Here is a 144,179-nt window from a genome sequence, read left to right on the forward strand (position 1 = left end):
CTTTTAGCAATATCGAACAATATCACGGCGGGGGTCACCAGAAATGTGCTTCACACATTGTACCCCATCCTCGATAATCTCGTAAAGGGTATATTTTACGATCACTCTCCACTATACGCTGGATGCATCCACGGCCAATCCATCGGGCCAACGGCGGTGGATGCATCCAGGGTATAGTTGAGAGTGATCGTAACGTATACCCTGGAGATTATCGAGGATGATTGTACCCATGTGAGGAATGGAACCCGGGTTTTCAGCATGACGAGCGATCGCTTTAACCGCTAGGCTACCTTTATCAATGTCATTTCCTTAATCATAGATAATGGGGAAGAGGAACATGGGTTGTTTATTCTCCATTTAAATTATGGTGGATTAGTAAAACCATAATGGAAATCCTCACAGAGTTGGCAATGGTGTTAAATATACAGCGAATCCTGCTAGTTAGAAGGGGAGGTTATTTGTGTGAATAATATTTACTCTGTTCTAAAAGATTCTGCCACCATTTATGGACGGAAAGAAGTAGAGAAAAAACTTAAAATGTAAACCAAAGATGAGATTCGACACCAAAACTGTTTTCAAAAGATGTGTGGCCAACATGTCTTGTACTTCAGAGAGTAATGGGTGTCGGGTTCATGGGATGCTTGATACTGCTATCAAACACTTGCAGTCATCTAGAATCTTTCAGGAACTTCTTGGGAAGGCGAGCGAAGTGCCTCTTGTGACGATGTTGTATCCGAACGACAGCACAGGCGGCCATTCCTCCACAGCACGAGCAGCCCCCCGATCAGCTGGAGCGACCACGCGATGACCGCTGTCCACGCTCCTCTCTTGGTCATTAGAAAGACACACAAGTATCATGCATTTGACTTTAATAAATACACAGCTTAATTTGAACTTTCCTGATATATTTCAAATATTAATTTTTGTCTTGTCCATAATCTTGTATTGTAAATAGCTGTTTTTCACAGTGAACTTTACAACTACACACAGCAAGGGATTCTGTGAGCCTGGTTCCCGGGTCTGCTGCGCCTGCGCCGCTAACGCAATGGGTCGTTAGCGCAGGCGCAGCAGACCCCGGGAACCAGACTGTAGATTCTGTATAAGATTTGTACTATGTACAACAAAAGTTAATGAGGACAGCCACTGGAAATTTCTTGTTGTACATGAACGAGTGACCACATTTTGTACTTTGATGTTAGAAATGTTTGTTAGTTGTTTAATGCCACACTCAGCAATATTCCAGCAATATGGCGGCGGTCTGTAAATACTATTACAGGCGTGAAAAAAGTGTTTTTGACGTACCTCTGCTGCTGATAGATTCTGGTAGAAATCTTTATCTTCTGATATATTAGCTGCAATGATTGACGCAGCGGAACACCTGAAGAGGAGACATTAAGTCTGGTTTTACTCACCTTTAAACAGTATTTCACTCATATGTCCATGTATAGATGATATAAAAATGAAATGCATTGTGTACATGTAGGATATTTGAAACGACAATAAAGTTTGTACTCACAGCTCATCTGAGTCACCCAGGAGGCTGTTACAAAACTTCTTTAGGCCAATACTGATGGAGCAGGCAGACCCCAGGACTAGGACAAATGCAACACCATCGGTGACGACCTGTAACCGGGAGGGGAACCCTGCGAAGTGTGCTCTGCAAAAATACATTGACTGAATGAGTACAGTTAGCAACATGCTACAGATACCATGCGCTGGGGCACCTATAGGTCTGTGCAACCAGTTCGGAAATCAAAATGGGTCTCCAGAAAACGCTTAAACCGTTTAAGGGTTATAGGTCTCGTTATATCACTGCGGAATATAAATGGCAATGGAATCTCTCCATAAACTGGCAGCACACCAGATCACATCTAAAATCATTCTTGATTATCCAGTTACTCATTCTGGATACCACAGACCCTGTCCGTTCCCAATTATTGTAAGGCTGGATATTTTGTCCTAGTCTTTTGCACAAGTAACCCAATATCCTGCCCTTTACCAGTTATCTGATAGGGTTCTGGGGCTCAAGGCACTGGTGCTATGGGTTCCATAGCAACAGTTTTTTTTAGCCAATCCCCAGGGGCTATGTTGTCACATGACAGGGGCAAGAGGGAGCGTGGGACCCCCAAGCCTGAAATCTTCCTCTTTCTGCCTGCACTGTCGAGGTGACAACAAGCCAGCTTGTTTTTTTAGGTTTCACCTGGACTGTGCAGTCGGAACTTGCAACTCTGTTACCAAGACTTTTATTTCAATATATATTATTACTGTCTTTTTGTGTTGTGTCATCTTTGACTGGAGCACTTCGCGCAATAGACACACTTGCCCATCCCTTTTCCCGTGAGACGTAATTGTTACGCAATAACAGCAATTACCCAAGTCTTACATTGGCGCCCAACGTGGGGCAAAGTGTCGCAAGCGTTCATAATACTCCTCAACGGTCAAAGATATACACTCATTGGCACATAAGGCATAATTTTGTATCTATACTCCTACCCTTAGTTGCCTTAGTCAACTAAGATTTCTCAGTACCTCATCTCCGATTTGTTGTCAACATGTCCTCGCTCACGAACTCTGAGCTCTTGGACACTATGTTGTCAATGAAATTTGACCCAAAGCGATCAATTGGAATAATTGGGCTCCCAGAGGAAACAAAAACGGAGTCGGTTGAGGAGGAGTTGTCCCCTTGCTATGGGAAGGTACGGGTTCTCCAGGTGCTTGATTCTATTCATCAGCTGCACCTCGTGGAGTTCCCGAGCCCTCAAGTCCCTCTGAAGCTTGGGGACACTGTACTCATCAGAGAGGAGGAGTACCAAGTTATGAAAGTGAACTTGGTTCGGGAAGGATCCTCTCTAGAAGATGTCGTGGCCAGGGCAGTAGATCAGGCCCTGGACAGGAAGACGGCCCTGATGATGGAGGCGATGAAGTCGCAGATGCTGGAACAGTTCCAACTGCTATTACGACAGCTTCCATCAGCTACGACCAGCGCCGGATCCATAAAATCAAATCCAACAACTCCTACACCTGTTCTGGCGGCTAACGAGGTTGCTGCTGCCCTCCAGAATCCCCAGTCGCTAGCGACTCTAATGTTGCCAGCTTCGAGGTGCTGGGGTTGTGGGTAGCGGTAGCACTGTACGCCCGACCCACAACAGGTGCTGGTGAATTGGGATCGTCCCTCATCCAGCTACTTCAGACTGAAGACCTTCTCTGGTACAAGACCCATCAAAGCCGGAGAGGTAGCCTTTGAAGAATGGGCCAAACAAGCGAGGATTGTCATGGAAGATCAGGCCCTCTCAGAGACCGGGAAGCGACAGAGACTCCTTGGCAGCCTCCAGTCTCCAGCCTTCGATATGGCTTTAGGAATCGGAGAGGACAAGACAGCAGTGGACCTCGTCACCTACTTAGGGAAGCTGTATCTAGGATACAATGACCGAATGAGTACACTTAAAGAGTTCTTCGCCATGACACCCAGGCCTGCAGAGAGACCATCAGAGTACTTAATCCGCCTGGAGCTTGAGCTACAGAAGGTTTTGGCCCATGGGGGTGTTAGACGGGCAGATGCCAACAGCACGCGCCTTCATCAGTTCCGGTCTACCAACAGGAACCAAAGTGTTTATGGGCTCCTGAATTTAAAGTTCCCAAAAGGATCATCTCTAGACCTCCCTGATCTCATTGATGCTGTAAAAGAAGTCGAGATGGATGATGCTATGTTCACGGCGAGTAAGGTTCGGAGTCATGTCCAGAATGCATCGACTGCTCTGGGCTCCTCTGAATATGAAAGCCTTAAGGTTGAACTCAAGGCATTGCAATCCATGATCTCTAAGTCCCACATAACATCTGGCACGAAGACTTTAGATGCTCCAACCTCAAATCCCAAGGACACACGTTCCAAGGGCGGTAGGAGAAATAGAGTCTGGCACTTTTGTCACAATTGTGGAGACTATAATCATCAGAGACAGGAATGCCAAAGTCCAGCGAATCCAGCTTTGGTCTGGGAACGAATGAAGGCAAGAGACGAAGAGAGAAATAATCGCTCATCTAAAAAGAGTGATTTAAACTCCACCGGGCCTCTGAAACAGTAAAGGGACCAGAGGCCCAGACGATACCAACTCGTCCCAAGACAAACAATGACCACACAATATTTATTGGACCTGTATGTCTGCGCCAGAATTGTAAGATCGAGTTGCCACCTGAGAGGACCATGGAGCTCAGGGGCAAGAATATTTCCCCATACCTGGAGGAAGTTGAGCTTCGAAAACCTGAGCCCCATCAAGTACCTCCCAAACTTAACATCATTTCAACAGGAGTGGACAATTCTGGCTGCATCATTGTCAAAATACAAAATTGTGGAAACAAAACTTTGACTATTGGATCAGACCAAGTGCTGGCTAGGTGTTACACCCAGGTCAAATCAGATCTTCAAAGTGAAACAAGACTTAGGGTCGAACGAAAACCTTGTACTGGACTTCTGGACAGTGGTTCTCAAGTGACTACCATTTGCCGGTCTTTCTACAAGAAACATCTGTCCCATTTGCCAGTCGAAAGTTTAAAGAACATCCCATTGAAAGTACATGGTGCCGGAGGTCAACCTGTTCCATATGATGGCTTTGTCCGGCTTACTATGTCACTGCCAAAGGAAGTTGCTGGTACAAATGAGGAGGTACATACCATCGCCTTGGTGTGCCCAGATACCTCCTTCTCCTCGGAAATCCCTGTTGTAGTCGGCACCAACACGTTCCGGAGGATAGCAGAAAAATGCCAGAAGCGAAGAAATCAGCCCTATTTATGCACCCTGCCAATAAAGAGTGAAGTGGCCCACATCTTCAGCAGCATTGTTTCTGACCCTTCCGGACGCCTAGGAACAGTGCGACTAACCGGAGGAAAAGGATAATTGTACCAGCAGGACAAACTATGGAGATCAGCGCACGTCAAGAAAGGTCATTATTCCATCTACTGCACAAACAGTTCTGATCCAGGAAAGCATTAACCATCAGCAGTTGTATGGAGACAGACTTCAAGTCATGAATGCTGTTGTGTCTGTCACAGGAAGTGTCCCAAGAATGAGAGTATTTGTCCACAATGTATCATCTCGTGACATAACCATCTCCCCTCGGAAAGCACTGGCTGACTTGTACCTCCCCCAGGACGTCACCCCCATTGACTGGGTGTATAACCGTCTGAAGAAGGAAGAAGCAGCCAAGCCACCTGTTCACTGCAATGCTGCCCAGATGTCCACAGGGGAGTTATCACCAGAACTGAACTTTGACTTTGGTGACTCACCCTTGCCAAAACAAGACAGGCAAAGGATTATCGGGAAGCTTCATGCTATGAGAGATGTGTTTTCTACTCATGATTATGACATTGGGAAGACAGAGCAGGCCACTCATGCCATTAAACTGACAGACAACTCACCGTTCAGGGAGGGAGAGAGCTCGCCCAATACGACCTCAGGACTTTGAAGATTGTCGCCGCCACATACAACAGTCGATAGATGCCGATATCATTCAGCCTTCATCGAGTCCCTATGCGAGTCCAATAGTCCTCATTCGCAAGAAGTCAGGAAAGCTAAGACTATGTGTGGACTACCGGAAGTTGAATTCTAGGACAATTCAGGATTCATATCCTATTCCAAAGGTTGAAGATCTCTTCGCAGCACTACATGGATCTGCATGGTTCACCCAGCTTGACGTTAAATCGGCCTTCTATGCTGTCCCAATGGATGATGAATCAGCAAAGTACACTGCCTTTGTGTGCCCATTTGGACTGTTTGAATATAAGAGAATGAGCATGGGTCTTGTGAACAGCCCTCTAACGTTTCAACGCCTGATGGACCGGTGTGTAGGGGACATGAATCTTAAGGAGCTGGTCGTCTACATGGATGACCTCATTGTCTTCGCTGAAGATATCCCCACTCATGAAGATCGCCTGTTCCAGACCCTTGCTCGACTTCGCAAGTTTGGCCTCAAGCTGGACCCTGAGAAATGCAAGTTCTTCCAAACAACTGTGACCCACCTTGGTCATGTGTGTTCCAAAGAAGGAATATCACCAGACCCTAACAAAATTAACGTTGTAAAGGAATGGTCTGTCCCAACCAACATTGGTGAACTGAAAAGCTTCCTTGGGTTTGCAGGGTACTACCGTCGCTTTGTGGAAGGATTTAGTCGTCTCTGCAAACCATTAAATGCACTGACAGCCGGCTACATTCCAAGGAAGACCATGCTTAAACTCGGAAGAACTCCTGGGAAGAACAACCTCACCCTGAAGACGCCTTTTGGGGATAAGTGGACAGAGGAATGCCAAACAGCCTTTGAGAAGGTCAAGGAAAAACTAACCACTCCTCCTGTGTTAGGCTATGCTGACCTATCTGCCCCTTTTGAACTTCACACTGACGCCAGTGGCACTGGACTCGGAGCTGTCCTTTACCAACAACAATGCGGTAGCCTGAAAGTCATCGCCTATGCAAGCCGAGGTCTTTCTAAAAGTGAGGCAAATTATCCAGCACACAAGCGAATTTCTAGCATTGAAGTGGGCTGTTACTGACAAGTTCCATGACTACCTGTATGGTTCGGAATTCACAGTCGTAACAGACAACAATCCCCTTACATATGTCCTGAAGTCAGCAAAAGTTGATGCCATGGGGTACCGATGGTTAGCAGCCCTAGCAGCCTACAACTTTAACATCAAGTATCGACCAGGAGTGCAGATGACTGATGCAGATGCTTTAAGCCGCTTGCCACAGGAAGCTCAAGAAGAAGATCTAGAGTTTAAACAGGACACTGAAAGAATAGACTGGTTGATTGCTCGGAGCACACCCTCGATGCTCCAGAATCTGGAGTGGTGGAGTGTTCCTCATGCTCAATCCGGGCTATTCTTCAATGTCATGGCATTCACAGCAGTTCAGAGGGTAGGCAGCAAGAGAATCTCAAAGAAATAAGCAGGCAAGAAAAGAAGTGCATGGCATACTCTCAAAACGCTGTCATGTCCAGCACAGAAGAACCTGTTCTGGTGGAAGCTCTTTCCTGTTCCAAGAAAGCAGTTCCTGACAGTTTGGTCACGCCACCTACGGTCCATGATCGAGGGATGTCGTCAGTGGATTGGAAAACAGCGCAAGGCCTGGATTCAGAAATCTGTCAAATCATGTCAGTACTCCAATCAAAGGAGGGATCATGCAAAGCAAAGACATCCAAACTCCATCCCGACATGCATGTCTACCCGCGAGAACTGGAGAAGCTTGTTATTAAAGATGAAATCCTCTACAGAGTGGTCACTGATGCCAAGGGTATAGAACGACAACAGCTGGTCATCCCCAAACAATATCGCAAGGAGGCAATTCATGGAGTTCATGATCAAGTTGGACATCCCTGCAGCAACAGCACTTTATCCCTTGCCCGCCAGAGATTCTTCTGGCCATTCATGGCTACCTCCATCCAAACTTATTGTTCAAACTGTGAAAGATGCATCAGGAGGAAAGCCAGGAAAGAAACTGCACCACTGGAGGCCATCTTACCATCTGTCCCACTTGAACTAGTCTGCATTGACTACCTGTCCATCGAACCAGACAAAGGTGGCTTTGAAAACGTACTGGTGATCACGGATCACTTCACAAAGTACGCAATGGCAGTTCCAACAAAGGATCAGAAAGCTACCACTGTAGCCAAAGCTTTATGGGAAAACCTCATCTGTCACTGTGGTTACCCTCAGCACCTACTGTCGGATCAAGGACGGGACTTTGAATCAAAAGTTATCAAGAAGTTGTGCGATATGGCTGGCATCAAGAAAATAAGAACGCCACCATACAATCCAAGGTGCAATGGTGTAACCGAAAGGATGAATCGTACCCTCTTGGATATGCTCGCACTCTCAACCACAGCCAAAAGAAAGACTGGAGAAAATATGTTGGACCTCTAGCCCATGCATACAACTGCATTGTACATGACACCACAGGCTACTCTCCATACTACCTCATGTTCGGCCGTCATGCACGCCTACCAATAGACATGGTGTTTGGAACAGATCCTGACAGCCGGACTTCAAAAGGACCTCAACAGTATGTCAAAGATCTGCGGAACCGACTCAAGTTTGCATTCCAAGTGGCCAGGGGAGAATGCCCAAAAGTCAGCGATTCGCAACAAGGGCTACTATGACCGAAAGGCTCATGCAGCAGCATTGGAACCAGGTGACCGGGTTCTTGTCCGTAACATTGGGGTCAAAGGAAAACATAAGATCGCTGACAGATGGAAGTCGGGAGTCTTCATTGTCGAACGTCACCAAGGTGAACTGCCTGTCTATGTCGTTCGACCAGAAAATGGAGACGGGCCCTCGAAGACTTACCATCACAACCTCTTACTTCCTGTTGGTTCATTGCCCCTAGATATGGATGAACCAGAAAGAAACAAATGTCAGAGGCGGCCTGTTACCAGATCCAGAACCCGAAATCAACAACCGGAGGACATCTTGGAATCCTCTGAAGACGAACTACACACTGTCAATGTATGGTACCCACAGCCTGAACCTATTAGAGCTGTACCCACTAGCAGCTTGAACCCTGAGGCTCAACCCTTTGAACCACAAGAGCAGGCGCTGCCATACTCACAACCTACTGTAGAGGAAGTCCCCGCAATCCAAGTGGTTCCCGGTATGCAGAATGAGGCAACCACTGCAGGACCCCTCACCTGGGAAACGGTTGCAGTGGAAGCTGAAGCTGCTCCATCAGAACCCATGGAGAGTGGGGACTCAGGAGAACTACATCAAAGAGAAGATAGGCTGCCTGAAGATCCGGACAATGAGGATACATCGCTCATCGCCCCTTGTGATCTGGTAGAATCATCTGGTGGTGAGCCAGACCTATCTGAGAACTCTGTGGACTCTGCTATAAGTGATCCAGTTGTCGCTGACGAGCCACTCCAGTCTCACCCCTGTGAGGAGACTGTTATGATGACCTTGCCGGAAGCTCCTCGTAGATCCCAGCGCCAGCGACGAAGCACTAGGTTCTTTTCCTGGGATCCATTTAGGAAGAAATATAGCCAGGTCCAACATGTGTAACCTTAACAGAGAACGATCGATAAGTTTATGAATTAGTTATCTACATCATGGAACTTACTAAACTTGCTCATTAATTACATGTGTTAATGCTATGCCTCATGGGTCATCTGGATGTTGGTGCTCTGGTGTCTCTCATTATATGTTTTCAGCTATCATCATGGAAACCAACGCATCTCTCCTTCAAGAACTTGCGATTGTACGGAGAGAAAGAGACCTCTTCCGCATGCAAAGAGACCAGGCCAGGGCAAGCCTCAAAATGACAGAAGATCTTTTCTCAGATGTCATGGCTTCCCTCAACCGGCCTAGTGATCCAGACAGCAGCCGTTCACCCCAAAGCTTACCTGCAGCAACTGGTATCCAATTAGTTGCTAGTCCAGTCACTGTAGAATTGCCAGCCAGACATCAGCACCTCGGGAAGACAAACCCCGAAGCACAGGACCATTAACCTCAGGTCCACTTGTAGACCCGGAAATGGATCTGTTGTCTGAGGGACGAGTCAGACCCTCTAAGAGGATGCGGAGTGTCTCCACGGCCCACCAAGACATCTCAACCCTGATGGAGCTTGGAAAAGCAGTGGGACTTGATCCAGAACTCCTTGCCAAGGACCCAACTGATGTGCGTCCAAGAAGAGCAGAACAGCGTGGATGGTTAGATGTCCAACTGCCCCAGACATCACCACTACTCATTGTATCAGATTCTGTCCTACGGATGATGGATCCTGATTTCCACCCAGGAATCAAGGCTGACATCAGGTGTTTTGGTGGGATGACAACCCAAGATCTCATTCCCATCCTGTTCAAGGCAGCCGTGCAAGGCATAAAAGTAGATAAGCTTGTCCTGTGTGTTGGCCTCAACAATATTCTTGGAGACCGCTCCAGCGCAGAAGTCATCAGACATGATGTCCAGAAACTCATTGTCCTTGCTCAGCACCTAACGTCATCACTGATCATGACAACAGTCTATGAAGCGGGTTGGCGACGACATGTACGGACCAAGAACAAGAGATCAACCATCGAAGAGCTGCGTCTGAGGTTCAACTGGGACCTCATGTGCCTTGCTACGCAGCACAAGTTTTCAGTGCTGGACATGACCAAGATCTTCTTGAACAGGAAAGGGGGAAGATCGCCTGGCTGGTACTTGAAAGACACAGTGCATCCAACAGTGAACGGAACCATTGCTACTGAGATTTGCCTGTCTCAACTGCTGTGTGGACAACCAGTCACACAACCAGAGATGTCCGACCCAAGGCTCTATCACCAAAGACCAGACTCAGAAATGGACACTGAGATCAACCGCCGTAAGGAATTGTCTCAGCACCATCGTCCAGCAACACTAGCTCAACGGACCGGTGCAACCTTACGGATCACAGTGGACAACTCTGACTCTGAAGGAGAAGAGCCTGATACATGGGACGTGAAACGCAGACGCGTTTAAGAGACTTGATAGGAGGTTTTTTTTGTTTGTTTGCCCTGGTACAAATGTATGTGGTTCTCCAAGCATTGTTTAATCATGTATTTGTATTTACCGATTTCAATCCGGGTTACAAAATTTCCTTAAAGGGGGGGAGAGTGTAAAGGCTGGATATTTTGTCCTAGTCTTTTGCACAAGTAACCCAATATCCTGCCCTTTACCAGTTATCTGATAGGGTTCTGGGGCTCAAGGCACTGGTGCTATGGGTTCCATAGCAACAGTTTTTTTTAGCCAATCCCCAGGGGCTATGTTGTCACATGACAGGGGCAAGAGGGAGCGTGGGACCCCCAAGCCTGAAATCTTCCTCTTTCTGCCTGCACTGTCGAGGTGACAACAAGCCAGCTTGTTTTTTAGGTTTCACCTGGACTGTGCAGTCGGAACTTGCAACTCTGTTACCAAGACTTTTATTTCAATATATATTATTACTGTCTTTTTGTGTTGTGTCATCTTTGACTGGAGCACTTCGCGCAATAGACACACTTGCCCATCCCTTTTCCCGTGAGACGTAATTGTTACGCAATAACAGCAATTACCCAAGTCTTACATATGCCCAAGAAAGTGCTGAAAATATATTATTATGCTTCAAACTGTAAAATATATATAAATTGTCTGCCATAAAATGTATTTTTGCTCATTTCTTTTTAAAAAATAAAAAACATTCATAGCGTTGTATTTTTAATGAAGAATATCCAGTCTCCATACATATTATTTTAAAACGTGATATATATTTCCTATGAAATTATACTCGACATACAGACTGCTGGTTATCATAACAAATGGGAGTGAGTTTGGTTTTACGCAGCTTTTAGCAATATTCCAGCAATGCCAAGACGGGGAAACCAGAAATTGGCTTCACAAATTGCACCCACGTGGGGAATCAGGCGGCGTGACCAGCGTACGCTTTAACCACTAGGCCACCCCACCGCCCCCATAACAAATGGGTGAGCATCACATAAATGATTTCATAATACACTAAGTACTAGAAAATTTAATATAACACCATGAAAAGCTAAAGCTACCAACTGCCTTACACAAGCTTACATTCCATTCTTTCGGACACTGATGAAGGTGATGATGATGATTGTGATGGGATACAGCAGGCAGAACATCACTGCGATGATGATGCTGTAGTTACACGACAACTTCGAACCCTGCGACATGCTCTCTATCGAGTACAGCAAGCATTTGTTGTCGTGTTTAATCTACAACATACAGGATACAACTATGTTGAACACTATCAATAGTATAGTGAAAAATACGTGACGCATCATTAAACAGTATTAATTTGTTTCGTTCGTTTGCTATTTAACGTCGCATGTATCTGCCAAGTCTGCAAACCTGACCTCCTTATCAAAATACAAGCATGGGTTGCTGAAGATAAATTCATCACGGTAGATTTGGACATTAGACTCAGCGGGGTCAGATGTGTATGGTGATGCCCAACTGTGCACACTGTTAAGAATGGCCTTAAGACCTGGAATATTGTGAAGGTACCCTGCTTGTCCTATGATATCCCGTAAGCATCAAGGGGCTGCAATGAGCGAGGTCAGTACTCAGCCATCACGATCATTATGGCACGTGGAATACACGACAGGAACAGAAATATACCTGTTGAATACAAAACCCTTCTTACTGATGGTGCTGAGGGCATGATATTATAAGGCTATGCATGATCATAGTACTGTGATGACAGTTTCGGTCGACATCATGGAATGACAGATTCCGCTTTCCCGCAGGAACTGGTTGTTGGCCAGAGTAACCTCCCTTGACCAGACATTGCTGGTTCACAACTAGGTTTCGACCTAAAAATGATCATGTATTAGGAGTAACAAATGTGTCATATGAAGCTTATAACGCCCCACAACAGTAAGGAAGACATAACAAAATGTTTACTCTGCCATCTATACATCGTTGTCCGTTCTGCTGACTACACAACACTTCTCATATTTATAATGTGGTCATCAGCTTGGCCTAGGCTACAGTACATGCCAAGAAAATGAACAGACACAGTAAAACACTTACCATGCTTACTGCAAGTGCTGAAAATATTATAAAGCTACATATTACGTTCAAAACATAGAGCACTGTTCTAAAAATAAGGATCGGAAGGGGTGACATGTTGATACTGATAGCCATCCCGTGTTGCCGCCAGGACTGCCAGTGTTGACCAGAGTTAACTCCCTTGTGGAGTCCTTGACATTTAGATGCGGCGTGATATGTTATACTAGTTTGCCTGCCCTGGAGCGCTTGCGCTCCTCGGCGCACTTAAGATATTGCTATTGCTTCGTCTTCCATCTCACCCTCTTCAATGTCAAGACATTCTCATGCATCTGCAAATGCACGCAGTTGCGATTCCGTATATGAAAATGCCCCAAGATGCGAATTAACAGAGCGGGTTCAGGACTACGATCTCTGACTGGCATATCGAGGTAATAGAGGGAAGGAAGAACGCATTGCCTATGGTAAAGGGCAATAAGCAGTATAAGACTTGGCAGAGCAACAAAGGACTGTCTGGTCCTAGGCGAAGAGTATAATGTTTACAGGTGGTAAATACCCTCGAATGTCAGTTAATGAAAATATATGTGGAAAATTCGTTAACAGGCATGTCCAACTCAGTTCCGACTTTATGGTCTTCATCTCTACAAGTTATGAGTAGATGAGCTTGGATAAACTGGATTAACTTGTGCAAGTCTATATTAAACTGGCGAAAGTCCGGACTAGGACAAACACCACACATATGGTGCATGCAAATCACTTCATAATCTTTATCAAGGACATCACGTTGTTTCGTCAAGTGATGCATGGCGTTTACAACTTTGCTGAAATTGACAAACCTAGAAACCAGGGCTAATCACGGATTCGAACCCACGATCACAGACTTTTGGGACTCCTAGGGGACACAACTCAAAGAACTATTTATAAAAAACCCACACGTATTACAACAACTGAGTATAGTGGATAACAATCAATGTGAGAAATCAGGACGATAGTGTGTCATATACAGAACAAATCTATCTAGCTCACGGAAGTCTATAATATATTTGTCTAGTCTAGGTTCCTGCGCTTTAAGAATAAACGACACATACAGCGGCGAGGAAACCATCTTCTCCAGCTGCTACTTTCTCTAGTAGATATTGGGGAATATTGACTTTCTCCTTGACTCCCTTGATTCAGACACATGTTCAAGGCTTTCTGTAACTTCATTTCCATGGGATTCGTTGGTTGGTTGTTGTTTAACGCCGCACTCAGCAATATTCCACCTATATGACGCCGCTCTGAAACTAATCTGGACCAGACAATCCAGTGATTAACTCAAATGATGTCACTCAAGTCGGCTTAAAGTGTTGTTCACGCGTGTTACCTCACCAAGACATTTTCCTAACACAGTATGTGTAGAACATTCCCTAAGTCCCTATTTTAAATGCCGTAGTTCCAAGAAAATGCTTTCTTCAGTTCGATCCTACTTAATCAAAATGCCACAAAAATTCAAACAACCTTTCTATTTTTGAGAAATGTGAAGTTACTTGGAAATGTTTTGGAGAGAGAAGTCAAGTTGTCTAACCATAAAAATCACACTAAATGCGGTCCCTAAGCTTGCTGTCAAAATAGATATGACACTTACACACTCCCTAAACTACCAACAACTGTCAGTTGGAGAGCTTGAGCGGACAATAAATATTCCCGCATCACACGCTTTCACACACCATTGATATCCACACGTGTTTTTAAATTCCAAGTAATTTCAGTATTGCAAATGTCTTTAGATTCTGAAAATAAACAAAATGTCTGATATCCATTTCCTTTTATTTTTAAAGATAATTCGGCAAAGGTTTTCCTGTGAAATAGGCTAGATGTTAGTCTAGGAAGATGGTCAAGGATGGTGATTAGACAACATAATAATCGAACAGAAAATTCAGCTAACTGAAGCTTTGGGTTTCAATGCAATATATGTACAACTATATGTTATGAAGTGCTGATCGATAATCAACAAATAGCCAAAATTATGTGGGTCAGTATTCATCCTTCCAGTACGTACGCCTGGATTTCCGATGATAGGCGTGATCGATTGAATCTGTCGGGCATTTTCCCGTTGTTTCTGATTGTTTTGTGTCTAAATCAATTTAAAGTTCAAAAAGTTAATAAAAACGATGCTATTAAGTGCAACACCAGCATCAGTGTCAAATACCTACCTTAAGGCCCGTTCACACACTGCAACAAATGGTATACAATGAGTTACTGAAGTGTAGTTTCATATGCGATTTCTGCGTTTACGTAAGGACGGAGAAGTTGAAAATATAATAATTCAGTAAAACATTTTATGTGGTTTTGCACAGTTAATGATACCCTTTAATATAAGTTTACACTGTCGTGACATGTTTTTACCCAGTGTTAATTCTTTAAAAATTAAACATACTTCATTAGTTGACCAAGAGTCTCATCTCGGTGGCCCATTGCAGATCTACTAGTTTGTCCTAAAGGAAGGGTCAGCAGGAGAGTGTGTGGCCGTGGTTCTTGGTTCCTCACACTTGTAAAACTCTTGAGTACGACATGAGTCACTGTTGGCTTTTATTTGGCGATAAACTGACACAGTGATACCCTCACCAACTCGCTCACAAATGATGGAAAGTCAATTATCGCTATAAGTCACTCGCATTCATTCATTCATTTATTCATCCACAAATCCATCCATCCATATTGATTGATTGACTGATTGATTGAATGATTGATTACATGTCGATATATATCTGATATTGTGTGCAATGCCACGCGTTACATTCTCCTGGTAACTCACAACCATTACGAATCTGCCACATTGTGTCAGTGCCAGCATCAGTGAATGGTCCTGGGGCTCCTTTCACGAAGCAACCTTTACTAAGGTTAACCTTAACTCCCATTCTTTAACATTGCACTAAGGTTACCTTAGTGACTTACGATCACCTTGGTGCTTTGTGAAAGGAGGCCCATAACATCAAATTAGTAAATAAATTCTACGTCATATAACCAACAGTGTGTGGAAACACTCAGTACACCACAAAAAGGCAAACATACCTATTCCTAATTACATGGAGCCGTGCCTGTTTATATAATCATGACTGGCTTTGAGTAAATTAAATTCTGATATTTCACATTGATGGTTGAGAACAAGTCTGTCTCACAGTCCCTAAGCCACATTATTTACCCTTCTGGTTAACCCTTCCTGCAATGTTAAATCTCTAAATGAAGCAAGTCTAGATTTTCTCAGGTTCTGTTTTTCCCACCTCACTGGGGCTCCTTTTCAATTGGGGCGGTGGCGTAGCCTAATGGTTAAACCTTTTGCTTGTCACGCCGATAACCCGGGTTCGAATCCCCACATGGGCACAATGTGTGAAGCCCATTTCTGGTGTCCCCCGCCGTGATGTTGCTGGAATATTGCTAAAAGCGGCGTAAAAACCAAACTCAGTCAGTCAGTCCTTTTCAATTGGGATTATTTGTTACTATCTAAAATTTATACATTCAGAGACTAAGCGTTAGTCTAGTTGAGAAACTACGCGTTTAACCGCACCAGACACGATATTAGGTTACCAAACCACAGCTGCGCGGAAACGTTAGCCATACCCAGCGTCACGTCTTAATAAAATATTTCATAAATCCCATTTACATTAATGAATGCTTATTCTATTTCTGAACGAAATGGGGGGACGACTTTACGTATATTCTAAGTACATACATGGACCTGTACGATCATAAACAATGATACGTGTCGTTGGGGAAATCCACTCCATGTATTCTGCATCCCACATAATACTTAACTTTGACTTGACATCTAATGTACTTGTATATATACACACTCACTCACTCACTCACAGACGTGAATGTGTGTGTGTAAGCGTGTGTATATTGTATTTTACTTTAGGGGCCGTTCATAATTTATGGCTGGGGGTGGTGGGTGGTGGGTGATGATTTTAGGGGGGTTCACCCATTTTGTTCTGGGGAGCTAGGGCGGTCAGCAATTTTGTACACACGTACTAGTGGGGGTCAGCAATTTTGTTCATAAAAATATGTTTAACATTATGCCTAGAAATAATGGGAAGGGGAGGGAGAGTCATTGATGTTGTACACGACATGCGGGGTGGTGTGTGTGTGTGTGTGTGTGTGTGTGTGTGTGTGTGTGTGTGTGTGTGTGAGACTTATTTTGTACATACATTTGGGGGGGGGCATTCAGATTGTACATACTTCTCCATAAAAATCATCATCACCCCCACACACCACCTCCCCCCCACACCCAGCCATAAATTATGAACGGTCCCTTTAAGACTCTTTGCTTCTCTGTGTGTGTGACAGAGAGAGACAGAGAGCATGGGTGGGGGTGGGGGTGGTGGTGGGGTTTGAATATGACTTAAGACCACATTGAAGATTTTTTTTTTTGCGTTTTTTTCGAGGGGGGATTGGGGGATTCAGGGGGTTCGAACTCCCTGAACCCCCCTTTCAAAATTCCTGGATCCGCCCATGGAGAGAGCCCTTTTGCTACTCTCTCTATCTGTTGTACATGTATTTTTCCTTTTAGCCCCGTCTCTACCTTCCTGCCACGGCGTGCCAGTTAAGAACGCTGATAAGAAATGGGCGCAAATAGATACATTCACTTTAAGAAGCGGACTTGAAAGTTGAGTCGACTAGGTGCGGCAGAGCTTGAGAAGCGTCTCCGTTACCAATGAAATGTGACCCCACGACCCTTTTCGAGTCAAGGCCTGTCCGTCTTCACACACGTACAAGTACGGATCAAGTTTGTCTGTTATTGTCAACCTCTGTAATCACCGCGGGAATGATACATTGTTTCAGCAGAGACTCCTTAACCTCAGCGTAATGGCGGGTTTCGTGTTGACACAGAGCATGGCCTAAACTCCTTCCGCGTAAACTGCCACGCTCAATGGTACTTATACCGTGAGCGGGAATTTGATCAATCTTGCCTATTATATTTCCACCGATCTGTCGCCACAATGTATCAAACCCGCTACCGCTTCGTCATCTCCGGACGTAGACCTCGCAGGTCCATGAGGCAGCATCACATTCACGGCGTCGCTGGGCAGAGCTATGAGGAAATCAAAAGGAACTGCCTGGCGAGGCGTGCACTTTTTGAGGATCCCGAGTTCCCCGCGGAGAGCAGCTCGCTATATTACAGTCAGCCGCCGAGACGGCAAATAGAGTGGAAGCGACCTAAAGTAAGTCTAGCCAACCATGCTATTTGATGCGTTTCTTATCACAACGTAAAAATGCACTTTCTCTCCACCTTTCTAACGTTCCCTTGTAACTGCCATGCTACCTCGCTAGGTTAGGTATTCAAGTTATTCAATCTCAGTTTTAGACAACAACGGTCTGTGAAGTGCAAACACTTTTAAACTTGTACGAATTTATGTTGTAAGTATCTGTTTTTTCTCATCGTTTGTTATCAACTGTCCTCCATTTATCCTACTAGTTATCATTTTGGATTTGATAGCCTTACTTAAGGTTCTTTACCGAAAAATTAAATTTATTTCTAGGTTACTGATTACGTACGTGTTTCCCCAAAATAGGTACAGAGCCCCTGTGTGATGAAGAATGACGCAGTACATCCGACATTCACTTTGACTATGCTCCGTATAGTCTCCCTGCTAGAGCGACATATTCAACAGCTGATGTAAACGATTAACCAGAGACAGGATATTGTAACGGCAGGCATATCAATATATTCACCATGAACGTAAAGGGAGTCCTTATTCTGTAAGCCTACTTCGTGAACAGGTTCTCTCTGTAATTAAAACGTAGATTTAGTCTCATAGGCATTAATTATGGTCGCAAACAGTCCTACCTATTTAAAAGATTATTATTTTCCACTGTGCATTGTTTCTAAGTCTCTTTAGGGTTCCTCACATTTTGTGAGATGACTGACTGACTGAGCTTTGTTTTCCGCCGCTTTTAGCAATATTCCAGCAACATCACGTCGGGGGACACCAGAAATTGGCCTCACACATTGTTCCCATGTGGGGATTCGAACCCGGGTCTTCGGCGTGACGAGCCAACGCTTTAACCACTAGGCTATCCCACCGCCCCTTTTGCGAGATGTTGGCCAGTGGGGCAGCGACTTTGTACTGAATAATAAAAATAGTGAATACATGTCCCGTGTCCTATATATGTAGAAATAAATGCAAACCCTGTATCAACTATTTGGATACAGTGGAAGTGATTTATGTCAGCTGATACTGACGTCGATCAAACCAGACACGTTGGTTATATACCACACGTCTCTTTCACTCCTCGTTTTAACGCCATTTTTATGTTAACGGTGACTTTCCTTACAATATTTCATTCCTCACCGAGAACGTCAAAGATGACAATGTTCTACATTCTACAAATACAGTGAGCCCCCATTAAACCGACGTCCGGACCAGTGAAACGCCGTTATTCTGATTACGCACCAGTGAGCCGACGGTATTCTGGAGTCCGAATAATGAACACCATTATATCTAAAAATATATTTCCTTTATTTCTATGAAATCATCTGCCCCATACCAAACCTATAACTTCAACCTAACGCTTTATTTTGCCCAATATGTTATGTCACCTTAATCCAATATAACGCTATAATATGTACCTACTTGAGGTTGGTTTTCTCATGTAACGCCATCTTACGCCGCATAACACTGTACCACATTGTGCAGAGTTACGTCCCTTGAGTACGGCATGATCGTATGATCATGGGTTCGAATCGCACTCTTTCTTGTTTTCCTTCCTCCGCTGCACCGCCTAATGCAGTCCATTACAACCTGTAACACTATATGACGCCATTTTATGCCATGCATCGAGTGAGCTGATGTATCAATTGGCTATCAAAGCAGCATCTACTACGTGTATTGTCCACACATGTGGTATAAACGTCCTTATTCTTGTACCTGCTGCCATAATGCATACAATATATGTCGAATACCTTCTCAAGTATACCGTGTAATCTGAGTTCATGATCAATAGAGCAGTATATATGTGCATTTTATTTGTATTATCGTACGAACAGACACCTGCCTATAATTAAATGCAATACTGATCTGCCCATCGTGTATGTATGTCAAACTGTTCCTAATGCCTATTGTAAAGTCGTAATACACCTTTGAGAGGGCCCACTTGTTGCCTGGCCGAACTGAAAACGACTATCGATAATGAGCCATTATTAAATGTGGTTTGGGGAGCAGCATGTTGCGACTATTGATCGAGTATGAAGCTGACATATATCGTTCATCAATTGATGGTTGTGTTAAGCGCGTGGTTGTGTTAAGCGCGTGTTCTCAGTACGTGAGTATAGGTCAGGTTGTGCAGGTGTTACCTTGCTCGGACAGGTATCAGGTAGAAGAGTACACCTTGAAGTCAAGTACGGTCAGGTTACCAATATCCCAGTGTCAGACACACAATCCCCGTGATCGACCATTTGGTGTTTTATCTCCACGACATCCAGCATGACTTCGACATAAAATTGACAAAAAATATAGATTTAGTAGTCCGACAAATATGATAAGCACTTCCGATGCCATTGTCTTATGTTATGTTGGGTTACTTGTGGTTGGGGTAGCCTGAAGTCTCAGGAGCCCGAGGTCGCTGAGCAGAGTTACGCTCCTGAAGCGTGCCTCGATCCCTGTGATCGTGGGTTCGAATCCCAGATTGGTCGTAATCATGATTGTTGGTTTGTCATCAACATACACGAACTCGTTGGTGGTAAACGTCAAAATCCGGCCTCACTTCTGACTAGCCCCCAGAACTAAGCTGTCACGTTTAGTGATATCGCTGAATTGCTTTTCAATGCGGTGTGAAACAAAACTCGTTCACACCAAAGAAAACCAAATCAAGCTGGAACTGAAGAACCAACCTACAGACCCGCACAAAGCCGCGTAAAGCATTAGTCATTCACTTTTTAATTTAGAACAGGGTCCCATTTCACAAAGTGACCGTAGCGCTACGGCTGTAGTGAGATATCATACTATGTTTGACACTCGTAGCTCTACGACCGTCGTAGGTCTTTGTTACACTACAGTAGTTTCAACACTCGTAGCGCTACGTCTGTCGTAAGTGCATGTTAAACTACACGGAGCTACGACATTCGTAGCGCTACGACTATCGTAAATGTATGTTAAACCTACACGGAGTTACGAACCGTGAAGATCCGGGCTAGAATTGATCTTCAGTAATCCATGCTTGCCGAATAGCGGGATCGGGTGGTCAGCCTTGCTGACGTGGTTGACACATGTCATCGTATCCCAGTTGCGTAGATCGATGCTCATGCTGTTGATTACTAGATTGTCTGGTCCAGACTCGATTATTTACAGACCGCCGCAATATAGCTGGAATATTGCTGAGTACGGCGTTAAACAACAGCCCAACCCAACAGGAGTTACGACAGTCGTAATGTCAGGATCGTAGTGAAACGGGACCCAGCTTACCGTCGTAGGTTACCGACAGCAAGAATTACCGGAGTTGTACGGTAACAGCAACTCTGCTGCTACTGATGTATGATAATGGAGAGGCGACATATGTACGTTAATCAGCCAGCACCACCTTGCATACCTACCTGTCTGTTATGTGGTAGAGATATGTAGCGCATTTTGTTGAGTAGCATAGTTTTAGAATTAATCATTTTCACCCGTGTTACAGCAGGTCCCTGGATTATTATACTACAACATGTACTTACAGTTGTTAACGCTCACAACATCAGCATACTGATATATATGATAAGACGAGTCAAGCCCTATAAAGTTTGTAGCGATAGGGATCTGTCGGTGTTTTATTGTGCCATGCAATGTGTGTTCTTGTGGTATCTTTATCTAATTAATACTCATGTTAAAATTGTACTAGGCTCTCCAAATTGGCAGTGCCAGTAAGTATTATTCAAAGTTGCTCCAGTTTTAATGTATATAATTGTTTTAGTTTATACTTTTACTTATCCCCCTAAATACGTCGTTTTACGTTTGAATTAAATCAAATAATTTCAACGTGTAAACATATACAACAAATAGGTCACTCCCAATTTATCAATTAAGATTTGTGTCCCTCGAAAGTGTGAGTATTGTTTTATCGTGACAGTCAGTATCATAACTGCTATAGCAAAGAATCCGTCAACTCGTCACGTCTTGATCAAGCAGGATGTATGTCATCAGCAACGTAGTCTGTCTCACGTTATTTCCCTCCCTCACAGCCCTTTCTGCAATGCAATAGCCATAAATGAAGCAAGTCGAGATTTTCCTCAAAATCTCCCAGCTCCCAGGGGCTCTTTTTCATTGTAAATGGAGTTATTTGTTTCAAGAAATTATATATATTCAGAGACTAAGTGCTTATCAGCAACGGTCCACCGATGCGATGAAATTCTGGCCTCAGTTTTGATCACTCGCTCCTCCTGTTAATGGCCAAGACGATAGGTCCAACTGTATGTGAGAGTGATTAGGTGGGGGGAAGGAGTTGTTTGGAGATACTCGTCAGTGTGGTGCAATGTGAAACTGTTATTGAGATTATGATGGATAATAATAACACTGACTAACATAACAATAACTGCATTGGGCGTATAACGGCCATGCGCACTTACGAGCACCTGTCAGTCACTGTTGTGTCGAACTTTAATCTGTCGAATATACGTATCAGTATGTCTCAATGGTTTTTTCATTAGTTGTCGGTTGTGTCGAACCTTCGATCACGTCGACGTAGTATGTATTGGTACCTGTGATGTAAACCACTGACTCACTGCTTCATCTGTGTGTGTATTGTTGCAGGAGATATGTTCCAACCCCCAGTGGATCGATGAGGGTGCCAGCAGGTTCGACGTGGTTCAAGGAGAGCTCGGTAGGTGGCTGTTCTAACGTTTAAGACGTCGTCGCTAGCATTACGACATTCGTATCTCCCACATGTAGCGTACGGGCGTTATTTTAGACGTAATGCTTAAATCATTCCGCTGGTCCGTCCCTGGTTATATTCAAGAACACATCACCCGAGAAGATCCGAGTTAGAACTGGTCTTTAGCATCTCGTGCTTGTAAGAAGCGACTAAGGGGATCGTGTGGTCAGGCTCGCTGACTTGGTTGACACATGTCATCGTATCCCAATTGCGTAGATCGATGCTCATGCTGTTGATCACTGGAATGTCTGGTCCAGACTCGGTTATTTACAGACCACCGCCATATAGCTGGAATATTGTTCAGTGGGGCGTTAAACAACAAACAAACAAACATCAGTGAACCCATCACTCAAATGTCAAAACAATGAAGATAAAATACTGTAAAAACTAAAATGAACCACTTCTAATATCAAGTGTACATGTCCAGTCCTTGTAGACGTGATCTTATTGTGTCCATTACGTTATTTTCTAAACCATGTACATCACACCCCTTGTATTTCCAGATGACTGTTGGTTGATAGCCGCAGTTGCATCCCTCACCTGCGACCAGAAGTTGTTCGCCAGAGTTGTCCCCCCTGACCAGAGTTTCCAACATGACTACTGTGGAGCCTTCCGGTTCCGGTTGTGGTATCAGGGCGAGTGGCTGGATGTGGTGGTGGACGACCGACTGCTACCGACCTACCGCGGTCAGCTCATCTACATGCACTCGGACACACAGAGGGAGTTCTGGAGCGCCCTCTTAGAGAAAGCGTATGCCAAGTGAGTCTTTAAACACTAAATAGGACCTGTAAGTTTCGCGAGGCGCTACTTCCGATATGCGAGACGGGGCCCAGCTTACTTCCGGTACCAGATTTCCGGTGACAAGCGTATATTCAAGAACCAGCTCTGGTTCAAAATTGCGCGACCGCCAAATTTGACTTTACTAGACCGGACCAAGTGTACAACCATGCTTGGCTCACAGCTGTTGACAGTTGTAATAGTTGGCTAACATGGGGATGGTTAGATCGGAAATTTGTTATTCCTGCAAGGATTATTGGTTCCTTACTGTCAACTGACAACCATGTGACCATTCGAAAAGGTATGAAAGGTTGGTTATCACCGGAAGTACTAAGGTCTCGCGAAGAGCCGTGACCTACTTACGGGACTTATAACACCTAGTTGTAAACAGTGCTACTGGACTATTAAAGTAACATACTCTATTTTTATGGTCCGATAGAGAAATTTGCAATTATCAATACAAACCATGTATTCAGGTCCCACAGAAGTGTATTGTTGACTTTACAACTTTAAGATATGTGGATCAAGATGGATTTATGTCACCTTGGCATTTTTATCTTTTTGAATAAAATGTGTTTAAAAATATATCCTTCAAATGTCATTTGGGGGCAAAATAAGTTGTTCGGTAGTCGACGTTAGCCAATCAGAAACCAGCGTTCTTGTGCTTTACGGCGTTTGATTTAAACTGGCGACTTCGATTCCAAACTAAACATTGAGAACGTAACAAAAGAAAAATGACTGAATGTCTGACAGATATTCAATATAGTACAGAAGCACCAAATGTATACCGAGATATGGACGTATTGTACGTAACTATCGTTGCCATAACCTTTTCGAGGTTGAAATATTAGAAAACACATTCCAGTTGCCATGTCCCGGCATGCTGGTTCTGCTAGAATCGGATGAACGGTCGTTCTGACCGGTTGTGGTATATCCGCTGATCATTGTTTTGTGGTAGCGAGAACTGAGATCTCATTTTAAAGAGTTCGTCTCTCTGACAAACGCCTCATGCATATCTGTACATTCCTTGTCACATACTCCGTGCATTCATCTAACAGACGTCTCATGCATACCCTGTGCATTCATCTGTCAGGCTACACGGGTCATTCGAGTCGCTGAAGGGCGGGTCCGCGCACGAGGCAATGGAGGACTTCACTGGGGGTCTGGCGGAAGTGTTCACTTTGAAGGAATGGCCGCCCAACCTCCTCCAGATCATGCTGAAGTCTCACGAGAGATCGGCGCTCATGGCCTGCTCAATCGATGTAAGAAACTTTTGATAAATAGTGTATTAGATATATCCATCTAAATTGTTTGAAGGTGAATAGCTTTGTAGCTGTAATAATACATATTGTTCGACACTCAATAATAGGAACATTTACATGTTTTTCAACTATTTTTAAATCGGTCTTCGGATAGGTATTGAATCACAGTGGCTTTCGAAATAATGTTTTAAAATGTAATTTTAATTGGAAAGTATATAATGTTGTAATTTTGATAATACAGAAACTGCGTTAGAAGCATTTTGAGTATTAAAAATATTTATCTAAATAACTATAACAGTACGTATAACTGTTCGACATTCAATAATAGGAACATTTACACATGTTTAAAATATTTGTAAATCAGTCCTCGGATAGATATTGAATGACAGTGGCTTTCGAAATAATGTTCTAATATATAAAATAAATGGTGAAATATGTCGTAGTAATTTTGATAAAACATGAACTGCGTGCTTAAATAATGCGTGAGTCTTTTGTTGTAGTATGACGGCCAGACGGTAGACCAGCATCACCGCCTTGACAACGGCCTCATCGTTGGCCACGCCTACAGCCTGACATCAGTCAGACAGGTACTGCCGCAGCAGGAACAACATTATCACTAGTTACAGTACTACGTCGGTGGTGGGGTAGTCTAGTGGTTAAAGCGTTCACTCCTCACGCCTAATGTCCGGGTTCCTGTTCCTATGAGATAATACCCCACTCGTACGCCCATTTCGAGTATTCTAAAAGTGAAATTGCTGATTTCTAATACTAAAAGCAACACAAGACTATACAGTACAACATCAGCTATAACCAGATCACGTACTATTAAATGGCAATGCAGATCTTCCGTACAGTGACAATATTCAAATTTTTAAAGAAGTTCAAAAGTATATATCAAACTCCAAAAGGTTCAGTAATTGGATGTAATGTTTATGATCTAAATAATTCATGTATTCAATGTATAACTTTATTTTAAATGTCTTATTCTCCTTTTGTATATATGTTTCTATCCCTGTACATATAGTTTGTTTCACTTTTGCATGTAAGCACTGTAAATAGGAGAGGGTTTCACTAAGTTGGAATAACTTGTACCCAATCTATTCTCTTGAATAAATATGTTAAGATCAAACCAGATCACGGCGGTTTACTAACCACTGTTGGTCCTTTCTCCATGCTTATGACTCATACCGTCCATATGTGTACATATACCATATGTATATACACGTTTTACGTGTATGTCAGATATAAGCTATTATATTTTCATAATACTAGTGATCATTTTGAATTAATACCATATAGGCGATTTGGTTTGTACATTACATCAGCTTATAATATATGATATACAATTGTGAAATACATGGTGTTTCTGTCTGACAGATCGACGTGGATGGCTCTGGGAATCACACGACTCTACTCCGCGTTAGGAACCCCTGGGGTAACGATAAGGAGTGGAATGGGGCTTGGAGTGACAGGTAGACACTTGACACATTGTGGGGTTGTTACACATTTCACTGATGATTCCCTCAGTACTTGTGTTATTATGATGATTGTGTAACCACGCCCATGGGTAGTGGACAGAGCGTCAGCCAGGAAGGCTGGCGGTTCGATTCCTACTGAGTATGGTTTTACGTCGCTTTTAGCAATGAACCAGCAATATCACGGCAGGTGATTCCAGAAATTGGCTTCACACACTGTACCCATGTGGGGAATCTAACCCGGGTCTTCTGCGTGAGAGCGAACGCTTTAACCACTAGGCTACCCCACCCCAACTATACCAAAAGATGTTAAAAGACCTGGCGTTCGGCATTTTTAAGAGGATAAAACATTCAAATTTGTCTGTGTGGGATATTCTTGTTAAAGGTGGGGTAGCCTATCGGTAAAGCATTCGCTCATCACGCCGAAGACCCGGGTTCAATTCCCTACATGAGCACAATGTGTGAAGCCTCATGGGCGGATCCAGGAATTTTGGAAGGAGGGGGTTCAGAGGGTTCGAACCCTTTTAACCCCCCATTGGCTCCGCCAACGCAAAAAAAATAAAATCTTCAATGTGATCTGAAGTCATTTTCAAGGGGGGGTGTCTTCGAATCCCCTGATAACCCCCCACCCCCGCCACTGAGCCTATTGTTGGAATATTGCTAAAAGCAGTGTATAACTAAGCACGCTCACTCTGTTCATGCTAAACTGTGGCATGGTATAGGCTATCCATGTAATATAAGTACCTACTCTCATGTACAATTATTTGTACATGCACGTCGCTCATTCAAGTGCAGGCATATTGAAATGGCCTTTATCCCTCTTAAAGTAACACCCTGAAACACACTAGGACGATATATCAATACCCCAGTGTTGTGTCCAATGAAACACACTAGGACGATATATCAATATCCCCAGTGTTGTGTCCAATGAAACACACTAGGACGATATATCAATATCCCCAGTGTTGTGTCCAATGAAACACACTAGGACGATATATCAATATCCCCAGTGTTGGGTCCAATGGGACGTATCCTCATTAATCATATTGTAAGCAACATTTGGATTCAATGGAAATCAATTTCGAAAACTATGGAAATCTGTAAGCTATTAAGGACCCTTGGCAACTCTGTGTAATTCATGATCTCCTGGGTAATTTGTGTTATTATGATTCCCTTGGTACTTCTGTGCAGCATATTATGATTTCGGTACCGCGTGTTATTATGATTCCCTTGTTACTTGTGTTATTATGATTCCCTTGGCAATTTCTGTGTGGCATTATGATTCTCTTGGCACTGTGTTATTATTAGCATCTCTCTGGCACCCTCTGTGTTATGATGATTCCCTATAATTTCACTTGTGTTATTATGATTCTCTTGGTACTCCTTGTGTTGGCGATGATTCCCTTGGTACTTCTTGTGTTATTACGTTATTCCCTTGGTACTTGTGTGGGCATAAGGGATTCCCTTTGGTATTTGTGGTATTATGATTCCCTTGGTACTTCTGCGTTATTATGATGATTGTGTAAATCCAGGTCCGTGGGTAGGGATAATGGCATTCAGCCAGGGAAGGCTGGCGGTTCTCTTTTTGAAAACGAGTGTGCCTTAATGTTGATTAGACAATGTGTCGACTTTTTATGACAAAGTTATTCAACAGCAAATGTGTTTTGGATTACGCTTTTCGAGAACGTAAATATTCTAGTACCTTTTTGGGTCGAGTCCCATCCTGGAATCGAAGTCACTCCCAGACTGAGACACCTCATCGCTGGTACACAAAGTAAACCATATAGCCCACTCTGGCTTCCACTAGCCGAGTGCACACGAATCTGCACTTTATCGAGAATGTGTAAACCCAAATACAACATATGTTACATTAAACCTGCTAACTGAGGTGTCCTCCCAGACAGTGTCGTGACTGTTTCAGGTCGCAGGAGTGGGAGAGACTCCCGGAGTACAAGAAGCAGAGTCTCGGGCTCACGTTTGATGACGACGGCGAGTTCTGGTTAGTTTACTTCTCTTTCTTTTCATAGTGTTGGCTTGTTGTTTAACGCCGCACTCAGCAATATCCCAGCTATATGACGGCGGTCTGTACATAATCGAGTCACAGTGGACCAGACAATCTCGTGATCCCATGCAATTGGGGTATGATGACATGTGTAAACCAAATCAGCCCGCCTAACCACCCGATCCCATTAGTTGCCCCTTACTATAAGCATGGGTTGCTGGAGACAGATTCTAACCCGGGTCTTCATGGGTCTTCACGGGTCTTCAAATCTGGTGTAGTGGTACCAAGAAAGATAACTCGTAGTCGTACGGGAATTGCTCAGGCAACACCTAACATTGTATGTATTTAGGTTCGGCGTTAACATTCAAATGGTGATGTAAACGTTGCTGTGTTCACCTTTGGTTCTATCAATGGTATTCTTAGTGTTCTAGGTAGGTTCTAGTTGATTATCTAGTTGGTCAGTTAGTTATGACCGTCTGTACGCCTCACTATCGAGATATTTTAAAGTTACCCTCAGCTATGAGGTATTGAAGGTATGTATATTTCAAGTAATTATCTATCAAAATATCCAACGATAGCCTTTGTCTCGATTCTCACTTCAAGAAATGAAACTGTTATCCGTAACCTTTCTCTATTTGTAAAACATGCTGTTGTCTTGAGAAATGATAGGTTATCTAAGCCATAACCATTATAATTGCCATTGTATTATGTACTGTAGTTATGTATATGTATGTAACTCCTTGTATATGGGCCGGAGGCCTTGAATACAATAAACTTGACTTGACTTGACTTGGCTGATGTCTGAAAGAAAGTGTTTACTTGAAAACTAGATTTGCTTATCAAATGAGAAATGTTTACAGATCGTAACTAGGCTGAGGTGTGTAACCCTTAACAAGTTCAATTTCGTAAGGGATACACGTTTTGACAGGTTCCATAGCGTTACTGAAAGCAGTATCTGAGCCAAAAGGTCAAAATGAAATTTTCGTTAACTGTTTTAATGATACTCTCAAATGTGTTTCATCTGCGACAGGATGAATTTGTTTGACTTCCTGAACAACTTCTCCGAGCTGGAGATCTGTAACCTTGACCCCGTGTGCAACGAGAGCGCGATCTCCGTCAAGAGGTGGGAGGTCACAACCCACACCGGAAGTTGGGTCAAACACGTCAGTGGTGGAGGTTGCCGAGGAAACCACCCAGGTACATCACCATTACAGTCTTGCACGTCGTCAAACCACACTCGTCACGATATGGCTGAAATATTGCCGATGTGACGATAAATATTCACTCACTCACTCGGCAAACCACAGCGTTCCTTCCACAACTCGTGAACACTCACGACCAATATGGCGGTGTAATACCGACAGAACCCAACTCCCTGCAGGACCTTATGCGAACCCCAACATTACATGACACTGACGCAATGTGCAGAGTAGAGGACGTACGGCTGTAGCACATCCTGCATATACACTGGTTCATTGGTCGAAGCACTCGCTGGTTTCCTTCTTGGTAAAAGCAGGTCTCGATTCGTAGGTTAACGATAGCCACTACACCGAAACATAAAGGCTCCAAGGTACTGGAGCCACATAGTAACATACACACGCTTGACGAAGACTTTACCGTGGCCAAGAAATCGAACTATTTAGCTTGAGCTTGAGCATCGATTATTATACCATGGCCATTGTGCATATTCAAATCACAAACAAAACCGCTTTAAAGGTTAAAGTTTGTAACCAACATGTGGGTCGTGTCATTTGTGCTTAGGGCCTATGAACAACTACGCTGATAATCTAGCAACGTTAACTATCATTCAAACTATACAAGAACATAATATATCATATTTTTCTGAATTTAATTCCTCTATAGAAACTTTCTGGACGAACCCCCAGTTCCGCGTGACGTTGATCGACCCGGACGAGACGGACGACGAGGATGAGTGCACGGTGATAGTGGCACTGCTGCAGAAAGACAGAAGGAAGAAGAGACAGGAGGGGGTCGACCTGCTCCAGATCGGTTACATCATATACAAGGTATACCGGTATTTCCTCTATTAAGCGCCGGTTCTCTATTAAGCGCGGGGCCTCAAATAACCGCCGGGGATAAAGCAGTGCTTTAAGAAATAAGCGCCGGGCCTCTAATAAGCCCCGGGTATAGAGACCTTTGCATTTTTTCGCAAATGTATTCTCCCTTGGTCTAAAAATAAATATATTAAGGAATGGTCCCTTAAATGATGGACAGAATGAAGGCTTTGTACTCATCCCTGCTTTTCAAAATACAGGGTATTTTAATAAGTGCCGGTCCTCTAATAAGCGCCGGGTCTGGAGGTCCGTTGAAAAAATAAGCGCCAGGAGCGCTTATTAGAGGAAATACGGTATTCCTTCTCGATGGTCTATTCCCTTACGTCATATACAATATATTTTTCACCTCGAGCTCAGAGTTGCGTCACTGGTGTGTATCTCCGGTGATTTTGGATTGCTGACTACGGTGCCAAGCAACATTAAGCTACACGAACATTTTTTAGGGCAAAGGATGCAATACATTAGATTTTCATCAATATCCGGTCTGTTTATGTGTCATGTCCTCCAGCTGAAAGACAATCACCAAGGCACGCTGGATAAAAACTTCTTTCTCTACAACGCATCCGTGGCGAAGTCACCACCCTTTATCAACAGACGCGAGTCTTGTGGGAGGCACAAACTTCCGCCCGGAAATTACGTCATCGTTCCCTCGACATTCAAACCAAACCAGGAGGGGGAGTTCCTGCTGCGGATCTTCACAGAGAAGGTCAAGCTGACTCAGTAAGTAACTGTCAAAGAGTGAGACACTGTGGACATGCATGTACACCAGGGCCTAGATTTTCGAAGCTCTCTTAGCGCTAAGATTATCGTAAGGTAATGTTAATGTATGGCACTTACTAGTATCTCAGCACTAAGAGAGCTTCGAAATTGTAGGCCCAGCTCGAAAAAAAATATTGCAGGCCAAACGAATGTATACACTTGGATTAAAAACGTTAGCAAACTTTACTAAACTGACAATAGTCGCGGAATCACTGCACACTTGAGGCCCAGGGCCTCCTTTCACAAAGCACTAAGGTGATCGTAATTCATTAAGGTAACCCTAGTGCAATGTTAAAGAATGGGGGTTAAGGTTAACCTTAGTAAAGGTTGCTTCGTGAAAGGAGCCCCAGGGTGCCGCTGTACAAAGCGATCTTAGCTTTGAGTAGACCGTAACTCCCATACCTCAACATAGACTTCAGGTAGTCTTGGCGCTAAGGTTGTTTTGTACAACGGCACCCAGAACATCAAATACCCTTTACTTGTTTGTTTTATCTTGGCCACCATCAAACGTGGGTGTATTAACAAGGAGCATACAATCATCCAGAATACTGAATAGTCATTGTCGTTGACAAGGGCTTGAGTTCCTTGCGACCAGCGAATGATTGGAGCACAGCTCAGTGATCTCTCCATTCTTTTACAGTAGATCCGTTCAGCATCGAAACTTCGTTTTGAATCCTGTTCGAAAACACGAAAGACAAATTTAGGTATCTCGAATTAATGGTGTAAGACACTTTTCTCCAGATATTTACGATATTTTGTACGAATGAAATAGATCTAGGGGAAATAACTCGGGTTTTTTTCTTTGTCGTCTGCTATAGTATTCTGACCGATCCTGCAGAGATCGTACATGCGTCAGTTATACTTGCAATATAAATAAGTTATTCCACCCTTTGTCCATCGGGTCACGTGGGTTGATGTAAACTCATATAGAGGCTTCATCAACCTATGTCCCCACCAAGACCGATGGACAACTTAAAATACGCCACTGGTATACAACTGGCTTCATGTTTGTGTTGCGCATTGCAGGGAACTGGACGAGGAAACCAAGTTTGTTGAAACCGAGGTGAGTGCTCTCAAAGTAGTCCGCATCAATGTGTAGCAGGACGCAACCATACAGCCGTTTGGTCTAATGAGTGAGTGATTGAGTTGAGTTGGGTTTTACGCCGCCTTTAGCAATATCACAGCAACATCACGGCGGTGGACAACCGAAACATTATATCCTTGCGGGGAATCGAACCCGGATCATCAACGTGAACGCTTCAACCAGGAGGCTACCCCATAACCCTGTTTGATTTTTAGTAAACTCGGAACTCAAAAGGAACTCAACATTTATGACCTTGTGAAGCCCACAAACTTGATACTGCTGACAAACTGTCGATCAAATATGAACGCATGGTCTTAGGATTTTAACCTTAGGGACCACTGCCCTGAATTGCATCTTTAGAACAAAATGTATGTTTGTCTACGCATGTTTCGCAAGTTAGGACGCGTAGTGTGTTTTTTATTGATGCATGAACAAGAATTAGATTCACTAATGTCTAATGTTTTTTTGTGTGAATACCCCTGCATGGTTTACAAGATTCTATGTTATGACCTAGTGTCTGTGTAAATTGTGTGTAGATCCATACATGTTATCCACAAGCGTTGGTAGGAGGTTCCAACGCTGTAACCCAACCGTCGAACTTCGTGAGTATTTTATAGTTCGGTGTTGTATTCTATGTGGATCAGGTATGGATGGTTGCCCATGTACAAGACATTTTACTCTCATGTCATGCACAATCATTTTCATTCGTTCAGTGCACCTTCCATTTCAGAATGACTACGTGAGTATCTTTATGAGCACCTAGTTACCTGTTTCACACGCAGTATAATTTCTGTTTGTTAACACCTCATTCAAACCATGCTATGTTAACTCCGAGGCTCCAGTGTACCATTTACTACATTCGCATAACGAGTTTTCTACATACACGTCAATTACGTGTCTTCTACAGTGCCCTGAAGCTGCCTACCGGCATGTGTTGTCCATGGCCAACACAGGGTATACTGGACTCCGGCGCGGGACGAAAATAAAATCTTATTTGTTTTGAGCAGTCGACTTGACAAATATAACGCTGAACAAACAATTCTTTATATATTTTATTTTTCAGCATTTTGCAGTTACTTCAATTCAAATTCAAACCTACATGGCTAAAACTAATGTTGTGAAGGCTTTTGACAATGACCGATGTTCTGCCTGTCAGTGAATTCTGACGCGCTTTTAAGATTTATGTTCGGAATTCTGGGGCGAGCAAATACGACTCAGGGTGATAAATTGAGGATTATGGGGAGGGTGGGAGCCGTTTCCACCATCCGTTTCAGGAACCTCATATTCATTCAACATCTGTCATTCTCATGCATGCGTTTTGGCTGATACTTAGATTAGAAAATATCACAAGAATGATGGCTAGATCATTCTTCCCCATCCTACTGACACCCAGGCATGTAGTGTAGAACGCGCCCACCTTCTAACAGCATGGTTCCTTGGCGCGATTTGCTTGTTAAATTTACTGCCTCTTACACAGGAAGTACTGATATGTTGTTCGAGGATTATCTCCCTTTTTATCCTCTTTGACCTTGACATTTTGATTCAGCACTCTGACACATTTTTGTTGACATCACATCTGCTATGGAGTGGAATAGCTTTTACTCCAACTCATAATATTTAATAATGAATCTCCTTGGCATATTGATATTAAATTCAATACCAGTTGATGTTCTACGATTTGGGGGTTACAACGTTTAAAACACGTGTCATCGTAATGGCCTGATAAATTGGTAGTGTTATTTAAAACATCCTCCTCTCATCCAAGCATACCCGATAGGGACGTTAATCAAGCATAAGGTGTTAATAGGGCCTTGATAAGTTGAAAGTAGTTGAATGTTTTCGTGATTCTGATAATACACTGCATGGGTATCTATATAATACTAGTCCGTACAATAACACAATACAAACGAGTGTGAATAGAAGCACGAAGTGACGACGTTTCTAATAATTGCTAGCAATTAGCTTAAGAATAATGTCTGTCCCCGTGTAGTTGTGTACATTTCCTCTCACTACTTCCTTACAGCCGCCGCCCCCGACGTCAGCAGACAGCCGGGAACAAGAGGAACGCCTGGCCAGGTTCCGCACCATCGCCGGAGACGACATGGAGGTTGACGCCTACGAGCTACAGGATGTCCTCAACTTCGCCTTCACGAAAAGTAAGTGATTAAAACGGCCTTGGGATAATTTAATCCATGTATATGGTTTACGTTACAGAAATCATACAGAAACCTTAAGATCAAAGAACTAAGCAGGTGTCTTAGTAGTATCAGAACCATCCAGGAACTTTAGTGTAAAAGAACCTTACAAGTGCCCTAAGATGAAAAATCCATGCACTTACCATAGCAAAAAATCAAGTCAAAACATTGATTACACAACAGTCTCGTTTCCTGCTGGCTGAGTTCCGTCCTATTGCGCAAGTTAGTACAATAACTAGTCCAGAATTCTGAAACAAATTCATTCAACTGGATACATAAATATTAATCAGTATTAATTGATACATCTAAGCACTTGTATATTGCAACTCTACGCTCCTTCTAATCCTTGCAAGGGGCGGTGGGGTAGCCTAATGGTTAAAGCGTTGGCTCGTCACACCGAAGACCCGGGTTTCGAATGGGCACAATGTGTGAAGCCCATTTCTGGTGTCCCCCGCCGTGATGTTGCTGGAATATTGCTAAAAGCGGCGTAAACCCAAACTCAGTCAGTCAGTCAGTCAGTCTAATCCTTGCAAACACCTTGTGCAGCGTGCTTTGTCGTACAGCGTGTTCTGACAAACGGATATCTGGAAATCATGGAAATCTCAAAACGAGGCTCTGCCACTAGAAAAGTTTGGAGGTCTGGTACGGACTTGTTATTATATCAATCACATTGTGCGTTACAAAACTACACTGAATGAGCGCAAAAACACATAACAGGTGTAACCAGTGAGCCAGATGAGTTGTGAATCATTTTACGACCTCATCAAACAGGGGCAGTCTGTGACGTCTTAGTTAAGGTCATGCTTCCTACACCTCGCCATAAAATATAGAAAATACGATGTTGTTAAAGTTTAAAATTAAAATTCATTTGTAAATACCATTTTCTTATGAAACAAGGAATTGGAATTCAGTGTAACCATAGCTGTTTGTGGTGTCTCTTTTCGGATCGGCTGAAAAGTAGGTCATTGTCTGAACTGGTTAATGAAACTCATGTTTCGGTTTGACAACCATCCAGGACTATTGGAACTTCACAGATGCCCTAACATTTGTTCCTGATATATTAGAGCTGTGGTAGCTGCAAGAGGTGATTGCTTACCAATGGCGTGGCACGTTACTGCGACGTATTATTAATATACAGGCGCCGTGCTATATCTGGGGGATCATTCACTCGCTCTCTAAACAGAAGGATTTACAATAGATATAAACGTACACACGTTTACATTATGCATACACCTATCGGAAAATTACAATGATGACTCAAGCCAATGGTAAAAGTTCTGTCGGGGATGGGGATGGGGGTGGAAGCTTTCTACATACACGAATGGAACGGTTCCCCTTGCGTTCTACCTGGAGTTGAAATAACTCAACTCTTGAAATAACTTGATACATTGCATCAAAGAGGAATTCACATAAAAATATATTTGCAAACAATTGACTTATGAAAATATCTTAATCTCAAGAACAAGATGTGAGCAAAGTTTTCATCTTCAAGCGTCACTACGCAAAGTGTTACCAACAGAAAATGCCGTTTGTTACATTTTCAAATTTTCAATTTCTATGAGTCACTTGAACATTTGACAGCAGATACATTTTGTTTTCAGAGTTCCAGTTCTCGGGCTTTTCTATTGACGTCTGCCGGAGTATGGTGGCGCTGCATGACGTATCCTTTGGTGCTGTGAGATATACAATGGGCATATACACCAATGTAGCACATATAATTCCAGTTATTACTTCATATAAGTAACTAAATTGGTAGTCATGGAGACGTTTAGGTTGTTTGTCCTTGACCTCTACTCCCAGGGTGACCTCTCTGGAAAGCTTGGATTCGAGGAGTTCCGAGATTTGTGGGCTGACCTCAAAAGATGGGAGGTAAGTGCTGTTGTAACGGATGTAAAGAGATACTGGACACGAGCCTGATTTGCTTCAGATCGTTCAAGGGACATCACAGAGGCCTTGTGGTTCAAGCGTTTGTCTGTTTGATTCCACTCATGAGTAAATTGTTTGAAGTGAAATATTTCTTGTAACGTAAAACCAGACTATCCTTCACACACATTCAAGTCAGTTAAACCTATGTTCTGTTACTGTTGCTTATGTTGTATGTATTAGAGTGAGTGAGTATGGTTTTACATACCATACTCCTAGCAATACTCCAGCAATATCACGGCGGGGGACACCTGAAATGGGTTTTGCACATTGTACCCATTTGAGGAATCGAACCCAAGCCTCCAGCGTGACGAGCGGACGCTTTAACCATTAGGCTACCCCACCGCCCCGTGTGTATAAGAAAATAGGAGTTTAGGATCACCCTGATTACAGTGAAGCCTTCTTCAATTCAATACGACCTGGGCGTTCATTTGTAAAGTTATGTGTATACAAAGTGACATTAATCTTCTTAATCGGAACAATTTCAGTGAAAATGTTACCGTTCTGATTCACTGGGCTTCCATAGTTTGACGTCAGTTACTTACTGCATCGACTGGACCTAGACTTGAAATAGGCTTAAGACCGACTGGCACATTCATCTTTGTCACTCGGGCTCACACAAATCACTACACACTGATGTTACGACTGAACATGTTAAGACCTGTTGCCCTGTTCCCTTTTTCTGGTTCTTTTCATATCTGGTCGTCCTTACTCTCAAACCCTCGCCTCGAGGAAATTACGATTGGGGTCAAACTATCTTATGAATGAAAGTATCTTATTTTTACGTCGCAAGAAACAGATTTTTAACGAAATCCCTGATTTGTTTTCTTCCAAGAATTGTTATATGAAAGAAGGCATCAGAGTGGGTTGATTTTGGGCTGAGACAGAATATCGTTGTTGTCAGCAGCGCTGTAAACCATGCAGTTACTTTCTGTAATCTTTTAAAACGCGGAGCAAGCACGGTACGGCCCTTATGACAGGACTGTTGTAATTTGTTCTCATATGTATTTGTTCTAGGGTGTGTTCAGAGAGTATGACATAGACCGGAGCGGATCCTTCAACTCCTATGAGCTTAGGCTGGCTCTCAACTCAGTGGGTAAGTGGGCAACTCCGGTTGAGAGAGACTCAGTTTAGGAGTAAGCGTTGTAACTGCTTACGTGGCTGGCTGGCTTCATGGGTAAGTGTGGCAAAAAACACAAAACTCTTTGCAAAAAACCTGAAAATCTTAAGAAAGGTAAGTAAAGCAACTATAGCTGAGTCTGGCTGAAATAAAAAGTGCATCGTAATTAAACCGGAAGTGTACACATTTTGTACCAAGTTTCTATTCAAAAATGTAATTTATACTCTGCATGCATAGGGTTTGCATTTCCCAGCCGAAGTAATATCATTCAACCAGCAGAGTACACACGTTTCCTCAGAAGCAAGCTGGAAGCGCTGGTCAGTGACGTCATTTAACCGGAAGTGCATTGCGTTCTTATATATTCACAACGACCCCGTGCTAGCAACCTACTTATGACACTGTATATCTCGGGCAGGTTTCCGGTTGAGTAATCGCACTCTACAGTCGATCGTGATGCGGTACAGCAACAAGGAAGGCCAAATTGAGTTCGGAGACTTCATCGTGTGTGCAGTGCGGCTAAAGACAATGATTGGTAAGAAGCTTATTGGGTTAAGGTCCAAATATTAAAGCTGAAGTCATACACACATTATTCTTGCATCGTCTGTAGCATGCCCTGGGGCTCCAGGTTAGAGAAGGGCCCAACAACCCATGCTGGTTATCAGACGCGACCTAATGGTTCGGTTATTTACACATCATATTGCAAAAACAATAAACAACAAACCAAATTAAATCGATAGAAAATATCTTTGTTGAATATTTCCGTGAATGTGATTATTGGATAATGATAACTGACCAGACCAGTGAATATCTGGTTTAGAATTGGTCTTCAGTAACCCATGCTTGTCGTAAGAAGCGACTAACGGGATCGGGTGGTCAGGCTCGCTGACTTGGTTGACACATGTCATCGTATCCCAATTGCGTAGATCGATGCTCATGCTGTTGATCATGTCTGGTCCAGACTCGATTATTTACAGACCGGCGCCATATTGCTGAAATATTGCCGAGTGCGGCGTAAAACTAAACTCACTCACTCGCAATAACTGACCATTTGGTGGTATCCTTGCTCTATGACAAACGTTAAGCGCACATCGTTCTCACAACTGGAAAATAATCTGCCGTTGGAATATTTAGCAATTAGTTGAATGCACGCTGTTATCTTTTCACAGAAGCGCACAGAACAGCAGATTTCACCAATATCAATAACGTGAGTATTTTAATCTTAGGACCGACCTCAGTCCAAGTCTTCATCATCATCATCATCACTACTGTCATGTTTATAAATTACACTTTTTCTGACTGTTTCAGTTTATTCAAACCACGATGTATTCATGAGCAGAAGTCAGACGAACTTCCGTTTCCTGCCTCGTGCCACTATGGTGATTCAAGAAGTGTGTCAACTGGTATTACGTCTCACACACGAGTCCGATCTGAATACTACTTGGTGTTGGTGCAGTTTACGCCAACTGGGACCACTGATTCCACCAACTGTGATCAGGCGAAATGCAATCAAACTTGTTCGGTAGAATCGCAGGATGTGTCTTTTCAGTAGCTCTTGGTGCACCTGGCATAAAGCCAATCATGGTCTGACCATTTGGACATTCTTGCCGACACAAATATTTTTGTCGGTCATTGTTTTATATAATTTATTTCTCAGAACATTGAAGCCGAAAAAGGTTTTAAGAGCATCCAAACATGGACTTTCTGTGGGTTTTTATTTTCAATATTTTGTTCAGCAGTTTTTAAAGAAATATACACCCCTGGATAATGGTCGGTCATAATGATTTGTTGCAATATTGCGTGTGCACATAGCTGTCTTTCGTTCGTACATAATACAATTTTCTACGGTTGAGGTAGATCTGTAATTTTAAACACCTTTACTCTGTCTCAGGAGCTAGTTTTACCCACGGAATATCTTTCTCAACAAATGATAATATTTGTCTCAGAATCTTCCACGAGTCCATGATATAGCATGGACACTCTAGTTCATTTAACTCAGAAACCATTCTACTAAAACCAAAATATGCCTGTTAAAAGAGGCAACGTATATACCACACTCAGATAAGTGCCTTAAATACTTCAGATCATCCTTGTATTATTTTTGTTTCTTGTGTTTCTGTTAAGCAGTCCTTCCTATTTATTCAATACAGTGCCTTCTTGAAGATATTCTTGCTATGCAGTTGCTTGTCACGTGGTGTATTTCTGACCACTGGTGAGCTGCTTGTTTGAAGCACATGATACACATATCGACATATTGGACTTGCATAATTACATGCTAGAGTTTAATACATGATCTGCTGTTTCTGTTGTCTATATTTCTATTTATGCAAAATAAATTTAAACCAAAACATTACAAAAGCGTTGGAATTTATCTTGGTAAAAATGAAGTCACGTGAAACCTCTAGTAGCAAACATCTTCATCACTCGTTCCGGGTAGAAGCCTGTCTCCACACTAGCTCCGGCCGCTATAACCAGCCACACATCCATTCCGGGTGGATGCCTCTCTCCACCGTCCACCATGCCACTGTAACCTGCCACACATCCATTCCGGGTGGATGCCTCCCTCCACCGTCCACCATGCCACTGTAACCTGCCACACATCCATTCCGGGTAGATGCTTTCTCAACAATCCACACTGCCTTTATTACTAGCCACACATCCATTCCGGGTAGATGCTTCTCTCAACAATCCACACTGCCTCTATTACCAGCCACACATCCATTCCGGGTAGATGCTTCTCTCAACAATCCACACTGACTCTATTACTCCACACTGCCTCTATTACTAGCCACACATCCATTCCGGGTAGATGCTTCTCTCAACAATCCACACTGCCTCTATTACTAGCCACACATCCATTCCGGGTAGATGCTTCTCTCAACAATCCACACTGCCTCTATAGCTAGCCACACATCCATTCCAACAATCCACACTGCCTCTATTACTAGCCACACATGGATGCTTCTCTCAACAATCCACACTGCCTCTATTACTAGCCACACATCCATTCCGGGTAGATGCTTCTCTCAACAATCCACACTGCCTCTATAGCCAGCCACACATCCATTCCGGGTAGATGCTTCTCTCAACAATCCACACTGCCTCTATTACTAGCCACACATCCATTCCGGGTAGATGCTTCTCTCAACAATCCACACTGCCTCTATTACTAGCCACACATCCATTCCGGGTAGATGCTTCTCTCAACAATCCACACTGCCTCTATTACTAGCCACACATCCATTCCGGGTAGATGCTTCTCTCAACAATCCACACTGCCTCTATTACTAGCCACACATCCATTCCGGGTAGATGCTTCTCTCAACAATCCACACTGCCTCTATTACTAGCCACACATCCATTTCGGGTAGATGCTTCTCTCAACAATCCACACTGCCTCTATTACTAGCCACACATCCATTCCGGGTAGATGCTTTCTCAACAATCCACACTGCCTCACTGCCTCTATCTACAATCCACACTGCTCACACAGCCACATTCCGGGTAGATGCTTCTCTCAACAATCCACACTGCCTCTATTACTAGCCACACATCCATTCCGGGTGGATGCTTCTCCTCAACAATCCACCACTGTATTACCTAGCCACACATCCATTCCGGGTAGATGCTTTCTCAACAACAATCCACACTGCCTCTATTACTAGCCACACATCCATTCCGGGTAGATGCTTCTCTCAACAATCCACACTGCCTCTATTACTAGCCACACATCCATTCCGCTTTCACACATGCCAGATGCTTCTCTCAACAATCCACACTGCCTCTATTACTACTAGCCACACATCCATTCCGGGTAGATGCTTCTCTCAACAATCCACACTGCCTCTATTACTAGCCACACATCCATTCCGGGTAGATGCTTCTCTCAACAATCCACACTGCCTCTATTACTAGCCACACATCCATTCCGGGTAGATGCTTCTCTCAACAATCCACACTGCCTCTGCCTCTATTACTAGCCACACATCCATTCCGGGTAGATGCTTCTCTCAACAATCCACACTGCCTCTATTACTAGCCACACATCCATTCCGGGTAGATGCTTCTCTCTCAACAATCCACACTGCCTCTATTACTAGCCCACATCCATTCCGGGTAGATGCTTCTCTCAACAATCCACACTGCCTCTATTACTAGCCACACATCCATTCCGGGTAGATGCTTCTCTCAACAATCCACACTGCCTCTATTACTAGCACACACACATTCCGGGTAGATGCTTCTCTCAACAATCCACACTGCCTCTATTACTAGCCACACATCCATTCCGGGTAGATGCTTCTCTCAACAATCCACACTGCCTCTATTACTAGCCACACATCCATTCCGGGTAGATGCTTCTCTCAACAATCCACACTGCCTCTATTACTAGCCACACATCCATTCCGGGTAGATGCTTCTCTCAACAATCCACACTGCCACACATCCATTCCTGCCTCTATTACTAGCCACACATCCATTCCGGGTAGATGCTTCTCTCAACAATCCACACTGCCTCTATTACTAGCCACACATCCATTCCGGGTAGATGCTTCTCTCAACAATCCACACTGCCTCTATTACTAGCCACACATCCATTCCGGGTAGATGCTTCTCTCAACAATCCACACTGCCTCTATTACTAGCCACACATCCATTCCGGGTAGATGCTTCTCTCAACAATCCACACTGCCTCTATTACTAGCCACACATCCATTCCGGGTAGATGCTTCTCTCAACAATCCACACTGCCTCTATTACTAGCCACACATCCATTCCGGGTAGATGCTTCTCTCAACAATCCACACTGCCTCTATTACTAGCCACACATCCATTCCGGGTAGATGCTTCTCTCAACAATCCACACTGCCTCTATTACTAGCCACACATCCATTCCGGGTAGATGCTTCTCTCAACAATCCACACTGCCTCTATTACTAGCCACACATCCATTCCGGGTAGATGCTTCTCTCAACAATCCACACTGCCTATTACAACACACATCCATTTCCTGGTTGATGCTTCTCTCAACAATCCACACTGCCTCTATTACTAGCCACACATCCATTCCGGGTAGATGCTTCTCTCAACAATCCACACTGCCTCTATAGCTAGCCACACATCCATTCCGGGTAGATGCTTCTCTCAACAATCCACACTGCCTCTATTACTAGCCACACATCCATTCCGGGTTGATGCTTCTCTCAACAATCCACACTGCCTCTATTACTAGCCACACACATTCCGGGTAGATGCTTCTCTCAACAATCCACACTGCCTCTATTACTAGCCACACATCCATTCCGGGTGGATGCCTCTCTCCACCGTCAGCCATGCCACTGTAACCTGCCACACATCCATTCCGGGTAGATGCTTCTCGCAACAATCCACACTGCCTCTATAGCCAGCCACACATACATTCCGGGTAGATGCTTCTCGCAACAATCCACACTGCCTCTATAGCAAGCCACACATACATTCCGGGTAAATGCTTCACTGGTCTATCCACCCTGCCGCTGTAACAAGCCGAACAGTTGTTTTTCACACTGTCAGGATACAGATGCATATTACCATATATACCCTTTCACAAAGGCTTTCTCGGTTCCCTATACTCACCTTTGTTTCTAAAGTTTCCAGGTTTATCACGTATCTTAGCAACGCATGCACTAGTGGCGTGGCCCTTCTACCTTGCAAATGGTAACATATTTCCCCGTACTGGACAGAGGGAGTGTCTCTGAGTCACGACAATCATACCTATCCATATCCGTTAGTCTCTCGTACAGACCCAGAAGCAAATATATCCAAGAAAGCCCACGCAAGTCTAGAAAATGTTGCAAGTCTAGATTTCCTCAGCTTCAGGTTCTGAAAATGAAGAAAGTCTCAGGGCTCCTTTTCATTATATATATATTTTTTTACTATGAACGTTTTTTTTCAGTAAAATATGTTCATTTCAGAGACTAGTTGTTAGTCTAGATATCCGTGTACAGGCAACTGCATGGGAACGACGAGAGTGCAACTACCCAAACACCATCCGTCCTCGTTAGTGAAGTTGTTAGGGGTTAATCAATAGAATCGATTTATAAACATCAAGAAATAAAATATAGCGTGTAAAGATATTAAAAATATATTATGTACAACATCTGTCCGTTCACATAGGTCATCATAACACTTTCAGATTATTAACCATGAACAAGGTACATTAAAGTACTGTCGGAAATCGAAAATAAACTGTTTTAGGCTGTTACTCTGTATCCCTAAAATTTACACAATTGCAAATAGCATATGTCGAAATACCCCACATCGGCCTAACTGGGCGTTCAGTGGGATGCTTAATAGGATATCCAGGAAAGCATCTTTACTCGTAAAATCGGGCAAAAAATACGAATAACTGCTGAGAACAAGAGATCAGACTATAGATAGCAATTAGGTCGCTCAGGCAGGTATGACGACTGACCGTCAACTCACCTAGCATGAAATGCATGGGCTGCCTACAGGCACAAGGGGCCATATCAAAGATATTTATGCTTTTTCACGTGTGTTGAATATGTCTCATCTATTGATTAACTTCTTGCGTGACTTTCTTTCATAAAGTTTTTGTGAAAGAGTATGATACCCACAGAAAAGTTTAAATAGGCCATCGTATTAAATGTCTCAAAATATATAGGTGGCATGACCACCCGAAGGTCGACACAACTGGATATTATTTGTAAATTGTTATGACATGCCGTTTACTTCCCCTAAAGGATTATCTTATCTTGGGTGATATCTCTATCCAGATATCAACCCAGCCCGACTCCAACCACCATCTGCGACAGCCCGTCCCCATTTTGCTTTTGAGACGACCCCTCCGACCTGTTTGTTTTTATAGTGATAGTGAGACTCCATTGTACCTACATCCTTAATAGTTTCAGTATCAAAGGTACTTTTTTTTTAAGTCAGCTATCGTTTATAATGGAGCTAAGTCAAATTCAACATGGGCATTTAAAAAGTGTCCTTTGTAATACAATATCATCGCACACTAATTTGCATAAAGCCATGGTCTGTTCCAAATAAGTCGCTTTGGACTTAGAAAAACCCCAGCATTGCTCATTTCTAATCTCTCCTCAGTAAAGTCCTTTTTAAGATTCCTATCTCCCTGCCTATATGTAATTTACGGTGCATTGTCACACACTTCACAACCCGTGAAGGTCCGGGTTAGAATAAACCTTCAGTAACCCATGCTTGTCGTAAGAGGCAACTAATGGGATCGGGTGGTCAGGCTCGCTGACATGGTTGAAAAATGTCATCGGTTCAGAATTGCGCAGATCGATGCTCATGATGTTGATCACTGGATTGTCTGGTACAGACCGGCGCCATATAGCTGGAATATTGCTGAATGCGGCGTAAAACTAAACTCACTCACACACCTCACAGCCGGTACAAATTTGGTGGTTTTGGGGCAACAATTGTTTTCATTCTCTCTCTCTCTCTCTCTCTCTCTCTCTCTCTCTCTCTCTCTCTCTCTCTCTCTCTCTCTCTCTCTCTCTCTCTCTCTCTCTCTCTCTCTCTCTCTCTCTCTCTCTCTCTCTCTCTCTCTCTCGATTTTAAATCTTAATAATTATCCTTATTTATTCTTTTGCAATGAATTGGTGTTAATACAAGTATACATGTACCCGGACTGCATCCTACCCAAGTTCTTTTTTAACTTTATCTCTGACGTGTTACTGCGTTCTCGGATATGCATCGATTTTTCCAGGATAACGTTGTGGGGAATTAGGTTTTCCGGGAAGCTTAACTGTCAGGTGATACACATATCTACAGTTGTGGCCGAGTAACCGGATATGCATATATAACAAGTAGGACACCTAAGTACCAGTTTCAAGTGACTGTGTCGCTGATACCAAGACCATATAATAAGGTTATTATATGGTCCCTGAGGATTCAGAAACCACTCCTCTTGTTCCGGGGAGAAATGTCTATTCTATAGATAGTATGAACACAGAACCTAGTACCCTCATAAACAGTTGTACGTAAAGTGCGCAGATCATACAATGAAAGTCCCTTGAATGGCTCAATGTTACGGTGACACTCTTTCGAGGCATGTGACCCTGACGTAAACCTTTAGGGGGCAGTTCAAAAGTTCGATGTGGGATAAAAGTCGTAATTCACTCAATTCAAAAACAGGCATGAGGCGTGCTGTCATTAACATGTTCATTACTTTCCATCCGTTAAAATACTCTCTTTTTTTAAAATAAATAAATAAATAAATGAAACACATCACTATCGTATAGGTAAATCGATAGGAATTACAAGAATCACAACATTTTTTAAAAGACTCTTTGTGTACTGGTACTCCGTGGAAACGGTGATTCCTGGTACGTGTTTAAAAACGTCATAGGAATACGTTTTTTATCCACCATCTAAACTTTGAACCGCCCCCTTGCATCACCAAAGTCAATATTCTATTGTCATCACATGACTTGTAAAATTGAGTTCATCATTTGTATACATCCACACCTGAGGGATTCCCCAGGAATACACCTTTCCCATATCGGGCTATATGACGTGTGTGTTATGATATACACCTGAGGTTTTCCCACCAACCTACATGTAACCCGATCAATATGTATAACTACCGAGTGTCCTTTCAAAACACCGCATTCATAGGCAGGCTAGACGTGCGGTTGTATTGACACGATATACAAGCCAAGACTTCTTGTGAAGCACGACGACTTTCAGACTTTACAATGCCTCGGGCGCGAGACACGGTCTATCGGTCAAAGATGGCCTTCGCTGACCATCAGGACTACAATTCAATACGGGACAAGTGTTTGTCCGAAGGGGTGTTGTTCGAGGATCCGGAGTTCCCGGCAGAAGTTGCCTCCCTATGTTACACCAAACCACCCGACAGGACAGTCATATGGAGACGACCGCACGTAAGTGTAGCCCTCTCGTGTAGTGAGTGAGTGAGTGAGTGAGTATGGTTTTACGTCGCTTTTAGCAATATCCCAGCAATATCACGGCGGGGTACACGAGAAATGGTCTTCACACTTTGTACCCATGTGGGGAATCGAACCCGGGTCTTCGGCGTGACGAGCGAACGCTTTAACCACTAGGCTACCCCACCGCCTCTCGCTGTCGTGTAGATTTAGTGTAGTTGTAGTTGTAGTAGGAGCAGCAGCAGCAGCAGCAGCAGCAGCAATACGCTATGGCTATGTGAAGGCCATATGATATCCATATAATTTTGCAAAAAGCAGCGAAAAATACTTCCTAAATGAAACAAGTCCATTTTTTAGGTTCAGGCCTAAATGCCCATCTTAACCCATTTCATTTTAATCAAAATGTACTGACTTCTTTCCTTCACAATTAGACCCGTGAAAGTCCGGGTTAGAATATTGATCTTCAGTAACCCATGCTTGTCATAAGAGGCGACTAACGGATCAGGTGGTCAGACTCGCTGACTTGGTTGACACATGTCATCGGTTCCCAATTGCGCAGATCGATGCTCATGCTATTGATCACTGGATTGTCTGGTCCAGACTCGATTATTTACAGACCGCCGAATATTGCTGAGTGCGGCGTAAAACTTAACTCACCCACTCACTCCTTCACAATTATAAACTTTCAGAGACTATGTACGCGTTAGTCATACCGTGTCGGGGAGTCATTGTGTGCAGAGCTTGTTAATAATTAAAATATATGTTCACAGCTGTGGTCTGATGAAAAATAAACAACTGCAGCCATCACTGTAAATATGACAGGTAAAATCCGAGACACGTGATATATAGGTCGGAGCGCGTGATTCAGTACGGTACTAAGCACGTGACACAAACATTGTTTGGGTCTGCACTAAGCACAAAGGATGACTCTGGTGATCAAACATTCACGCGTTTACATTTACGCCCGGAAGTATAGATATGATAATGATCTAAGCAGTATATATAAACGTGCGGGAATATAATGTAACTTGATCGATACAGCCAATGACAAACGTTCTATGTTTTCTGTTGACCTACAGTACATGACTAACGTCAATGACTTTCCTTCATGACTGATAACAAAAGCACATGCACTTGTCTCCATAGGAATTATCAATGAGCCGATTTTTTCGGATCTCACCAGATTGAAACTCAAGTGAACTTATGTCAAAGAATTCTTTTCTGTCGCTTGTAAATATCATTGGACAAAGGTAGCTGAAAATGCACATGATTATTCCAACCACCCGAATTTGAGATTTTGATATGGTCCCCGCGTCACGTGCTTATTCCAACCAGTGACGTTATGGAATTGTTGGGGTCTCCTCCGATTTCAATATGGCCATCACAGCAGCCACTTTCCCATTTATTGCAACTATTTATTGCCATTACTCGGTGATCGATTTTTTAAAAGCAATGCTCAATTTATGTTTTGTTTTGCCATATTTGATCAAGTACATGTACATGCACAATAACCCTGTTTTCTCAAAATGCAATGAACGTTTTTATTCATGTTGTTTTATAGAGGGGCTCAACACGTGTGTTCCTTCTTTCGCGATATTTCAAACTTTGATCTCTATTTAACCTTTGCTAATACAAATGTCACCAAACGCATACCCGGCCCTGTCAACCACTCTTCGTGTGAATTTGGAAGACTGACATCAAGGTTTGCTCAAATGTTCAATCTGTTGGCTGCTTATGAAGTTGCTATCGTCCCCGTCCCTTGCCGGTTAAAACCCCCAGATGAAGTGCATATTCATGTACTTGCGATACATTATAAATACACATTCTGCTTATATTCCCAGGAATTCTGCGAGAATCCACAGTGGATTAATGAAGACTTCAGTCGATTTGATGTTGTACAGGGATACTTAGGTATGTAATTTGGCTACAAACATCTTATCCTATAATATCTCCTCTGTTCAACGACCTTGTTTTTTCATGTACATGTGAAGATCCATGTTAGAATTGGTCTTCAGCAACCCAGCGGTGATCGGGTGGTTGACACATGTCATCGTATCCCAGTTGCCATGCTCATGCTGTTGATCACCTGATTGTCTGGTCCAGACCGGACCATCTGGAATATTGCGGAGTGCGGCTTTAAACAAGAAACAAACATATACCCACAGTAGATGCGACATATTCGTACAGACTTACACATGCACACGGAAACACGTCGTTATGGATAACGGTCAACCAAACATGTCATACCAAATAGAAACAGATGTATGTTTCTTGTTTGACGCAATATTCAGCAATATGGCTGCAGTATGTAAAGTCTGGACAAGACAACACCGTGACTGACATCATGAGCCTCGACCTATGCATATGCGATACGATAACATTCATCAGCCAAGTCAGTGGGCCAGACCACCCCGATCCCGTTGGTCGCCTCTTAACCTGCATCTTCCAGGCGTAGATACAAATGATTTCCAGAAACATGCATAATGGTGTTTGAACAGATATGTTTGATGCTTGTATCTAAGAATCTAGGTGAACGGGTGGGCGTTATAAGGAGTGCAAATCGTTGTGCCAAGTTGCGGCTCTTATCTGTGGCCGGGTGAAATGGTCATGCGTCTGATCTGATCCGTGGTCCATCAGCATCATTTGACTGTCAGAACAGGCATCATCTTCAACGCCGTGAACCTGTGGGGAATCAGGACTGGAAGAGGTGACCAATGCTGGTCGGGTGGCCAGCCTCGATGACTTAATGTACTGCGTGTCATCGTACACCGATGGCATAGATGGATCACTGGATTGTCCGGTTCAGAATAGATTATTCCCCTTCTTAGAGCTGAATTACTGTAAAACAATGAACTAACTAAAGGAAATGGATTGAAAAGTTATAGCAGAGATAAGTCTAACTCTCTGGCTCTTTCAAGATGTGATGGTAAAAGTTACCTTGTATCATCCTTCCGGTTGCAACCGGAAATGCATCTGCTGGAATCGATTCGTGTAATATGACAACATTTAAATAATATAGTTCTTCATTTCACATAACTCCGATTACAGCAGGGCAAGAATATTTTAAAATCTGTTAATATTTTCAGGTGATTGTTGGTTGTTGGCTGCCGTGGCCTCGCTTACCTGTAATAAAAGGCTTCTTGCGCGAGTAGTCCCCCCTGAACAAAGTTTCCAAGATGGCTACTGTGGGATTTTCCACTTCCGGTTGTGGTACCAAGGACAGTGGGTGGATGTGGTGGTGGACGATCGACTGCCGACCTTTGACCGCGACAACCCTCAACTGCTTTACATGCACTCCTCAAGCAGGACTGAATTCTGGAGCGCTCTCTTGGAGAAAGCGTATGCTAAGTATGTGTGTGAGACGTGACCTCCATGTGTACATTTTTATCGCTCTTTCCTCACATATTAATAGACTGAAACGTTTGCTACCCGTTTATGAATTTTGTTGTCGAGAATACAAATGTGAAATTGTTAAACGTGTACGAGTGAAATGTGATTGTTTTTAGTTTTTTACAGTAAATAGTGAATCCACAAAATGTCCATGCTTCATATATGCCTTATTAAGTTTCATCACACTGTGTAAGGATTCTACTCATTTTAAGCAAAATAGTACTCGTCATGTGCATGAAGCCTACTTCTCTCGGGCACGTTTACCTATATTGGACGTTGATGTCTTTGTCGTCTCATTGGCTTGCCATTCACATCTACCATCTGTGTGCAGGATGTACAGATGCTATGAGAGTCTTCAAGGCGGCAGTGCGATAGAGGCCATGGAAGACTTGACGGGTGGGCTAGGCGAGACAATTGTGATCGGAGACATTCCACCCGACCAACTGACTGAGGTGATGGAAAAGACGCTAGAGAGAGGAGGTGTTATGACCTGCTCGATGACCATAAAAGAGGTAGGTTCCAGGTTTCTACAAGTCGTGTGGGTATTCTTTCCACTGTAGGATCTGTCCAATGGACCGAACTATTGAGATCATCTGTAGAGCCCAGGGAGAAAAGACCCATAGTTCCCGTTTGCCTCTCTTACGAATCTGGGGGTAAACAGGTTCCAAACAACGGTCTGCCATGAAGACACAATAAGTATAAGAATAGGACTCAAGAACCATGGGACTGTGTCATCTCTGGAGATTTCAGGGCGGAATGAATATATGACAAGACTCATCATGTATGTTTGCCCTCCGGGGTTCCTAAGATAGATGGGTTCCATTTACCCTATTGTATGGTGTAAGATCCGATAATGGGGATGATTCCACGTCCTGACTGGCCTGGTATCACAGTCCACAGTAGAAGTGCTATCAGTCTTGTTGATGCTCGGAAAATACACCGGCAACCGTGATGAATCTGTAAAGTCCTTAATGTTCATTCATTCGGTGTTCCTCCCAGATGTAGAGGGGCGATGTGGTAGCTTAGTGGTTAAAGCGTTCGCTCGTCACGCACGAAGACCCGGGTTCGATTCCCCACATGGTTACAATGTGTGAAGCCCATTTCTGGTGTCTCCCCGTGTTATTGCTGGAATAGTGCGTAAAACCATATTCACTCACTCACTCCCAGATGTAGATCCTAGCTACCCTCGTCCTACCATAATCAAAGCCTACCATATGATGATGTTTCAGCCCGACTTCTCTGTGAACGTCCGCAGTTCAATCGAGGGCTTGCTTGGAAACCATACTTACAGCATCACAGGCCTAAAACTGGTGAGAGTCATGTCTTCTACCATTTTACATATTAGTATTTATCATATAATTGTGAGGGTTGTGTGATAAATCCATCCGAAAACCTCGGTATCTTGATCTGATAAATATGCAAATGAGGTCACCAACTGTGTTTACTGAGCTGTGTACATTGATTTGTCGATAACTTCCTCAGAAACTATTGCGTAACGTTCCCTGAATGAGTAGATAGTTGTATCGACGTGTGATGTAAACACACACAGCTGCAAATCATGCGGTACTACATGACATATTGACAGAGGTCGAATCACCCAGATTATATATTCCTACGCGGTTCCTGAAATTACCACAGCGATAAGCAACATAACTTAAACTTCGATGAATTTAACATTACAGTATACGATATACAGAAAGTAGTACCTTCGTGTGCTCCTGTATCGTAAATATCATATATTCACACAATTTGTATTCCCATTATATGAGGGGAAGTAGACTAGTGGTTAAAGCGTACGCTCGTCACGCCGAAGACCTGGGTTCGATTCCCCACATGGGTACAATGTGTGAAGCCCATTTCTGATGTCCCCTGCCGTGATATTGCTGGAATATTGTTAGAAGCGGCGTAAAACCATAATCACTCCAAAAAATGATATTTAAGATACCCCTAATTATCTCTATATGTGACATCAATGTTTATTGGTGAGGATGTCGTTATCCTTAGCCATGGTGTGTTGTGTCTCCAACAGGTTCCGCTGATGGACGGGTCGAAAACAAGACTGATCAGGATCCGGAATCCCTGGGGAGATGGACAGGAGTGGAGAGGGAAATGGGCAGATGGGTGAGCCATGTGTGCCTACTAGTGGTGGTCCGATTAATTGAAATAATCGAAGATTGGTCGCAGTGACTAAACGACCAAGCAATCGAACATGTTTTCTCATAATCGAACGCAACCAATCTTGGAACACTTGTTTGCATCAACAATATTTTTCACAAGGTTGCTTTTGTCTGTGTCATTAAATTTACATTTCATAAGCACAACAAGCTCGTTCCAAGTCATGATTGAATTTATCTTAAAGAATCCAGGAAATCTCTGTTCCTAACATACTAATAATCCTTTAAATATGCAAAATTTGCAAATGGATTTTGTTTAATTTGAAAAACAACAACAAATTACTACATGTTTTTCTTTATTTTTTACAAAGACAACAGGAACATTTGATAAATGACGCTAACCAATTATTTTCGATGATTGATCGGTTGTAATGGACCAATCATCAGTTATGAGATTTTAACCAATTCCCACCACTAGTGCCTACAATATCTGTTTGGTTTGTTGTTTAACGCCGCTCTCAGCAGTATTCCAGCTATATGGCAGCGGTCTGTAAATAATCGAGTCTGGACCAGACAATCAGGTGACCAACAGCATGAGCATGACAGTTGGGATACGATGTCATGTGTCAACCAAGTCAGTGAGCCTGACCACCCGATCACCAATCAAGAATGGTTTGCTGAAGACCAATTCTAACATGGATTACATAACACCAGTACATAAAAATGCAATAGTCGCCTCTTACGGCAAGCATTGGTTGCTGGAGATCATTTCTAACCCAGATCTTAGTTAGTATCTAAAGTAAGGTGCAAGGTACCCGTATAGATGAGCTGGTCTGTCGATAGGTAGCGTTCAACCACAGTATGTCTGTCTGCAGATACTAGGCGTAGTTGTCATAAGCGTCTGTGCTAGTTACCGTAATCGAAATATGTGCTTGGAAATTGAAGTCCACGAAAGGAACGTCGAGTCTTTCTGGCATGATCTTCAAAGACGGATGACGTCCAAATTTACTGGAGTTCAATGTTGTTATCAAGCCCTGGAAACAAATTCTGAGATGGAAGTGCTTAGAGGGATTATTGGCATTCATACAAGATGTTGCTATGAAACATTACTGATCATAAATGCGTTGGATCTGAAGGTGACCTGTTCGGGTTTACAGGCACTCGAGACACTAAGCCTGTAACTGCAGCTGTCAAAGGTCACATTATAGTCTATTTCTGTTTTTGCCATAACTAGTCATATTTTGTTTTCCTAATTATAAAATACCTTGGTGAAAAGACGAGGTGAAAACCTCTTTCCTTGCAACAATATAAACTCCGCACAGTTTCAATATAAACAGACACCGTGGCCTATATTGTCTTTGGTTAACTATCAGCATTTCTCGTGCTGCTTTGACCACTACAGTGACCAAAGCGTTGACCAATGTCCTCGCTCTTTGTTTTGTCTAGCGCTTCTGAGTGGAATCTGGTAGCACAAGACACCAGACGACAGTTGAGTGTGCGCGACGATGAGGACGGAGAGTTCTGGTCAGTGAGTTAGCTACACACTGGTATCAAACGGACGGTGATTTGTTTCTAATAATATGAGATATAACAATAATTTTCACTGGTATGTTATTTCACGACATTCATCATGCTGTTATTTGTAATGACACAGTGTCATTTATCGTAAGAATATTTTATATATAAACGCCTTAATTTGTGAAACAATCGCTCTGTTTTTCGTGGAGATTGCTGCTGATTAATGATAACGTTGTATGTCAAATGGACCAATCAAGCTGACAAATAAATTTTGTTCAGGGGAACCAATCATCCGGTAGATCACCCTGAACTGTCTTGAGATGGGACACAATGACTCCACACATCAGCCAGGGAACAACAAATAGATAATTTTAATTTTTAATTTCTGAGAGAAAGAAATCCAACGGAACAACCCCGGGTAATACAGATATTGTAACTATTTGACGTTTCTGTGTTTTCAGGATGTGTATGGACGATTTCAGAGGCCATTTTAGCAAAATTGACCTGTGTAATCTGGACCCGCTTCATCTTGGGGAGGTCGGGGTGACCACTGACAAACAATGGGACGTCGCCAGCTACAATAAGTCGTGGATCAAATATGTCAACGCCGGCGGTTGCCTCAAATATGTTGGTAAGTCACCATCGCTGATTCCTGTCATCCCACTGGTAGTCACTTCTACATATAGCACATATTAAGGGCATCCAACTGACGGTGACTTACACATTGCACTAATTACTTTTATCTCAGCGGAAGTCAGTATCTCAAAGCATTGATTAATCTCTCGTCTAATTATTATAATCTCACAGGAAGTCACTGACACATAGCATGGATAGATGTCATCTCACCAGCGGTCACTTACACCTAGAATGAATTCATCTCACTGGAGGTCACTTGCACACATCATAGTTAAATGTCATCTCACCGGAAGTGACTTACAAAGATTAATCTCATTTCCTCTGAAGTCACTGTCATGTGTTATGGACAACTGTGATATAAATACGATGCTGTTAAAGGGTTGTCTTAAAACATGTTGCGTTGACCGCTAATGTTTCACAACCTGACATTAACTTTTAATTTGTCTTTAACCAAGGTTTAAGATGAAAGTACCTGCTTAATTGATTAAAACTAGAAACTAAATTCCACAGAGAGTTAGACATGGTTTGGAATAAGGTATTCCGTGAAGAACCAATGGCCGATATAAATCACCTTCGATCTCTCCCACAGACTCGATGTGGAAGAACCCTCAGTTCCGTGTGAAGCTGATGGAGACAGACGACACCAGTGGACGGTGCACCATGATTGTGGCTCTCATGCAGAAGGACACGCGACGCCTCTTCAAAGACGGACACGAGTACCTGGGCATAGGTTATGTCATATACAAGGTAGGTATAGCCATACTTCCTGTCACAGATATTACCCTTGTACTATATTCTCAGAACTGTTGCAAAAAGGGCATGATGGAAGGGAATAATGTGGTTCAGGGACTGTGAGACAGGATGAAAACAGTATCTTAATGGACACTGATATATGAAAGACCACCACGAAAGGTAACAGGTGTACCTACATCACCATCGGTAAACTTTACTATCATTCCACCCTTCAGCTTCCTGAATCAAATGAAGGCAGGCCGCTGGACAAGGAGTTCTTCCAACAGAACAGGCCAGTGGGGAAGAGCAAGGCCTTCTCTCAGACCAGGGAGGTGTGTGGACGACACCATCTTCCAATCGGCGACTACGTCATCATTCCGTCAACATTCCAACCAGATCAGGCGGCATACTTCCTGTTGAGGATATTCACAGAGAAACAGAAGTCCTTCAGGTTAGCACATTTTGGTTTAAGCTGTGCACGTGTATCGAATTTGAAGTTCTGCCCCAAAGGGTGCGTGAAGGAGCGAGTATGGTTTTACGGCGCTTTTAGCAATTTTCAAGGAACATCACGGCGAGGGACATCGAAAACGGGCTTCTTACATTATATCCTCGTGGCCAATCGAACCCATCCTTGGGTGTGATGTGCCACAGATTTAACAACGAGGAGAGTTCTATGGCTATACAACTTCTTTATTATTAATAATAACTTTTCTTTGTAGCTACTAACACCATTATCAAGCAAGTGTTAGTAGCTACACCAGAATGTCGTTCATATTGATAATAAAGAAGTTGTATATATATCGATAGAATTCTCCTCGTTGTTCAAAACACCTAAATGCCACTCAAAGTAGACTGATTTAACCACTACTGGCACTAGGCAACCCCACCGGCCATTAACCGAAGGAAAAAATGTGATAATAGTATTACAAAATCGCAGTATGATTCAATGATTATTCATGATTCCATGTTTCAGTGAGATGGATGACGTCACATCGTTTGAGGTAGGTTTACTAGATTTTATGGCATCCCAGTTCCCTTAAATAAAGTCCTTTAAATACAATGTAATTATAAAAAACTCAAAATTCATTGTAAATTCCAATGGAACACACTATTTATTAACGGTATGTTTTGTCATTAATTCTCAAGTTATGTACGAATTAACATACATATACTTGCATCCCTTGCTAGGAAATCGACTCACCTGACGGTGTGGATGGTATAATGGAGGACCTGGATCATCTCATGATAGATGTAGGGGAGGAAGAGATAATTGATGCTTACAGACTGAAAGAGATCCTGGGTTTATTATTTGAAACTGGTAAGCATAGCAACTAAGTGATTTAGTGCTGTCACTACAACTCTGCAGCTCTGACCTGTCTTCGGTTCCTCTTGCTTGTCGTCAGAGGCAACTAACGGGATCGGGTGGTCAGGCTCTCTGAATTGCTTGATGCAGGACATTACATCACTACTGCGGGGACTGATGCACAAGATATCAATAACTGGATTATCTGGTCCAGAATTAGTTATTTACAAACCACCGTCATATACTGGTTAGTAAATAATAACGCTGAACGCAGCGTTTATCAACAAACAAACATGTAATTCTAATATGTATGTATGTTGAACATCTCCTTTGATCATAGTACCTCCTCCCCGGTATTTACGTTCACAGGTAGATCCATCTTGCAGTTCGCTACAACCTCGATGTTGTACGCCAATGTTGTCGTGATAAATTCGCTGGACCAATTCGCTACCATTGTTACGTCATGAGTCCGATACTAATGGCATGACTTTCAAGACGCAGTCCAATCAGCTTACGTTCATGTGCGAGAGAAATTCTGTGCCATGAAATGAGTGATGGTGACGTCACTTCCTGAACGAAGCAATCAGAGCGAATGGATCTGGGGTGTTCACCAGTGGAGATACAACAAACGTTGTATCAAGTAGAGCAGGGTCTCAGAATGTCCAACTTATAGGAAACTCAATGGATCGCGCACGTGTGGAACATGATCTCTTGTTGGGAGCTTATCTTTAAATAATCAACATGTCCAAATGTATTTTCATGACAATGTGTTTTCAGAGTTCACGTTCTCGGGGTTTTCGCTTGAAGCCTGCCGCAGCATGATCGCCCTGATGGATGTATCCTTATTCCCAGTCGGAATGTGACGCCATCTACATATACTGATAATATAATGCTGTCAAAGGAAACACTACAGACTGTGATCATATAAACCAAACTGATTAAAACATTGTGCAAACGCCTTTGACAAAATTAACAAAGCCGCCCAGTATCCATTCTTGAAAGTATCTTTCATAATAGCTCCGAACTTCTAAATGAGGGGTTAAACAATAAATAAATAGAATTGAGGAATTGTTTCTAAACGTTTGGGCTACCTACGACAGTTGCAAATCTTTTAAATTGGTGTTTTCACTAGACGGTACAAAGGTAGAGGTTGAATAATAATGTGGCGATGGTCTTCTCCTGCACTTGATTGTCCTTGACCTCTGCAGCATGACATGACCGGCAGTCTGGACTTCACGGGATACAAGGACCTGTGCCGAAACATACTGGACTGGAAGGTACAGGGTCTGGTGTTCTGTACATGAAGTAACATGCATCTTATACTCCTCTGTGTACTCCTGTACACGTCCCTTCCTTCCAAAGTGAAATCTCCATTTTGTACCTAAACAATATAGAATGAATGAATGAACACAGTAACATCTGATGTGCTTCCTATACACAATAACACATGCCTGCATCCTATACACAATAACACCTGTCTGCTTCCTATACACAATAACACCTGCCTGCTTCCTATACACAATAACACCTGCCTGCTTCCTATACACAATAACACCTGTCTGCTTCCTATACACAATAACACCTACATGCTTCCTATACACAATAGCACCTGTCCTGTTTCCTATACACAATAACACCTGTCCGCTTCCTATACACAATAACACCTACATGCTTCCTATACACAAACACACCTGCCCTGCTTCCTATACACAATAACACCTGCCTGCTTCCTATACACAATAACACCTGCCTGCTTCCTATACACAATAACACCTACCTGCCTGCTTCCTATACACAATAAAAACATCTGCCTGCTTCCTATACACAATAACACACCTGCCTGCTTCCTATACACAATAACACCTGCCTGTTTCCTATACACAATAACACCTGCCTGCTTCCTATACACAATAACACCACAACAATAACACCTGCCTGCTTCCTATACACAATAACACCTGCCTGCTTCCTATAAACAACAACACCTGCCTGCTTCCTATACACAATAACACCTGTCTGCCTCCTATACACAATAACACCTATACACAATAACACCTGCATGCTTCCTATACACAATAACACCTGTCTGCTTCCTATACACAATAACACCTGTCTGCTTCCTATACACAATAACACCTGCCTGCTTCCTATATACACAATAACACATGCCTGCTTCCTATACACAATAACACCTGTCTGCTTCCTATACACAATAACACCTGCCTGCTTCCTATACACAATAACACCTGCCTGCTTCCTATACACAATAACACCTGTCCTGCTTCCTATACACAATAACACCTGTCTGCTTCCTATACACAATAACACCTGCCTGCTTCCTATACACAATAACACCTACATGCTTCCTATACACAATAACACCTGTCTGCTTCCTATACACAATAACACCTGCCTGCTTCCTATACACAATAACACCTGCCTGCTTCCTATACACAATAGCACCTGCCTGCTTCCTATACACAATAACACCTGTCTGCTTCCTATACACAATAACACCTACCTGCTTCCTATACACAATAACACCTGCCTGCTTCCTATACACAATAACACCTGCCTGCTTCCTATACACAATAACACCTGCCCTGCTTCCTATACACAATAACACCTGTCTGCTTCCTATACACAATAACACCTGCCCTGCTTCCTATACACAATAACACCTGTCTGCTTCCTATACACAATAACACCTGTCTGCTTCCTATACACAATAGCACCTGCCCTTCTTCCTATACACAATAACACCTGCCTGCTTCCTATACACAATATACACACAATAACACCTGTCTGCTTCCTATACACAATAACACCTGCCTGCTTCCTATACACAATAACACCTACATGCTTCCTATACACAATAGCACCTGCCCTGCTTCCTATACACAATAACACCTGCCTGCTTCCTATACACAATAACACCTGCCTGCTTCCTATACACAATAACACCTGTCTGCTTCCTATACACAATAACACCTGCCTGCTTCCTATACACAATAACACCTACCACGCTTCGTATAGACAATAACAGGTATCTCTCTTGATGGCCAAACTGCTTGTCTAGCACCACACATTTGAAGCCCACATATATTGTAAGAGTGAGCGTCTGATTGTGTTTCATCATACCCCGTTAGTGTTGCCATTTACTAGACATTAGTCTGACTGTTCCGATTGTAAACGATACTCACAGTATGTACATGTGTGATTCCAGGCATGCTATGAGGCGAGTGGTGCCGACAAAGACGGAATGCTCAGCTCCTATTACTTGAGACCCTTCCTCAACCTACTGGGTGGGTAGATTCTCCTTACAAACGTTCTTATGTACATTGCTAGTGGACATTCTGGTTGGAGTAGTTCACCAGTAAACTTTAATGGCGACTAAGCGAATCACGTGAGCAGGCTTAGTGACTTTATTATGTGTGTCAACGTATTCCGTCGACGTGGAATGTTTCACATACCAATCACTGGTTTGTCTGGTCTAGATTCGATTGTTTACACGCCGCCTTGGTATGGTATTGCTGTGTGTGACGTACAACAAGAAAGATACAAATACACTCTTTAAAACAAAATGTTTTGATAAGGGTTGTAATTTCAAACAGTTATGCAAATATGTTGACAGATTACGTTTGTTATATATGGTCAGTGAGAATATTTACTTTATTATTATGTATGGGCATAATATGTATCTTCTTGTAATGACCCGTGAATATCCGGGTTAGAAGTGGTCTTCAGTAACCCATGCTTGTCGTAAGAGGCGACTAACGGGATCGGGTGGTCAGGCTCGCTGACTTGGTTGACACATGGTATCCCGATTGAGAATGCTCATACTGTTGATCACTGGATGATCTGGTCCAGACTCGATTATTTACAGACCGTCGCCATATAGCTGGAATACTGCTGAGTGTGGCGTAAAATTAAACTCACTGACTCGCTTACGTCTTGTAATGGGTCTATCATATGGCGAGGTGATGAACGAGTTAAAGATTGGACGATTTCTTGTCTATTCTAAAGTGTGAAATTAATAACTACTGGAAGGCTTTGTAAATCACTAGCGCTAAGGTGTCTTTGACTATCGGTTCAGTAGTTTCATTGGTTCTATCAGGTTACCGAATCAGTAACGACACTCTACAAGCGTTGGTGCTGCGCTACGTCAACAGGGACGGCAACATGGACTTCGGCGACTTCATCCTGTGTATAGTCAGACTCACAAATCTGCTAGGTGAGCGTGAGCATTCTATCAGTTACTCATGCAAAATCGTATTGGATGTTTGTATTAAGCTGAATTCAGTCGACAAACTTGAAGGACATGTGCCATAAATTCTAATAGTGACGAATGTGAGATACTTACACTTCTTTTCCACTTCCAGAAAGGTTTGACAGCCCTGATGTGAAGACTTCTGACACCAAGTCTCTCGACAAGGTATGTTCTGTATACAAACACTCGCATGTCGCACCGTGATCATCAAATGCCGCTGGCATCAACATTCCATATGCTCATAACGATGTTGTAAGGATATTTAATTATTACAAAGTGACAATAGTAATTAATTATGAAGGCCTGTCGGCGAGGATCGTCCCCATCCGTAACTCAGAAGAACCATGATCAGTTATGTTCGTATTTGTGTAATTCATGACAGGATATACACACAACAAACCTAATATGTTCGAGGAAGCCTAATGGTTAATGCGTTCCCTCGTCACGCCGAAAACCCGATTCGATTCACCACATGGGTAAAATGTGTGAAGCAAATTTCTGGTGTCTCCAGTCGTGATATTGCTGGAATATTTCTAAAAGCGGGCCTAAAACCACACTCGCTCACTGTTTCAGAACCTACAGCATAGGTCGTTAGATTTTGTACAGTGAATATACTGGGTTTTTTGTACCGTGAATATACTGTTTGTTTTCAGCTCCTACGCGCCGCCATCTACTCCTGATCAAGCCAGTGTTTTCATCCACCAGTCGCCTCTTTTCACTCATCCATGGATCCATTTGTTAATTGATGCTGCTGTGAAATCTTGTGTGAAGAGCAAGATCATCTTTGGTTCACTGTCATTGCTCCTACTGAACAGGGTATATATTTATATAATGACCCAGTATATATTTATATTGTGAACCAGTTCTCTGTATGCTGGACGGAGGGTACGTGGCATTAGTGCGGGCCTATGTGGGAACTAGTGTTTTGGATACTCAACATAATGATGCATTCGTAAAAAAGGCATTATTGTCATGGGTATGAGTAGGTTTTACAGATACCATGCAGATGTTTGGTTATCATATTGACAGGAATGGAACAATTGTGATTTTAATTAGGCCCTGTGGGTAAATTTGACAATCCAAAGTTTGAATGTCTTCCAGTGAGCGTTTTCCAACTCAGGTGTTGTTGTTTAGTAAAGACAAAGTCACCATGACAACAAACTACAGTGCATAGACACCAACGTCATCCTGAGCGGAAGTAGATACGGTTCTGATACGGTCAACCGGAAATAGCCACTAAGGTAACCTTGACAGGGCAAAGGCAGAGAGGTCGCTGGAAATAGACACGAAGGTTAGTGTGGGAAACACAATGAGTACCAAAGTCATGACAGCTGAACAATGGAATTGGGCATTTGACGGAAGTGCCTCGTGAATACAAGGTTACCTATCACGATTGATAGCATCATGGGTAAAGCGTCCGCTCGTCAGGCTGAAGACCCGTGTTCGATTTCACACATTTCCGGAGTTCCCCCGCCGTGATATTGCTGGAATATTTCTTTCTGTATGAGAAAGTGCGTGAAATTGGTGAACAACGCCTTCAACAGTATTTTATTTATACGATGGGGTAAAAACAAGATGTGTACCTGGACATTTGACAGACCCAGCAGTGTTGAGTTTTCTCTGTGTGTGTGCGCTGCCAGGGTCACTTCTTCTTTTTGATATATTTTGTAAATATGTGACTTATTTTGTCAATAAAATCTGAAAACAGAATGTGTTCTGTTTTTATCATTTGCTTGATAACGGTGTTAGTAGCTACACCGACATGTCGCTCATATCATATTAAAGAAGTTGTATATCCATTCGAATTATTGACTAGATCTGTTTTTAAAATCTTTTTACTTATCTTGTGATCTTGCCAGCCAAAGGAATACATCAGGATTTGTCCATAGAAGGATGTATGTTTGAATTATTGACTAGATCTGTTTTGCATCAATGGTATTTGCATAATAGACTGAAAAAGATTAAATGGTTGTTGCAGTGAATTTTCTCCCAAATCTTAAATCCCAAATCGAAATGCAGACAATTGTACATCACACTCCCAAGATCAGGTTTATGGAAGATGAGTTTGCAAATGTCATTTAATGCTGCATGGCAACTACTTGGTGGTGGCTCATTAACAAATGACAGTGGTTGATATTGCAAGGTATTTAAAACACAATAAGCTTGATCAGATCATCCATTTCAGGGGACCAATATTTACCTGGATCCCCAAGAAACAACATAGATCTGGTTGATCTATAAAGGGTTTGGACGTTAGGGTCTCCCTGGACTAGTCCAGACTAATGGTGATTTAATAGTGCTACAGCCCACTGAGATACCATGCAGCAGTATTGTCTTATGTGTATTTAATGTGATACCCCTCTCAGAGTACACCCTGAGCCCACCAGTCCTTGTTTTATCCCCTTAATGTCCAGCACCAGGCAGGGTAACATCAGGTATGATCATTTGAGGTCTCTTGGTATGACACAAGTGGTAATCAAACCATCAGCCTACAGCTCTCAGGGCAGATGCCTGGCCCACAGAGAGGGAGTGAGTTTAGTTTTACGCCGCACTCCGCACTATTCCAGCTATATGGCGGTGGTCTGTAAATAATGGAGTCTGGACCAGACAATCCAGTGATCAACAGCATGAGCATCGATCTACACAATTGGGATACGATGACATGTCAACCAAGTCAGTGAGTCTGACCACCCGGCACCCTTACTCGCCTCTTACGACAAGCATGGGTTCTGAAGATCAATTCTAACCTGGATCTTCAATGGACGAGGCAGAATGCCGATGCTGAATATAGAGTGTTGGTAAATGTGTAATTGATACCACAGTCACTAGTCTCTCATGACCAAGTCAGTGAGTCTGACCACCCGGCACCCTTACTCGCCTCTTACGACAAGCATGGGTTCTGAAGATCAATTCTAACCTGGATCTTCAATGGATGAGGCAGAATGCCGATGCTGAATATAGAGTGTTGGTAAACATTGTAATTGATACCACAGTCACTGGTCTCTCATGACCAAGTCAGTGAGTCTGACCACCCGGCACCCTTACTCGCCTCTTACGACAAGCATGGGTTCTGAAGATCAATTCTAACCTGGATCTTCAATGGACGAGGCAGAATGCCGATGCTGAATATAGAGTGTTGGTAAATGTGTAATTGATACCACAATCACTGGTCTCTCATGATATTGTCCTTTGAACATTCTCAATCAGCAGGTGAGAACATGAGTGGTTTCTTCACTGCACTAAATCATTTCTCTGCCAGCTGCTTTGTTTTAATGTTTACGGATAATTACAACTAAATACACTTCCAATGTTTAGTGTTTTTATTCTGATTGATTGTTCCTTGACAAAACACTTTGACACATGAAGAATGTTTGCACACACATATACATGTCAAAACATTGCCTTACCACACCTAAAGAGTCCTCCAAGGATGAAAATTATGATAAATGCACTATCCTGTTTTCTCAAACACACTATACCCATTCACACCCCTCAGAGCCCCATCACATTTACTTCACGTTGCACTGCTCCCAGGCTACATAGACCAGTATGTCGGCTACATGCAAGTTTCTCCCTGTTGTCAGCACGGACTCAGAATGATTATTTCACCATAAATTCCACTCACAAGATATTCATCTACAATGTAAAGTCAGATATATAGTATCCAAAGTATAGACTGTTTTAATATTGTTATGAAAAGTCTGAGTTTTAAAATGAATTTAGAAACACCTGTTTAGTAAAAGCAGACTTGGTCTCTGCAAAATCACATTTCTGGCTCCTTAAGACCTTTCTTTGTCAGAGACAGTCTTTCAACAAGACAGTAATTACCATGATCCATAAACTCATGCAGTCATTAAGTAAAAGATGCAATTGATTTTCCATGGATGAATCATCAAGTGAATGCAATGTTGGTGGAACGTAGACCTTCATCCTTCAACACAGTTGTCTCCCCTTCCAGCATCAGTAGCTTCATCAGTTGCCACTTGATGCCATCTGAGACACAGTGGATGCGGCGTCAGAGTGTGTCAGCTGATACTCCTGGAAGAGCTGTGAGATCCGTTGAGTCAGTTTCAGATACTTCTCTAAGCAGTTTGTTGAACAGCTACTCTGATGAGAGAAATAGATAATTATAGTAAGTGAATATCTTGAATATTCCAGTCACCTCACAGCTGGGATAACCCAGAAACAGAAATCACATACTTTAACCACATGGAGGAACAATCTCTGGTCTCCCATGTGACAAGCCAATACCAAGCATCCACTCCAGCTGACAATACATTTACTAGTTTTGAAACCATTCACCACTGGTACCTTATTCCATAGTGTAACAAAAATGTACATGTTACAGAAAGCCTATGCACAAAGTTAGATATTTCTCACTTAGTTCACTAGACAATACACACAGTAATGGTAATCTATGCATATAAAACAATGCCTAGCTGATGAGGAGATATAATTAAAACATTTTCTAGTGATGTTTCATCCCAAGTTTTATTCATATTTAACGAGTTTCTTAAATACATGTTTGTTATACCTGAATTCACTCAAGGTATACAATGTAGTTTTTTGTCTGGAAATAATACTATAAAATCCACAATCCTGAATCTCCTAGAGGAGGATGTGCATTACACTTAGTTGTGCACATTACACAAGAAAATATGGTACTTTTTGAAAAATATCTTTTCTTCTTGAACCATGTCTGCTGAAACATGTGAAACGTACCTCTCCATCCAGCACCTTCCTGGTGGTGAAGTCATGAACACAATCCTGGAAACACTGCTCAGAAAGTTTGTTGTAGGAAGACAAGAATTCACGGAACTGTAAAATATAAGGATAATACACAAAAAGTGCATCAAACAGAAAATGATAGACAGTTTTACAATAACACAACAGTTACTCTGAAATCTTCTAACAAGGATCACCTTGACTCCACATCTACCTTCTTAAAGGTCACATAAACCCTAGGGGGTTAAAATACATAAATCACTAACTGGCATCCTTATAAATGAAACCCCGTCATTAAAACTACTCATTTCGACCTTTAATTGACTTAAATCGACCTTTTTGACAACAGTGCACAATTCTCACCCGCGAACGAAATTTCAACCAATCAGAGCGGCGCGACTCTGTGACGTCATATGAGGAATAGCTTTGAGGGCCGATGCAGAATTCATCTACATTTTAGGGGGTAAATTATCTTGTTTACAGGCTTGTATAAACCTGAAATCGTGACAATTGTTGTGGAAAATGAAAGCTATATGTTCTCACAATCTACTGGCATTTACTTTTGTCTCCTGCTTTGTCTAGTTTCCGAGTTACAACTTGTTTTCATAGACGCTTCTGTCACAATTGATTGGTGTCGTTAGGCCCTATTTGTATAATGACTGATCCAAATTGATCCCATTTCTGTGTTTTTTTACCTCGATATTTAATCATGTCATGTAAAAATCTGTTTGTATTCTCAAAACAGTGTCGGCTCATAAGTTTTCACATGCAATACAGCAATTAATACTCCATTGTTGTAACCCGTGTTTGGTGGTATAAACCTACACATGTTATTTGTCATCATTCACTTGATGGTCAGTTAATGAATTTATAACAGGTATAATTAGTGGTAACACACTTAGATTACCCGACAAAGGTTCCCATTTGGCATTTCCTGTGTCTGGAGTAAATATTCAACATTATAAACATCGATCAAAGGATTAACCGATAACACGCTGATTGATTAATTACTTTTATCTTACACAGCGGATTTGTCAAAAGGCAGTGTTTATGTATGTAGATTTACTAATCTATACTGAATACACTCTGTCGTGTCGGTGTCTGCGTAAAAACAACGTCCTTCTTTCAAAGGATTAACCGGCAATACATTGATTGATTCCCCATGATTGGCTAAGTAAATTACTGTTTTTAATGAAAGGCGGACATTATGCAATTAGTTGCCAGGTGTGCTATCTTGGGTGACCAATGAGACTATACACCAATACCTGAAAAGATTTATCACTTTTTCGTATATTAAACTGTTAAAGACACATCATTTGGAACAGTTTTGTGGATATTGATGGATACATTCCTCAAACAAGGTAATGGCCTGATATTGTTCCTATAACTTTAATCTGTTTTAGTTTTAATATTTGCATTTTGTTTTTTATTCATTTGTCGTAGCATTCAACGGAATCATTGTTTTCGCCGTGAAGTGTAATGAGACAGACAAAATACACTAGGGTGTGTGTGCGAATTATGATTCACATTGGCAAACTATAAAATGTCTAGATATTACAGTTCTGTTATAAATTCACTATAAGTATCAGCAGATCGTCAGCTTTTTATTTAGTTTCAAAATGCATAAAAGTATGATAATAAACTAATTAGGATTATAAGACCAAATATAAAGACGCACATTGACCAGTATCTACATACTGGTGAGTGGACATTAACCATGTGAATGTAGCAAAGAAATTTATCGCGCAGTATTGTGACTTCGACCCCACCTCGCTTCCGTGGAAGAAATCGTTATGTTATAAGTTGTGTCATGCAAAATCCTTTTGGTTATGATTCCAATACATATTTAACTCACGAGTAGAAAGTAGTTTTGATTTTCTAACTTGATGAAAACAAACTATAATCTCATTAATTCTAACAGATTTTTTATTTTCAAAAATGGAAGCCCTGTAAGGAACATCCGCCAGTCTGTGGATAAATGCTATTTAGGTTTGTTTTCACCGAAGTTATAAAATCAAAACTACTTTCTACTGGTAGTAAAATATGTATTTTATTGATGGCCAATAGGATTTTGCATGACATAGCGTATAACATAACAATTTCTCTCCTGGCAGCGAGGTGGGTGTCAATATAATACTACTTACAATATTATTGTTACTTCGACCACAACCTCACTTCCAAGGAAGAAATCGTTATGTTACAAGTTGTGTTATGGAAAATCTTTCTGGTCATCAATCATATACATATTTTACTATAACTAGTAAGTAGTTTTGATTCTGTAACTTCCGTGAAGCGATCTGAACACAAGTAAGATATCGTTTCAGGCTTCCACAACGCTTCGCCGCGCACTCACAAACATAACCCATTTAGCACGAACTGCGGGGTCCTGTGGAAATCTGTGCATGGTGACACCATCACCCGACCCCTAGGAGCAATTGGCGACAAAGCAACGATTCGGCGTATGTCGTCGTTCATGTCGAGAAATCATCAAAATGATGAGCGTGCTACACACTTTCTATACAACTAACTGAAAATCGTTCCTCATATGACGTCACTGCAGTGCTCTGGCGACAGAGTTACGTAACCTGTCTGTGGTTTCGTTGGCGGGCGAGAGGGAAGCAGGCGACTTTTTGGCCACTTTTAATCGCTCGGTATTAATTAACCACAAGTTTTTAAAGAATAAATTTGGTGTTCCGCATAAGACTAACCACAAATCTTTCATATGTAATGGTTAAAAGAGTAACAAAAAAACAAAGTTTAGTGGTTCTTTAACAGGAAGTCAAACATATCAAATAGGCAGAGGAAAAATACAAAATTGCCACAAAGTTGCCAGGTTTCAATTTTAAATAGTCCCCTTTAAATATGTTAGGTATGTTTAGTTATGGTAGGGAAATGTCAATATAAAATTTAAACTTTTGTGTGTTTCCAAAGAAAGGTCCACAGAAAAAAGACTCATTTTACCTGCCAGTTATCAGCAATAGTCTTAACTATTTCTTGATGTTGAAATTTATTGACGTTGCAAAACTGAATCCTTTTCTGACAATATTCAGACATCATTGAGTGAACTCACCTGTTTGACGGTGCTCTCAGGGTCCAACTGGGGGAAACCTCCAGGTGCTGCCGCCATTTTAGTCACGGCTGGTCACTGAAAGACATACAGGAAATGATATTTCAAAGCTAAACATACGTGAGGAATGGATTGCCAAGTGGTACAAGGTACTACAATTTGCTGTGCAATTTGTGATTCTTGGTGGTGCAAGTGTCTGCTAATTGTGGGTTTGAATCCCAAAGTACCCTGATTGTGAGTGAGTGAGTTTGATTTTACGCCGCTTTTAGCAATATTCCAGCAATATCACGGTGGGGGACACCAGAAATGGGCTTCACAACCCTGATTGTGACATTTGGTTGTCTGCACCATCCAACATTGGTGATGTTCTTGTTGTTTTGTTATTAATATCAGCCTCAGCAGATTGCAGACTTTTCTGATCTTGGGAATACACAGCAGCAGAAACTGTACTAATCTTATAAAATTTCAGCAAATTCTTGCTGCAGGTGTGTCCGGTTTTGCAAACACGTGCCACTTTTTCGTGAATATACCACGGGTATTTAAAACAGCTTATTATTGAAAATGTTCAAATGAGAGAATACCATAAGTCCAGTAGAGATCTGCTAAATGTTGTTTAACACATGAGGCATCGAAAAAAGGGTGTCACTGGGCATAAAAGAAACTGATGTAATTAACAAGGGGAGATAACACACCGAAGATGTCATCTCTATTCATATTCATAACAGAACTGCATTTACACACCTTTCACCGGATACTGTATTTACAGATTTGTACGATATTATGGGATGTTTTGCTACTTTCATCATATTTTTAGATACATTTATACATAGATATATACTACTTAAAACACACTAGATAGGTCTTGTAATCTCTCTATTGTGCATGTGTAATCATCAGTGACAATGCAATGTGTAGCAACTTGGAGCGTCTGCTTCCAACTGATCAAGACCGGTAGAGGTCAAAATTGATTCGTTCGGTTGTAAACGCCACTTTCGCACCTATTTGTCTATATCCAATAAGAGTTAGGTATGGGAAAACATCTTCGCCAAATAATGTTTATTTAAGGTATACTGGTTATGAATTACCTTCTAAATAAAGTCGAAGAAAACAACCATCAACACATGTTCCGGCATGTAGTTGAAACTACCGGAAATAGGATAGGTAGAAAAAGCATTTGTACTGACGTGTTTCATTGGCTGGCATTGAAAGTCGTAAAGTATCATTTACATGGTAAGGCTGCGAGTACTGACTAGGACTATGTTTCTGACATATTTGATTCAGATAATCCATAAAAGGGTCTGTAAATATGATGTTATCCTAAGGTTATCGCTGTACTGAATTACGACGTTGCCGTATATGAAAATGATAGCCAATCACAGCTGCTTTAACAACATGTATACATAGTTTACAAACATGGTCGTAAAAGCGAGGCAAATATAAGTATTTGAGAAAATTTTGTGGATTATGTCGCCGTGGCAGGTATATTTGCTAACTACTCTCTCCTTTTTGAGCTCTGACACTTAATTTACTGTAGTCTTCTTAATGTATGAGGCACCCAAACACGAAACGAGTTGGTTTAATGACTGTTTACTTGTATCAAATGACAAATAGGCCTCGACTCGAGTGGTGACTACTTGAAGTATATTTTAACATGTTTGAGACTGTCATGGTCCTATAGCAATGTGTTCTTGTGAATGCCTTGACAGTTCTCCAGGTACACTTACAGAATACCGGATTATATTGTTTAATGTCACGTCAAAAGGAACCGTAAACCTTACCCCTAACCCTAACCCTAATTATGTCCCTAAACCTTACCCTAACCTGAAGTTGTATTCTATTATATTCCAAAACGTCGAATGGTTTACTTGTTAAAAGGGGCTGTCTATGTCAGAGACTGAGTTGTCTTCTATTATATTGAGTCGGCCTTGACTAAGCCCTGTAACATTTTTGCTCGCACACATTCTCTATTGTACGTAGCATATTTTCAAGTCTTCATCCCTTACACACTATAATAAGTCACTGAATGAAATTGTGTCATGTATGCTTGTGTAGTTGCAATCCCAAACACCCTATTTTTTCATGGTTTTGTCTTAATCTCATGAGTCCCTTTCTCTATGCTAATTGACCACACTGTTATTCCTTTCAAACTTATCACAAGAAAAATCTCATTAAAGTATGACTTTGCTCCTCATCGAAGTCAGAGAGCAGTATAGAGAAAGATTACTGCAGCTGCATTTCAGTCTGTCCTAGCGTTGATGTTTATGATGTGTACTTATGGCACTTATCTATGTGTACTTATGGCACTCATTAACCATATTAATTGGTAGATTTGGAGCACCTTTAGAATACAGCACCACAACTTATCGTGAGGACGATCTGTGCCATAGGTCACGTGTCATTGTTGTAAGCTCGACAGCTAACCGACTGAGCTACATCCACACTGTTGCACAATGTGCAAATTTATCGAGTCATTCCTGTGACATCACGGAAATGAACGGAAAGAGTCAAATAGGTCACGGACAAGTACGAAGGTTACTGGTAGACTTGGTGTCTTGTGATTTGAATCAGGGAGACTATATAAGGGGGAGTGGTCACTCCTCGGAAAGCCCCTTAGCGTATGCCTCGGCTCAACACGTGACCAGTGTAGCCAATATGGCGGCAGGGTAGTTTTTAAGATTGAGCCCGGTTTATTTTCAACAGCTGATTACATACGCTAAGTGTTGTGACAACTGAAAACCTACGTGTAGAAGATAAATTACCTATTTTTGCACTTCATTTTAAGTCAAATATATGTTATTAGTGTCAGTATTAGTACAGTAGATTTGTAGTAAAGTTTCAAGTCGGCATGTTGTAGCTAACTGGCTCACTGGCTTCTCAGTACACAGCGAAGAAAGACTAAATTCTATCGCTAAAAACTTCTTTCACATATTCGTTTACTTTTTAGAAGGGAAATATACCTTTAGTTGAAAGGTGTTTGCAAGTAATAGTGATATTTGGTTAGGGTGTGTTTGAGGTGTGTGAAAAATATGTATTTTGATCTCTTGGCCAAGCTTTGACAAACATTTAGGCAGGTGAACCCTGAGGAAACCTTTACTGCCCACCACAAAAAATGATGCAATGGTATTTGATCTAAACTCAGATCAGTTTGTAAGGAGTTTTGGCCTGTTTGTACTATCTGAATTCTGACTGCCCATCATAGTGAACATGATGAAAGATCTATGGGCATTTGATCCAATATCAACAAGATCCAATACCAGTTGCAAATTCTGCTAGGTATGTTTCTTTAAAAACCCTTTCCTGGCCTATTTTGGATCAGAGCAAGTGAAACATTCACAAAAGTCAAATGTTTGCTGCATTCAGAACTATGCTACTAATGTGATTTCTAGTCTGAATCATGTCATTTCGTATTATTGTCTCAGATGTAAAGTTACCGACTGTCCATCTCTTTTCAGGAATGTTTAATGCCAGTTATTTGAAATCATCAGTCTGAAAATGAAATGGTCAAGATTCCAAGGCAGATGATTGTCAAACAATGGAGGTTGAAACCAATGTGCATGTTCATGACACACACAACAGCATATTGGAGTTACTGTCTGTGACAGATGCTGCTGTGCGTGCTCTGGACAAGTCGACCAAGTCACAGGGATCACAGAAATCCCAAGATTCCCATGATGGCTCACCTGCTTCTCAAAGATCTGGGAGCAGCAAGGCTTCTTCGAATAGGGACAAATCAAAAACTTTGTTGCGGAGTAAAGACCTCTCTGAACACTTACTGACTGAAAGTGGCATTGGCAGATCACAGTCTGCATCTGATGACAGGAGAGGTATAGAGACAGGGATAGGTGGGAAGAACTCTGCCCTGGGAAATGAGTCTGATAACAGTACCACTGCCAGTGATGTACTGATATCTTCAACTCTGGCTGACCCAAATGACAAGGCTAATAGAAGTTTCAATACAAGCATTTCATCAACCCAGTCAGCTCGAAACTTGGACAACTTCAACGTGACAGGAGCTCAGAAGGTGAAGGTGTCGAGGAAGCAACTGAGAGAGATCATCTCACCTCGAGAGTCAGAATGTGCACCGCCCCTTGTATCCAAGCAGCAAGAAGCACCATCAAGACCTGCAGCAACATCCTCTGCCAACTCACGCTCATACTCCACCATGTCAGGATCATCTAAGATACAGATTGGGAAACAAACATCTAATGCATCAACACCATCAGTGAAAACATCCAGACCTGCTCCTGATGTAACAGTGCCTTCAAGTACAGGTAGCTCACGTCCCTTTCCAAGTGCACACTGGGCAGCTCAAGAAGGGAAGGCTAAGCCTATCCATGGTGGCTCAGACAGGGTTCTGGAGGACAAGGAGGACAGGACCAAACTGCCTGTGGAGAAACACTTCCCTGCCTCCAAGTGGAGAACGTATTGTCAATGTCAGCCTCATCTCACATCCCTCAGACGATGGGTCAGGGAAAGCTGGAAGTGCAGGTGGGAATATGTTAAACAGTTTATACATTATTGTTCATTCTTGGTCATGTGTTGATAGCTAATTCAGACAAGATTTAACAGTCAGCATATTTGAACTAATTCCAAGCATTCTTCAGTGTGTCCACTGTTCAGTTCTACTGGCCAGGGTCGTCATAGTTTTGTATGGATTTTTAAGGATAACATAGTGTCTTGTAAACTTTGTTGATTTTTAATGGGATGATGTTACCGTGGTGTTCAACAAATCAGTAATACTTGTTGTATGTATTATTTTGACACATGAAATGTCTGTGGTTTGAGTAAAATATTTTTGTTGTAATACTTAGTCTTATGACATGCTGTATCAGCTCTGTTTCGTATATCATCAGGTAATGCGAGCAGTTCCAGCGCCAGCTCACAGCCAGAGATTGTGACCATTCCAGAGAGAATTGTGACAGTGTCAGCAAGAAACATCTCTGCAGGAACATCATCTGATGACTCAATCGACAGTGGAGTACTGGCAGGAGGGAAAGGTCATATGACCTCACGATTTCAGGCTCTTAATAAGGTGAGATAAACAAGACACAGGGGAGACAACCTCAGACTGTTACACTGATGCTTTTGTTGCAGCAGTTGATTCCCTTATGTGAAGGTTAAAGCCATGTGACCTGTCAATTTCTGGCCCTTATCTGGCATAATGATGATGGCTTGTTTAAGCAGATATAGTGGGAATAGAGTTAAGTCTCCTGGCAGGATCAACATGAAGTTATCTCACAGACATTCTGTCATTTTCATACTGGCAATGACAATGTGATCTACAGTGCAATTGATGAAACAAAAGGTGGGTTTTGTTTATGATATTTAGAGAGTACTATCAGCACGATCAGTTATCCTTGATGTATTTTGTAGATATGAGTGAATATTGTTTTATGCCAATGTTAGCAATATGATAGATAAAAGTGTAATACTCTCCATCACATTGGATATTATTGAAAGATTTTCCCAACTAAACAAATTTCTTTGGTTAATATGTGTGTATACTGATTTGGTTTGGATCTGACCTCTCATCCCTTCACATAGTTGAACGGTCTGCGCCAGGGAGCTCTGACTAACCATGATTCGGAGGCTGGACAGCAAGGAGGGAAGGGGGACGTCTACATCTCTGAGTTCAGGCTGACAGACAAGCAGAGGATGGCCAAGGAGGCTCTGGGGAAAAGGTGATGTACACACAACTTGACGTGTCTCGTTTCACATGTAAACTAACTGTGAGTCAATGGTGTTTTGAGTGCAGTCAGTACGGACTTTCAGACCCGTGAAGGTCCGGGTTAGAATATTGATCTTCAGTAACCCATGCTTGTCGTAAGAGGCGACTAACGGGATCGGGTGGTCAGGCTCACTGACTTGGTTGACACATGTCATCTGTTAACAATTGAGCAGATTGATGCTCATGCTGTTGATCACTGGATTGTCTGGACCAGACTCGAGTATTAACAGACCGCCATATAGCTGGAATATTGCTGAGTGCGGTGTAAAACTAAACTCACTCACTCATTTGTCTGAATTGGGCTGCTGGTAGTTGCAGTTGGCCAATGGCATCCACCACACCATGTAACATGATGTACTACTCACCGCCCAGTCTCATTTTTTCTAACACATGCAAGCTGATTTCTTAATAGGGCATATTTACCTGTTTATGACTAAAGGTACAATTCAGCCTGCAAATGGTTAAACTAGGTATTGTTATTTGTGTTTTGTCTTACGCAAAGGGAAGAATGGTGTTTACGTTGTTCATTTGTTTGTTTTGGCCTCACTGAGTAACATTCCAGCTGTATAACAGTAAATTATCAAGTCTGGACCGGACAGTCCAGTGATTTACATCACTTGATTCGGTCCACACAATAAGGATACAATGACATGCATGAACCAAGTCAATGAACCTGACTGCCACTTATGACAACCATCAATGGCTGATGACTGATTCTAAGCTGGATCATCAGGGGTGGGTGTTTACTAACATATGTTGATCTTGTCACAGGAGTGAGCAAATTGGACCTGTCCGGCGGATGGTGCAGCCTAAATTTGTTGTCAAACACAGTTTGGCACCCACCTCCAAGGGTGATTCAGCACCCACCTCCCAGGGAGATAAACCACAGACTGGGGACAAAACATCTGAGTGCATCACTGCCGCTGTAGCTGCCACCGCTGCCGTAGCTGCAGCACAACCTTTCATTAAGGTGGGCAATTTAATTATTTATATATAGATATGTTTTCACCCTGGTAGTACATTTTCAGATGTTTCTAACAGTCTGTTCTTCAGTGTTTATTGCCACTTCATTTTTGATTATGACTTGAGAACGTTCATGTGCATGATGTTTGTGCAGCATGTCACAGCATGGTTTCCAGTAGGACTGGGACAAGTCCTTATATTATCACCCAGCCCTACCTGGGTTTCCTCTGAAGAGTTGTGTACAAAATGCCCTTTTGGGAATTGTTTTATCAGAGGTCTTTTATAGGGTTCCAGATAATTTTTCAATATAGGAGTACGGGAAAACCTTCAGAGTGCCTTTAAAGTACTGAATGGAAATTAATGGAGTATCAGTAATCCTGTGTTTCGTTTCATATATGCACCACAACATTGCTACTCTTGTGTAAACAGGTCAATGAACAATAAAACAATATTTTTTCAGATAAATACGTCTGTAAGTAATTCTAAGACTGTACACCATTGCTGTGGTGCGTATCTGCTACGTTTTCTAAATGATTTCCTACTGTTTCCTTTTTTATCCGTACATACGCCGATACAGTCCTTGATAGGAAGTTCATGCACTTGAAGTTTTGCCTACATTTTTCTGTGACAGTTCAGTTTTGGTGTTTGTTTTTTTTCAGGCTCAGTTTGAGCTGGAGGAAAAGATGTCTCAGCTAATGAACCGCATCACCGAACTTCAGAAGGTGGAGACGAAGGTGGCTGCCCCAAGTGAGGAGAATAGCCGTGTGGCGGAGCTGGAGAGACAGGTGTCTGACCTCACAGAGAAGAGGATTGACCATCTGGAGAAGCTGCAGCAGCAACAGCTTGAGATGCAGGTACAGCAGTTAAATATAGTTGACAGACTTACAAAATCTTTAGTTCAAACATACAAGACAACCAGATTTGCAAGACATTGTTAGTATCTGTTTGGGCATGCTGTGGGCAATATTGGTGTTATATTGGAAGTGAAGATGTATTAGCGTATGTGCAGAGAAGAGAAGAATATTACCAGGACGGAAGACAACAACGTTTCTGATGCTTTGAGCAAGACGTGAATTTGTGAATCTTTTCATTATGAGTAATTGGTTAAAACTTAATTATACTGAGCTTCCATCGTCCAATTGTTTGATGTAGTGGTCCCTGCTCATTGCTGTATAAAAAAATGATAAATGGATGAGTGTTGTACTACAACTACTACTACTACTACTACCACTACTACAACTACTACTACTACTACTACTACTACTACTACTACTACTACTACTACTACTACTACTACTACTACTACTACTACTACCACTACTACTACTACTACTACCACTACTACTTCCTTTAGCTGTGAGGGGCGGTGGGGTAGCCTAGTGGTTAAAGCGTTTGCTTGTCACGCCAAAGACCCAGGTTCGATTCCCCACATGGGTACAATGTGTGAAGCCCATTTCTGGTGTCCCCGTCGTGATATTGCTGAAATATTGCTAAAAACGGCATAAAACCATACTCACTTACTCCTTTAGCTGTGCTTTGAACAGCCTTTTTAATTCATGGTGGCCACAGTAAGCTTAATTATTGTACTGAGGAAAAGTTTGTTTTTTGTTTGTAAGGCGAAACTGTTCATGTCGGAAGGCTATAGAGGTGGTCAGCCTCAGAGAAGAGGTGCTCGCTCACCACCACGGACAACTGGTGCCCCCCGATCCCCGTCACAGACCTCAGGGGCACGCACACCTGAAAAGTCCAAGAAGGCCTTCAGCAAGTCTAAGCTGTACGTGCCTGCTAAGAGTCGCAGTAACCAGAGTTTCCAGAGTCAGTCGGAGAAGTACCAATCGGAGACAGAGGAGTTGAGAACCTCCCCACTTGATACACCTGCCCCAAGAACCCGTCCCCCGAAGCCAGCAATATACGAGTCACAGCCGCAGAAAAGTAAGATATTGATGAAGTTGATATAACTAGTTTACATCATCCTTTATTGTATTAATCCGTGAAGATTCGGGTTAGAATTGATCTTCAGTGACCCATATCTGTCGTAAGAGGAGACTAACAGGGTTGGGTGGTCAGGCTCTCTGACTTGTTTGACACATGTCATCATATCCCAATTGCATAGATTGATCCTCATGCTGTTGATCACTGGATTGTCTGCTCCAGACTCGATTATTTACAGACCGCAATCATATAACTGGAATATTGCCAAGTGTGGTGTTTAACAACACACCAACGTTTATTGTATTATCATGTTATTCCTTGCACGATTCATGTAATAATGACCGCCTCCGTGGTGTAGTGGTTAGAGCGTCCGCCCAGAGAGCGGAAGGTTGTGGGTTCGACTCCTGGCCGCATCATACCAAAAGACATTAAAATATGGAACTTGTTGGTCCCTGCCTGGCGCTCAGCATTAATGGGTACAACAAGGACTGGTCGACTCGGAGTCAGTATAATGTGTCTGAGTGGGGTATTCATGCTTCACTGCGGCATGGTATCTCAGTGGGCTAGCACTATAAGTGCTAGTACAAGCAGCCGCACACGCATACACACGCATGCACGTCGTCATATGAGCGAAATATTCTCGCAAGGCAAGGAAATTGGTCGCAAGGCAAGCATATTAGAGACAAATTGATGTGTGCTGCCAAGGTGACTGTGTGTTTTGTTATGAATAAATTGCATCTGAACTTGTGGTATTTGATTGGCTGAATTTTATTTTTCCATAAGCCAAAGGAAAGAATTTGGCCCTGACCAGTAACAGAAATACTTTTCCATACACAGTTCACAAAGGGTTGGGGGTGGTGGAGTAGCCTAGACTAGTGGTTGAAGTGTCTGCTCCTCACGTTGGAGACTTGGGTTCAGTTCCCATCCACACTCACTCATGAACGAATGAACAAACGAATGAACGAAGGGTTGCACATAATCCATTCCCCCATACAAACACTGATACATCTGGAAGTTTTAATGTTGACTGCGGGCCCATCTCACTTACCAACCTTAGCGTTAAGACTGTTGTAAGTCCATGCTGAAGTAGATGTGTTTTGACTTTCTTTTCATTACAATGACTTTGTGGAATGGCACACTAGTTTTAGTGTAATGTATTACAACAACAAAACAATGCAGCTGTCAAGCAGTAACACCTTGCATATCATTTGCATTCGTTGTGACAAAATGCATCCAACATGTTGTGCACAGGTTGATTGTACATATTGACAAAGCAGTTCACATTAACATTGTGTACTCCCCTACTTTAGATCGTGGCCTGCTGGAGGAGATTCTCGCTGCCCAGAACTCCCCTGACCGGAGCTCCCTCCACTCCACCCACCTGGCCCACAGCCCTCCCACCAAGCTGGCTCGTGACGTGGAGACCTCAAGGTAATTGTCTTTATCCTCTTTATTTCCTTGGTTCCAGGATGTTGTAATGGTGTGTTTACACTCATGTCCGTACTGAACACACATGTTGTGGAGGAGTGACAGAGGTTCACACATAATGTGTCTGAAAAGAGGGAGGACTTCATCTCCTTCCACCTGACTGCCAACTTACACACACACACACACACGCATGCACGCACGCACACACACACACACATATATTTTCCATCAGTCAAGTTCTACCCTTCCTTCAGGGTATAATATACCCTTGTGCACCAGTTAATCATGAGACGACATTGAAATAGAGATTGGTTAATAATTGTTACCATGCTGACTGAGTGGCATTGTCCAGTGTATATATTTAACTCCAGTTTTCAACACTGGTTTCATTGATCTAGACTGTTATATAAAAAATGATCACTCAAATACCTCCCCTCCTACCATTACAGCTTCAACGAAGTGGCCAAATGAATGTTGTTTTATGGCCCAGTCAGACATATTCTAATGGGTTCTCATCATGTACATCACTAGCATTGATCACAAGGGGCTATACTCTGTAATCCCAGGCACATGCTTTTGGATACGGGTTTGACCTCACCGAGATAACAAAAGTTGTACATGCTGAAAAGTTCACTCCATTCTACAGGTATATCATGCTTTGTGTATCTGTATTGTGTGATTTCTAAAAGAACCATTTCAACCAAATCTAAATCCAAACGACATATTCACACATCACAGTCATTTCATGTATTCCTTTAGAGACTTTAGACAACTACAAATGATATTTTACAAATGTTAAGTTTTCCTTTCATTACCAGATGTTGCGTTTCAATTAATTGAACATTATGATTCTTATTTCTACTGATTGGTTTAGTATTTGATCACATTTTCTGTGAAATAAGATGTGACTGGCAAAACTTAAATAAGTTTCATGATTTGACCATTTTATCATGATGCCAGCAGTGAACTGAAGGAAATAAACTGGTATTTTGGTTACACATACCTGATAAGAGCAGTGAGGATTTGACACTCTGAGCTGTTATGACAAACTTTGAACAATATGTTTCCAACACACAGTAATCATGATAATTGTTTACCACATTCACTGTATTAATTGTTCATGTGTTCACGTTCTTCAGTTTACACTATGTTACCATGGTTACGTCTCCTGCTGGGTCATACCTTTGTTTGTTACTGTCACACTATTGTTGTAGGTATTGTCCAGGTAGGTTTATATTGTCCCACTGTTGAGGCAGCACCAAGATCTTCTCATCTCACGGCATGAAGAAACAGTGTTTTGTACCACTCAACATTAGTTAAGAACATTCCATTAGACTATAGATGACTCTGTTGAATGGTAGAGTTAAGACCAGCAGATGACACGACATATTTTCAAATATCTAGACTCTCAAAGTCTCTGTTTCATATATATTATTAACTGATTTTTGTTATGAATACCTACATGTCCTGACAATAAGGTGCCAGTGTCTGGGTTCAAATCCCAGATGGGACTCAACCAAAATAAGCACTAGAATCTGTACATAACAGAGAAAGTGTGATCTAAAATATTACATATGATGCATGATTCTTGGTAATTGTTAAAGTGCAATATTAAGACCTATGCTGGAACAGTTGACCCTATACAAGCAGTCTGATTTCAGTCATCCTGTCCACATGATCAGCGATTGAACTCAATCATTAAGTACTTGCTGTCAGGGATGACCAGTATGTGGCTGACTGAGTTTGGTTTTACGCCGCTTTTAGCAATATTCCAGCAATATGATGGCGGGGGACACCAGAAATGGGCTTCACTCATTGTACCCATGTGGGGATTCGAACCTGGGTCTTTGGCGTGACGAGCCAACGCTTTAACCACTAGGCTACCCCACCGCCCCTGACCAGTATGTGGATTGGGTGGTTACAGTAAGTGGCAGTGGCAGCATAGCGGTATCATGCTCATGCTATCTATCTTTGATTTATCTGGTCACTTCAAGGCTACCTTGATATGTTTGTATAGTTATGACAACAACTTAAACACTTAATGAGATCTTACCACTTCAACTGTTGTAAGTAGGGGTGACTATTCAGGGGTAAACAACTATTGCGATAGCGATAGTCTTTTGCAACATACCATTGCGACCAACTGTTGCAATACTTTTGCAATGAATGTATAGTTTATATGAAATAAAAACAAGCTGAAGTATTTTCAGTCTCTTTTAATAACTGACAAGAAACTTGAAACCCAGATCAAGTTTGTTTAAGAGGTAATGGGTGGATAACTCTAAATCAAAGAGAACGAATCTGGTACTTCCTGTATTTTGTGCTGCACATTTATCAATGGAAATCAATTACTAAACAATTGATAGTCAGTTCTACCATCGATTAATTGCTATCGGAAGACTCAACAATTGCAATCCATTGATAGTTAGGCTACAATGATAGATAGATAAGCCAAGATTATGGTTCCATGTTCTTAATGTGTATGAAAATCAATCTTGCAATAATGAGTACAAATGCAGTAGATGCATCTTCTACATTTTGAGCTGGAAATGATATTTGTACAACATGTTAATGTCCAGTTGATGGTTGATTGCCATGTGCACACGCCAAGACTGATACTGTTTGCTAAAAGGGAGACAACTCTGTTAACCTTGTGTTCCATGTCATTGGATGGGCACACCCATCACCAATGCTCTTCCAGATGCTTGTATGAAAGATACCATGATAAGAAAATGATTACAGACAGATACATTTATGTTAAATCTCAAATTTACCGTTAAACTATAAAGAGAAAAGTGAAGTATTATTTGTTTTGAGTTTGAAACAGATGATTTCAAGTATGTAATGAAAATTAATGGTTTTGGTGTTAAGACCTTTCTGTCATTATTTTTGATTTTCACTATTGTGAAGCGCCTTTAAAGTTTAACAAATTCTTATCATTCTAAAATATATTATTACTGTTGTATTGATTTTCTCCAGCCTCCAATCATTACTATAGTGGAACGGACATGATAGAGACCTAATTTGTTTAAACAATTACACAGAAGTATCAATTATAGATTATTTTTAATTTGTAGATTTTTGTAGAATGTCCTGTGTCATATTTTGGAGCAATGTTGAATCAAGATTATTTCTTAATGTATGTCATATTTGATTGTATTATAACAAGAAAGAGAGACTAGGGTGTCTGAGTACTTGGATAGGTTTACAATGATCTTCTTCAACTGTTTTTAATTCTTTGATGGATTGTGCACATGACACTAATTTGTTGACGAAAACCTAATATGTTTGGTCGGATGAAGTTCGAACATATCTATGACAATGACATCCTGTTTAATATGATAATAGCTGAATATGCCCAGTTAGTCTGTCTCACAGTCCCTGAACTACATTATTTTCCCTGCATCCCTGTCCTAAGCTAAAGTCCTAAATGAAGCAAGTCTAGATTTCCTCAGGTCTGAATCTCCCATCTCACTGGCTCGCTTTCAATTTAATAAAAATTACTGGTTTCTATCAAAGATTATATATATTCAGAGATAAAGCATTAGTCTAATGTCCAGTGTACACCATCCACTCCCAAAATGAACACATCTTGCTCAGTGGTTACGATGACCACCTGTTATTGGGTCATTTTGGTCATCCATTAATGTGTGTTTGGCATCCAAGGATAACTATTAACTTGTTCACTGATGCTGTTTTAATCTTTCTACAATCTATAAGTTATAAACATACATCACTGAAAAGGGCAAATATTGATATGTTCTCCATAAAAAATGAAACAATAATTCTAAGAAATTAGAATTTGAATAATTTTCCAAAAGGCCACGGATTTTCATCCATCCTTTTAATAAGATTGGTTTAGGAGGCATTTTATGTTCTATATAACATTTTCTGTGAAATGTTCTCGACATCTGTACATTAATTGTTAATTGAAATTTGAATCACATGAAACATTAATATTTGGTAGGACTATGTATGTGAGGTGTATTTCATGAAGAAGTGTAAAGAAGGAAGCAAACACATGTTGCAGATTTTTGGCATCATAAGTTAATAATATGATGGTTGGGGGTTGGTGTTGATGAGGGTGAAAATCAGAAATGTAACTTATTTTGGCCTAACACACATCCAAACTTATCTCCGAAACCTCCCATCACCTGACGATGACAATTATTAATCAGTACAAGCAGGTTATAACAGAAAGCCATTATGAATATGATAGTGCTTATCAAGTGGATGTTTGATAGATTACCAGTCAGTAATTAGTCAGAGTGGGCACTGAGTACATCAGGTGTCTTCATCTTGACCACAAAACTTCAGGGGATTCATTTGGGCTTTTTTCTTTATAATATTGTAAATTGATTTTGTGCTTAAGGAGAAAAAATACAAGACTTTAATTTTTGTTTGGGCCTATGCTTGTACAAACTTTACAATGAGTGAGTTAGGTTTTACGTGTCTTTTATTCAATATTCCTGTAATATCATGGCAAGGGACACAAGAAATAGGCTCCATACATTGCACCCATGTGGGTAAGCAAACCAGGGCATTTGGCATGACCAGGAAACACTTTAACCAGTTGGCTACCCTTCTACCCCTCTGCTGTACAGCCCATGGTACTGTCTGGGAGGTTCATGACTCTGATTCACCTACATTCACTTAACAACTATTATTGCAATTTGGAGGAAGAACATAGTTGTCTATGGTATGTTCGTATCACGACGAAGACCCGGGTTCGAATCCCCACATGGGTACAATGTGTGAAGCCCATTTCTGGTGTCCCCCGCCGTGATGTTGCTGGAATGTTGCTAAAAGCAGCGTAAAACCAAACTCAGTCAGTCAGTCAGTCTATGGTATGTAATGTTGTTTTTGCAGCAATTCATGAAAGTTGGGGGCGGTGGGGTAGCCTAGTGGTTAAAATGTTCGCTTGTCATGCCGAAGACCCGGGTTCAATTCCCACATGGGTACAATGGGTGAAGCCCATTTCTGGTTTTCCCCGTTGTGATAGTGCAGGAATATTGCTAAAAACGGTTTAAAACTCGACTCACTCTCTCATGAAAGTTGTAAGAGTGATGTCTAAACTGAACAAGCATGAAAGGCCTAATTGCTATGTTTACTGCACACGTGACCAGCAGCACACAGCATCCTGTGTCATGTGCATTCATTGTTGCCATTTTTGCTAAAGGAAGTGAGACCTAACTGCCCTTTCTATTTCTGTCCAGAAGTAATAAATGACAAGGGAGTTGAAAAAGATGTATTAGGGTTCAGAAGTGTATTAGTGGTGGGTTGGAAATTTTCATGAATTCCACGTATAAAGTTATTTTATGGCTCCAGACATAAATCATGCACATGTAGTTTAACACATGGGATAATAGTGAACCCACACTCTTTCAACCCTATCCCCACTATCTCTTAAAGCAAAACCCCACCAGTCTCTCAACCCTATCCCCACAATCTCTTGAAGCAAAACCCCACCAGTCTCTCAACCCTATCCCAAAATCTCTTAAAGCAAAACCCCACCAGTCTCTCAACTCTATCCCCACAATCTCTTGAAGCAAAACCCCACCAGTCTCTCAACCCTATCCCCACAATCTCTTAAAGCAAAACCTCACCAGTCTCTTAACCCTATCCCACAATCTCTTAACCAAAACCCCCTAGTTTCTCAACCTACTGATTTTGTAATCCACCCTTCTAATCCAACTCTTCTCATTCAACCAGCCCAGCCTTCAACCTCTTAACCTGCACCATCTCTCCACTACTACATTCTGTATACATAACCCCCCAAATTCTGACCCGTCCTTGCTAAAGCCTGCCTATCAACAAACTCCACTGTAACCACCCACCCTATCAACAAACTCCACTGTAACCACCCACCCTATCAACAAACTCCACTGTAACCACCCACCCTATCAACAAACTCCACCACTGTAACCACCCACCCTATCAACAAACTCCACCACTGTAACCACCCACCCTATCAACAAACTCCACCACTGTAACCACCCACCCTATCAACAAACTCCCACCACTGTAACCACCCACCCTATCAACAAACTCCACCACACCCTATCAACAAACTCCACCCTGTAACCACCCACCCTATCAGCAAACTCCACCACTGTAACCACCCACCCTATCAACAAACTCCACCACTGTAACCACCCACCCTATCAACAAACTCCACCACTGTAACCACCCACCCTATCAACAAACTCCACCACTGTAACTCCCACCCACCCTATCAACAAACTCCACCACTGTAACCACCCACCCTATCAACAAACTCCACCACTGTAACCACCCACCCTATCAACAAACTCCACCACTGTAACCACCCACCCTATCAACAAACTCCACCACTGTAACCACCCACCCTGTCAGCAAACTCCCACCACTGTAACCACCCACCCTATCAACAAACTCCACCACTATCAACAAAACCCACCCATCCCTATCAACAAACTCCACCACTGTAACCACCCACCCTATCAACAAACTCCACCACTGTAACCACCCACCCTATCAACAAACTCCACCACTGTAACCACCCACCCTATCAACAAACTCCACCACTGTAACCACCCACCCTATCAACAAACTCCACCACTGTAACCACCCACCCTATCAACAAACTCCACCACTGTAACCACCCACCCTATCAACAAACTCCACCACTGTAACCACCCACCCTATCAACAAACTCCACCACTGTAACCACCCACCCTATCAACAAACTCCACCACTGTAACCACCCACCCTATCAACAAACTCCACCACTGTAACCACCCACCCTATCAACAAACTCCACCACTGTAACCACCCACCCTATCAACAAACTCCACCACTGTAACCACCCACCCTATCAACAAACTCCACCACTGTAACCACCCACCCTATCAACAAACTCCACCACTGTACCACCCAGCCACTCCACCCTATCAACAAACTCCACCACTGTAACTCCCACCCACCCTATCAACAAACTCCACCACTGTAACCACCCACCCTATCAACAAACTCCACTGTAACCACCCACCCTATCAACAAACTCCACCACTGTAACCACCCACCCTATCAACAAACTCCACTGTACACCCACCCTATCAACAAACTCCACTGTAACCACCCACCCTATCAACAAACACCACCACTGTAACCACCCACCCTATCAACAAACTCCACTGTAACCACCCACCCTATCAACACAATTCTACCACTGTGATCACCCAGCCTCCCTTCCTCCCTATCAACAAACTCCACCACCCTATGTTCTCCAGACTCAGCGACACATCAGTCACCCCTCCCCTGTAACCCCTCCCCCTGTATCTGTATGCAGGACAGGTAGCAGCCACGATTTATTGCATTCATACACGATGTTGTCAGATGTTGTCTCGGAGCTGCTGCAGCAGCTTCATTGTGTATGTGTCTCATAGCCCCTCTCACACCAAACAGTAATCCTGCCTGGCTGCCTTGCATACAGATGTCCTCCAGCACAACCCCTCTCCCATTTCATTTGGTAATCGATTCAAATTGCCATTCATTGCTTAATTTGTCCAACATATTGCTGTTGAAATCCACCTCGCATATTATTTCTAACTTTCCCTTTCAATCAATGAAGGTTCATTTTTTTCTTTGAAAAGAATTTGTCAGTGTCAGGAAAGTTACCTCATTAATAATTTCCAATTCAGTTTTCGTAGTGGAACAATGTAACACATGTTAAGATGATGTAAATACCAGGGTGTACACTGCATTTTCGTTTTTCTTTATAACCCCAGGTCATTTTGTCTCAGCTAAGATGCTGTTTTAAACATATATATGCTTAGGAAACGGAAACACATATTTTGGGGGCCATAGATGTGATGATAATATTCTCAGTGGTAGACATTGAGGACTTGTAGAATAATGTAGGACAACTGACTCCATAGTAAATAGGATAGAATGCTGTAATTCTCAAAATAATGTCACTCACATACGTGACAGATTATTTTGGTAGTGTAAGATGGATGTAAAATCCTTATTACAGTTATTTTCATAATCAACTGTTAATTGTAATACAGGTGATGTTGCATCAATTCTTAGAGCAGTCATATGAAAAAGAACAATAGATATAAATTAAACAGAACATTATGAATATGTACAGTATAGTTTTACTTGAACGGGACAAGGGATATATGATCAATAATTACATTTTTGTCAAAGGAGCTTAGCAGGCTATGGTGGCACTTCCCTGTCTGAAGGTGCTGCAAATCTCTATACAGAGTTGCTTCCCCTGACCACACCAGGATTCACTTATTGTGGTTTGAAACCAAGACTCATGGCACTAACTGTTTTTCCCCACATAATGGTGACCAAAATCTGAAGCAGGATAAAACCAAAGTTATGCTCAATATTTTTCTGTGGCACAGTCTGCATCACAGATTTACATACAAAATAGCAAGATGAAAATATGATTTAAATTACATTTCTGATATTCTTTTAACACCCCTATCGCTAATGGTTCAGTAAAGGTAACTTCTAATACCACTCAAATTATTTTGTGTTGAAAAGAGGTGTCATTGTGAGGTGTCATCGCGTTTACCACAAGATGTAAAGCAATGTAGACCAATAAAAGTTATGGTCCTTTCAATATGACACGTCTGGCGACACATTGGTTTAGTCAGAAAAATGGCGACAGTTTATGTGTCTAGCGGCATAAATCCAGAAAATTCTGAAAGTTTGACAAGAGTGAAATATGTTTATTTGAAGACGACTTTGAGCACCAATTTTGTAAATACAGAACAAAATTTCATAAACTAGTAACTAACAATTTTTTTTAGTTTTTTAAAAGAAGTTTTGTGTTAGACAAACCATTAATGATTCTACTGTTTAATGATTATTGGTTTATCAACCAAATTGTTAAACATCATATCTGCATCACTTTTGTCATTAACTGACACACATTGATGTAACTGATGTGTAGAATTAAGCCCAACTTTGTTCTCAAAACTGTTGATTACGTTAATTAAACTGACTGACTGACTGAGTTTGGTTTTACTCCGCTTTTAGCAATATTCCAGCAACATCACGGCGGGGGACACCAGAAATGGGCTTCACACATTGTACCAATGTGGGGATTCGAACCCGGTTCTTCGGCGTGACGAGCCAATGCTTTGACCACTAGGCTACCCCACCGCCCCACGTTAATTAAAGATGTGTGATAAAATCAGGATGTGGTCAACAGCAAGCACCCACAACTGTAAGTGATGCGTTTGTCAAGTGGTAGGCATATGTCATCCTTCATCCGATTAGACGGTACAGAGACGACTGCTGTCATTTTTACGACTATGGTGGTACTGCATGATGATGGTTGTGTTTCATCTAGCAGTATCTATCTGTATACCTTGGCGTCAGTGTTGGGAGACACAGGCCCTTCAGCCAAGAAATCACACTCAAACATTCTGCTCAGGTTCGCCAGCACTGGTTCCCACGGAAAAACTGGCCACATTGTTGTTTAATTAGACACACAGTGGGCAAAATAGTCTCCTGAGAATGTCTACACTAAAGACTTGAATGCTGATCAGCTCATTTTGTGCTGTTATTTATGTCATTTCAACATTAAACCTACGCGAATGAGGCTGAATCAGCCTCTTGCAAGCAAATGTGTTGAAGGTGGGGAACAATTTTTCAACTATACTTTTGAAAATGAACAGGATGGGGGTGGGGAGTATATAAATCTAACAGAAAATGTACCTGTATCTTGATCAAAAAATGGCATATTTGAAATTAATTGTCTTAAAAGTTAAGAAATATTTTGAAATTATACTAAAGGGTGAAGTAAAATAATTGTTTGAGAATTATATTACCTGACAAGAACTGAATGTTTAGTAATGGTTTCATTGTGATTATTAGTGACTGTGATTACACAATGCCATTTAGAAAGTGGTCAGATGCAGCACTCTTACTCTTTCTCAGTTCTTAGTACTTTTGGGGGTGGGGTGGGTGTTTGGGGTGTGTGTTAGTCCCATCCGGATTGAACCCACACCCTCAGAGTCAGGCACCAAATCGCCAGCACACAAAGTAAAAAAAAAGTTCTAGTATTTGTACTTTACTAAGAAAGTGTAATCCCAAATATAACATATGTTGCATTAGTGACTGGATAGAGTTGCATGCACTTGAACAGGAAACAGTTTAAACAGTGTAATGGTGTGGGAAATTGAATATTCGTCTTTGGCATGATGAATATATGCTGTGACTTGACTATCCTCTTTGTTGAAAGTAACAGACCAGTTCTGAATAGGGATGTAAATACTGTGTATATCCTACATGCCTAGAGTATCGATGCTTGTGAGGTCCAGAGTACTGATATATACTCTTAAAAAAAAGTAGGGGAATCTGAAGTTTGAATTTGGATAGGAAGTATAAGCATTAACAAACTTTTCAAAGACAGACATGTTATGAACACACCACCATTTCTCTTTATCACCACCCCTAAACACAACACATGGGATGCACATGTACAACGCAGTAGCCCCGTAACACGTGCATGGGGTGTCATTCCTGATTTTGACAGTTTTCAAGAAGGTCGATAAATCATTGTAGACCATTAATGTTGACAATCATCTTGCATCTTGTTTAAATGTTTATGTATCATTTACATTTTGCAATTGTGTCATGTTTTTTGATGTTATGAGAGTTATAATGATTATTTTTCATGCACAAAGATGGGAAATTAGAACTTTTTGATCTCCGAGAATAAAAAATGATGATCTTTTCATGGACAATTATAAAATATGAATATTAATGTTCGAAATGTAACTAAATTTATGCAATAATGCCCCAAAAATAAGTATCTGATACGTATCGAATTATGACATGGGTATCGTGATACATATCGATTCATGAAACTTATGTATTGTGACATCCCTAATACCGGTACCTTTGGGTAAGATGGAGGACAGCATCTTTGTTGGATAACAGTTTGGATGACATGGTAGGACCAGGAACAGTACCCTAGATTAGTGGGGTGTCATTGCTGTGACATTGGTCCATAGAATGCATCTACACTTAGAGAGCAGGGTATTACAGAGCACACTGACGGACCTGTTATGGTGCCTGCTTGCACTAAGACATCCAGCTAGTAACTCATTCATCCCGGCCCACCTGATTCTGCCTTGATTGTATGGGCGGAAGAGGGAGGACCCTGGCTGCAGTCAGATGTGGATCTTCTGAACAAGTGCTCTCTGTCACAGACACAGCCCTTGCAAGCCCTATCGACAGGACCAGGAATGTTGCCCATTGCCTCGGGCATCTCTTTTGTTTGTTTCGGCTTTGCAAAATATTTTCATAATTTGACTCATAGAAATGGAATTTTAGAGTGTTTTGAATGTTTAACAGAGATAAATATTCATGAGGCTCTTTAGAATTGAGTAAAGCATTGATAACAATGTCCGTCTCCTTTTCAAGTGTTCTTTTTGAGGCTAGATAAATAAGTCTGTGAGGAATATGCAATCTTGGTTAAGTAAGGCAAGTTACGTATTGTACATGAACGGGAAGAGAGAATGTAAGTCAGTAGTGAAGTCTACATCAAACGATGTTTGTATCTATGGAAGTATGTTAAAAAATGAACCAACTTTCCTATTGAGGAAAATATTTCCAGGTACAATGTATGTAGTATAAGTGTATCACAGCAGGTTTATCATAGGAAAGGTAAAACATGTTTGTGTTTATAAAACTGTAGAAGACAATCATACAGGCCTTAAAAGAAGATCAATAACAAATAAAGATTCATAAGAAAATATACCACTAGGTATCGTACTATGGAGAAACCACATATAGTACCACAAAGAAAGGGTATATGGACCCAACCGAAAGAAGTATGTCATGTTCAAGAAATAATCTCTAGGTCATAATCATGAGTGCCTAAAGAAACGTTCTCAGTAAAGAAAGAAACGTGTGATATGTACCCTAGAGACAGGTATGCGTACGTATTACAGAGATACGTATCATGTGTACCATAAAGAAACGTTTCATAGATGCTTTAAGGACACGTTTCACACGTACCACATTGAAAGGTTTCACAAGTACCACAATGAAAGGTTTCACACGTACCACAATGAAAGGTTTCACACGTACCACATTGAAAGGTTTCACACGTACCACAATGAAAGGTTTCACACGTTCCACAATGAAAGGTTTCACACGTACCACAATGAAAGGTTTCACGTTCCACAATGAAAGGTTTCACGCACCACAATGAAAGGTTTCACACGTTCCACAGGTTTCACCAAAGGTTTCACATTCAAAGGTTTCACCGTACCACATTGAAAGGTTTCACATTCAAAGGTTTCCCACAATGAAAGGTTTCACACATACCACATTCAAAGATTTCATACGTACCACATTGAAAGGTTTCACACGTACCACAATGAAAGGTTTCACAAGAGCACATTCAAAGGTTTCACACATACCACATTCAAAGGTTTAACACTTACCACATTCAAAGGTTTCACACGTACCACATTCAAAGGTTTCATACATACCACATTCAAAGGTTTCACACGTTCCACAATGAAAGGTTTCACACTTACCACATTCAAAGGTTTCACACGTACCACATTCAAAGGTTTCATACGTACCACATTCAAAGGTTTCACACATACCACATTCAAGGGTTTCACACATACCACATTCAAAGATTTCATACGTACCACATTGAAAGGTTTCACACGTACCACAATGAAAGGTTTCACACGTACCACAATGAAAGGTTTCACATGTGCTATAAAGACACGTATCATACGTTCCACGAAGAAGCGTTTCACACGTATGGTAAAGACACGCAAAAGGAGACTGAACTGGTCGGGCGATCAAGCTCTGTGATTTGCGTGCCGTTCTACCCCGATAGCGTGGATGTAGCTCACATCACTTGCTGGACTGCCTGGTTTAAACGATTATTAGCAGACACACATTAAATAGCGGGATATTGTTGAGTGCAGAGTTACACAACAAATAAACAGTTGGAATATTTGATATTTGTCAGATCTATTAATTAGAAATAGTTTCTACCGCAAATAACAATGATTACTGGGAAACAGCTGATGCTAGAATCAACTTCAGACACATGACACGGTGGTAAACCTCAAATTGAAAAATGTCTTATTCCTATCAAAATAATAGATCATGAATTGGTGAAATGTCTGTCGGGTGGAAATAGTCCAGTCTTGGATAATAGTCACGTTAGAAGAAAATATACATGTGCTCGAGTTTTTGTAATGCGGCGGCGTAGGCTAGTGGTTAAAGCGTTGCTCACCACGCCGAAGGCCTGTGTTCGATTTCCCACCAGAGTACAATTCTGCTGGGGCTGTGGGGTAGCCTAGTGGTTAAGGCGTTGCTCACCACGCCGAAGGCCTGTGTTCGATTTCCCACCAGAGTACAATTCTGCTGGGGCTGGGGGGTAGCCTAGTGGTTAAAGCGTTTGCTCGCCACGCCGAAGGCCTGTGTTCGATTTCCCACCAGGGTACAATTCTGCTGGGGGCCTGTGTTCGATTTCCCACCAGGGTACAATTCTGCTGGGGCTGTGGGGTAGCCTAGTGGTTAGAGCGTTTGCTCGCCACGCTGAAGACCCGAGTTCGTTTCCCCACATTAGTACAATGTATGAAGCCCATTTCTGGTTTATTGCTTAAAGCGGCTTAAAACTTAACTCACTCACTCACTCATTCACTACAAGTCACCCGGCCTTTAATTTCTGTCTTATATTTTTCGAATGTTGCTATTATTGACATAGAAACTGCAAATTCTAGGTCGTGGTAAACAAATATCAGAAGAATATTCCCCGGAATATCAATAAAGGAGTGACGAGTCTTTAAACGAAGTCAAGTTTATTAAAAATTGGAAACCAAAGACGAACCAGACCCTACATTTCTGAAAAATTTACGACTTTGTTTAGTCAAGAGACGAGCTACACCGCGTCACCTGGCTAGTAACATGGGTTGAAGTAGAAACGTATACGAGGCGCCACGCCCACGGGGTGATTAGATAACAGGTGATTGTGTACAGTGAATCAGGATGACATATATCAGACACTATCTGTGGGGAAATAGTGTATGACCCTGTTCCCACAATGTGAATCAACTCCAAAGGCCGGCTCTAACACTCGTGTCTCCGTGTACGCTGTCGATTTCAGTTGACTGACACACGCCGGAAACCAACGAACGTTATCAGTTGCGCGGGATGTAGTACAATACACCGGGGGGTTCAAGCGGGATTGTTTTATGACATCATACGTGTTGATGAGGATCCATCAGTGCGTTCAAACAATGAAATGTTCTTGAAATTATTTCATCCCATTCTTCCTGAACAGTAAACGGATCTACGTGATTTGCCCGCATCAACGCAATATCTATTACGTAATTTTTCTCAAAATAATTTACGAATGTGGAAAGAAACTTTAAAACAATCGTAAAGATCAAACCAGTATAATGACGTCACGCTGTTGTTATTGCAGTTGATTTGCCAGAAATTCGCTCGCTTTCTGAACGTGCATTGTAACAATTTAGACAGACGAACTATACATCATTATGCCAAATTATAGAGAAATTATATATTGGCCATAACATTGAAAAATCAATGGTATTTGTTTCTTCGTGACTTCTCCTTAACCTGGTATCAAATGATATTTTATTGCTGTATTTACGTTTCCTCTATTATTTGGTATGGTACAATGTATAATGTATAGTGCAAGGCTAAATTCACCTTTGAATTTTGATATCTTTTAAAATTTATGAAGATGTCTGACAACTGTTAGGGGCGGTGGGGTAGCCTAGTGGTTAAGGCGTTCGCTCGTCACGCCGAAAACCCGGGTTCGATTACCCCACATGGGCACAATGTGTTACGTCCATTTCTGGTGTCCCCCGCCGTGATATTGCTGGAATATTGCTAAAAGCGGCGTAAAACTAAACTCACTCACTCACTGACAACTGTTATCTTTTTGCCCTTATCATCTCTTCATTGTAGAAATAATATAACTAATATTCTAAAGAATCATAAAACATAGTGATGTGGGGCTTTGATAGATTATACATCAGTTTGTGACCAAAGCCAACGGTATGTTGTGGAGGTACGAGCTGTCGCTTTGGTGACCGGCGACTTGGAAGGAAGATGTCTCAAAGAAAGTGCTTGTCTTATTTCACACGGCTGCAAATGAATGATTTCTCTAAGGAACGTTCCATTCATAATGACTCTAAGTGACATTTATTAAACTTTGATATGAATAATGACTGAGTTCGGTTGACTATTACAACTTTTTTATTTTGCAATGTGACGTGTTCAGAAGTCCGAAACTCGCGTTAAAATAATAGTATTAATACAGTGTACCTACATCATAACGACGTTGGCATTCATCCTCACTGTGTCTTCGTTTGTGCGTCGTTAGTTTGGGGTTAGAGACCGCCTCCGTGGTGTTGTGGATGGGGTGTCTGCCGGGAGGATGTAGGTTGGGGGTTAGAGACCGCCTCCGTGGTGTTGTGGATGGGGTGTCTGCTGGGAGGATGTAGGTTGGGGGTTAGAGACCGCCTCCGTGGTGTTGTGGATGGGGTGTCTGCTGGGAGGATGTAGGTTGGGGGTTAGAGACATGGATGGGGTGTCTGCCGGGAGGATGTAGGTTGGGGGTGGTGTTATGGATGGATGGGGTGTCTGCCGGGAGGATGTAGGTTGGGGGTTAGAGACAGCCTCCGTGGTGTTATGGATGGGGTGTCTGCCGGGGAGGATGTAGGTTGGGGGTTAGGAGACCGCCTCCGTGGTGTTGTGGATGGGGTGTCTGCCGGGAGGGAGGATGTAGGATGTAGGTTGGGGGTTAGAGACCGCCTCCGTGGTGTTGTGGATGGGGTGTCTGCCGGGAGGATGTAGGTTGGGGGTTAGACCGCCTCCGTGGTGTTGTGGATGGGGTGTCTGCCGGGAGGATGTAGGTTGGGGGTTAGAGACCGCCTCCGTGGTGTTGTGGATGGGGTGTCTGCCGGGAGGATGTAGGTTGGGGGTTAGAGACCGCCTCCGTGGTGTTGTGGATGGGGTGTCTGCCGGGAGGATGTAGGTTGGGGGTTAGAGACAGCCTCCGTGGTGTTGTGGATGGGGTGTCTGCCGGGAGGATGTAGGTTGGGTGTTCGATTCCTGACCCTTTATTGTCAAAAGGCGTTAACAAATGGCACTTGTTGTCATGGGCACGGTATGAAGGGGATAAAAGACGGACTGCTCGGCTCGGAGTTGGGTCGTGTGTTTTTGCTTCAATATATGAGATTAAAAAATATTCAATGTATTCTTGAAGATCGGGCACATTAGCAGATTGATATATTATCTGGGTCAGTACTTATTGATACCCGCCTTGATATTGCTGGAATATTGCTAAAAGCGGCGTAAATCCATACTCACTCACTCACACACTTATTGATACATTTAGAGGTGGCGATGGGGTAGCCTAGTGGTTAATGCGTCCGCTCGTCGCGCCGAAGTCCCGGGTTCGATTCACTACATGGGTACAATGTGCGAGGCCCATTTCTGGTGTCCCCTGTCGTGATATTGCTGGAATATTTCTAAAGGCCGCGTGAAACCAAACTCACTCACTCACTATTGATACATCTAACTTGTGGTTGCAGGAAGGACGATGTACGTTGGTATCATGACTGAGAGCTTTTCCAAGTATGAAGCTAATGTTTAAATGTTTAAAAGGGGAAACGAAGAACCATCCAAATACAAAAGCCGATAGGGTAGGACAGTGGCGAGACTACTGTTTCGGTACCTAGGAGACCCATGTTGAAATCGACAGATTCTCGAGTACTTTGTGTGATTGGTGATCCGAGCTACGAAATCTGCTTGTAGACCAGTTGTCCAGCTACCCATTACTGTACATCACTAAAGATTGATTTTGTAAATAACAAGCATCTCACTCGACGAATCACGTCCTTGATGTCTTGAAAGGAACTTGGATGTGTAAAGCATCCGTTTGTCAATGAATGATTGAATGGGGTAAAGAAATCTTCCTGTCTGACATTCACAGAGTATGGTTATGTTTGTAAGTTCAACACCATACCCGTTTCAAGGAAGTGGTAACCGTTTAATACCTTTCACGTCAGTGTTTTTTCCTTTATATCCAGAGACAGGCCGCTATATGATTAAAACACCGTTAAAACAGCAGTGTTAAACCCAACTCACTCACTCACTCACACACTATCCTAAGTAGCGTGAAATAATCACTGATAATGACTCCTCCTCCTAACCGCGCTGCCTTCTTGTCGAACAGACCAGTAATATCCCACAGACCTCTTTAAGAGATGATGACTCACGTAGACTCGATCATTTTATCATGCTTTGACACGGCATGTTATAAACCAAATACATTGAAACCTCATAAATACTATGTGCCTCGAAAATTGATCGTGAATCAGTAATTTGAGACAAGTATGTACTATATACTTTAAACGTAGTTCAAGAAACCTCATTCTTTCATAATATTATAGTTATTCTGGCACGAAATTAACTAATGATATGAAAGAATCCTGCATGACATCCAGTTCGACTGTATGATTATGAACCAATCGGGTGTTCTTTTCAGTAGTATATTGTCATCATGTCTTGTCAGTTTCGGTGACTTAAGTCATATAGCGGGCGGTGGGGTAGCCTAATGGTTAAAGCGTTGGCTCGTCACGCCGAAGGCCCGGGTTCGAATCCCCACATGGGCACAATGTGTGAAGCCCATTTCTGGTGTCCCCCGCCATGGTGTTGCTGGAATATTGCTAAAAGCGGCGTAAAACCAAACTCAGTCAGTAAGTCATATAGCCGCAAATAGCAGCAAAACTGCTGATGTGATTCTGGACCAAATATTCCCCACATGGGTACAATGTGTGAAGCCCATTTCTGATGTCCCCCGCCGTGATATTGCTAGAATATTGTTAAAAGCGGCGTAAAACCAAACTCACTCACTCACTCTGGACCAAATAATCCAGTGACTGACATAATAAGTGAGTGACGCCACACTCAGCAATATTCCAGCTATATGGCGGCGTAAATTTGTTGGAGCGTTTTCTTATCCCTCTTTAATTCTATACAAAGTCAGACATCAAATGTATTTGCTTGTATTACTTTGTTGAAGAAGATACAGGAAATACTACTGCAGTTTCCTTTTGAGTTTGACCTTGAATCAGTTCATGCAGCTGGCCTCTTTGCGTGAGTGTTCGTATTTAAGAACCCACTCATAACTCGTAACCCGAGCTGAAACGAGATTTGCATTCAAAGGAACAGTTTATGTCCCAGTCAAAGGTGTTCGTTGACTGAAACTGTCAAACCCACCAATTAGCGACAGGAAAAATCATGTCTAGTGACATCCAATGGGATGTTCCCTATACCACCGTGTTAGCTTGACGCAGGGGAAAGCCCAAAGTGATGCAGATGTTATGCATTCGTAACTACTCGCCTCCTTCCGTGACCTACAATACGGCTTGCCGGAACGACACGAGTAGTTACGAATGATGTTTATGGTGTTCAAAAACTTAGAAACAAAGTTGGGGCGAACCGGGATTCGAACCCACAATCAGGGGTTGTGCTGAAGGGACGCCACTCTGTACAGCTATATCTTCCCCGGGTTCACGATGAACAGCATGAATGTACAGTATATTGGCAAACTCCTCACTCTCGTTGGGTTTCAGGGTTATTTCTGAGTCGGGCGTTAACACACGTACAATTAAATCAGATTCATCGACGACAGATCGATGACAGCGACTTGATATCCAACAATTTTGAATCGCACCAACTATACCGTACAGTTATTCACTGTGAACCAAGTCCCTGCCTATGAACGGACCTAATTTGGCTCGAAATTTATCCTCTCTCTTTAGGGCCAACAAAAAACAACAAATGACAGAGAAATTCTTGCGAACATTTACATTTCAAAAAGAACTAACCTCTCCTGTCGGGTTTAAAACGTGTGTGATTATAAACAAATGGCAAGAACGAAACGTCTTAATCGAAAACCGTCATATTGTTGGTGATCTTACATTCCACTGGGTAAGAAAACACTTCCCTTTAATTACTTATCGATCTCGAAATCAGTGTTGACCCGAACGACTCGGTAATCTTTAAAGTAGTATAGATTAACTTTAAAATCTCTAAAAGATGTTGTTGTTATATTGCTGCTTTGTCCCAAATGTGTAGAAGAGGATGAAGAGAGAGTGGTCTGAGAAGCCCAGCCATGTGTGTGTGTGGAGGAGGTAGGTCGATACATGTTGTATCAGCTGTGCCCACATAGGGGACGAAGACGATACGGCGTGTGTGGTCAGTCAATATAGCTCAATACACAACCACGATTGGCCTGCTTCACTGCACATTTGGCACGTCAATGACGTCACTCTCGGTGTCGGCACGTTCTCCGAGCGTGCGATCAGAATGATTGAGAAGATGTGTAATCACTGGTGGCGGCGGTTGAGGAATGACAGGTGTTGGCAGGCAGCCAGCAACACGTATACAAATATAGGTATTCGGCTCGTGGATTATTGAACATATTTTACCATAACACCTTTAGAATCCGCGTTTTAGACGGGTCACCGGGCTACACATGCTTCATTGCGGTAGGAATTGGTAATATGTAACGAAATGTGCAAACACACGTGTTCTCGTACCATTCTACCTAATGTCCAGTCTCAAGGGAGGTATTTACCTTGATGAAATCAGCACTGGGTTTATGAGAAGTGGTACGTGGACGCGATTTAATTAATCTCTGCTTCGGCCATCTTTAAAACGTCCGTGTCCTTTGAAGCCGCCGACATTACGTGGACTGGAAGACATTTCCTCATAATAAGTGTCGCTGGTCATTTGGCTTCGTTCATTGATACTGCTCCAGCACAGCACAATGGGCCTTTAATGACATTGTTATCTAAATGGGGATTGATGGTTTCCAAACGAAATCCCTGTGCTTTTTAATTTCCATCTTGCATCACGCGCGGAGTCGTGCAGCACGCATACCTGTCGGTAACGCGCGCGCCCTGGGGCCCAGAACAGTGGATTTAACGCCCTCTCGCACGCGACCTTAATGTCAGGTCGTATTTCTGTGACGGATTGAGGCACGCAACGCGCCGGCACAACATCACTGCACACGACATCGTGCCCGGCGGAGTTGAGACATTGATTTACGGACAACTTTTTCTCATGATGCCTAAAGCCACTCCGGATCCATTCCCAGTCAGTGACATTTGAGCAAATACAAAGATGATGTTATTCTAAGTAATAAAAGTAAAATGCATTTTTAATGGCCATCATGAAATGCAAAAGCCGTTGTGGTGCCGAGTCGTTTCTGTGTTTATTTCGCCAATCACGCAGCTCTTCTTATCTCCCATAGCTGCTCTCTATGCAACCTACACTAACTTCTAAATGGAAACCTTTGAAAATAGATAATCACCATGTTAATAGCTTCTGTTGTAAACGTTGACATAATCACATGCAATGTTTGCATGACTGTGAATATGAGCAAGTGGGTAAGTTTCATTTTTTTATTTTAAGAAAGTAAAACAATATTTTAGCTCTTCACGATCCAGAAGCCTTGAACTCGACTCCAGGTTATTAATAATTAATTTTATATCTTTAATAATTTGAGATGTGATGGTTCCAGAGTGTGATGAAACCCTTGGGTTACTGAGGTAATCTGTAACACTGACACGAATGGCAATATTGCCGTGATGCTGCGTGGGCAGCTGGCCAAGTATTTGGCGATATTTCATTTCATGACTATACTAGAGTAATTGTACAGGAGAAATTCATTTATACACGTTCATGTATGCCCTTTTACGTGCATATACATGTATACCCAGTGACGCTCATGTGTACACAGTCGCATGCATGTGTATCCAGTCATGCCCCTTGGTAGTCACGCTTCTGCATGCCTCGGTAATAACAGTCACGTCCCTGTATGCAGTGTCACATCCATGTATACCAAGTCATGCTTCTGTATACCTTGGTTCGCCCGTGTGCTCAATTACATTCATTGTAGATCCAGTCGGTCCTCTGTAAAGTCACGCCTCTTTATGTACAGTCACATCCATGTATACCAAGTCACGCCCTTTTTGTACAGTCACATCCGTGTATACCCAGTCACACCCCTTCATGTACAGTCACATTCATGTATACCCAGTCACGCCCCTTTATATAGTCACATCCGTGTATACCCAGTCACGCCCCTTTATATAGTCACATCGATGGTTACGCAGTCACGTCCGTTTATATACAGTCACACCCATGTATACCCAGTCACGCCCTTTTATTTACTGTCACATCCGTGTATACCCAGTCACGCCCCTTTATATACAGTCACATCCATGTATACCCAGTCACGCCCCTTTATGTACAGTCACATCCGTGTATACCCAGTCACGCCCCTTTATGTACAGTCACATCCATGTATACCCAGTCACGCCCCTTTATGTACAGTCACATCCATGTATACCCAGTCACGCCCCTTTATGTACAGTCACATCCATATATACCCAGTCACGCCCCTTTATGTACAGTCACATCCATGTATACCCAGTCACGCCCCTTTATGTACAGTCACATCCATGTATACCCAGTCACGCCCCTTCATGTACAGTCACATCCGTGTATACCCAGTCACGTCCCTTTATGTACAGTCACATCCATATATACCCAGTCACGCCCCTTTATGTACAGTCACATCCATGTATACCCAGTCACGCCCTTTATGTACAGTCACATCCATGTATACCCAGTCACGCCCCTTTATGTACAGTCACATCCATGTATACCCAGTCACGCCCCTTTATGTACAGTCACATCCATATATACCCAGTCACGCCCCTTTATGTACAGTCACATCCATGTATACCCAGTCACGCCCCTTTATGTACAGTCACATCCATGTATACCCAGTCACGCCCCTTTATGTACAGTCACATCCATATATACCCAGTCACGTCCCTTTATGTACAGTCACATCCGTATATACCCAGTCACGCCCCCTTTATGTACAGTCACATCCATGTATACCCAGTCACGTCACATCCATGTATACCCCTTTATGTACAGTCACATCCATGTATACCCAGTCACGCCCCTTTATACAGTCACATCCATGTATACCCAGTCACGCCCCTTTATGTACAGTCACATCCATGTATACCCAGTCACGCCCCTTTATGTACGTCACATCCATGTATACCTATGTACAGTCACATCCATGTATACCCAGTCACGCCCCTTTATGTACAGTCACATCCATGTATACCCAGTCACGCCCTTTATATACAGTCACATCCATGTATACCCAGTCCGCCCTTTATACAGTCACATCCATGTATACCCAGTCACGCCCTTTATGTACAGTCACATCCATATATACCCAGTCACGCCCCTTTATGTACAGTCACATCCATATATACCCAGTCACGCCCCCTTTATGTACAGTCACATCCATGTATACCCAGTCACGCCCCCTTCATGTACAGTCACATCCATATATACCCAGTCACGCCCCTTTATGTACAGTCACATCCATGTATACCCAGTCGCGCCCCTTTATACAGTCACATCCATGTATACCCAGTCACGCCCCTTTATGTACAGTCACATCCATGTATACCCAGTCACGCCCTTTTATGTACAGTACCCACATCCATATATACCCAGTCACGCCCTTTATGTACAGTCACATCCATGTATACCCAGTCGCCCCTTTATGTACAGTCACATCCATGTATACCCAGTCCCTTTTATGTACAGTCACATCCATGTATACCCAGTCACGCCCCTTTATGTACAGTCACATCCATGTATACCCAGTCACGCCCTTTATGTACAGTCACATCCATATATACCCAGTCACGCCCCTTTATGTACAGTCACATCCATGTATACCCAGTCACGCCCCTTTATGTACAGTCACATCCATGTATACCCAGTCACGCCCTTTATGTACAGTCACATCCATGTATACCCAGTCGCGCCCCCTTCATGTACAGTCACATCCAAGTATACCCAGTCACGCCCCTTTATGTACAGTCACATCCATATATACCCAGTCACGCCCCTTTATGTACAGTCACATCCATATATACCCAGTCACGCCCTTTATGTACAGTCACATATACCCAGTCACGCCCCTTTATGTACAGTCACATCCATGTATACCCAGTCGCGCATCCCTTTATGTACAGTCACATCCATGTATACCCAGTCACGTCCCACGTCACATCCATGTATACCCAGTCACGCCCCTTCATGTACAGTCACATCCATGTATACCCAGTCACGTCCCTTTATGTACAGTCACATCCATGTATACCCAGTCACGCCCCTTTATGTACAGTCACATCCATATATACCCAGTCACGCCCTTTATGTACAGTCACATCCATGTATACCCATATTTATGTACAGTCACATCCCCCTTCATGTACAGTCACATCCATATATACCCAGTCACGCCCCCTTTATGTACAGTCACATCCATATATACCCAGTCACGCCCCTTTATGTACAGTCACATCCATGTATACCCAGTCACGCCCTTTATGTACAGTCACATCCATGTATACCCAGTCACGCCCCTTTATGTACAGTCACATCCATATATACCCAGTCACGCCCCTTTATGTACAGTCACATCCATGTATACCCAGTCACGCCCCTTTATGTACAGTCACATCCATGTATACCCAGTCACGCCCCTTTATGTACAGTCACATCCATGTATACCCAGTCACGCCCCTTCATGTACAGTCACATCCAAGTATACCCAGTCACGCCCCTTTATGTACAGTCACATCCATGTATACCCAGTCACGCCCCTTTATGTACAGTCACATCCATATATACCCAGTCACGTCCCTTTATGTACAGTCACATCCATGTATACCCAGTCACGCCCCTTTATGTACAGTCACATCCATGTATACCCAGTCACGCCCCTTTATGTACAGTCACATCCATATATACCCAGTCACGCCCCTTTATGTACAGTCACATCCATATATACCCAGTCACGCCCCTTTATGTACAGTCACATCCATGTATACCCAGTCACGCCCTTTATGTACAGTCACATCCATGTATACCCAGTCACGCCCTTTATGTACAGTCACATCCATATATACCCAGTCACGCCCCTTTATGTACAGTCACATCCATGTATACCCAGTCACGTCCCTTTATGTACAGTCACATCCATGTATACCCAGTCACGCCCCTTTATATACAGTCACATCCATGTATACCCAGTCACGTCCCTTTATGTACAGTCACATCCATGTATACCCAGTCACGCCCCTTTATGTACAGTCACATCCATATACCCAGTCACGCCCCTTTATGTACAGTCACATCCATATATACCCAGTCACGCCCTTCATGTACAGTCACATCCATATATACCCAGTCACGCCCTTTATGTACAGTCACATCCATATATACCCAGTCACGCCCCTTTATGTACAGTCACATCCATGTATACCCAGTCACGCCCCTTTATGTACAGTCACATCCATATATACCCAGTCACGCCCCTTTATGTACAGTCACATCCATGTATACCCAGTCACGTCCCTTTATGTACAGTCACATCCATGTATACCCAGTCACGTCCCTTTATGTACAGTCACATCCATATATACCCAGTCACGCCCCTTTATGTACAGTCACATCCATATATACCCAGTCACGTCCCTTTATGTACAGTCACATCCATATATACCCAGTCACGTCCCTTTATGTACAGTCACATCCATGTATACCCAGTCACGCCCCTTCATGTACAGTCACATCCATATATACCCAGTCACGCCCCTTTATGTACAGTCACATCCATATATACCCAGTCACGCCCCTTTATGTACAGTCACATCCATATATACCCAGTCACGCCCCTTTATGTACAGTCACATCCATATATACCCAGTCACGCCCCTTTATGTACAGTCACATCCATGAATGTATACCCACGCCCCTTATGTACAGTCACATCCATGTATACCCAGTCACGCCCCTTTATGTACAGTCACATCCATATATACCCAGTCACGCCCCTTTATGTACAGTCATCCATATATGTATCACGTCCCTTTATGTACAGTCACATCCATATATACCCAGTCACGTCCCTTTATGTACAGTCACATCCATATATACCCAGTCACGCCCCTTCATGTACAGTCACATCCATATATACCCAGTCACGTCCCTTTATGTACAGTCACATCCATATATACCCAGTCACGCCCTTTCATGTACAGTCACATCCATATATACCCAGTCACACCCCTTTATGTACAGTCACATCCATATATACCCAGTCAGGCCCCCATTATGTACAGGGCTCCATATATACCCGTCATCGGCGCCCTTTATGTACAGTCACATCCATATATACAGTCACGGAAATTTATTAGAAAACGTAGCAGATACGCACCACGTCCAATGGTGTACGGTCTTAGATCCAGTACAGACGTATTTATCTGTGTACAGTCACATCCATGTATTGACCAGTGTTTATGTACAGAGCATCCAATGTACCCAGTGCATATCCCAAACGACACAGTCCACATTTTTGATACCCAGTCACGTCCATTCATGTACAGTCACATCCATGTTTTCCTGTATAGCCCGTCACACCCCTTTGTACTGAGTACATCCATGTATACACTTCTTTAGGCCCCTATCTATGGTATACATTAAGATTCTCCTCGTGGTTGAAGCGTTGAGCTCGTCGTGCTTATACCCTGGTTCGATTCCCTACATTGGCACTGCGTGAGAAAACGTTGCTTCAGTATTACGTTAATCTACATATGTGTATTTAGGCGTCAAACATCAGATATTAAGCTGAGAAATCATACTGACTATAAATATATCCTGGCATTAACGTGGTCAAGAAATGTTACAAAATATGTTTTATTTTGAGAATTCCGTTTGAGTCGGTTTTGGAATCAGCATAAACATGTTGATGACCAGTGTTTGTATGCTGGCAAACAACACGTTTTTGACACGTAAATAACTGCTCGGGGTGTAGGTTCACAGGACTGTGTCAGTCACATGACAATGAACATGCCTGTTGCCATGTTGCCATGGACCAACAAGGCGGCAGGACACAGACCTGATGGACTTTTGATATCAATCTTGATAGACATCACAGTATGGTTGGTGCGCACCAGAATAGCGTTGAGTTTGTATACCAACCCATCCAGTTCGAAATTCCACATGGAACGGTAAAATTGCTGATTTTTGCAATACATTTCTATAAATATCGTATGTGGTACGCATTAGAATGGTGTGTCATCATACATGCATGCGTGCGTGGGAACTCTGAGGCAAAACAACTGTCCAAGCGCCGACTGCCTGTAAGAGGGTGAATCTTGTAAAAGTGTATGTTGTAATCTTAACGCTGCACTCAGCAATATTACAGCTCTATCACCGCGGTCTGTGAGTAATCAGGCTTGAGGCAGACAATCCAGTGATCGACCGCGACAGAATCGATCTACGCAATTGGGATGCGATAACATCGAATCTGACCACCCGATCCCCTTAGTCACCTCTTGCCACAAGCAGGTGGTTGCTAAAGACCTTTTCTAACTCAGCTTTATCTGGCGGCCTTAACATATTTGAGTCCATTCGTACCAAGCAGACAAATGGAGGAAAGCATGAGTCCACCTCACCTGTATAGGATGACTGGCAATCAGTCCGGTCAAGCATTGAACCAGCGGTTCGTATTTTGGGCGGTTCTTTGCATGCAACGCCGAAGACTCGGGTTCGATTCCCCACATGGGTACAATGTGTGAAACCCATGCTGAGATTGCTTTGTACAACGACATCCTGTTCTGTCCTCTCCAATCCACCTAAGGTAACTGCCGAAAAATGAGGAGTACCATGGGGGTCACTACACACGCTAAACTGTCCTTGACGAAGACGTGGTTGTTCGTTTGTCGTGGCGAATGAAAAATATACACAAAACGATCGTAACCCTAAGATGATCGTAACTCCCATACTTTAACATAGACTTACGACAGTCGTAGCGCTACAATCACTTTGAGGAACGGGGCCCAGGCTGGCTCTACTTGGGCTGATATTCCGTGTATTACAACGTTGTATCCGTGTGTCGTCGTTGAGCCGTCTACCTCACTCACCCAGGCACTTAATTACTCATTGTTTCCATGATGAACGCCATACCAACTAACATATTGCTGTTGCAAGAAAATATCCTCTTGCATCACATGACAAAAAACATTCCATAATCGTAAATTATCATTACAATTAGTACGTCGTATGTATGTACTATCGACCCGTGAAGATCCGGTGTAGAATAGGTAGTCAGCAACCCATGCTTGCCACAAAAAGGCGACTATGCTTGTCGTAAGAGGCGACTAACGGGATCGGGTGGTCAGGCTCGCTGACTTGGTTGACACATGTCATCGGTTCCCATTTGCGCAGATCGATGCTCATGCTGTTGATCACTGGATTGTCAGGTCCAGACTCGATTATTTACAGACCGCCGCCATATAGCTGGAATATTGCTGAGCTCGGCGTAAAACTAAACTCACTCACTCACTCATGTACTATCAAACGCCTGTATTTATATTTATATATACACGTATCATATAGTGATGAAACAAGATATTCGCGAAAATGTGAGCTCATGAAGCTTATATTCCCCCACCGTTGGCATGGTATAAACACACGCAAAAGTAAGGTCGTTTTTAGAAGAAGAAAAAATATAAACTGACACGTGGTCAAAGAGAATAGCATCGGACATAATTTTAAAATTGATATAATTTCAAATTGGAAACGCCATTCCATGTATAAAGGACTTTTATACCCAGACAACAACAAACAAAACATTAATCCTAAAAGTTACTCTCTGTAATGTACAGAAAAAGGGACAGACTTATATAATCCCTTTAATGAAGATCCAAGTGAATCGCAGAGTGCCACGCATGTGACTCCGGGCTTGGCTGACGGACAATGCCTGTTCTGCGATCATTTATCTCGGTTCAGCTCTGTCTGAGGCTGTTATTCCAAAAGGTTTCCCAAACATTAACGTATAGCCAAAGCGCGTGCCAAGGAGGAATTAGCGTGCCGTATTCCCAAGTCTCTGGGCGTTGTGAAAGGCGGAATGGGGAAGCCGTGCGTGCTGGTGACGCGCTCGGTGCGTGCACGACGCAATCACGGACCGGGTCACACACGGGGCCCTGTAATCATATAGATCTTCTTCCTCTCTCCCTCCCCAAGATTCTCATCCAGTGACGGCGTTTGGCCTCGCCACTACTCCGACCTAAAAAGTAGGACAAGCTTCAGAAAGTTTCTATGGATTTTTAGCGATTAGGGGCGACGTGATTAGGTTTAGCAAGACCGATGTTTATCTGAGTATTTATGTTATAGTGCTTATGCACCTGATAATACACAAGGTGAGACGTGTAGGCGCTTAAGTATTGATTGGAACTAACGTGTAAGTCGTGCGTGGCAAGTCCAAAATAATCCAGATACTTTTGTTTTAATGGGCATAGGTTTATGCTCGCGTTGATCTCATTGTCACCAGTGGTGTGTTCTGTTATTTGATGAATCGTTTACCTTCGCACAAATGGCGACACCCGTGAAGATCCGGGCTAGAATTGGTCTTCAGCATCTTGGTTGGCACATGTCATCGTATCCCAATTACGTAGAATGGATGCTCATGCTTAAAGCACTAGGCTACCCCACTGCCCCTGCAGACTCCGAACCGACCAGCACATGCTTTATACCGTTCATACCAAGTACCAGGCTGGCTAACAAGTACCATATTTTTACGTCTGTTGGTATGACACGGATCGACCCACGGACCCTCCGTTCGCCTTGCAGGTGCTTTATCCACAAGACCCCGATAGTTTCCTACGGCAGTGCTGCGGGGAATTGACCTTTTGATAAAAACCCATTGTTTCAGGAAATACTGGAGGCATTTTTCGCTTGTGCTGTAAACTAAAAAAAATCATATTCTTCTGCTTCTTTCTGGGAGAAAAAGTAAAATGATGTCCCCGTTAGAACCATGACATCAATCATCCGGAATAACTGTTTCGCTATGTATGGTGACAGTTTAAATTCGTCAGTATCTATTCCCAGTTGTACGGCGTGCCTTGTGTTGGGGATATCTCTATCTGTCAGAATATGCATAAACATATTTGCTATGGCGAAGGACACGTGGAGATCCGGATATGATTTGGTCTTCAGCAATCCGTGCTTGTAAGAGGCGACTATACGTTTGTAGACCCGCGAAGATGCGGGTTAGAATTGATCTTCAGTAACCCATGCTTGTGAGAGGTGACTGACAAGACCGAGTGGTCAGGCTCGCTGACTTGGTTTACACATGGCATCATATCCCAATTGCGTAGATTGATGCTCATGCTGTTGATCACTGGATGATCTGGTCTAGACTCGATTATTTTCAGACCACCGCCATACGGCTGGCCTATTGCAGAGTCTGGCGTTAAACAACAACCAAGTTGAACCAAACAACTATACTTTTGTAAGCAATTAACGGGATCGGGTGGTCAGGTTCCCTGTCTGGAATGTCATCGTATCCCGTTTGCGTAGATCTGTGCTCATGATGTCAGTCACTGGATTGTCTGTTAAAGACTCGATACTTTACAGACCGCCGTCATATAGCTGGAATACTGCAAACGACGGAAAGCAAGAATCAAGTTAAGGGGACACGGGTGGAGAAAGTAGGGTCTGAGATGTAGTGGCACCACAGTGTTCAGTCCAGGAGCAGTTAGCTTATTGTTCATGGGGGAATGTTTTGGGTTATGTAAATGATCGTAGCAAAAACACATAATCGATTCCTACTGGACAGCCTCACTTGTCATTGTCAGCCAGTGTATAGGTGGCGTGCTCGTGCTCATTAATCAGGTGTGGTATAACACGTGTATACACAAGGTGTGAACAGGGAAGACATATCACTTGTTGGTTTGGAGTAAATTTCGTTGACAAAGAGTAAACTTATTCAGTCGACTAGAGAGGTGGTTTCAAGTTGGTATGAAACACGATTAGTCTGTACAACCGAAAGATGCAGATTGTTATTCTGGTGTCTGTTTACTTCTACATATTTGACAAATGTAAATGGTTAGATGTCGTGGTCTAGGGGCCATTATCAACAGGACGCTGTGGTATGTTTAAAATAGTGTGTGTAAAAGAAACTTTTCTCATATGTTCATGCAGTCGCGTGTCTGGTAGTTTATCATTCGTCAAACCAATAAATTATTCGCACACTGACATCCACCCAGTCAACGTTTCACCAACTGACATCCACCCAGTCAACGTTTCACCAACTGGCATTCACCCAGTCAAGGTCCCACACACTGACACCCATCCAGTCAACGTTTCACCAACTGACATCCACCCATTCATCGTCCCTCAAACTGACATCCACCCATTCAACAACGTCCCTCAAACTGACATCCACCAATTTAACGTCCCACAAACTAACATCCATCCAGTAAACGTGCCAAAAACCGACATCCACCCTTCCAATGTCCCTCAAACTGACACCCATCCATTTAACGTGCCACAAACTGACATCCACCCATTCAACGTCCCTCAAACTGACGTCCACCCATTCAACGTCCCTCAAACTGACGTCCACCCATTCAACGTCCCTCAAACTGACATCCATCCTTACAACGTCCCTCAAACTGACATCCACCCATACAACGTCCCTCAAACTGACATCCACCCATTCAACGTCCCTCAAAACTGACATCCATCCATACAACGTCCCTCAAACTGACATCCATCCATTCAACGTCCTCAAACTGACATCCATCCATTCAACGTCCCTTCAAACTGACATCCACCTATTCAACGTCCCTCAAACGTCCCTCAAACTGACATCCACTCCATACAACGTCCCTCAAAACTGTCCCTCAAACTGACATCCACCCATACAACGTCCCTCAAACTGACATCCACCCATTCAACGTCCCTCAAAATGACATCCATCCATACAACGTCCCTCAAACTGACATCCACCTATTGAACGTCCCTCAAACTGACATCCACCCATACAACGTCCCTCAAACTGACATCCACCCATACAACGTCCCTCAAACTGACATCCATCCATTCAACGTCCCTCAAACTGACATCCATCCATTCAACGTCCCTCAAACTGACATCCACCTATTCAACGTCCCTCAAACTGACATCCACCCATACAACGTCCCTCAAACTGACATCCACCCATACAACGTCCCTCAAACTGACATCCATCCATTCCACGTCCCTCAAACTGACATCCACCCATTCAACATCCTACAAACTGACATCCACCCATTCAACGTCCCACAAACTGACACCCATCCATTCAACGTCCCTCAAACTGACATCCACCCATTCAACGTCCCACAAACTGACACCCATCCATTCAACGCCCCACACTTTCATGCAAGGTGCGATTGCCACAATTCTTCGTGAAGATTTCAAGGAATCGAAGATCAAGAGAGACCCATACACTGCCGTCTGTCCACTTAAGAACTCTTCCATAAATCATCCATCCAACGCCATGGATCCGCTCAAAGATCCACACAACACCACCACACTTTTCAGGGATCCACATAACATTTGCTCTCCACTGAAGGATTTTCACAACACCGTCCATCCGCTCACGGATCCACTAATTTCATGTCTCCACTCATTGATCCACTAATTTCTCCGGAGAGCGGAAGGTCGCGGGTTCGATCCCCGACCGCGTCATACCAAAAGACGTTAAAATATGGTACTTGATGGTCCCTGCCTGGCGCTCGGCATTAATGGGTACAACAAGGACTGGTCGGCTAGGAGTCAGTATACTGTGTCTGAGTGGGGTATTCATGCTTCACTGCGGCATGGTATCTCAGTGGGCTAGCACTATAAAACCAGCTTAAGTCTGGGCTAGTACAAGCAGCCGCACATACACATACACACGCATGCACGTCGTCATATGAGCGAAATATTCTCAAGCACGACGTTAAACCCAATTTCACCTCACCTCACTAAGAAAAAAAATAAGACCAGAAATGCTTGGAAAATGGTGTTTGACTTCAATATCAATATGATGAATTTGACACAAGATAAAAGCACATATATGATACATGTACGACTCTACCTAGTTGGAAATTAAAGCTCAGATGAAAAAATGCACTTGAGGGGTGACTTCACAGGAGGAAATTTTGACGTTTTAACAACATTCGTAAATATTCTAAGTACAAACTGTAGTTTTGAAATACAGACTATAATTATTCATATAGCCTCAAATAATTAAATTACATAAATGATTGTAAAAAGTTTGTTTGTTTTTTTAACATCTATATGTGAAAAAGATGGAACTGTTGTAGTAGTTAAATTCAAAATAATTACGTAAAAAAGTCTTAATTCAAATCGCATAGATAATCTTGTTCACCGATATAGACGTTTCACTTCGTGTATGAGCATTGAACTGGCAACATGCGACTTGATATATCTGCAGAACAATTAATTTCAAATTTATACCAGTATTTCATACTGGAGAAACAAAGGGGGAAACCTCTCGTCAGCTATGACAGGGTTTACTATAGAATGTGTAAAGCCCTTAATCATCCCCCGCAATTTGCGGGGGATATTAAAATGCACTCCGTTCGTGCGCCCGTGCGCCCGTGCGCCCGTGCACATTTGTCTTTTCCAGAGCAGAACTTTTAAACCGTTCAATATTTCTTCACCAAACTTGGCACATACATAGGTCTGGTGGTGAACTGGTGCCTTTTGGTAGTTTTGGATTTCTGATCATGATACTTTTTGCGTTTCCATGGTAACAAAGTTGACTTTGAGTGAAATTGGTGGTAGTGTTCTTTTACGGAGCAGAACTTTAAAACCATTCTATATTTCTTCACCAAACTTGACACATAGATTGGTCTGGTGGTGTACTGGTGCCTTTTGGTAGTTTTGTAATTCTGAATAAAATAATGTTGTGTGTTTCCATGGCAACACTTTTGACTTCGACTGAAATTGGTGGTAGTGTCCTTTTCCGGAGCAGAACTCTAAAACCGTTCAATGTTTCTTCACCCAACGTGGCACATAGATAGGCCTGGTGGTGTACTGGTGCCTTTTGGTAGTTTTGGTATTCTGAATAAAATATTTTTGGCATTTCCATGGCAACAAGTTTGACTTAGACTGAAATTGGTGGTTGTGCTCTTTTCCGTAGCAGAACTCTAAAACCGGTCACCATTTCTTCACTTGGCACATAGATTGGCCTGGTGGTGTACTGGTGCCTATTGGTAGTTTTTGATTTCTGAATTATATATTTTTTGTTTTTCCATGCCAACAAGTTTGACTTAGACTGAAAATGGTGCTACTGCTCCTTTCTGTAAAAATTGTCAATACTCTCCTTCCACTTTTCTATATACACACCAAAACATTGACATAATCATAACTCGTAGACATATTCATGAAGAGTATTTTGCCATTGCGGGGGATATTGATGACTTTGTCTTCTTGTTTGACATATAGTCAGGTTTACAAAGCTGTAAACAAATCAGTTACCTCAGGGGTCGTGCCAAAATCAAAACCAGGTAGGAAACACAAGCTGGATAGCTTTGATAAGGGTGTCATACGCCGTGCAGTTTATAAACTGTATGAACGCAAAATCCCACCGACGTGTGCTAAAATACAATATGAGATTAAAGATACAATAAATGTCCTGGTGAAATTCCGCTAGAGTCCTCCACCAGCAGTGATACTGACACTTGATATTTTGAGACGGTCCCTGACATGTACTGCCCGTGCGTTACATAACGCTGTCACCCTGTCTACCTGCCAGGTGGGTCACAGTATAGTTTGTTTCTTATAAGTGTTTCTACCATGGTTTTTCTTCCAAGTTTTTTCGATATGTTACGAGTAATCATTATGATTAGGGAATGGTACATCGTGATTACTCATATGCCATATTAGGTCGAGGGGGTATGAATGATTATATATGAGTTTTGAATCTGAAATATCAACCATTGTCAAATAATTGCCAAAAAGCATTTTCCAAGCATTTCTGGCCTTGTTTAATTTCTCCACTCTAGGATTTACACAGCGCCTTCCACCCGCTGAAGGATCCGGCAAACAACAGCCACTCACGGATCCACATAACTTTATCTCTCCACTTAAAGATTTACACAACACCATTCCTTCTCACACCATACCTTCAACAAGCTGCCACACAAATGTATACCCATCCTGCTTATATCAACGAAAACCGTACAGCAGGAAGCGACGCACTTGAGACATCACGAACCGAGCATGCGGGTGTAAATTTATGTGCAGAGGGTTGTCACGTTTGTTAAAGTGTCCTTCGTTAACGGCTGTCGCTGCCTACTCCAAACAGTTAATGTATATAAAACATCAACACCTCTGTACATTCATCTGCCGAAACAGATTCTATTCGGTTTCGCAGGGTCAATAACGATGAACATTTTATGAATGGAACATTTAAAGTCAGTGACACCAGGTGTTCGTGAAAAGGGTAAGCATAGTTCCTGCCCAACCGGTAGCGCCCACCACTCATTTGCATTAAAAAGTAAGTGTTTGTGCCATGTCGGCGGACAGCAGTATTGTTGCCACGCAACGGTGACAGGTAAACAATCCGCTCACGACCACACAATCCAGTGACACGATGCGACGTTATACTGCTTTTAAAAATATAAATTACGTATGATGTATACGAAAAACAGGGATTCTGCTTACAAATATAAGTTATAAAAAGTGTTTGTTTGACAACAGCGGGGACAGTTGTAATGTCGCCTACAGATATTTATTTTGAAGTCGAGTCACCGTGGTTGATAAATTCGGGGTGACACTCCATCAGAAATATCGACCCAGATCATGTAAATATGTTAGTGAGTGAGTTTGGTTTTAAGCCGCTTTTAGCAATATTCCAGCAGTATCACGGCGGGGGACACCAGAAATGGGCTTCACACATTGTCCCCATGAGGCAATGGAATCCGAGTATTCGGCATGGTGAGTGGACGCTTTAACCAACTATAGGCTACCCCACAGACCCAGTAAATATAAGAGATCGACGCAAACTCGAATCTGACACGTTAGAAAATATTATTAGAAAATATTATTAGAACACACCAAACAGGATTCTTTAAAGTTTAAGTGGGTAGAAATATTAATCAACAACAATGCTTGTTTTCAAACAATAATTCAGTGTAGTTTGGGATTCACTCTAGATGACGATGAAACGTGTTCGTCAATTTTGTGGTCTCCAACAACTCCAACCGATTGTCCGGTTGCCATGGAGATGGAAATAATACACTAAAATGATTGACATAAGAGAATACGGAAATGAAAGCAGATATGTTATGTAAACACACTTCGACTCCTGAAACATTTTTCAACGTTTTAAAGGGTAACTGCGTTTAATTGTGTTTGGGCTTGTGATATAGAAATACCTCTTGGGATAGGGATTCCGTACACGATATGCTTAAAACATTAAAACAATAACGATTGGACCAGTTCAATTTGTAAGCATGTAAAAAGGCAGAGTCCAGCTTTAACTAGACTTTCTCCAAGGCTGTACTGAATGCTGAGCCCATGGATGTATGGTATTTCAATCCTTTAAAGAGGCAAGTCTGTATAAGCGGAGAGTACAAGGACGTCAGTCTGTTATTTATATTTTTCAGAAATGTTCGTTTAAACTATTAATTATTACCTTAGAGACTTGTGCAAGTCTAAGCTTTAACGTTCATTTGGAAGATACTCGACTAGTCTATGAATCACGCTCTCTGCACACAATGCTATTTTCCATGAAACACTTTTTCGCCTGGTCACCCGACATCATGGCGCGTGACTGTCTCCGATGTCTTACTTCGCTTGTTGAACATCTCGATGGAAGACTTCCTTGTTGTTTCGGCGGGTTGTTCAAGACATGAAGATGAATTTACGTTTTTTAAGCCTTGAAAAAGAAATTAAATTATATTTTTCTTTCTCAGAGGAACTTCTTGATAAGTGGTAGTCAGTCAACGGCAATGTTTGAACGTCAAACAGAATATTTTTGTGAAACAGGCCCTTTTGTCGTTCCTAAAATATTGCAATCGATTAATATGGCGAATTTCAGAACTGCAGTGTCCTATATATCGTGTAAACATATGTATAGGATAGTGCATATCCGACATTCGTAATATTAACTGATTTGGAAATATTTAAGCAACAACACGGGGGCATGTTGTCTAGCACGCCATTTCGTCAAGTTAATATAGGGACTTCAACGAGATGATCTTAGCCTACACAGTGTATAGCGGCCGTAGCCAAAGCCTAAGATCGCGATCTTGATGATTTACAATAAATGTAGCGCTAAGATTTTTTTGTGCACGCGGATCCAGAGGGATTTTCTTGTGTCTATTATTTACCGAATTATCTTTTAACATTATAGGCCACGCCTGTGATGCTAGTTTCAGTTGTTTTTCTCAAATCACACGAGCACCCGTTCTAATGCACAAATGGTACCTCTCAAAGTTGCTCAAATCGTCTACAATCTGATGTATGGTTTAGTTTCCATAGCAACGATATCAAACTCTGAATTATTTGTTACCACTAGTTCTCGTATCTGCCTACATAAATATAGTTTTCAGAACTCTCTCGCCTGTTATTGGAGGCGACTGAAATGCATTTGGCTGAACGGTTTCTGTGACTAACTTGATTGTGGTGGATGTTTTAAACATACAATGGCGCTAGACGTTGATCTTATCAATCACTGGTTTGTCTGACCCGGACACGACCATTTACCGTGATGTAGCTAGAGTACAAGTTAGGACAGCGTTTACCAGTAAACCATCACATGCGACAGAATCTGGACCAGGCAATCACGGTGTCAATAGCATGTGAATTTAGTTTCACGCCGCTTTTAGCAATATTCCAGCACCAGAAATTTACCTCACACATTGTTCCTATGTGGGGAATCTACGCTTTCACCGCTACGCTACCACACCACCCCCACAATAACATGAACAAAGACTATCTTGGCCTGATGGCTATGGTGGCCTGCAATCAAACACGAAGGTCGTGCATTTTTACCACTGTCTATATAAATATGCATGGTTACAACATCCACTTGTTGCTGGTATAACCCGTGAAGATCCGCGTAAGAATTGATCTTCAGCAACCTGTGCTGGTCTTTACAGATGGCTAACGAGACCGGGTGGTTAGACTAGCTGACCTGATTGATTCATGTCATTGTTTCCCAATTGGGCAGATCGATGCTCATGATGCCAGTCACTGGAATGTCTGGCCCAGACTCGCTTATTTACAAGCGTGGTCACACAGCTGGAATGTTGTCGAATGTGGCGTTATACAATATACAAACAGGAACCCAACATGTTATTGTGGGAATCTCTGGTCATTATGATTATCGGTGGTCAGCTCATACAGTTTTCACCGCTCTTTTGTCATCTATTAGGGCGGATACTCGAAACGTGTTATTGACTTGGTTAAAGCGTTCGCTCGTCCTGCCGAAGACACGGGTTCGAGTCCCCATATGGGTATAATGTGTGAAGCCCATTTCTGGTGTCTCCCGACATGATACATGGAATATTACCAAAAGCGGCGAAAAACTAAACTCACCCATTTACAGCCCCCTGACCACAGTGTCGGGACAACTATCTCGCCTCGAGTAATTACGGGTTATATATCCCAAGTCTGTTTCAACAGAACCAACATGTCGCCGGCTTCAGACATTTGACACATAACGTCTATTTGTATATCACATTTGCACTTCTATACACTCGAGGTCTCTAGTTCCAAGGGCGTCAGCCCGGCGAGTGAGAGGTCGATAGTTGGATCTCCGACCTCGTCACTTCAAAAGACGTTTACTTGCTGTTACCCAGCCTGGCGCTAGGTAGATCAATCAAACACTGGTCGGCTTGGAGTCAGATTTGTGTGTCTGTCCGTGTTAAACTCTGGAAACTTCGTGGTCAAGCACAATACAGCCGGCTTAATTCCGGGCCACTACAGACTGACACCAAGACCCGTGCATGCACATCTCTCTATAAGTGCAGTATGTGTATTCGTTGTTTTACGCCGCTCTCGGGAATTTTACATCTTTATGACGACAGTGTGTAAATATACGACCAAATAATCCAGTGACTGACATGATGAGCATCGATCTGCCCAATAGGGATACGATGACATGCATCTACCCAATCAGCATGCCTGTCCACCCAATCCGGTTGGTCACCTCTTGCAAGCATGGGTTTCTGAAGATCAGTTCTAACCCGGATCTTCACGGGCCCTATAATAACACTGACTACGAGTTTATACTTCGATGGAGACACGTAACGGTATAGTATGACCAGAAATTATTGAGAATTTTAGGAATATGTTTAATTGGATTTTTAGTATAAACAACCTTGACCAGCTATCAAGTGCTTGCTTTCATTCAAGAGAGACAACTCCGTTAATCCTTTTTCATTAGTTTGTGAAGAGTTATCCCCCTTTGTTTACTTGCTAGCGGACGACATTTTCAGTGATCCTCAGTTTGGATGATTTAGAGAAGAGGAAGTTGATTTTAGAGTATTATAACAAGGACATCAGATCAGCTAAAGTGATTTCAAGTAGAACAGGCATCCCTTTGTCCACTGTTTATCGTGTTTGGAAAAATATTGCAAATGGATATGGCACTGAGCACCGATCGTGAAACCTGATCATAAAACCTGAACAAAAGGAGCGAAGGTTGAACTGGTGCTTACAGGATAGAAATTTTAACTTGGACAATGGGATTTTCTCAGATGAAAGTTCTGCGTGGCTGTTTCCTAATACACTGAAATTCTGGACCAAACAAACTGAAAAACCTTTGTATTAGCGCCCAAAGTACAGTCCGAAATTTAACGTGTGGGGTGGCATATCTGTGTTAGGGGCGACGCCCTCTGTGTATTTGAAGGGAATATGAACAGTGAGCGGTACACAGATATTCTCGAGGGACATTTACTTCCATCTGCTCACGTGTTCTATGGACATTTTTGGATTTTCCAGCAGGACAACGACCCAAAACATCGCTAAAAGCATTCACAGGCCTGGTTTCGGACCCAAAATATGACATTATTAGATTGGCCAAGCTATAGCCCTGACCTAAATCCAATAGAAAATGTTTTGGGACTTATGAAGGAAAGTGTCAATGAGAATAATCTGACAAATATTGCTGAAATGAAAAAAGAGGTGGTCCGATATTTGGACAGCATGGACCACGACTTTCTAACTTCTTTTATCAGTAGTATGCCCCGCCGCATTGAAGCCTGCATTGCTGCCCATGGTGACTTGACAAAATACTAACTGTTCACCTGTCTTTGAATCTGGAGTTATGTTCTGCTAATATTCACATTTAATACGTGAGTAATGAGTGAGAAAAATATAAAAAATTACAATCTTTAAATTCTCAATAATTTCTGGTTGTACTGTAATTCGTTACGAGACAATAATATGGAAAAAACCATTGATACCAGATGCCAGATTCTGTTATGGAACCTGTTCCTGCGTTGCCTGGTGCAGAATACATTCTTCGTCCATGATACAATCGTGATAGAGGTATGCCTGCAAAGGTATCGAATACAACAATCGCATGCGAACCAACAACCAACTCAGGCCATATATATTTTCATTCGTTGATCTCGTATTTTAAATGTACTCAAATGGTTGTCACTGTACAACGGAGTGAGTGAGACAGTTTAGTTTTACGCCGGACTCGGCAATATTCCAGCTATATGGCGGCGGTTTGTAAATGATCGAGTCTGGACTAGACAATCCAGTGATCAACAGCATGAGCATCAATATCTATGCAATTGGGATGCGATGATATTTGTCAACCAAAGTCAGTGAGCTTGACCACCCGATCCCGTTAGTCGCCTCTTACGATAAGCATGGGTTACTGAAGATCAATTCTAACCCGGAGCTTCACGGGTTGATAGTGCAACGGGGACAGTGGGTTTAGTTTCGCAGCATTAACATCGCTTCTAACAGTATTTCCGTGAGTTTGCTTTCAGTGCTTTCAGTGCCTGGAGAAATGCCCCAAGTGATGCACTTCTTGTTGAAACCTGCAATCAAGGTTTAGTAACGTAACCAGGGCGAATCTGGGATTGGAACCAACCATCATTGTTTTCTTGCACCACGGGGGCGAGGGGGTAGCCTACAGGTTAAAGCGTTCGTTCGTTCGGGGTTCGATTCTCCACATGGGTGCGATGTGTAAAGCGCACTTCTGGTGTTCTCAGCCGTGATATATCGGGAATATTGCTAAGAGCGGATTAAAACCCAACCCACTCACTCTCACACGCCGAGACGACCTTTACTCTGAGGGATGCTATCTATCCTATATACACACAGGGGGTAATATATTTGGCCACGATATACGGTTACTTCGTGCTATTGGCTGGTCCGTCTTTACAAATACTCGCATGTATGGGCCCATATTCATACTTGATGAACTCCCGTTCTGTCACGTTTGTAGTTAACGGCACACTTCCAGACTGCTTTATGTAGCTGTACGCGTAATCAAATTGTAAGATGACACGTAAAGGTCTTTGCGCCAGAACGGTAACGCCAGAAGACACTGGTCGATGACGTCACATGTCACTGCCCGGAAGTAGCTTGACGATGCGTGGTAGCATCATGCGGGGATGTTTCATTGCCACAGGTGAAAACCGCGGGAGCTTGGCACTCATCCCATTACCATACGATTCGCTGACGTCACAGACATGTCGTGTGTTTTTAAGACCTGAATACTGTCCGTGAATTCAACACCCTGATAAATTGCTAATCGATTTTCTTTCAAAGAGCAAGACAAATAAATGTACGTGCCATGGATTGCAGAATATTTTATTTGGGAACCCCGATGTAGTTTTATCGATGTGTTCATCCGAGTTTGCGAGAGCTATGCGTCCGGTTAATTTCTTGCCTCTTTGCCTGCTAGTCACGAACGCGGCTTAGCGCGAAGACATGTAAATTAACGCGATTTAATCAGATGCGAGCTCAGATCGCACTTGAAGCACGCAAGCCTGTCGAGAGGTTGGTGCATCACCCTGGCGTCGTCACTGAGGATAATAGTGGCCGTCTCGAACACTGAGCCCCCACTCCCCGCCCCTCGCACGTATCTGCCCGCGCCCTAGGCCATAAGCTTGCCTCTGCCATACAGACCCGATCACAATCGATTGTGAAAAACAACAGACATAGCTGACCCAGTCTGCTCTCTTTCGTATACAGAATATCTATGATAGCAGCACATGATATTTCCAGTCATTCGCTTTGATAGGGTTTATAATCCAGAGCAAGAATAAATCTGTCCATTAATCGGGACTAGCACGCTCTCGTGTTATAACTGTATTGTGAGCGCTGTCAGATGTGACGTGTCGGCGACTTGGTCTCTCTATATCCAGCTCCCTGACAGCGCAACCTACATTTATTGTGATATTGTGTGGACAGCTTTGATAGCGCTCTGTCTGTCTAGCCCTGACACTGTAAGGACGTCAGACCTATGCAGAATCACACTTGCGTTTCCTCCGAGCACTTCGACTATCGAATTCCATTGTAATTTGACTGTGTGTGTTGCGTGATCTAGAAACACCACACACGTGAGTAAGCTTCAGCGAGAGGTATTCGTTTACAATTGGCTGCGCATGCGCATTCTCGTCGCGCAACCTTGTATGAGATTTCAAGTAGTTGGCGGCATTGACTGTGTGTGTGAGAGAGAGGGAGACTTTGATCGGTGTGGGCTTTCGCAGACAGCGAAGGTATCAATGACACATGCTCAGACTTCGCGCAAAGCTTGGATGGAGTGTTCATGCTAGTGTGAGGTGGTTTTAGACATTTTCTGTCGCCGAGGATTTCCACTACACCATGTCAATGCCTCACCGCGCCCATAGACAGCACTGCTACCTGTGCGATCTTCCTAGGACACCATGGGCTATGTTACATGATTTCTCTGAATCTGTGTGTCGAGGATGTGTCAACTATGAAGGACCGGATCGTATAGAAATGGTCATCGAAGCAGCGAGACAAATGAAACGTGCTCATGGATTCCAAGAAGGGCGATCGTCTGTCAAACAGGGACAGCCACCGTCACACGGACACATGCCCCCACGTCACCATCCTGACGCACACTTGGAACCCCCGCGGATACACCATGGCCCCCCTCCACCAGACAGGTACCGGAATGTTATGGAATACACCCCGGGGCCAAGAATCAATGGCATCGCTGTCGGACATGTTATGCATAGACCAGACGAACAGCTTTCCGATCTTCAACGGGGAAGCCCCACTATTCCACGAGGGCCCCTCCCCCCTCACCAAGGATTTCCTGGCCCACTCCCCCCAGGTAGGCATCCCCACGGGTTAGGGCTGATGCCCATGCCACACCCTGCCCCCATGAACGGTAAGCGTGGGGAGGCAGAGGAGGAAGAAAGTTCCAACCATTCAAGTAGTGATGAGAACGGAAACAAAATGGGACCAATAGACGATCCGGCCCTGAGGCCACCACTTGTACGTGAGACTGTGGCAGTGTTGTCGTCTGCAGTGCCTTTTGAGATAAGATTCAAGAAAGAACATTCATTGTGTGGACGTGTGTTTGCTTTTGATGCAAGTATCAAACAGGGTGCTGAGTATGACTTAAAAATGTTTGTTGAGTATCCTCTGGGATCGGGTACAATTTACAGCAGTGCTTCTGGGGTTGCCAAGCAAATGTACCAGGATTGCATGAAGGACTTTGGTATTAAGGGATTATCTTCAGGTTTCAAGTATCTTGAGTATGAAATGAAACATGGAAGTGGTGACTGGAGATTACTTGGTGATATGTTGCCAGAGTTGGTACGCATATTCAAGGATCCTGTTAAGAAGGATATGATCCCCACACCCCACGTTGACAGCTCACTTCCCCCTTTGCCCAGCCCCTCCTCGTTATCGAGGGGTCATGCAGGGACACCCAAGCCCCCTGTTCCAAGGTCTATGTATGAGGGAAGGAAACGCAAGGCTTCGCCTGACCCAGAGGGGGAAGTTAGAGGTAAGCTGTCAGAAGAGCAATTTAAACGTCAACAGTGGATGCAAAATCAATCAGAAGCTTTAAAACTTACTATAAATTCTGCTGCATATAGCTCTGGGATGCCAAGCTCAACATCAATGTCACCCTTGAGTAATCACACCCCTACCCCACCGGAAGCTGGAAGTGGACAGAACGGCCCTTCGCCAATGGCGGCACTGATGACCGTTACAGACAATATTACACCAGGTGGGTCACCAATAAGGGGAGAGGGTGGAATTAGACATGGCCAAAGACATAATCATTCCCCAGCTACCCAGCACTTGTTTCGTGGTCGTTCAGTAGCTCAGGGGCCAGTGTCTGATGCAGGGGTTGGTAGTACAATGCCCGAATCTACAGTCCCAAATTCAGAAACATTAAAGTGTACTTTGTGTCATGAAAGACTAGAGGATACTCACTTTGTTCAGTGTCCCTCTGTTGGTGAACACAAGTTTTGTTTTCCTTGCTCAAGAGACAGCATCAAACGTCAAGGAGCTGGGGCAGAAGTGTATTGCCCAAGTGGCAAAAAGTGCCCACTAGCTGGTTCAAATGTCCCCTGGGCTTTCATGCAAGGTGAGATTGCAACAATTCTTGGTGAAGATTTCAAGGAATTGAAGATCAAGAAAGAGCGAGATACTTAAACACACTGACAGTTGTTTCATATACAGTTTGTACCAAAGAATGAATTTTAGCTGAACTTGTAATGGCTTTTCTCTTGTCAAATTGTCTCCATCATCATGGTATCGAGAGGTATTTATGTATTTACAAATATCAGAAAGAAGTGTTCTTTACAACTGAGGTGTTCTTTCACTGCCGCTAAACAGTTTGAACATTGATACATTGTGACTTGAGAATGTTAACCTTGAACATGGTGTCCTGTTAGTAAGACATGAGGCTTATGAGACTGAATTGATGACTGCAGGTAATGCCACAGACATGGGTGCTGTGGCTCACTACAAGAAGTGCGATTGACTTGCCGGTGATGTTAGCCAGAGGCTGTGCTATTTTGTGAATGGCTTGCGAGGCAGGGAGAGCACCCATTGAACCCAGGTTGGACAATGTAAGGTCTGGAGTAGCAAACCTGAAACACGCTCTGTACATACTAAACATGTAGCTGTTGCATTGCTGACCATACATCCACGTTTGGTGTTTGTGTGGCATTCGAAGCCTGCCAGGTCAAGGATGCGTTGCTACGGCAATACGACGTGACCAAAGCCACGAGAGTACAACATCAATGTCTACCCCACCCTTGCTTAACTTCATCACCAATAGTGTTCTAGCTTTTTGCCTTGTTTGATTCAGTAATCTGCTTCATTGATTACATCCTTTGTGCTATTACAAATTATATACCTTTGTTCTTTCATTCACGTGTTTAGGCTTGTTCATGTTGTGATCTTCAAATTTTAGTGTCTGGATGACAGCTGTCTACAAAGTTATGTTTTATGACTTCACATTGTTTAGAAAATCTATCAGAAAACATTTTGATGTAGTTATATTTCAAGGGAATTCTTTTAATTTAATTTTGCTTGAAATAACTGATTTGACATGAATAAACTGCTTTTAATTAGGTAACTGATAGAAAGGGGATTCAGTTTCTATTGACAGTGTTAACAAGCTTGTATCGTGTTCATATCGTAACGTTTTCTTGGCAAAAATGCTCCTCATGAACTACTGAAATTTTGAATTTTGTTTCATAAATTTTCATTTAGTTTATCCTTGAATGCTAAGCTATTATTAACATATGCTTATGTCATAATCCTATATATATAATATATATATGCTGTAAATTGCCTTTGTGTAAGGGCTGAGGTGGAGTAATATTTCAGAAAGGGCCTGGTTTGGACTAAGACAAGCATAGCATTTACCCAGCAGAAGGCAGTACCATTCCATTAACCTAATAGACTTGTTTCACTGTGCTAAACATTGTGTGTTGAAATCAAACTGATCTGTATAAAATCAATTCAGACATCTGAATGTTCACTTGATATTGTTTTTTATTTGTTTTAATCATCTGCAAGCCATCATTTTATTTTCTATGTTGCCCAGGTTTTGTCTAGGATTAGAAATAGCTATTAACTCTGAGGCATGTAATTGTCTTTCACCAGTCAGGATTACAGTGAAACTAACCATGGTTCCCAAGAACAATAAGAAACCATGTATATTGTGTAGTTAACAATTATCATTGATAAGCAGGCTTTTCAAAGAAGTCAATGGCCCCATATTGTTCGAAACTGAAATAATCACTGAAATATCTGATGTTACCATGGTTACTGTGGTTTATGTATGCTTCAATTTTTGGTTTTCTGAAAACGGTGTTCTTTGTCATTCACAAGAAAATGGCCATTGATGGCTGGTATTTCATGTGAATACAGTAATCAAGAAACAAACATTCAAGACCAGGGCTTTTTTAATCTTAAAAGCAATTTTGTATGTCAAGAACATGTGATTTGACTTAAACACAAATACTTGGACATTCAAAATCCTGCATCTGAGTCTGATGTATATATTTTTTAAACACCTGAGTATTAGTTTACATTCTGAATTTCATGAATAGAGATCAGTTGTTTTTTTCGCCCTCATCTCATCAATAATACTTTTTGTTAAAAGATTCATATTTTTACACAACTGTATCTCCCACTGATAACAATGGCATTATTCTCTTGGTACAATGAATGTGTTCAATTTGTCATCGGGGTCAGACAGTTATCGTGTCATCTCCAACATTTTAACTATTAATCATAAAGAGGAATTGTACTTAAGACTGTTGTCTGATACTCATTCTCCATGACAACATTTCACCATTTATTTTAGTAAATATTAAACGTGTTCATAAGTTACAGGGGTGGTGGGATAGCCTAGTGGTTAAAGCATTCACTCGACATGCCAAAGACCCAGGTTTGATTCCCCACATGGGTGCAATGTGTGAAGCCCATTTCTGGTGTCTTCCACTGTGATATTGCTGTTATATTGCTAAAAGCGGCGTTAAACTAGACTGAATCAATTCAAAAGTCATGCTACCGTATTTGCATTGCTAGTCATCAGTGTAAACTAAAGGTAGCGTAGCTCCCGTCACCAGCAGTAGTTGCTAAACCACTACATCTTAAATATCCCTGTGAACATACCGGTCGGAACTTGTATTCAGCAACCCATGATCGTCAAAGGAGGCGATACTATGGTCAGGCTCAATTACTTGGTTGGTGCATGCCATTGTATTGTAGGGGCGGTGGGGTAGCCTAGTGGTTAAAGCGTTCGCTCGTCACGCTGAACACCCGGGTTCGATTCCCCACATGGGTTCAATGTGTGAAGCCCATTTCTGGTGTCCCCCGCCATCATATTGCTGGAATATTGCTAAAAGTGGCGTAAAACTAAACTCACTCATTGTATTGTAGATTAATGCCCAATCTCCAGTCCACAATGAATGTTTAAGGCCGCTGTCATATAGCTGGAACATTGCTGAATACAGCATGAAACAAACTCCAAATGTCATAAATGTAGGAGATCGAGTGATGCTGTCACCATGGCTACAAAGCTACCTTTTCTCAAAAGTTACAAGTCTTGGTAATAAGTCATTTATAGAATGCTGCCATATGCCTGGAATATTGCTGAGTGCGGCTTTAAAAAAAACCCTAAACCAAACCATTTACAGAATGTGTTTTGAGCACAGAATATACTTGCACATAGATGCATTGATAATTGTAAAAAAATAATGTTATCTGCTTATTGAATTTTCTTTTTCTGACGTTTTGTTGGTAGTTTTATTTCAATAAATGCCATTCTTTGTCTGAATTAGAAATCTTCCAACTGTTAAGGTCGAATGGTCCACTGCTTATATCTCTGCTTTGTTATCAAAATAGTTCATTTGCAGCATTTTGTTTACTGTTAGTATTCCATTTTTGTTATTTCATTGTTCAAATAATTGTTGAGTAAAAGTTTGTTTTTCAAAAAGCAATTAAAATGTATTGTCTATTATTTGTGTTTTTAATCATCTGTACATGTGCAGAATAAATGCACATTTACTGGGATAGTATAGGGGAGCATGTATGGGACATGGGTAAAGTATGATTATTATTATTATTATGCTATTTGTATTTGCTATTGGTGGGAGGTAGTATATTGTGTTAGTTGTTGACACCACGATCAACAACATGACAGCTTTTTGGCAACGGTCTGCATATAATCAAGGTAATCCAGGGATTGACATGAGCATCGATCTTGGGAGGTGATACAAGCATCAGTCATGTTGGTGACCTTGACCACCCAATCCTGTTGGTTTCATCTTATGATCATCATGTATTGTTGAAGACACCACTTTAATAATCTGCATCTTCATGAGTGGGACAGGTTGCACTGTGGCCATAAGGTACAGTATGTCATGATATAAAGGCCGGTGGGGTTGCCTCGCAGATAAAGCATTTGCTTGTCACACCGAAGACCTGGGTTCGATTCCGACATGGGTACAATGTGCGAGGGCCATTTCTGGTGGTATTGCTGGAATATTGCTATAAGCAACATAAAACTAAGCTCACTCACTCATGATACAAACATAATACAGAAAGAAAGACCAATGCTAATCAGAGTTATAAATTATGCTTATTGTTACTGTGAAGATGTGAGTTAGAATTGGTCTTCACCAACCCATGCTTGTAAGAAGCAACTAACAGTATTGAGAGTTCTGTCTCCGTGACTTGGTTGATGCATGTCATGGTCTCCCAATTGTGTTGATCGATGCTCATATCACTGGATTGTCTGGTCCAGACATTTTTTATTTACTGACCACAGTATAAAGTTGCAGTACTGCTGATGCGGCGGAACTAATGTGTATCAGAGTTACAAGTAAAGCTTGCACCTTCAGGGGTCATAATGATGACCCTTATGGTAAAAGGTCAAGATTTAGGATGTCACAAGATCGAAAACAGTAGAGGACATGAAAAAATCCCTCGTAATTTCAAACACTGCTTGTGATGAAAGAGGTGAAATTTGGGTTTAACGTCATCCGTGAGAATATTTCGCTCATGTGACGACGTGCATGCGAGAGTATGTGTATGTGCGGCTGCTTGTACATGGCAAAAAGTTCGACTTCGACTGAATTTGGTGGTAGTGCTCCTTTTTGGAGCAGAACTTAAAAACCTTTCCACACTCTCCTTCCACATATACACACCAAAACATTTGACATAATCATAACTAGTAGACATATTCATTAAGAGTATTTTGCCATTGAGGGGGATATTGATACATACATACATACATGTTTGATATGGAATATATTTTGTATTAGCTGCTGAATGGTATGATATGCAATACATACAAATGCATAAAAGATGCATACATATTGAATTTTCAAAATAATTTCGGGAAAGTTCAGCATGTCCAAGATTAAATTCTCTTTCAAAATCAAATTTGTCACAAGAATTTAGATTGTATATAAGATGAAAATGCAGTACTGCTGACCTTTATGTGGCGTAGGAAGCTGCCATTGCATATTTGTATTATTAATAAAGATACAGTACCATCTTGTGAAGTATGAATTCCCGGTGCTTATCTCTTAACAAAAATGCATTTATTATTTTCAATATATTTTTTCTAAGAAAGATGAGGTACCATTTTAAATAGTATGAATTCCTGCTGCTTATTATTCATTAATACTGTAAACATTAGTAACAAGGTAAGTAGTAAACATCTGGAGGATGCTTTGTGTGGTATATTCCAACACTAGCATAAGGTCAGTCTCATTAAAGTCAGTTCTTGTTGCTTGCTACTGCCACATAAAGATCTGAGGACATCCAATTACAGGTCACTTCAGATCAACCAATCAATTGGGGCGGTGGGGTAGTCTAGTGGTTAAAGCATTGGCTCGTCATGCCGAAGACCCGGGTTCGAATCCCCACATGGGTACAATGAGTGAAGCCCATTTCTGGTGTCCCCCGCCGTGATATTGCTGGAATATTGCTAAAAGCAGCGTAAAACCAAAACTAAGTCAACCAATCAAATGAATATTAACTGTGAAGTCAGCATTAGCCAATCAGAAAGCTGCTTACATTTGTTTAATGGCTTTGGTTTCAAGATTCCTTCTTTCCAGACTACACTTGAAAACTAATTTGCCAAAGGTCTCTATTTAGAATTAGGAAATTTGAATGCATAAGATTCTGGAATATCTAATGGATGGCTCAGATTGTATGGCTGTAGTTCTGAGGGGCTTTGGAAAGTCTCTCTATTTCTAAATGGTTATCCCGTTAAAGCTCATATCTGTTGTTCAGAGTGCTGTCTGTTTGCCTTTTAAGGTTGCATGATTACATTGATGTTTGTTTCACACCACACCGAACATTGCTGCTATATGTTAGGTGTATGTCAATGATTGAGCCTGGACCACACAGTCCAGTGATTGACATTGTCAGCAGCTATCCATGCAATTAGGACATGTATCAACCAAGTCAGCCAGCCAGACTCACATTCCCATCGGTTGCCTCTTACGACAAGCATGGGTTGCTGAACACTTAAGTCCCGAATCTTCACGGGTTTGCATGATCAGACGACACATTAAGACTTTCACTTCTCCAAAGTGATGCTCTGATGTGGCGATGGGGTAGCTTCGTGGTTAAAGCCTTCGCTCGTCAGGCCGGAGACCCGGGTTCGATTCTCCACATGGGTACAATGTGTGAAACCCATTTCTGGTGTTCCCCACTGTGATATTGCTGGAGTAAGCAATAAGTAAGCTATAAGCAGTGTGAAACTAAACGGGACGGTGGGGTAGTCTAGTGGTTAAAGCATTGGCTCGTCACGCCGACGACCCGGGTTCGAATCCCCACATGGGTACAATGAGTGAAGCCCGTTTCTGGTGTCCCTCGCCGTGATATTGCTGGCATATTGCTAAAAGCGGCGTAAAACCAAACTCAGTCAGTCAGTCAGTGAAACTAAACTCACTCACTGACACGTTGACTGGTTGTTCTGACATGCCCTGTTGTTTGATTACTCTTCATGTTGTGAACATAAGATCTGATTTTAATGAGATATGATTTATGTCATAACAATAATGTTTTGCCTGAGGCACTAATACATTTTCAAGTGGGAAAGCTGATATTTTCATCTGAGTGAGTGAAAGTCATTTATGCTGTATGCCTGAGAGACGAAGACATCTTCAAGTGCGAAAGCTGATATTTTTTATCTGAGAGTGAAAGTCGTTTTAGTCTGTAGTCAGCATTATTCCGGAAGCAGGCAGAGGGCTTGTTTGGCTAATAGAAAAAGCAAAGATGCTGGGGTCATTAACAGAATAACCCGTGAAGATCTAGGTTAGAATTGGTCTTCAGCAACCCATGCTTGTTGTAAGAGGCGACTAATGAGATCGGGTGGTCAGGCTCACTGACTTGTTTGGCCCATGTCATCGTATCCCAGTTGCGTCAATTGATGCTCATGATGTTGATCACTAGAATGTCTGGGCCAGACACTGTTATTTACAGATCGCTGCCATCTAACTGGAATATTGCCGAGTCTGGCTTTAAACAACTAATACACAGACAACATTAACGGAATAAACGTAACCTGGGTTATGCTGGTTATGTTGCAAAGATGGTACAAGTTTCAGACGAAACCACCATAGTCTTACAAGAGGAAATATGGTCGGGTGCAGCTGAACTAGTCGGCACACAAAGCAGTTCATGCAGAGAGAGAATCCACAGAACGCCCTTCATCTGGGTGGCCAGCCAAGAGCATTGTTACTACTAGTTACATAAATATTGTTCTCTCAGTTTCAGCAGCACCTGTACACAGTTGTCAGTGTCATAATTTGATGAATGCGTTGCCCAATATTCCCGGCCTGTTTCTGGGTGGCGCCACTGTAGATGTGCTAGAAGAAGCATGTAGACAAGGCCTATATTGTTGGTAATGGAAGTCTATGATATTTCGAAATGAGAACAGGAAATATCAACAATGTTTTTGATTTGGTTATGTCTATCCAGACGCCCCTCAGAGTATGAGTGGTTTAAGGTCACCAATGTCAGTTATGTCCCTTGCTTGTGCCAGGATCATATGGGATCGAATCCTAGATCCAGTTATGATCTTGGTTTATCTACACCATATCCATGTTCGTAACTATACTGACCAGCAATAAAAACGCAACTAAGAATTCATGAAAATTATTCTTTTTCAACATGAGTTTTGATTTGATACTTTAACACAATTGTTTTGATTTCTTGAATTGTGTTTCTTTTGCTGGTCAGTATATTTGCAAACCTTCACCACTTAGAATGTTCCTCCCACATTTAACTGACATTCTGCGATATACGGAACTGGTGTCAATACTCAGTACACAACCTTATTCATGCTTAATTATCCAAGTAACCTGAACCAACTGAAAAGTCAAGTTAACTTGAAAAGAGGTAGAGGAATATCTGTACCTTCATATTCATCAGCACAGGATAATAAAAGGTAACAAAAGGATTCTTCCAAAATAAACCATGAATATTGGGTAAAGACCAAAATGTACATGCACTGAACTGAAGGCACTTCTCCAGGTGTGAGGGGAGGGGCACCTGCCGGCATCCCCCCATCTGACTGGCTCTGCAGGCATGTGAGCTATGTGCTGCCTCACCTGAGATTCCTCCTCACAGCTCCAGATAAAGCTCCACTGCTAGGTAACAACAGAATTATGTAAGCCTGAATGCATGCATGTGTACTCAGGTAAACAACGACACGTGTGTTCGGGAGTGCTTGTGCAACAGGACTGGGAATTCTGCACCGTTTCTTGGATTAATCATCACAGAATTTACATTTCTTTACAAAACAAATGTATATGCCAGGAAACCTTTTATTGAAGTACTGATGGAGCATGTCTGTATTGGCATCGATCTGTTGAAACACTTAATTGGTATTATCATGTTTGTTTCAACTGTTTCAACCTGTGAAGGTCCGGGTTAGAATGAACCTTCAGTAACCCATGCTTGTCGTAAGAAGCGACTAACGGGATCGGGTGGTCAGGCTCGCTGACTTGGTTGACAAATGTCATCGGTTCCCAATTGCGCAGATCGATGCTCATGGTGTTGATCACTGGATTGTCTGGTCCAGACTCGATTATTTACAGACCGCCATATAGCTGGAATATTGCTGAGTGTGGCGTAAAACTAAACTCACTCACTCACTCACTCAACTGTTTCAATCAGTTTTAAGAACATTGTAGAAACAGTGCAACTGTCATGAAGTATATGTATGGAAATGCACAAGTAAGTTACTTAACTCTTCTGCTGGTAATAATGGGATGTGATATGTTAAATCAATAATATAGTCTTGTACAGTCATTCTTATATCAGTAATGTCATCCTTGTTTGAAGGGCAGTGGGGTAGCCTAATGGTTAAAGTGTTGGCTCGTCACGCCGAAGACCCGGTTCGAATCCCCACATGGGTACAATGTGGGAAGCCCATTTCTGGTGTCCCCCGCCGTGATGTTGCTGGAATATTGCTCAAAGCGGCGTAAAACCAAAGTCAGTCAGTCAGTCAGTCAGTCAGTCAGTCAGTCAGTCAGTCAGTCAGTCAGTCCATGTTTGATGTGAAGCAGGTGTTACATCAGTACAATGATCTTGTACTATGTAACTAATTCAAGCGGTATGCTGGATATGCACTATCTAAGCAGTACCTGTACAATGTAACCCTAATGTGTTGATGATGTCACTGCTGGTGGAAGTGAAGCAAGTGTTAGGTCTGTTTGGTGGTCTTGTATTGTGTAAGCAGGTGTTAAATGTGTTTAATGGTCTTTGACTATCTAAGCTGGTGTTAACTCACTTTAATGGTCTTGTACTATCTAAGCAGGTGTTTAGTCACTTTGGTGTTCTTTGACTATCTAAGCTGGTGTTACATCTGTTTAGTGGTCTTGTACAATCCAAGCAAGTGTTAAGTCAATTTAATGGTCTTCAGTAGCGTACCTGCCATTAGGCACTTTAGGCACGTGCCTACACTTAATATTTTCAGCAATTTTTTTTGTACATGTATCTTATGGATTTATTTTTTCGAGAGTCGTCTCCCTTTCTATGAATGAGTGAGTTTAGTTTTACGTAGCTTTTAGCAATGTTCCATGGTGGGGGACACCAGAAATGGGCTTCACACAATTTACCCATGTGGGAAATCGAACCCGGGCCTTCTGCGTGACGAGCGGGCGCTTTAACTGCTGGGCTACCCCACCACCCCTCCCCCCTTTCTATGACAGGTGGATAACTCTCATGCTACTCTGATGCCAACATAGCATCTAACAACTGACACGTATTTCAAGATTTTATCTGTGAAAGATGATACTAATGAGCTTGCTCCTCAGAGGAAAAGAAAGTATCCGTTCCAGAGTCCCATGCACCACCATATTTAGATCCGGTCAGTTATGGATTTCCTTACATCGAAATGGCAAGATTGTCCTTTGCTTAATTTTCCATCAAGGTATGAACATGTCGATAGTATAACTAGGACAATGATCTCCTCAACATATGAATTCATAACATGCGTATAAATAATACTTCTATCAATACAGACTGAATCTAAAGCTCTTTTTATCTTATGCTTTACCAATTCTACTGTACCGTATTGATTTCTGGATTCTAAAATGTATTTTGTAAATTGGTTGGTTTGCTTCAGCAATGTACGTAATAAAACCGTTTTGTTTAAATTAAGAACAGACGTTTTGGGCTCATATATATAGTAATCAGGAGCTAGGATTCTACTATTCAATATGTATTCAGAACACTACATGCAACTATTGGCGTCAGCTGATATAACTAGCACTAGTCGACAGATTTTTCTATATGCATATAGATTGTATACAGACATCTATTAACCCCCCACACACACCCAAGAAAATGCATGGAAAGTTTGTTTTATTGTTTTTATGTTGATAAAAAGTAAATCAGCTGGTACATAACATTTTATGGACAAATAGAATAATGACTTTTGCTGAAAGAGCTATTTTGTCATTGCTTAAATATGTTATAAAATACTTGTTAGAATACTGAATTTATCAGTTCATTTGGCATACTTCCAAACCCCACTAGAAGTCTCGTGCGATACGCGCACTCGCACATCCAATTGTGCCTACACTTCATTTCTTTCCTGGGTACGCCCCTGGTATTGGACTATCTAAGCAGGTGTTACGTCTGTTTAGTAGTCTTGTACAATCCAAGCAAGTGTTACATCTGTTCAGAGGTTTTGTACTGTCTAAGCAGGTGGTAAGTCATGTTAGTGGTCTTGTACTATCTAAGCCGGTGTGAACTAAGTTCAGTGGTCTCGTACTCTCTAAGCCGGTGTGAACTAAGTTCAGTGGTCTTGTACTCTCTAAGCCGGTGTGAACTAAGTTCAGTGGTCTTGTACTCTCTAAGCCGGTGTGAACTAAGTTCAGTGGTCTTCTAGTCTCTAAGCCGGTGTGAACTAAGTTCAGTGGTCTTGTACAACGTAATGTCAGTAAAGTCAGTGCTGCTGGACGTGAAGCAGGTGTCACATCAGATGGGACAAGCTCAGATAGTAGACAAGCTAGGAGGTGTCTGTTGACTCCGGTCCTTTCCATCAACATTCCTGACTAGAGTCAAAGACTCTATCCTTACTGCAGCCAAACAACACAATCATTTGATGAGCTTCTTCCATCCAACAGCCTCCCTTCACATCACCTGGCAACAAAGCTACCCCAAGTATTTCATGTATGTTTCTGGGAATCCAGTGGTGCTTGGCATTTGTAATTCATGTGCTCCATTGGAGCTGGAATATCAGAACGTGGTCCCTGTCCAGTGTTAGTAAATCTGGTCCTTCCATCTACAGTGAACACTGTAGGAGCTGGAATATCAGAAACGTGGTCCCTGTCAGTGTTAGTAAATCTGGTCCTTCCATCTACAGTGAACACTGTAGGAGCTGGAATATCACAGAACGTGGTCCCTGTCAGTGTTAGTAAATCTGGTCCTTCCATCTACAGTGAACACTGTAGGAGCTGGAATATCAGAACGTGGTCCCTGTCAGTGTTAGTAAATCTGGTCCTTCCATCTACAGTGAACACTGTAGGAGCTGGAATATCAGAACGTGGTCCCTGTCAGTGTTAGTTAATCAGGTCCTTCCATCTACAGTGAACACTGTAGGAGCTGGAATATCAGAACGTGGTCCCTGTCAGTGTTAGTAAATCTGGTCCTTCCATCTACAGTGAGCACTGTAGGAGCTGGAATATCAGACGCGTGGTCCCTGTCAGTGTTAGTAAATCTGGTCCTTCCATCTACAGTGAACACTGTAGGAGCTGGAATATCAGAACGCGTGGTCCCTGTCAGTGTTAGTAAATCTGGTCCTTGCATCTACAGTGAACACTGTAGGAGCTGGAATATCAGAGCGTGGTCCCTGTCAGTGTTAGTAAATCTGGTCCTTCCATCTACAGTGAACATTGTAGGAGCTGGAATATCAGAACGGTCCCTGTCAGTGTTAGTAAATCTGGTCCTTCCATCTACAGTGAGCACTGTAGGAGCTGGAATATCAGAACGGTCCCTGTCAGTGTTAGTAAATCTGGTCCTTCCATCTACAGTGAACACTGTAGGAGCTGGAATATCAGAACGTGGTCCCTGTCAGTGTTAGTTAATCTGGTCCTTCCATCTACAGTGAGCACTGTAGCAGCTGGAATATCAGAGAACGTGGTCCCTGTCAGTGTTAGTTAATCTGGTCCTTCCATCTCCTTCCATCTACAGTGAACACTGTAGGAGCTGGAATATCAGAACGCGGGTCCCTGTCAGTGCTAGTAAATCTGGTCCTTCCATCTACAGTGAACACTGTAGGAGCTGGAATATCAGAACGCGGGTCCCTGTCAGTGTTAGTAAATCTGGTCCTTCCATCTACAGTGAACACTGTAGGAGCTGGAATATCAGAACGTGGTCCCTGTCAGTGTTAGTAAATCTGGTCCTTCCATCTACAGTGAACACTGTAGAGCTGGAATATCAGAACGTGGTCCCTGTCAGGTGTTAGTAAATCTGGTCCTTCCATCTACAGTGAACACTGTAGGAGCTGGAATATCAGAGCGTGGTCCCTGTCAGTGTTAGTAAATCTGGTCCTTCCATCTACAGTGAACACTGTAGGAGCTGGAATATCAGAAGCGTGGTCCCTGTCAGTGTTAGTAAATCTGGTCCTTCCATCTACAGTGAACACTGTAGGAGCTGGAATATCAGAACGTGGTCCCTGTCAGTGTTAGTAAATCTGGTCCTTCCATCTACAGTGAACACTGTAGGAGCTGGAATATCAGAACGTGGTCCCTGTCAGTGTTAGTAAATCTGGTCCTTCCATCTACAGTGAACACTGTAGGAGCTGGAATATCAGAACGTGGTCCCTGTCAGTGTTAGTAAATCTGGTCCTTCCATCTACAGTGAACACTGTAGGAGCTGGAATATCAGAGCGTGGTCCCTGTCAGTGTTAGTAAAATCTGGTCCTTCCATCTACAGTGAACACTGTAGGGCTGGAATATCAGAGAGGCGTGGTCCCTGTCAGTGTTAGTAAATCTGGTCCTTCCATCTACAGTGAGCACTGTAGGAGCTGGAATATCAGAACGTGGTCCCTGTCAGTGTTAGTAAATCTGGTCCTTCCATCTACAGTGAGCACTGTAGGAGCTGGAATATCAGAGCGTGGTCCCTGTCAGTGTTAGTAAATCTGGTCCTTCCATCTACAGTGAACACTGTAGGGCTGGAATATCAGAACGTGGTCCCTGTCAGTGTTAGTAAATCTGGTCCTTCCATCTACAGTGAACACTGTAGGAGCTGGAATATCAGAGAATGTGGTCCCTGTCAGTGTTAGTAAATCTGGTCCTTCCATCTACAGTGAACACTGTAGGAGCTGGAATATCAGAGAGAATGTGGTCCCTGTCAGTGTTAGTAAATCTGGTCCTTCCATCTACAGTGAACACTGTAGGAGCTGGAATATCAGAGAATGTGGTCCCTGTCAGTGTTAGTAAATCTGGTCCTTCCATCTACAGTGAGCACTGTAGGAGCTGGAATATCAGAGAATGTGGTCCCTGTCAGTGTTAGTAAATCTGGTCCTTCCATCTACAGTGAGCACTGTAGGAGCTGGAATATCAGAGAATGTGGTCCCTGTCAGTGTTAGTAAATCTGGTCCTTCCATCTACAGTGAGCACTGTAGGAGCTGGAATATCAGAGAATGTGGTCCCTGTCAGTGTTAGTTAATCTGGTCCTTCCATCTACAGTGAGCACTGTAGGAGCTGGAATATCAGAGAATGTGGTCCCTGTCAGTGTTAGTAAATCTGGTCCTTCCATCTACAGTGAGCACTGTAGGAGCTGGAATATCAGAGAATGTGGTCCCTGTCAGTGTTAGTAAATCTGGTCCTTCCATCTACAGTGAGCACTGTAGGAGCTGGAATATCAGAGAACGTGGTCCCTGTAGTAATTAAACATTGATATTACAGAGGTGAGAATGTGTCCTATGAACTTTAACTGGCTGAAGGAAATATCCTACACTTGTTGGATGGTTTATCATCTGTCATTATAACCTGACATCGACTGTTGCTCAAACTATGAATCATTGGATTATGTGGTCCAGATTCTGTTATTGAAATATTTGGAATGTTGCCTTGGTGCTTTGGCCTTTGTTAAAAAAAATGAAAAAGTGTTTTTCTTCAAGCATCGATTCTTCAGGGCAAAAGAACAGTTACTCGCCCTCTTTTGGTTTATTTTGAAAGGTTTCTACCATTACTCGCATTTGTAAACTGACTTATATACATAATGGCAGTAAGAAAATATATTTATATTTTTATGTTATTGATTAATTTATGTATTTTATTTTTATGATTACACTTTTTGTGAAAGGAAAAAAATCTGTAATTTAAAAAAAACAACTCTGGAGAACAATTTGTCTAACAAATTTGTATTGATAGTACATAACAGGTAGTCGTGCCTTGTAACATTTGCATGGAAAAGTGATTTCTAGAAAAACAATTTCATGTTAGACACATATCACACTTGTCCAACTTTGTTCAGAATTGGTATTGATTTATTTGTTGTGTTGTTTTGTGATCGTTTATTGTTCAAGTCGTCTCATAGCTTATGGCTGGTATAGATTAATAATTAGATTATCATCCCTACAGACTCTGAAAAAAACACCAGCCAGATTTATTTGGGATTTTTATTGTGTCTGAATTTTGAATGAAATGAATGTGTGCCCAAATTACCAATTCAGCTGTCATGTTATTTGAAGAAAAGGATTGTAAAAAATATTACCTTCGTCCTCTCTTTTCAAAACATATTGATGGGGATGCAATAAATAATTTATACCAGCCTGAAGATATATTTTTCTCAGCATGATTGAACTAGGAATCCTTTGTCAGGCTTGCTAATCATATCGAAAACCTGCGACCACGCATGTTAAATCTTTGTAAAATTCAGTCCCAACCACTGATCAACTAAATTGTTGCCTAGCAATATTTCAAACATTAGGCAAGTGAATATGTGGGCACTGGCTCTCCCAGACTTGTGTAATTAGTGTGATAAAATTAATCAACAATATAGAACCTTGGCTTGCTAAGAAACTGTGGTATCCGGGCAGCAGGATTTGGTCTGTGGTGAATTAATGAGCGGCCACTGACAGTCATGGATTAGAAGCTGCAATTTATTGATGGTGTTTCTTTCAAGCTGAATATAAGCTCCAAGTATAATCACAGTAAAACCTGGCCTGTCAAGTCTAGCAACTTACAGCTTAGAAAAACTACCTTAAATCATCTTCAGCCAAGTTGATGAGAACAAGCATGATCATTTGTACATGATTATCTGCAGGATGGAATTGGTTTTAGGATCACCCATTTGCCCAGGCAACAGGACAAAGTCTTGCTCTGTGTACAATAAAACAACTTGCATAATGATTGTCTCTATGAAGGACTGTCATCCATGTCTGTTTTGACTTACAAATCATCAATCACTATATGAATATGTATGACCGTTTGAGATCCGGATGTGTTTATGGAGTGTGTGATGGGTCGAGACCGAGTAGTGATCGTTTCATGGACTATCTGTGGAGTGTTCGGCAAACTGCTGGGGACTCGTCATCCCAGCAACGTGGGAATCCTTCCCAATGCCAACCTGCCTTGCCGAAACAACCTGGCAACAGGACTATGTTGGCCCTATTCTGAATTTATCGGCAGTCACAATTATGACAGCAGTCATTTGTTTCTAGGCTACAGGTTCCCCTAGTTCACAAAATGACAGCCTCAATTCAGCAAGGTGTGGACCTCCTAGAACACGGAGGACATTGTGTTGCCAGGCAGAATCGCACAAGGGTCGGGACTGCCCTCATTGCTGATAAGAACCAATCAGTGGCAATAAGTTCAATACCAGGAGAATGTTTCTAGGTAGAGATTTCTGGCACAGCTTAGTAGCTGCTAGTATCTGGTCTCTGAGATCAAATGCGTACTTATAACTGCGCCAGATTATGCCTTTGTATGTTGTGACGTTTCACACAGAGAGTCAAGATATTCGGCTCCTTTTGGATTTAACTTTCTTGTAAATGATGGGAAATTGATGTAGTTTTCAAAAGCATTGAGATTGGTTTATGAGTGGGAAAAGTTAAAAAGTCTTCTGTATTTGAATAAATGAATATGAAGTTGACCAATTATGTTCCTTAGTGAGCAGAGAGGAATATAGTTGTTGAATATATATTTGGCATTTGGCTTAAAGTAGGAATGTTATTTGCTGTATTTAGTTGATAAACGGTGGTGGGATATCTAAACATGAAACACCCAAACCCCACCTTCCTGACCCTTCCTAGATAAACCGATACTGGAAGTGGACATGCTGATCACAGCAGGATATAGACCAGCGTTATCTCTGTCTGTGAACAGGAACACTTATACACACACATTTACATAGGCAGATTACAGTCACACACATTTACAGGGGCAGGTTACAGTCACACACATTTACAGGGGCAGATTACAGTCACACACATTTACAGGGGCAGATTACAGTCACACACATTTACAGGGGCAGACTACAGTCACACATTTACAGGGGCAGATTGAAGTCACACACATTTATAGGGACAGGTTACAGTCACACACATTTACAGGGCAGATTACAGTCACACACATTTACCAGGGCAGATTACAGTCACACATTTACAGGGACAGGTTACAGTCACACACATTTACAGGGCAGATTACAGTCACACACATTTACAGGGACAGGTTACAGTCACACACATTTACAGGGGCAGATTACAGTCACACACATTTACAGGGGCACACTACTGTCACACACATTTACAGGGGCAGATTGCAGTCACACATTTACAGGGGCAGATTACAGTCACACACATTTACAGGGGCAGATTACAGTCACACACATTTACAGGGGCAGATTACAGTCACACAGGCAGATGCATTTATGGATATGGAGTTGTCACATATCCATATGGTAGTCACACATACACATGGTGTTCACAGAGGCATATGGTAGTCACACACCGGAACATGGATGTCACACACAATAACAATGTAGTCACACACATACATATGGTTGTCACACACAATAACATGCTTTTCACACAAATACACGTGGTTGTCACACACAATAACATGGTTGTCACACACATACATATGGTTGTCACACACAATAACATGCTAGTCACACAAATACACGTGCTTGTCACACACAATAACATGGTTGTCACACACATATGGTTGTCACACACAATAACATGCTTTTCACACAAATACACGTGGTTGTCACACACAATCACATGGTTGTCACACACATACATATGGTTGTCACACACAATAACATGCTAGTCACACAAATACACGTGCTTGTCACACACAATAACATGGTTGTCACACACATACATATGGTTGTCACACACAAGGACATGGTTGTCACACACAATGACATGGTTGTCACACATACATTTGCTAATCACACACAATGACATGGTTGTCACACACATACTTATGGTTGTCACACACATACATATTCTAGTCACACAATGACATGGTTGTCACACATACATATAGTTGTCACACACAATGACATGGTTGTCACACACAATGACATGGAAGTCATACACAATGACATGGTTGTCACACACATACATATGGTAGTCACACACAATGACATGGTTGTCACACACATACATATGGTAGTCACACACAGTAACATGGTAGTCACACACATACATATGGTAGTCACACACAGGAACATGCTAGTCACACACAATAACGTGGTTGTCACACACATACATATTGTAGTCACACACCGGAACATGGTTATCACTAGGGCTGTGTATAGCCCCAAATTTCGTATTGCGATATATTGCGATACACTCTTCTGTATAGTGATACATATTGCAATATATTGTGAAAGAACAGTTATTGAGATCTGTCCACTTGGTAATATTCTTTTACCTTCAAATTGATTCACAGGATATATGAGTAACCATTGTGCATTCTATAGCTTCTTTCAAAGTGAAAAAAGGAAAGTCCAGAACATTCGTCTGTGTATATTTCTATTTTAAAACAGCAGGGATCGACACTCACTAAAACTTTTAACTGGCCCTCGGGGGTAGTGGATTTTGTATGTCACTAGTCCTTTCCTAAAATTACTAGCCCTGCAATTTTGAAGTCACAATCATGTGACATGATCTTTAAGTGCACATTCTAATCAAAAAGATGATTTATGCACCTTTGTCTTTGAGTAAAAGTATGATTAACTTTACCTATTTCATGAATGACATTTGGTACACATTCACATAAAGAAATGATTTAACAAAACACTCATGATGGGCAAAAGTCACTCTGTATCAGGAAAAGTACACTTTCTTTAGACTAAATAGAATAATGAAAAAAATGAAACATGAGAAACATAACCTTATAATAAGATAGAAGCCTACGTTTATCAAGAAAAATATCAGCTCGTGAAACGTTATTGCTATGTTATACACCATTTAATTTTTTTAGGTCTAATCCAACTGTTGATAAATACTATAGGCATGTTTATCATATTATTCAAATAATACAACTTCAACTTAAATAAATTTATTTCTAATAGTAATACAAATTTACACACTTAAAATGTCCATATACACCACGAAGGAAATATAAACTCACGCTATTTTAATCCATTTGTTAGATGCCATTATATCCTCTTACCTATTTCTTTTATGTTTTCCATTTTTACGTAATCAGAAAATTATTATATAAAGATTAATTGAATAATATGTATGGTCGCCTATTTCCCGATAACCGTGGCTTTTCACCCGGTAACATGACACAACATTGGGAAATGCCTCCGTTTTTGAAGCTCCGTATGAACAACACTCTAGAAGATTCATTTGATGGCGGGTATTGTTCCAAAGCTCTAATCATTAATAATATCACAGTAACCTTGCCAGGAGTATTTTAGCAGTTGTAAGAAGTGATTTTATTGGATAAAGATTGGTTTCTAATGGCGGCTTTTTAAGCCACAGTCTGCTATAAAGTTCATGATTGGTAAAAATCATGCTCGTAAGCCAATCATATTACAGCAATGGATACCGTCCTCATAAACGAAAACTTTTAGACAAAAGTTTTGGGTACAATAATGCTATTCTGAATGTGTTAAGCAACAAATCGCCACATATACGTATATTATGGAACTTATTGGATGTATCGTGCTAGGTGGCGACCTGTGACAAATATTCTTTATGCAAATGTTTTCTCATTGAACATCGTGTCCGAGCATGAAGATCGAGGTGACGAAAAAGCTGAGATGTCACTTGATTTACATAACATGATCGCACGAAAAGATGGAAATAGTAACTTAGATGTACATTTGACAACTTTTATGAAAACTGTTGATTTTATTCATTAGTTTATTCAATTTTAATGATTTCCTCGAAACGTCCATACTTTGCTCTTTGACAATTTTAAGTGGACCCGTTGCCAATCATTTGGAAAGAATTCCCCCCAATCCCCACCCACCACCACCACCCATATTACCTGAATATACATATATCTTTTATTCCTCATCATTAAAATTTAGGAGGTATACGGGCGGAAGTCTTATGTGCGGTGTTGAATGGCTTAAAACTGAACAAATACATTTTTGGCGTCATAAACGTTTCGCAATATGAAATTGTAACAATTTCATATTGCGGTTTACCGCTATACCGGTAATACCGTGCAGCCCTAGTTATCACACACAGAAACATGGTTGTCACACTACCATGATGTCCAACTTATACCCTGTACGTACATTCTGGTTACCAGTTGAAATGAGTGATGGATCACATGACCAAGTGACCTACAGCTATAAGAGGATATAATGGCATCTAACAAATGGATTATATCCTCTTACCTATTTCTTTTATGTTTTCCATTTTTACGTAATCAGAAAATTATTATATAAAGATTAATTGAATAATATGTATGGTCGCCTATTTCCCGATAACCGTGGCTTTTCACCCGGTAACATGACACAACATTGGGAAATGCCTCCGTTTTTGAAGCTCCGTATGAACAACACTCTAGAAGATTCATTTGATGGCGGGTATTGTTCCAAAGCTCTAATCATTAATAATATCACAGTAACCTTGCAAGGAGTATTTTAGCAGTTGTAAGAAGTGATTTTATTGGATAAAGATTGGTTTCTAATGACGCTTTTTCGCCACAGCCTGCTATAAAGTTCATGATTGGTAAAAATCATGCTCGTAAGCCAATCATATTACAGCAATGGATACCGTCCTCATAAACGAAAACTTTTAGACAAAAGTTTTGGGTACAATAATGCTATTCTGAATGTGTTAAGCAACAAATCGCCACATATACGTATATTATGGAACTTATTGGATGTATCGTGCTAGGTGGCGACCTGTGACAAATATTCTTTATGCAAATGTTTTCTCATTGAACATCGTGTCCGAGCATGAAGATCGAGGTGACGAAAGCTGAGATGTCACTTGATTTACATAACATGATCGCACGAAAAGATGGAAATAGTAACTTAGATGTACATTTGACAACTTTTATGAAAACTGTTGATTTTATTCATTAGTTTATTCAATTTTAATGATTTCCTCGAAGCGTCCATACTTTTGCTCTTTGACAATTTTAAGTGGACCCGTTGCCAATCATTTGGAAAGAATTCCCCCAATCCCACCCACCACCACCACCCATATTACCTGAATATACATATATCTTTTATTCCTCATCATTAAAATTAAGGAGGTATACGGGAGGAAGTCTTATGTCGCGGTGTTGAATGGCTTAAAACTGAACAAATACATTTTGGCGTCATAACGTTTGCTAATATGAAATTGTAACAATTTCATATTGCGGCTTTACCGCTATACCGGTAATACCGTGCAGCCCTAGTTATCACACACAGAAACATGGTTGTCACACTACCATGATGTCCAACTTATACCCTGTAACGCATATTCTGGTTACCAGTTGAAATGAGTGATGGATCACATGACCAAGTGACCTACAGCTATAAGAGGATATAATGGCATCTAACAAATGGATTATATCCTCTTACCTATTTCTTTTATGTTTTCCATTTTTACGTAATCAGAAAATTATTATATAAAGATTAATTGAATAATATGTATGGTCGCCTATTTCCCGATAACCGTGGCTTTTCACCCGGTAACATGACACAACATTGGGAAATGCCTCCGTTTTTGAAGCTCCGTATGAACAACACTCTAGAAGATTCATTTGATGGCGGGTATTGTTCCAAAGCTCTAATCATTAATAATATCACAGTAACCTTGCCAGGAGTATTTTAGCAGTTGTAAGAAGTGATTTTATTGGATAAAGATTGGTTTCTAATGACGCTTTTTCGCCACAGTCTGCTATAAAGTTCATGATTGGTAAAAATCATGCTCGTAAGCCAATCATATTACAGCAATGGATACCGTCCTCATAAACGAAAACTTTTAGACAAAAGTTTTGGGTACAATAATGCTATTCTGAATGTGTTAAGCAACAAATCGCCACATATACGTATATTATGGAACTTATTGGATGTATCGTGCTAGGTGGCGACCTGTGACAAATATTCTTTATGCAAATGTTTTCTCATTGAACATCGTGTCCGAGCATGAAGATCGAGGTGACGAAAGCTGAGATGTCACTTGATTTACATAACATGATCGCACGAAAAGATGGAAATAGTAACTTAGATGTACATTTGACAACTTTTATGAAAACTGTTGATTTTATTCATTAGTTTATTCAATTTTAATGATTTCCTCGAAACGTCCATACTTTGCTCTTTGACAATTTTAAGTGGACCCGTTGCCAATCATTTGGAAAGAATTCCCCCCAATCCCCACCCACCACCACCACCCATATTACCTGAATATACATATATCTTTTATTCCTCATCATTAAAATTTAGGAGGTATACGGGCGGAAGTCTTATGTGCGGTGTTGAATGGCTTAAAACTGAACAAATACATTTTTGGCGTCATAAACGTTTCGCAATATGAAATTGTAACAATTTCATATTGCGGTTTACCGCTATACCGGTAATACCGTGCAGCCCTAGTTATCACACACAGAAACATGGTTGTCACACTACCATGATGTCCAACTTATACCCTGTACGTACATTCTGGTTACCAGTTGAAATGAGTGATGGATCACATGACCAAGTGACCTACAGCTATACCAGATATCTTTACCCAGCAACCTACACATACTTCGTTCCTCCAATAGTCAGTCTTTGCTGGTTTCTACTATGATTAGAAATATGTTTACGGGTAGTTCCCATACAGTCATAAACAATATGAAATGTTGGAATATGTTACAAAATAACATGCCATTTCTCTAAACAAAAGCAGATTGACTAGCCACGCTGGGGGATAAACCACATTTACATGGAAAACGCCCATGTCAGAATGTTTTTTATATTATTTCAACCGACACTGAAATCAGGCAGTATTTTATCAGTGAAATATTTTGTGTTTTACAAGACAGCTGTGTTTTTCCATAGAGCCTGCAAGTGTGTGTAGTAGATAAAGCACATCTCGAGGTGGGTCTGCTCTGCTCCTGGTGGTCGTGTTCCTGATAGAGCAGGCAGGACCATCTCGCACGTTCCCGGCAGGAAGTTCCACACCACCTGAAACGCTCTTGTCTTATCCTCGAAGAATGTAAACACACTGTTTGATGGAGAACTTTTGCTTGTGTTCCAATAACTTAATGCTGTTATTAAATGGTATATGTAATGAACATTGGTTCTGCAACCATGAGGATTAATGGGCAGATTGTGTTTATATGCGAGTTCTATAGGTGCTTGAGGTATTTGAATCCTCTGACCCCAAAATAACATTTGGGTTATAGCAAGAGTTGTCAAAGCTTTTGAGTTTCAGGCTAAATAAAATCAGCATTAGACTCTACTCTCTCACTCACTTCATGCT

At 42.1% G+C, this 144,179-nt stretch overlaps 5 protein-coding genes across 10 annotated transcripts; 3 read left to right on the plus strand and 2 right to left on the minus strand.

Moving 5' to 3' along the window:
- Positions 1 to 225: 225 nt before the first annotated feature.
- Positions 226 to 12,676, minus strand: LOC124284474. The gene is made up of 5 exons (XM_046720556.1): positions 12,532 to 12,676; positions 11,551 to 11,711; positions 1,517 to 1,657; positions 1,303 to 1,378; positions 226 to 827 (listed from the first exon to the last, which is right to left on the minus strand). Exons 1-5 carry the CDS (start codon positions 12,643 to 12,645, stop codon positions 672 to 674), a joined length of 648 nt encoding a protein of 215 aa, XP_046576512.1. The 5' UTR covers positions 12,646 to 12,676; the 3' UTR covers positions 226 to 671.
- Positions 12,677 to 17,193: 4,517 nt separating this feature from the next.
- LOC124284442 (calpain-A-like) lies at positions 17,194 to 39,408 on the plus strand. Of its 3 annotated transcripts, none has more exons than XM_046720521.1 (19): positions 17,194 to 17,705; positions 22,266 to 22,335; positions 22,890 to 23,145; positions 24,257 to 24,425; positions 24,926 to 25,012; positions 25,803 to 25,897; positions 27,822 to 27,899; positions 28,933 to 29,099; positions 29,766 to 29,929; positions 30,486 to 30,697; positions 31,763 to 31,799; positions 32,357 to 32,422; positions 33,844 to 33,976; positions 35,617 to 35,675; positions 35,816 to 35,884; positions 36,956 to 37,034; positions 37,474 to 37,590; positions 38,225 to 38,262; positions 38,364 to 39,408. In XM_046720521.1, exons 1-19 carry the CDS (start codon positions 17,484 to 17,486, stop codon positions 38,388 to 38,390), a joined length of 2,145 nt encoding a protein of 714 aa, XP_046576477.1. In that variant the 5' UTR covers positions 17,194 to 17,483; the 3' UTR covers positions 38,391 to 39,408. The 3 variants fall into 3 exon arrangements, with proteins under 3 accessions (XP_046576477.1, XP_046576478.1, XP_046576479.1); XM_046720522.1 differs by lacking the exon at positions 32,357 to 32,422 and adding an exon at positions 32,551 to 32,559; XM_046720523.1 differs by lacking the exon at positions 32,357 to 32,422.
- A 6,211-nt stretch (positions 39,409 to 45,619) lies between these two features.
- Positions 45,620 to 61,646, plus strand: LOC124284443 (calpain-B-like). The gene is made up of 18 exons (XM_046720524.1): positions 45,620 to 45,970; positions 47,815 to 47,884; positions 49,060 to 49,321; positions 49,695 to 49,875; positions 50,593 to 50,673; positions 51,393 to 51,484; positions 52,924 to 53,001; positions 53,457 to 53,626; positions 54,221 to 54,378; positions 54,600 to 54,814; positions 55,337 to 55,364; positions 55,552 to 55,681; positions 56,444 to 56,502; positions 56,875 to 56,943; positions 58,893 to 58,971; positions 59,784 to 59,900; positions 60,049 to 60,101; positions 60,590 to 61,646. Exons 1-18 carry the CDS (start codon positions 45,782 to 45,784, stop codon positions 60,614 to 60,616), a joined length of 2,058 nt encoding a protein of 685 aa, XP_046576480.1. The 5' UTR covers positions 45,620 to 45,781; the 3' UTR covers positions 60,617 to 61,646.
- A 1,595-nt stretch (positions 61,647 to 63,241) lies between these two features.
- On the minus strand, positions 63,242 to 68,930 carry LOC124284444 (mitochondrial import inner membrane translocase subunit Tim9-like). 3 transcript variants are annotated; one of them, XM_046720527.1, is made up of 4 exons: positions 68,814 to 68,930; positions 67,732 to 67,806; positions 64,659 to 64,754; positions 63,242 to 64,038 (listed from the first exon to the last, which is right to left on the minus strand). In XM_046720527.1, exons 2-4 carry the CDS (start codon positions 67,786 to 67,788, stop codon positions 63,952 to 63,954), a joined length of 240 nt encoding a protein of 79 aa, XP_046576483.1. In that variant the 5' UTR covers positions 67,789 to 67,806; positions 68,814 to 68,930; the 3' UTR covers positions 63,242 to 63,951. The 3 variants fall into 3 exon arrangements, with proteins under 3 accessions (XP_046576483.1, XP_046576481.1, XP_046576482.1); XM_046720525.1 differs by having other exon boundaries at positions 63,242 to 64,043; XM_046720526.1 differs by lacking the exon at positions 68,814 to 68,930 and adding an exon at positions 68,310 to 68,333 and having other exon boundaries at positions 63,242 to 64,043.
- Positions 68,931 to 119,207: 50,277 nt separating this feature from the next.
- On the plus strand, positions 119,208 to 124,772 carry LOC124284446 (probable E3 ubiquitin-protein ligase IRF2BPL). 2 transcript variants are annotated; one of them, XM_046720529.1, is made up of 2 exons: positions 119,208 to 121,376; positions 121,726 to 124,772. In XM_046720529.1, the coding sequence occupies exons 1-2, from the start codon at positions 119,630 to 119,632 to the stop codon at positions 121,773 to 121,775; spliced, it is 1,797 nt and encodes a 598-aa protein (XP_046576485.1). In that variant the 5' UTR covers positions 119,208 to 119,629; the 3' UTR covers positions 121,776 to 124,772. The 2 variants fall into 2 exon arrangements, with proteins under 2 accessions (XP_046576485.1, XP_046576484.1); XM_046720528.1 differs by having other exon boundaries at positions 119,210 to 124,772.
- Positions 124,773 to 144,179: the final 19,407 nt, after the last annotated feature.

Source organism: Haliotis rubra, unplaced genomic scaffold (genome assembly GCF_003918875.1).
Source record: "Haliotis rubra isolate DU_JTF1 unplaced genomic scaffold, ASM391887v1 Scf337, whole genome shotgun sequence".
NCBI lineage: Eukaryota > Metazoa > Mollusca > Gastropoda > Lepetellida > Haliotidae > Haliotis > Haliotis rubra.

Excerpts from the sequence above, each read along its gene's own strand:
- LOC124284474 (XM_046720556.1), bottom strand. The coding sequence starts at position 12,645 with ATGGCTATCAGTATCAACATGTCACCCCTTCCGATCCTTATTTTTAGA. Across the intron at positions 1,658-11,550 it reads AGTGTCCGAAAGAATGGAAT|AGCACACTTCGCAGGGTTCC; the intron begins GTAAGCTTGTGT and ends GTATTTTTGCAG. Across the intron at positions 1,379-1,516 it reads CTGGGTGACTCAGATGAGCT|GTGTTCCGCTGCGTCAATCA; the intron begins GTGAGTACAAAC and ends TCTCCTCTTCAG.
- LOC124284442 (XM_046720521.1), top strand. The coding sequence starts at position 17,484 with ATGTATCAAACCCGCTACCGCTTCGTCATCTCCGGACGTAGACCTCGC. Across the intron at positions 17,706-22,265 it reads TAGAGTGGAAGCGACCTAAA|GAGATATGTTCCAACCCCCA; the intron begins GTAAGTCTAGCC and ends GTATTGTTGCAG. Across the intron at positions 25,013-25,802 it reads GCCTGACATCAGTCAGACAG|ATCGACGTGGATGGCTCTGG; the intron begins GTACTGCCGCAG and ends TCTGTCTGACAG.
- LOC124284443 (XM_046720524.1), top strand. The coding sequence starts at position 45,782 with ATGCCTCGGGCGCGAGACACGGTCTATCGGTCAAAGATGGCCTTCGCT. Across the intron at positions 47,885-49,059 it reads TGTTGTACAGGGATACTTAG|GTGATTGTTGGTTGTTGGCT; the intron begins GTATGTAATTTG and ends TAATATTTTCAG. Across the intron at positions 56,944-58,892 it reads GAAACATACTGGACTGGAAG|GCATGCTATGAGGCGAGTGG; the intron begins GTACAGGGTCTG and ends GTGTGATTCCAG.
- LOC124284444 (XM_046720525.1), bottom strand. The coding sequence starts at position 67,788 with ATGGCGGCAGCACCTGGAGGTTTCCCCCAGTTGGACCCTGAGAGCACC. Across the intron at positions 64,755-67,731 it reads CTGAGAGCACCGTCAAACAG|TTCCGTGAATTCTTGTCTTC; the intron begins GTGAGTTCACTC and ends TATATTTTACAG. Across the intron at positions 64,044-64,658 it reads GGAAGGTGCTGGATGGAGAG|AGTAGCTGTTCAACAAACTG; the intron begins GTACGTTTCACA and ends TTCTCTCATCAG.
- LOC124284446 (XM_046720528.1), top strand. The coding sequence starts at position 119,630 with ATGTCAATGCCTCACCGCGCCCATAGACAGCACTGCTACCTGTGCGAT.